This window comes from Salvelinus fontinalis, chromosome 1 (assembly GCF_029448725.1).
Source record: "Salvelinus fontinalis isolate EN_2023a chromosome 1, ASM2944872v1, whole genome shotgun sequence".
Classification (NCBI taxonomy): domain Eukaryota; kingdom Metazoa; phylum Chordata; class Actinopteri; order Salmoniformes; family Salmonidae; genus Salvelinus; species Salvelinus fontinalis.
This window is the reverse complement of record NC_074665.1, coordinates 35622039-35741289: the sequence shown is the minus strand read 5'-3', so window position 1 is coordinate 35741289 and position 119251 is coordinate 35622039. Positions and strand designations below refer to the sequence as shown.

At 42.7% G+C, this 119251-nt stretch overlaps 3 protein-coding genes across 3 annotated transcripts; 1 reads left to right on the top strand and 2 right to left on the bottom strand.

Annotated features, from left to right (window-relative positions):
- Window positions 1–16659: 16659 nt before the first annotated feature.
- LOC129853789 (ubiquitin domain-containing protein 1-like) lies at window positions 16660–32678 on the bottom strand. The gene is made up of 5 exons (XM_055920199.1): window positions 31690–32678; window positions 30210–30296; window positions 20382–20609; window positions 19223–19408; window positions 16660–17827 (listed from the first exon to the last, which is right to left on the bottom strand). The coding sequence occupies exons 1-5, from the start codon at window positions 31739–31741 to the stop codon at window positions 17604–17606; spliced, it is 777 nt and encodes a 258-aa protein (XP_055776174.1). The 5' UTR covers window positions 31742–32678; the 3' UTR covers window positions 16660–17603.
- Window positions 32679–38764: 6086 nt separating this feature from the next.
- On the bottom strand, window positions 38765–70872 carry LOC129853777 (palmitoyltransferase ZDHHC16A-like). The gene is made up of 11 exons (XM_055920175.1): window positions 70708–70872; window positions 49206–49464; window positions 48463–48657; window positions 48251–48339; window positions 48012–48040; window positions 47260–47393; window positions 46977–47060; window positions 46629–46714; window positions 46040–46163; window positions 45893–45963; window positions 38765–45732 (listed from the first exon to the last, which is right to left on the bottom strand). Exons 2-11 carry the CDS (start codon window positions 49455–49457, stop codon window positions 45630–45632), a joined length of 1167 nt encoding a protein of 388 aa, XP_055776150.1. The 5' UTR covers window positions 49458–49464; window positions 70708–70872; the 3' UTR covers window positions 38765–45629.
- Window positions 70873–70893: 21 nt separating this feature from the next.
- LOC129853785 (histidine protein methyltransferase 1 homolog) lies at window positions 70894–84434 on the top strand. The gene is made up of 2 exons (XM_055920186.1): window positions 70894–71103; window positions 81416–84434. The coding sequence occupies exons 1-2, from the start codon at window positions 70996–70998 to the stop codon at window positions 82460–82462; spliced, it is 1155 nt and encodes a 384-aa protein (XP_055776161.1). The 5' UTR covers window positions 70894–70995; the 3' UTR covers window positions 82463–84434.
- The last annotated feature ends 34817 nt before the right edge of the window (window positions 84435–119251 follow it).

Genomic DNA, 119251 nt, shown 5'->3' with positions numbered 1-119251 from the left:
TCAATAAATCATGTCATTTCACTACGCTGCGCCTTGGTTCGATCACTACTCCTCCTCTTCTGATGAAGAGGAAGAGGATTACCGTTACAGGGTTAGAGAGACTCACCACTGCAACACCACTCTCAAAGACACTTTTTGTTTAAAGCTGTAACAAGAAGAGTGTATGCGTCTTTGTTTACTCTGACAGTGGATTTAGAAATTGTTTTGGTGAGTGTTTTTTTTATTTCCCCATCTCTATGTTATTAGTCATAAGTCTGCATCAGCCAACTCCTTGTTGCTATTGTTCCACAAAAACGGAAAAGGTAGAAAGGAGCAGTCAATACCTGGCTGTCTTGGCTTGTGCCCACACCCTCACCTCCACCCCAAATTAGTGTAACAAGGCATAATTGTGCTGCTTCTCCATTTATGTGCCCATAATGGTGCCCATGAAGCTCTGTGTTGTTCCCAGCACTATTACGGAGTCACCCCGTTATTACACGCTCTGCCAACAACACTCAACTGTGAACAGCCGAAGGGCCAGACAACGAGGCCTGTTGTTGTTGATTCATAAGAGAGTCATTTATGTGTTTACCCTATTTAGTCTACAAAGGTCATCATATTTCTATCTTTCACACAAAATCATAAGGGTTATTTTACAATGTAGCCCTTTTCACTCATAGTCCCTGTCATCCTGTATACAGATTAAAAATGGCACATTTTGTCATTAATAAGTACCTTAATTGTAACCCAGTGGCTGTACAGTAACATGCTATACATGACGCCAGAGCTTAGGTTCTCCGGTTCACAGCGCTGGATAGGTTTGACTGACAAATGTTTGCAACTTGAGCAATGTGTGCGACAGCAAGATTCCCCCATCCCTCCCTCTAATTGGGCTACTATTGCACATTTGTTGTTGTCTGGGTGAGGGAAATGCTGTAAATCGAGAGGAGTCGATGTGTTCTGAAAGATGAGACATTGAGGATTATAATAAATACTGTTTGATGTCATACAAGCACACCACACACCCATGAGTCCAAATGCACACTTAACATTTCCATATTTGAAAACTCATGTCATTTACAGTATCAACCCTTATGATCGCTATGTTTGATCTACAGTAAAAAAACGATGACACACCCTGTGTTGTCCTGAACAGAATGGCCCCGATTCCGACCCGAGTGAAGCGTACGTAAATTCCCTTTTTTGCACGTTTTTCTCTATGCATTTTCTGACCTTGAACTTTAATAGCATGCTATTCACCTGCTATTTGTTCGGGGTGGAGAACTAAGAAATGAAGGTGTGGCGGAGGTGTGTCTACAGATAAACCATATTCTGACCTTTAATTAATTCCCCAATAATTCCACCACCTTTACGGGTGAGAAAACCATGAATAGGGTTGAGCGAACCTACCGGTTCCAAGTGAAAAAAACATCTAATTCATTTTTTCAGATAGAAATGACAGCATTCTCCGTGCACTGTAATTTAGAAATTGATAAGCACTATTGATGAGAGCTAGGTATATGGGTAATCCGTTTGGAGAAGGGGATTGTAAATGCACATAGCAATTGTTTTCAATGATTTCCCCATATGATCCCTGAAGATGAATGTGAAACCAGTCATATGGAAGCAAACTGAAAATCATATCAACATGACATGTTATTGCTGCCCCTTTTTCTCAGTGAAGTAGGCTATAAATAGCTGTGCCATTATTCCACATTTTAATTGTGCCCTCATAATTTGCGTGGATAAAATTTGGAAAACCAAGCTATAGGCTTCTGTCTAGCTGAACCTGCCGAGTTGACGTATGCGCTTTAGAATGTTTTAATTATAGACATTACATTTTTTTCTCTGTTTTATTTTACAGTTTGTATCATGTTAAATATTAGCCAATATCGAGAGAAACCGTCATTAATACCACATACATTTATAACTGTCACTTTAGTTTTAGTTTTCTTAAATTTGTAGCTTACATTTGCATTATTCCATTCTGTTGTCCTTTCTTTCCTCTGTCATGTCTGTGTAAGTTGTTCCAAAATGGTCGCTAGCATTAGTGGTTCATATTAGGCTAACGTTGTGAAATAATTTGGGACACTATGGAATTATGGAACTCAGACCACACGTAGCAGGTTAAACCTGGAGCACGGTTCACAATTACTTTATTGTCATAAATTCCACGATTAGTGAGAATCAAGGTATATTTATAGGACTATTGTTCAATCCCAATTGTACACTTTTTTCCACCTTCCAATATTTAATGGATTGAATTTGAATAGTACAACATTCAGGATGAATCAAACCACCAAAGGCCCTCCAAACCTGTTTTTTTATGGTTCATATATTCACTCCTAACCTTAAAATGTGCCTAAGTAATCTACAAGATCAGAATATGTTTTTACCTACCAGTTCGTGCTGAAACGGAAACGAAGATGGCATTCTTTCATTAACCAGGTTGCCATACAATCTTTTTATGTAAGATAAAAAATGTCATGACAGGCCTGATGGAAACAGAGAATGTAAGCATTCCCCCCCAAAATGTAAACAAAATACGCTACACAAGGTCGGATCTTTTTGTGTCTGTAAAATTAATTAGGCAATTAATGTCGATGCTTTTATGCACAAATATTGATATGATAACTATCATATCGAATTGGAGTCACACGATGACATGTTGTATGGTCCTCCCACTACAACTCGTCAGGAAGGCATGCAGTTTATTAGGATACTGTCACGGAATTCTAGGAGTGGTGGGTGTAGAGTCAGGCGCAGAGAGCAATACTTCCAATGGATGCGATTATTTCGCTTGGTCTAGCCAACAAGCAGGCAATGACCATAAATAAGGTATGTCTCCAAAACCCCGGCAATAACATACAACAAATTACGCAGGCTTAAACCAACATCACCACTGACAGTAGGAATAAGCCCGCACAAAAGCAGGCGGGCACTGGAAGTTGAAATAGACCATTGATGAACCAAAACAGGTGAAAACAATCAAGACAAAACCAACAGAAAAGATAAAGGGATCGATGGCAGCTAGTAGACCGGTGACGACGACCGCCGAGCGCCGCCCGAACAGGGAGAGGAGCCACCTTCGGTGGAAGTCGTGACAGATACAGATTAAATTCGTTATGATGAACATCATAGGGTGGTAAAAGTGATGAACATACAATATCCTTCTCTCAGCACATATCAAAGCTGCAGGCTAAAGTTAAATCTAGACATGGTTTCCTCTATCGTAATCGCAACACTTTCACCTCAGCTGCCAAACTAACCCTAATTTAGATGACGATCCTACCCATGCTAGATTACGGAGATGTAATTTATAGATCGGCAGATAAGAGTGCTCTCAAGCGGCTAGATGTTCTTTACCATTTGGCCATCAGATGCCACCAATGCTCCTTTTACAGTGGCTTGCCAAAGTATTCACCCCCTTGGCATTTTTCCTATTTTGTTGCCTTACAACCTGGAATTAAAATTGATTTTGGGGGGGTTGTATCTTTTGATTTACACAACACTTTGAAGATGCAAAATATTTTTGTGTGTGAAACAAATAAGACAAAAAAACAGGACTTGAGCGTGCATAACTATTCACCCCCCAAAGTCAATACTTTGTAGAGCCACCTTTTGCAGCAATTACAGCTGCAAGTCTCTTGAAGTATGTCTTTCTAAGCTTGGCACATCTAATCACTGGGATTTTTGCCCATTCTTCAAGGCAAAACTGCTCCAGCTCCTTCAAGTTGGATGGGTTCCGCTGGTGTACAGCAATCTTAAAGTCATGCCACAGATTCTCAATAGGTCTGGGCTTTGACTAGACCATTCCAAGACATTTAAATGTTTCTCCTTAAACCACTTGAGAGTTGAATTAGCAGTATGCTTAGGGTCATTGTCCTGCTGGAAGGTGAACCTCTGTCCCAGTCTCAAATCTCTGGAAGACTGAAACAGGTTTCCCTCAAGAATTTCTCTGTATTTAGCGCCATCCATCATTCCTTCAATTCTGGCCAGTTTCCCAGTCCCTGCCGATGAAAAACATCCCCACAGCATGATGCTGCCACCACCATGCTTCACTGTGGGGATGGTGTTCTCGGGGTGATGAGAGGTGTTGGGTTTGCGCCAGACATAGCATTTTCCTTGTTGGACAAAAAGCTCAATTTTAGTCTCATCTGACCAGAGTTCCTTCTTCCATATGTTTGGGGAGTCTCCCACATGCGCTTTGGGGGAACACCAAATGTGTCCTCTTATTAAGGATCTGCCCCTTTTTTACATTTTCACCTAAAATGACATACCCAAATCTAACTGCCTGTAGCTCAGCAAGGAATGTAGGATAATATAACACAATAGATCTGGTAAAAGTTAATACAAAGAAGAAAAAAAACTTTCTTTTGTATTTTTTTGTACCATTATCTTTGAAACGCAAGAGAAAGCCATAATGTATTATTCCAGCCCAGGTGCAATTTTGATTTTGTCCACTAGATGGCAGCAGTGTATGTGCAAGGTTTTATGTGCAAGGATCTTTTATTTCAGCTCATGAAACATGGGACAAACACTTTACATGTTGCATTTATATTTCTGTTCAGTATATATCAAGGCGGAGTTGAGTTTTGATGACTGGTCACGAGATTCACTAGCAATAACATTGAGTCACACCATCAGTCAATTCTGAAAACGCTTACCTGTACCTATGTTTGTCCTGTACAATTGCAGTCCTTCCGCGGGGTGCTGAAATTCTTACTTTTAATAAAAACTTTTTAGCGAATACAACCACCAACTTTTCCCTCGTTGCTCGTACTGCGTAAACTGAGATTCAATTGGGGCCATGCTATCCAGAATCCTTAGTCATGGCGATAGTCTATTCATTACCCCTGTGGCTGTCACCCTTCACCATCCACCCCTAACCCTGTTGGGAAACCTGCATATGGTGGGAAACGGAGCTCCATACAACCCCCAGCATACCCAGCCTCTCACTCACACACACACTCTCCTACACGGCTGGGGTTTCACGTGAAATAGCTTCCATCACAGCTGAGCAGAGAGAGACAGAGGACAGAGAAAGAGAGGGGAAGAAGAAAGCAAGAAACAGACAGACACACATCTGACCTGACAGCTCTGCCTGTCACTTCCCATGACGTTAAAACGATCCACTCACGCACTTCACTCAAACACACTTTCACACACTATCCATAGAGCAGAACACACATACACACACTATCCATAGAGCAGAACTGCAGATGTATCTGTTTTGCTAGACCTTCCTCTGAGTTTGATGGTGGTGAGAGGGAGGGAGGGAGGGAGAGAGAGAGGGATGGGAGGTTGACTCATTTGACTTTAATAAACAAGGGCCTCTCCTCCCTCTCTCTTCTCCACTGTGTGACAGGGCCATCAGGGGAAAATGAAAGGGAATCTCTTCCGTCACAATATGGCTCGTGGCCTTTCAACTTCCAATGAACTTGAAGGCCGTTCATGGGCCCATTGGAGTGAGAGTAATGTGGAGAGATGTGTGTGTGTTTGTCAGAGATGAAAGATCTTCGAAATTGATCTAGATGTCTTAGTGCTTTGTGTTATATTGTTTTGCTGGTAGTTATTGCTGTGTCTTTTTGAGGTTGTGCTTTTAGTCGTTGTTGCTGTGCTTTTCAACGGTGTGCTTTTGTCATTTTTGTAGCGATTTTTGTCATTGTGCCTTTTGTCATTTTGTTTTGTCATTGTTGTGCTTTTTGTCATTGTTGCTGTGCTTAGTTAAGTTGTATGATACTTTTAAAAAGACATACATAACCCATGCATGAATAAAACCCTGGAGGATGACTCTAAGGTCAAAGACACAGAAAGATTAGATAATGCTATGTCTTTTCACAGAACTGTGTCTTTGCGTCTGGAACTGGCTCCCTCATAACAATACAGCAATACAAAAGTTACAGAGGTCATTGTGATCTTTCATGCCCTGACACAACCATCTAGACCACGCCGACAGCAATTATCTCCTCGGAACAAAAGTTGATTTCTCCCCTCAGAGTTGTGAGGAGCTTTGTTGCATGGGGCTGTTGGTTTTGGGTCGATTTCAGGCATAACAGCGAGCTCTCCCAGAAGTACTCCACGTGTGAATCCGAGACCAGGATTGTGTTTCCATTGTGGGTGTGGTAGCGAAACAACCTTAATTTGCATGCTGTTAACATATATAATTTCTCCCGAGAGTGGAGTAACTTATCTGGAGTGCTGCATAAAACAGAGGGGTGATTCACCAGCACCGTGCCTAAAAAGTGGCAGAGGCTGCCAAACTATTGTCAAATGTCCGATAAGGTGCACTTAATGTTTTCAAATGGGACTCTATCCCCGCTCTTCCAACAAGAGAGTGATGTATTTTTTAGTTCGGTGCGGCGATAGAGCAGTGTTTGATAAAGCGGTGCTTTATAGAGCCGCATTTGATAGATCGGTGCTTAACTAACAGTGGGATTCCATTTGATCACATCCTGCACCTCGCTCTCACAACCCTCCCCTCTAGACCAGAGGCCTCTAGTCCGGCCGTCCTCTCTCTCCGTCTCCATTCCATCCCCAGTCTCCACACCTCCCTCCTGCTCCGTCCCTCCCTCCAGAGAGGAAGGAAACTGCTCAAGGATTTCACCATGAGGCCAATGGTGATTTTAAAACAGTTACAGAGTGCAATGTCCGTAATTGGAGAAAACTGAGGACAGATCAACAACATTGTAGTTACTCCACAATACTAACCTAAATGACAGAGTAAAAAGAAGGAAGCCTGTACCGAATAAAATTATTCCAAAACATGCATCCTGTTTGCAATAAGGCACTAAGGGACAGATATACATTTACTGGGGGGTGGGGCGGCTGGTCCCACTCAAGGTGTCATAAAGAAAAATGCACTCCTCTCCCCAAAGTTAAAAATATTTTCAAATTACCTTTCCTCTTGTACTGTAAAATAAATTGCACACCCTCCCCTCTCATAGAATTACCTCAAAATAAATAACTGTAGTGACCCTGTATTTATAAACATGGATATTGACTTTGCCACTTCAACATGCTTTTGTGGCACAGTCGATGCCACGGAGGGCTATGGGCCATAAGGTTGAAAATTCACCGACCACCACAGACAAGCTCACTCTCCCTGCCTGTTTCATTACACTAGTTTCAGAGCCGGCTACAGACATCGATCAGCTAGGGGAAATCTGATTTTCAACATTTTAAAGTCATATTTATAATTATATAAAATATATGCAACGAATTTTGCATCAACAGTTTTCTGTGCCATTGCATCACAACAAATAAACAAAGCATGCTGACTTCCAGGACTTCAATATCATGGTTTGAGTTTTCAACACCATAATAAATAGACTGTCAATCTCGACAAAAACAGAAAAATCATCACTCCCTACCTTGTAGGTATACTCAGTGTCGAAGGCTTGGCAATCTACGAATGTCATAAAAGTGTTTTATGTTTTTTTATCAGAAGTCTCTTTCCATTCATCGCTGCACAATTTGGATTGATTGATTGTATTTGTCAAAAACAAATACACATTCACACAGTACTTTGTACTTTAGCAATCAATTCTTTGTTTTGCTATAGCTCACAGCTCAGACAGAAATGGCTATCAAATAGCTGAGAAAAACGTTACTTTTTCTACTTTTACAAATGTTCTTTTTAATTGAATTAGAACATGAGCTGCTGATTTTAGCTTAAATTTTTTGAGATGCTGTTGCAGTAAAAAAAACAATCTGTGAACTGAATAAAGCAGACAATGCTTGGGAATGAGATAGAAACTAAATTACCAAGATAAATTAAGACTATGTACAGATAGATGTCTGCTCTTCACCCAAGACCTTGGTGGTAGACTTACCAATACTAGAGGGAAAGAACAACAAATCTCTTATTTCATACTGTGAGCCCCTTCTGGCACACTGCCCTGTGTACAAAATAGCCAAAACATTGAAAGAATGTTATTGGAAAAGGAAGACCGATATCAATCAGTGAGGACAATGATGAAAACTGACCCAGCCTGACCGTTACCGTCTACCATAACGGCACCATCATGGTTCAGGGGTCGGAAAGCAGCCAGGAAGACTTCCCTAAGAGAAGAAGCAAAGAAGCATGAAGCTTCTCCACAGACCAAAATCAAGACAAGCCCTCCAAACCTTGACTGCAGCCCCGTCTCTCCAAGACTCTCCTTGGATATGAAATCTCTTAGAGATAGTTCTCGAAAGAGACTTTGCTGAGTTCAGGGACAAATGTGCCTACTCAGATTGAGACATTTACATGTGTGCAATATGGCCCTATCAGTAAGTAAAGTTATGTTAATGGAGATCTAAATGCTAGAACTGGTAAGCAGACTACATAGATTTAGGGAGAAATACCCATGAACACAGTGCTACATCTGTGTATGAATCACAACTAACTACACAGAGACACAGCTATGACAGTATTGTCAATAAATATGGGAAACAAGTGCTCCAGCTCTGTAAAAACCTGGGTCTGCATATTGTTAATGGCAGGATGAAGGGTGACTCTCTGGGTAGGGAACGTATTGCTCTGCATTAGGAAACAGTGTGGTCGACTATGCCATAACAGATATGGAACAAGAAAATAATCAATGCCTTTATGGTCATGCCACAACTACCCTTGTCAGATGCACCGGGGCCTCCCACTCCTCTTTCTATTCTGGTTAGAACCAGTTTGCGCTGTTCTGTGAAGGAAGTAGTACACAGCGTTGTGCGAGATCTTCAGTTTCTTGGCAATTTCTCGCATGGAATAGCCTTAATTTCTCAGAACAAGAATAGACTGACGAGTTTCAGAAGAAAGTTATTTGTTTCTGGCCATTTTGAGCCTGTAATCGAACCCACAAATGCTGATCAAATCAAATCAAGTTTATTTTATATAGCCCTTCGTACATCAGCTAATATCTCGAAGTGCTGTACAGAAACCCAGCCTAAAACCCCAAACAGCAAGCAATGCAGGTGTAGAAGCACGGTGGCTAAGAAAAACTCCCTAGAAAGGCCAAAACCTAGGAAGAAACCTAGAGAGGAACCAGGCTATGAGGGGTGGCCAGTCCTCTTCTGGCTGTGCCGGATGGAGATTATAACAGAACATGGCCAAGATGTTCAAATGTTCATAAATGACCAGCATGGTCAAATAATAATCAGGAGTAAATGTTAGTTGGCTTTTCATAGCCGATCATTAAGAGTATCTCTACCGCTCCTGCGGTCTCTAGAGAGTTGAAAACAGCAGGTCTGGGACAGGTAGCACGTCCGGTGGACAGGTCAGGGTTCCATAGCCGCAGGCAGAACAGTTGAAACTGGACCAGCAGCAAGGCCAGGTGGACTGGGGACAGCAAGGAGTCATCATGCCCGGTAGTGACGCATGGTCCTAGGACTCAGGTCCTCTGAGAGAGAGAAAGAAAGAGAGAAGGAGAGAATTAGAGAGAGCATACTTAAATTCACACAGGACACCGGATAAGACAGGAGAAGTACTCCAGATATAACCAACTGACCCCAGCCCCCCGACACATAAACTACTGCAGCATAAATACTGGAGGCTGAGAAAGGAGGGGTCAGGAGACACTGATGCTCCAGATACTCAACTAGTCTAAAGAAGGCTAGTTTTATTGCTTCTTTAATCAGAACAATAGTTTTCAGCTGTGCTAACATAGTTGCAAAAGAGTTTTCTAAAGATCAATTAGCCTTTCAAAATGATAAACTTGGATTAGCTAACACAACGTGCCATTGGAACACAGGAGTGTTGGTTGCTGGTAATGGGCCTTTGTACACCTATGTAGATATTCCATAAAAGATCTGACATTTCCAGCTACAATAGTCATTTACAACATTAACAATGTCTACACTGTATTTCTGATCAATTTGATGTTATATTAATGGACAAAAAATATGCTTTTCTTTCAAAAACAAGGACATTTCTAAGTGACCCCAAACTTTTGAACAGAAGTAAGTGAGTGTGTGTGTGTGTGTGTGTGTGTGTGTGTGTGTGTGTGTGTGTGTGTGTGTGTGTGTGTGTGTGTGTGTGTGTGTGTGTGTGTGTGTGTGTGTGTGTGTCACCTTGGCCTTGTAGTCTCCCCACAGGTCTCTGCTCCCTACCAGGGGTCTGTAGATCCTTGAGTCTCCAGCTGAAAAAGAGAGAAACTCACGCATGAATACATACTCACAGGAGAGGAGTGAGACCAGCGACCAGCACACAGACAAAGAGAGACAGAAGGACAGTCAGCCGTACCTATGACTATGACAATAGTGAAATAAAACAGTGTGAGTCTGATGTTCATCGTATTGCTCATTTTCAACCGCAATCTAGATCGCCATCTAACGGTCAAACAGAGCAATAACAAGACATTTTTCATTTTCACACATTATTGTCAATGTTTCTGCAGGATACATAAATAGATGTTTTAACAGATGTCCATCTGTACACATTTGGGGTCAGCATGTCACTCATTACATCTGATGGATTGAACAAGCCTATAAAGTTTCATGTGTGTGTGCCCGATAGTATCCATTGATAACAATGGGGATCAGGCAAGAAAAAGTTCCAGGGGGGGAAATAAACAGATCTATTTTGAAGCCCTCTTTTCAAGTCCTCTTTTTGTTCCTTCTCCCACTTTCTCTGTTTGTCGCAAACATACATGAGCTGTTTTTTTAGGGGGTATGCATGAGCAATACTCTGTATAGACTCACAGACTCATAGAAATAGAATTAGCTTTAACTCTATTTCTATGCACAGACCCTTGTGAACAACAGGCAGACGGACACAAACACACATTCAACAGTTCTGTGTGTAAACTTTTCAGGACCTCCTGTTGTTCCTCTGCATCCTCTTCCCAGACTGTGCTCCCTTCTGGGTCCCTCTCACCATGCCCTTTAACTGGCCCTGCATTTTTGCTTTTTTCCTACACACAAACACAGAACATATGGTCAGCAGTGGGTTAAGCTTTCACTATTACAACTACAATTTACTACAATTATTACTATGTTTATTTACTAATTCATTACTATGTTCTTACCTGCGGTAAAGCTGTGCTTTCCTCAGAGGGATGTAGGCATATGGATCAACCTTTCCTTTCCCCTTCACGTCTCCTTTACCATTCTGGAGAAAACACAAACACACTCTTTACCCATGTGAAGAGTTAATGACAAAGGTCCGACAAATTCCTGACTGTTACTCCCAGTCTGAAATCACCCTGAGAAACGTGTGTGTGTGTGTGTGTGTGTGTGTGTGTGTGTGTGTGTGTGTGTGTGTGTGTGCGTGCGTGCGTGTGTGCGTGCGTGCGTGCGTGCGTGCATGCGTGCGTGCGTCACCTTGGCCTTGTAGTCTCCCCACAGGTATCTGCTCCCTCCCATGGGTCTGTGGATCCTTGAGCCTCCAGCTGACAGAGAGAGAAACCTACACATTAGTACATACACACAGGAGAGGACTGAGACCAGCAACCAGCACACATGGACAGACACAGACAAAGAGAGACAGAATGACAGTCAGCCGTACCTTTGTATTTCAGCTCGGGTTTGAGTTACATGTTGTCATCATTGTGACCATCCTGGAATGTTCTCTTTTTAGGTAGGCCTGATCACCGACGACGATGAGGAGTTCAGAGAACTTGCAGTGTGGTGCCATAACAACAACCTCTCCCTCAACGTCAGCAAGACAAAAGAACTGATCGTGGACTACAGGAAACAGTGTCAGAGGAAGGCCCTAAATCTGGTCAAACTCTAGCCACCCAAGTCATCGACTTTTCTCTCTGCTATCAACACGGCAAGTGGTACCGATGCAAGTCTGGAACCAACAGGACCCTGAACAGCTTCTACCCCTGTAAGAATATGTTGAAGATAAATACACAACGCAGAGACAGAGGTCAATACAGTACTAAAGGTCAAGAGGACAAGAGTCAAAAGAGTACTAACGATCAATGGAAATAGTGTTTTTTCTGTAATTGAGGATTCATGGGAGGAATTTGTCTATATATTGAGTCTGAAATACGATACTTGTTATTTGGCCATTGGCATAGTTTTATTGCAAGGAATTCTAAGTGGTCAACCACAGGCTAGGGCTGGGCTATAAACTACATCCTGTCCCTTTGTTCTGTGAAGAGAATCACTGGAGAGCATCACTGAGGACAGGGAGAATGAACATCTACCATCTACCTCCCCCCATGATTTGTCCTATTTGAATAAACCTATTTTCCTCCCCGATTTGCTTTGGGGTCTGTGTTATTGAAAAATAACATCAACTGCTAACACCCCCAAACCATAAGACTGCTAAATAGTTTACTAAACAGTGAACCAACTTGCCACCCGGACTATTTGTTCTGACCCTTTTTGCAATAACTTTTTTGTCTCATCACATGCGCTGCTGATACTGTTGATTATCCATCACTTTATTCTTAGTTATAGGTACATATCTATCTCAATTACCTCTTACCCTTGCACATCACCTCGGATCTGGTACACTGTGTATATAGCCAAGTTATTGTTACTCTTTGGGTATTTATTACTACTTTTATTGTTATGTGTTTTACTTTTCTATTATTTCTCTATTTTCTTTTTCTCTGCATTGTTGGGAAGGGCCTGTAAGTAAGCATTTCACTGTTAGTCTACGCCTGATGTTTACGAAGCATGTGACAAATAACATTTGATTTAAAAATATATCTTTTATTGATTTTGTACATGGGTAGGTAGTGTACCACGCCTAGGAAGGGAAGCTGCCACAGTAACGTGGAAAATCGGTAGGCAACGTTGGTGGTTACTCACAATCTTGACTCCAGCTTCGTCCAGAATGTCTTTAATCTCTCCCTCATCATCTGTAGGGTGAAGAAAGATACATCATCATGCTTTAGCATCAATCAAACGTAATCAATTGTTTGATTGATTAACCTGTGTAGGACTGGGGTGCCGCTAGCGGCACACCCCCCCCACATTCCACTGAAAAGGCAGAGCCGCGAAATTAAAAAAAAATATTTTTTTTAAATATTTAACTTTCACACATTAAAGTCCAATACAGCTAATGAAAGACACAGATCGTGTGAATCCAGCCAACATGTCCGATTTTTTAAATGTTTTACAGGGAAGACACAATATGTAAAGATGTAAATCTATTAGCTAAACACATTAGCATAAGACACCATCTTTTATTTGTCCACCAACACCAGTAGCTATCACCAATTCGGCTAAACTAAGATATTGATAGCCACTAACCAAGAAAAAACCTCCTCAGATGACAGTCTGATAACATATTTATGGTATAGGATAGGTTTTGTTAGAAAAATGTGCATATTTCAGGTAGATGTCATAGTTTACAATTGCACCCACCGTCACAAATGGACTAGAATAAATACATAGAGCAACGTGTTTACCTAATTACTAATCATCAAACATTTCGTAAAAATACACAGCATACACTAATCGAAAGACACAGATCCTGTGAATACAGACAATATTTCAGATTTTCCAAGTGTCTTACAGCGAAAACACAATAAATCGTTATATTAGCATACCACATATGCAAACGTTACCAGAGCAGATAGATAGAGTAATGTGGGTGTCACGTCCTGACCATAGTGCTTATGTGTTTTGCTTGTTTTAGTGTTGGTCAGGACGTGAGCTGGGTGGGCATTCTATGTTGTGTGTCTAGTTTGTCTGTTTCTGTGTTCAGCCTAATATGGTTCTCAATCAGAGGCAGCTGTCAATCGTTGTCCCTGATTGAGAATCATATATAGGTGGCTTGCTTTGTGTTGGGATTTTGTGGGTGGTTGTTTTCTGTGTCAGTGTTTGTGCCACACGGGACTGTGACGGTTAGTTTGTTTTGTTATTTTGTAATTGTATATTGTTTTCATGTTATTAAATCATGGAAACTTACCACGCTGTACATTGGTCCTCCGATCCTTCTCGCCTCTCCTCGTCCGATGAGGAGGACGAAATAGACTGCCGTTACAGTGGGTGAAAGAAAAAATACTAATTTCCATTTCCACAAAATGGGTGATAAAGTATTCCTTGTCTTCTAATTACAGTTGAAGTCGGAAGTTTTCATACACTGAGGTTGGAGTCATTAAAACTAGTTTTTCAACCACTCCTCAAATTTCTTGTTAACAAACTATAGTTTGGCAAGTCGGATAGGACATCTGCTTTGTGCATGACACAAGTAATTTTTACAACAATTGTTTACAGATTATTTCACTTATAATTCACTGTATCACAATTCCAGTGGGTCAGAAGTTTACATACACTAAGTTGACTGTACCTTTAAACAGCTTGGAAAATTCCAGAAAAGTATCTAATGGCTTTAGAAGCTTCTGATGGACTAATTTACATAATTTGAGTCAATTGGAGGTGTACCTGTGGATGTATTTCAAGGCCTACCTTCAAACTCAGTGCCTCTTTGATTTAACATAATGAGGAAATCAAAAGAAATCAGCCAAGACCTCAGAAAATAAATTGTAGACCTCCACAAGTCTGCTTCATCCTTGGGAGACATTTACAAACGCCTGAAGGTACCACGTTCATCTGTACAAACAATAGTACGCAAGAACAAACACCATGGGACCACGCAGCCGTCATACCTCTCAGGAAGGAGAGAGACACGTTCTGTCTCCTAGAGATGAACATACTTTGGTGCAAAAAGTGCAAATCAATCCCAGAACAACAGAAAAGGACCTTGTGAAGATGCTGGAAGAAACAGGCACAAAAGTATCTATATCCACAGTAAAAGGAGTCCTATATCGACATAACCTGAGAGGCCGCTCAGCACGGAAGAAGCCACTGCTCCAAAATCGCCATAAAAAAAGCCAGACTACGGATTGCAACTGCACATGGGGACAAAGATCATATTTTTTGGTGAAATGTCATCTGGTCTGATGAAAACGAATAGAACTGTTTGGCCATAATGACCATCGTTATGTTTTTTTAGGAAAAAGGAGGCAACATCTCAAGACATCAGTCAGGAAGTTAAAGCTTGGTCGCAAATGGGTCTTCCAGATGGACAATGACCCCAAGCATACTTCCAAAGTTGTGGCAAAATGGTTTAAGGACAACAAAGTCAAGGTATAGGGTGGCCATCACAAAGCCTTGACCTCATTCCTATAGAACATTTGCCTCATGCAACGATACACATCTCCTTCGCATAGAGTTGATCAGGCTGTTGATTGTGGCCTGTGGAATGTTGTCCCACTCCCCTTCAATGGCTGTGCGAAGTTGCTGGATATTGGCGGGAACTGGAACACGCTGTTGTCGATGTCGACCCAGAGCATCCCAAACATGCTCAATGGGTGTCATGTCTGGTGAGTATGATGGCCATGGAAGAACTGGGACATTTTCAGCTTCCAGGAATGATGTAGAGATCCTTGCGACATGGGGCCGTGCATTATTATGCTGAAATATGAGGTGATAGCGGCGTATGAATGGCACGACAATGTGCCTCAGGATCTCATCACGGTATCTCTGTGCATTCATATTGCCATCGATAAAATGCAATTGTGCTTGTTGTCTGTAGTTTATGCCTGCCCATACCATAACCCCACAGCCACCATGGGGCACGCTGTTCACAACATTGACATCAGCAAACCGCTTGACCACACGAGGTCATACATGCTGTCTGCCATCTGTCCGGTACAGTTCAAACCAGGATTTATCCATGAAGAGCGCACTTCTCCAGCGTGCCAGTGGTCATGGAAGGTTAGCATTTGCCCACTGAAGTCGGTTACGACACTGAACTGCAGGTCAAGATCCTGGTGAGGATGACAAGCACGTAGATGAGTTTCCCTGAGACGGTTTCTGACAGTTTGTGCAGAAATTCTTCGGTTGTGTGATCCCACAGTTTCATCAGCTGTCCAGTTGGCTGGTCTCAGACGAAGTGAAGAAGCCGGATGTGGAGGTCCTGAGCTGGCGTCGTTGCACGTGGCCTGCGGTTGAGGCCTGTTGGACGTACTGCCAAATTCTCTAAAACTACCTCGGCTTATGGTCGAGAAATTAACATAAAATTATCTGACAACAGCTCTGGTGGACATTCCTGCAGTCAGCAAGCCCTCAAAACTTGAGACATATGTGGCATTGTGTTGTGTGACAAAACTGCACATTTTAGAGTGGCCTTTTATTGTCCCCAGCACAAGGTGCACCTGTGTAATGATCATGCTGATTAATCAGCTTCTTGGTATGCCACACCTGTCCCATGAATGGATTATTTAGGCAAAGTAGAAACGCTCACTAAAAGGGATGTAAACATAAACATATACACACAATTTGAGAGAAATAAGCTTTTTGTGCTTATGGAACATTTCTAGGATCTTTTATTTCAGATCATGAAACATAGGACCAGCGCTTATATTTTTGTTCAGTATATTTGTAATACAGTCAGTACTTCTACTACTAGCCCCAATTTTTCTACACTAATAATTTAAATGTATACACTTGACTACCATAAAAACAGTTTTTGACACTGTTACCATTTGTAGTTACATTTTGTCATTACTCAGGGGACGATTCAGACTTAGGAAATGTATGATTTTTTAAAGCGTTTTGGTTTAAGCACTCAGTATTTGGTATTCAGACTTACCTTATGAAGAAATAGTAGATTTAAAAACATCTAATCTTGTAGATTATTTAGGGTTAGGAAGGTATTTATGAATCTACCTACTTCATGAAAAAAATACTGGTTTGGAAAGCCTTTATACACAAAATTCTGAATCAAATATACAGAGGTTTGATTCATTTAGAATGTTTATTCATAAATTCATTCACAAATATTCATCCACTTTTAGTGCACTTTGGAGCATACAAAACTACAGCATGTTATCCATACCTGGTTGGAAAATAGAGAAAATCAAATCAGCTATTTCCACCTTATAAACCAGTCTTTTCACTTGTTCATCACATTGTTGACTTTTCATGAACATTTTCACTTAAAAATACATTTCTGCTTATTAAATATATAAATATTCACAATTAAACAAGCATTGAAACAGTATGTAAACATAATTTCATAAATCTGTCGATATTCTTCTTTACCATTATGTAACAATCAGACAATAGAAATAATACAAATAGAATGGCTTTCAGTATAAATAGAGATCCAATAGAATATTTGTATCGTCAGGCAGGATACTTTCCACTGTCCAACCCTATTCATAGTTCAAAGTTCCAGATGAACACAAGGACACACTCACAAGGAAAATAATTTATATACTGACAGAGGTGTAATGGTAGTGGATCATCTGTAGACAGACAGACAGACGTACTGTAGTAAATTCTCCTCATGCCATGATTCTCTTCCAGTTCAACCTACAGTTTGTCAGTTCTTTGCCAGGCTACACATACGGAGTGAAAATACACAAATTAATAATGTGGGATTATTAGGAAAATATTGGGAAATACAAAAAGAGGATAGGAAATACAAAAGCAAACGTAAACTAATTATCAAATATTATACCCCAAATTCCTTTGCAGTAACCCATAGTCCAGGGTCGTGTCCACTAGACATGAAATGTAAGAAAGTGGTCCGAAACTTGGAGGAACTATCTGAACATGTACAATAAAAACATGTTTGTTTTCTGTTGCAAAACGTTTCCCTACAGTGTGCGCTAATGAACACAACCCTGGTGTTCCAGAGGAGTGAAACAAGGCCTTGCGCCACCTCTCTCTCTCTCTCAGTTTGGTATGAGTTTGGTTACGGGTGAGTAGTTGTTCACGATGACCTGGACCACAAAGTCTTTTTGTATCTTAGTGTCCTGGAGCCGGGTCTTATCTGTTAGCAGTTTCCCTGCAAAGAACCAGCGTTGGTGGGCCGCTTCAATGTCCTCCTGCCCCTCCAGGGCTGTCTTCAGCTGGGAAATGGAGTCTGACATGGAGGCGCTTATACGTAGGTCCTTATCTGTAGAGGAGAAAGACATTGGTCAAGTTACTTCTACAATCAGGGGTCTGTTCAGGAATATAGAATGGTGTCTTTCAATTAAGGACTCTAGCTTCAAGCATTAAATCTGCAACATTTCTCTCTGCCTCATGGCAAAATGTGTAAAATCGCAGGAAATTAGCTTTAAAACTGAAACATTTCCTCTAAGATGCCAAGAGGAGAGCCTTTAAAAAGTTCGTTCCCAGGGCCGAGACTTGGTTCACCCAGCCATGCACTGCCGAAGTCATAGTAAAACTCCTTGTATGCTATTTTTTATCTCACTCAAGTTACGAGGGGGTCCCTGATGAATTTGCTATCAAAAAAGTTTGAGAACCCCTGGCATAGGCGATTTCAAGACCCAAGACCTGGTTAGATGGCTTCAAGTTAGCTAAAAGGGTGAGTGACTAACTGTGTACTGTTTTGGCATAGTGAATGTACAAAGACTTGCCACATGCGAGCACATCCACAAGAGACACGCACATTATAACCCCCCTCCCCAGACAACTCTCGTTTGGCTTCAGTCATGGCAGCTGTATTTCTTCATGACCAAGCCGAAAAACATGACCAAGCCGAAAAACAAGGCCAAATCTAGAGCTTCAGGCCCCCTTTAAACACACTGTCAAACAAGATGATAATAACTAGGCCTGAGGGGCTGACATTCACACACCAGATTATTAGTATTGGAATGACCCTGGGGATTGGGCATGGATTTATCCTGAGTGGTGTACTACTCTAATCTAGATAGATGAGTAAGCAAGCTAACTTTGGTCAACTCTGAGATAACCGGTGACAAAAGTCTTTGAGCCGTGAGTTGAGGACCAATCAAATTAGATTCCCTCCCTCTCGCAAAGAGTGCATCATCATCCCTTCGTTCTCCGGACCATATTTGAGGAATATATATTTTTTAATAGTCATATTCAAATACATATCACACAACACAGTTAGAAATGTATATGATGTATTTGAAACGTCACACGCAGTAAAACTTCTAATAGCACATTTCACACCATAGTCTGCTGAATTTTCAGGTTAACTTTTCTTTCATTTTGATTTGGGCAAAAATGAAAAATGTGGCACTAACTCCCCCATGGATCGACTTGAAACTAGTCAAGTGCGACATGAACACGCAGTTACAAGCCCAGCTCGACCAGGCTGGTAATGATAGGATGTAGGCAGGTGTTTGATCAATATTTACCTTTGTAACATGAATGAAGCCTGAGCTTGAATGGGAAGTTAACGGAAGGTAGCTAATTTCAGAAAAGCCTGAGTACATCTATCTAGATTCATAGTATACCCCTCTTATCTCAATGAAGAACCCCAGAGAGAAATTGAACAACTAAACGACAAAATAGAAAAGGAATAGGGTGTCTCTCTTACCGCACGAGAGACGTACTCGTAGCTGGAACTCCTCTTTAGGAGGAGGGGGAGGCTTTTTCTGCTCCTTTAGATTGGGAGCTTGGCTCTCATTGGTGCATTCAGTGATGAGGTTGGTGGGAGGGACTAGAGTGTAGGCAGGAAGCTGGTAGCGGTTCCCCAGCTCATCATAACTCTCTGTCAGCGTACCTGGATGGGACAGATAAACACAAAACAAACCTCAGTAACAAGTCCTATCTGAAATCAACTCCCAGCCTCTAGGGACCCCTAGACTAGAGGTGGCCAACCCTCTGCCCGGATCTACAGCGCAGACTTTTTCTCCAGCCCTGCTGAAACACACCCGATTCTGCAATGTTCTGTTTAGAAAATAATACTAGAATGATGCAATACCACATGTCAAACATGCCCATACATTAGAGAGGAGCTTTCCCCCTCTGCTGTGTCCATAATGTCTATGTAGCTAAATCCCTGAGTTCTTGTCATGCTGCCCAGGACTATTATATAACTACACAGCAGTAATCTGACAACCACAGACACACACAGATCTCAAATCAGCTAACTGGTCATGAATTATGTCACCCGTAGCCTGGTGGAACCAGACTGATCGCAGTGTTAAGTGAAACATAAATGGTAAGCCCTCTCATGTGATCAGGCTGGTTCCATCAGGATACATCACCCAGGCTATACAAATAAATGGTGGAGCTATTACTATATCGATGCCAGTGCAATCCATTCAGATCTCCACAAGTGCATATAGGGAGTTACACTCCCTATCTAGAACCTAATAGGGTTCTTTGGATGTTGCCATAGGAAAACCCTTTGAAGAATCCTTGTTGGTTCTAAGCAGAACTGTTTTAGGTTCCATGTAGAACCCTTTCCACAGGGAGGTTCTACATGAAACCAACAATTCTTCTAACTGGAACCTAAAAGGATTTTACCTGGAACCAAAAAGGGTTCTCCTATGGGGACAGCCGGAGAACACTTTTGGGGTCGATTTGGGCTTAGGCATAGGTTTGATATAGCATTATAAGGTCCGTCAGGTTGGTGCCAAATGTTATAAATACTAATGTTATATTAGTTAGATGTTACAAGTTAGTTATTAAGATGGAACGTGCATGTGAGTTTGTGTGTGTGTGTGCGTGTATGCGCATGCATGTCTCACCGTGTGGTAGTGTGATGCAGGCTCCGTCCACTATGGCCTGAGCCAGTTCCAGGTCGTTCACCTCTGCAGCCACTGCTGCCGCTCGGAGCGCGTCCCAAATCTCCTTCCTGCCGTCAAAGGCTGGAGCCGTGTCCCAAAACTCATCCCTCTTACTCCTCAGCTGGCCCTCAGTCATAGGGTACTCACTCTTCCATTTAGGGCACTCCTTCTTCAGGGGCTCATTGCGTCCTGAATGGAAATAAAGAAAAAGTAAATACATCAGGTTGCGTATATTTAATGAGGATATTTAATTCAGCGTTTCGATCTGAATGTACACTGCCATTCCTCTGAAAATCATGTAATAGAACACTTATTACAGAGTGTAGCTTACTAGCTCTCATTCATTGTCATTTTCAAATGCCAACCATGTGTGGCTGGAGCTAGCCATTGTATAAAGGATTATTAGGAGGCTTGTCTATATTCAGAAGTAGGACATCCACAGACTATTCTCTTGTCTGTCTGACTCATGGCATCAATTGATGAACAGTGAGTGAGAAAACATGTTGGGAGAACAGAAGCAACCAAAGCAGAATCGTATAATTTGACAAAATAGTACAGAAGTGAATAGTCCTGGACGTCACCATGCAGGCACACCATATTCTAGAAAAACAAAACTGTGCATGAAACATAAAGATCAGATGCATTCATCTTCAAGGTGGATAACAATCAGCTTACAGGATGGACAGAACTACAGAATAACAATAAACACCAATCATTATATAAAAAAGTGACAAGAAAATGTAACGAGGCAGAAAGTAACCCTCAACAGGAATAGTTATTTAGGCACTCTGTCAATGTCTGCCTCTGAGAAAACCAGAAACCTTTGAGTAAATCTCCACTGTGGTTGCCAGGTTGGCCTAGGTCCCTAGGTCTCTCAAGGTTTAATGATTGGCCAGAGCTCCATATGTAAGGTTCAGGGATATCTGGGGCTTTACTTTATACTGCTGAAGCACATCTCAAGAAGAGATGTGTGTACCCCTCTGTAAGCATCTTCAGCGTAGAGACTCTCAGTATAATAGTGGTAGTCATTGTGGTCATAGTGGAGTATACAGTACAGGAAACTAAGGTCACTTTGATTCAGAGAAAGAGGGGGGAAATCAAAGTGATTATTTATAGTGCAGTGGACTATCCAGAGTTACATACACACACGCTCATTTTAGTGGACTACAGTCCAGTGGATTACCACAGTAATCAGGCACCACATAACAGGATTTAGCTCCTGCTATCCCACAATGCATTGCTCTGAGAGGTGACTGCTATAGACTCAACGGACCTCAAAATTATGATAACAACTGTATTCTGAAACAAATCCATATTTCTTAGATCACGAACAAACATAAACTTGAAATGGGAATGGAAAGCATACAACCAGGGGTGCAACTATCACTGGGAACAGGGGGGACATGACCCAGATACTCCCTTGGTCACAGGCTGTAGCTGCGACAGCAGATGTTCTGACTTTATACACGGCACTCTTTCAGAGAGGTAGTTAGCAAACCAGGCCAAAGACCCCTCAGAGACACCAATACTCCTTAGCTGGCCCACAAGAATGAAATGGTCTACCATATCAAAAGCTTTGGCCAAGTCAATCAAAATAGCAGCACAACTTTGCTTAGAATCAAGGGCAATGGTGACATCATTGAGGACCTTTAAGGTTGCAGTGACACATCCATAACCTGAGCGGAAACGAGATTGCGTACCCGAGAGAATACTATAGACGTCAAGAAAGACAGGCAGTTGATTATTGACAAGTTTTTCCAACACTTTTGATAAACAGGGCAAAATAGAAATTGGCCTATAACAGTTAGGATCAGTTTGATCTTCCCTTTAAATAAAGGACACACTGTGGCTGCCTTCCAAGCAATGAGAACCTCCCCAGAGAGGAGAGACAGGTTAAAAAGGTCAGAGATAGGCTTGGCGATGATAGGGGCAGCAACATTTATTCCCAGTGCTGAGCTAGTAGTGTAACAGAAACGTAACGTTGCTACAGTAATGTTTCATCCCCTCTTGACTGAAGTTGTGTCTCAAGAGAATGAACTACCGTGATTGCTCAACTAAAAGTTTTGTGATTATGCTGCGGGACTTAGAGGTAATTTGTGGTTTAGTACGGTACCCTGCGTAACTACTTCATTGCTCCAGGCCAGAGCAAGGGGGAGTTAGAGCACTGATTATGCTTTTGGGTCCCAAGGCGCTACATTGTCTCTAACTGACAATGAATGGGCGACATAAACCAAATAGAAACTGATAATGAGAGACTGAGAGACCCATGAGGTGACAGTAGACTTTTGGTTTCTCTCCCTCTAAAAACAGAAATAAATCATTCTAAATAACAAACTGGCTTTATTTACAAATTAATAGCAATGTCTCACCCAATGTTGAAGGATGGCCATTTTCCTCGCTCACTTTACATTATTTGAAAACAAAATCTCCAAAATCTCGTTATTTTTTAAACAAGCCATAGAAAGTTGGTTGCAATTTCAGTTTAATCCACCAGAAAAGACCGAACAAACAATGCAACAAAAATTGTGGTTAAACTCAAATATACTAATTGATTAAAAAAACTTTAGCAATTGGAACCTTTAACAAGTGGAAGGGGAAAAAAATATTATAATTATTATTAACCCTGTTTTTCACAAGTGTATCAGGCTGTGAATTCTGCAAAAAACGTTTCTAGGATGGGCTATTAGCAGGACAATATATATTGGTCATGTTGATCACGGCTCCCGAGTGGTGCGGTCGTCTAAGGCACTGCATCTCAGTGCAAGAGGATTCACTACAATATCTGGTTTGAATCCAGGCTGTATCACATCCGACCGTGATTGGAAAGTCCCATAGGGCGGCGCTAAATTATTATTATTATTAATTCATTTAGAATGATATAAAAGCCGCTAAGATATTCTCACAGATCAGATTTGCCCTAACGAAAAATGGCCCTTAGATATTAATTTAAAATCCTCTAAATGTCATTGAAACAAATATTTGTAGATATTCTGTAGGCCTACCGTAGGTGACATGAGTATCACTAGTGTTGAGTAATGTGCTGTTAAAAGTGGTTTAGGTATTATTTATTTAAAAAGCCTATTGAAGTTAGAAGCAATTGGATTTGAAGCAATAGCCTACCCGCGTATGGTCAACTATTTCAGCACCGTTTCGTGCTGCTCTGAGACAAGCATGGGGATTGGTCTTGATAAATCAATAAAATAATATTTTCACTGAATCTCCATTTGGGTATTTGTTAGACTACAATTAGGGTGTGGAAATGTTATGCTCTTAGTACTGTAGCCTACTCCCGGCCGTCACGTTGTACAGCTCCATATTTTCTATTCCCCTGAGGGTTTCGTTTTTCTTGAAATAGAAACACCATAATATTAATCAAATTAATTAAGCTACATTTCTTAAAAATCAATCCCATATACTATGTTCTTACAAAAAAAGTGTTTTAATTCTCTAGTACAGTCAATATTGAAGGCTATCAAATGCTTCAAAGATACCAGAGGGCTATCAAAGATACCCTCTGGTGGTCAAACTAGCACTAACTAGCATTAATGGTAACAATGGCTGACAATTAAATAACGTGCCATAGAATTCTGCGGCAACCCGCAAGGTGTGCTGCAGTATGACGCAACTTATAAAGTTAGAACCACTGTAGCTAGCTAGTAGATACCACAGCCAGTTCAGCTCTGGTCTCTGTCAGCTGTTGTGTGTATGGAAATGTTTTTGTCCCATTTCAACAAAAGTAAATTCACTTGGCTTGTTTTCGTCAGTTGATGTACCATTAGAGCTAGCCAAAAGTTGGCTAACGTTAGCTAGCTACAGTACCAGTCAAAAGTTTGGACACACCTACTCATTCAAGGGTTTTTCTTTAGTTTGACTATTTTCTACATTGTAGAATAATAGTGAAGACATCAAAACTATGAAATAACAGATATGGAATCATGTAGTAAGATTTTAGATTCTTCAAAGTAGCCACCCTTTGCATTGATGACAGCTGCACACTCTTGTCATTCTCTCAACCAGCTTCACCTGGAATACTTTACTCTTGGCACTCTGCTTTTCCTCTCGAGTTCCCACAGATGCTGAGCACTTGTTGGCTGCTTTTCCTTCACTGTGGTTCAACTCATTCCAAACCATCTCAAATGGGTTGAGGTCGGGTGATTGTGGAGGCCGGGTCATCTGATGCAGCACACCATCACCTTCTTGGTCAAATAGTCCTTACACAGCCTGGAGGTGTGTTGGGTCATTGTCCTGCTGAAAAACAAATGATAGTCCCACTAAGCGCAAACCAAATGGGATGGCGTATTGCTGCAGAATGCTATGGTAGCCATGCTGGTTAAGTGTGACTTGAATTCTAAATAAATCACAGACACTGTCACCAGAAAAGTACCATCATACCTTCTCCCCCATGCCTCATGGGAGATCATATGCGGAGATAATTTATTCACCTACTCTGCGTCTCACAAAGACACGGAGGTTGGAATCAAAAATCTCACATTTGGACTCATCAGATCAAAGGACAGATTTCCACCGGTCTAATGTCCATTGCTCGTGTTTCTTGGCCCAAGCAAGTCTCTTATTATTATTGGTGTCCTTGTGAGGAATACCTGGTAGAAGCTATTGATGATGATGAATGGATACAGATATGTTTGAATGCCCAGTCATGTTCATATTATCTCAGACATAAATTACTGCAGTTTAAGACCATCCATAGAACATACTAAACTGAGCAAAAAAATTGTGCTCTGACTGTTCTCAATAGGCTGAGAGAGGCTGGACTGGGGGCTTGTAGACCTGTTGTAAGGCAGGTCCTCACCAGACATCAGTGGAAACAACGTCGCCTATGGGCACAAACTCACCGTCGCTGGACCAGACAGGACTGGCAAAAAATGCTCTTCACTGATGAGTCGCGATTTTGTCTCACCAGGGGTGATGGTCGGATTCACGTTTATTGTCGAAGGAATGAGCGTTACACCGAGGCCTGTACTCTTGAGCGGGATCGATTTGGAGGTGGAGGGTCTGTCATGGTCTGGGGCGGTGTGTCACAGCATCATCGGACTGAGCTTGTTGTCATTGCAGGCAATCTCAACGCTGACATCCTTATCCCTCATGTGGTAGCCTTGACCCTTGACCCTCCAGCATGACAATGCCACCAGCTATACTGCTCGTTCTGTGCATGATTTCCTGCAAGACAGGAATGTCAGTGTTCTGCCATGGCCAGCGAAGAGCCCGGATCGCAATCCCATTGAGCACATCTGGGACCTGTTGGATTGGAGGGTGAGGGCTAGGGCCATCCTACCCAGAAATGTCCGGGAACTTGCAGGTGCCTTGATGGAAGAGTGGGGTAACATCTCACAGCAAGAACTGTCAGATCTGGTGCAGTCCATGAGGAGCAAATGTACTGCAGCATTTAATGCAGCTGGTGGCCACACCAGATACTGACTGTTACTTTTGATTTTGACCCCCCCTTTGTTCAGGACACATTATTAAATTTATGTTAGTCACATGTCTGTGGAACTTGTTAAGTTTGTGTCTCAGTTGTTGAATCCTATGTTCCTACAAATACTTACACATGTTAAGTGTGCTGAAAATAAACGCAGTTGACAGTGAGAGGGCGTTTATTTTTGTGGACTAATCCATTGAGGAGGCCACAGAGATGACACGGTCCAAGATTATGGAGATTGTGGCTCAGATGCACAAGGCACGTCTCTCTCCAGAATGCGTTCTCTCCCGCCATTCATTGTTTCATAACTTTATTGTGTGCATTGTTTGCTGTGCGTGGGGCTGCCACAGGACCCACCAGGCTGGGGAGACCTACAGGAGGCCTGGTGCTTGGAGGAGGCACCGGAAGGACCGGGCTGTGGGGGAGCACTGGAGCTCTGGTGCGCAGCCTTGGCACCACTTCTCCAGGCTGGATGACCACTTTAGCCCGGACCCTCCCGAGTGCAGGCACAGGTTGAACCGGGCTGTGGGTGAGCACTGGAGATCTGGTGCATAGCACTCGCACCTCTCCCTTAGGCTCAATTCACACATTCGCCCGGCACGAGCGGAGCGCAGGCATAGGACGCACTTCACCCTCCCAGCGCCCCGGAGACACAGCACGCAGAGCCGGCGCAGGATACCCTGGGCCGAAACGGCGTACCGGAGACCAGACACGCTGAGCCGGCACAACACGCCCTGGCTGGATGCCCACACTCGCATGGCACTTGCGGGGGGCTAGCCTATAGCCCACCGGGTACTGAACGCGTACTGGCGACACCGTGCGCTTCACCGCATAACACGGTGCCTGCTTACGATAAGCACGAGGAGTGGGCTCAGGTCTACAACCTGACTCCGCCACACTCCCCGCATGTCGTCCCCCCCCCCAAAAGAACATTTGGGAGCTGCCTCTCGTGCCTGTCGCGCTGCCGTGCTACCTCCTCATACCGCCGCCGCTCAGCTTTCGCTGCCTCCAGTTCTTCCTTAGGGCGGCGATATTCCCCAGCCTGTGCCCAGGGTCCCTTGCCGTCCAAAATCTCCTCCCATGTCCATGAGTCCAGAGATCGCTGCCTTTCTATACCACATTGCTTGGTCCTTGGTTTGTGGGAATTTCTGTAACGGCTTTCGTCCTCTTCGTCTGAGGAGGAGTAGGAAATATCGGACCAATGTGCAGCGTGGTACGTATCCATAATAACTTTTAGTGAGAATGAATGGTCCCGTGTGGCTCAGTTGGTAGAGCATGGCGCTTGCAACGCCAGGGTTGTGGGTTCATTCCCCACGGGGGGACCAGGATGAATATGTATGAACTTTCCAATTTGTAAGTCGCTCTGGATAAGAGCGTCTGCTAAATGACTTAAATGTAAATGAATACAAAATACAAAAAGAACAAGAGAATCAAATGAAAACCGACACAGTCCCGAATGGAAAACAACTACCCACAACCCATAGTGGGAAAACAGGCTACCTAAGTATGATTCTCAATCAGAGACAACGATCGACACCTGCCTCTGATTGAGATCCATACTAGGCCAAACACATAGAAATATAACATACAGAACAAAACATAGAAAAACAACATAGAATGCCCACCCCAACTCACGCCCTGACCAAACTAAAATAAAGACATAAAAAGGGAACTAAGGTCAGAACGTGACACTGTGGATCTCAGTGTTTTAAAATCATGTTTTAACTTTTGATTATGTCATGGGGTAGAACTTTTTTACTTTATATTTCTTTCTACAAAAAGTAGACATGTGCCGTTTTCACATATTTAGACACTGGTATTATGTTTGAGATAATGAAAATTAGGTTGAAAAGTGGTGGAATTGCCCTTTAATAGTCACTATTATATAGTTATTACACAAGTTTGACTCCTGATACTACTACAGTATATTTCCATAATAATTAAGTCTAAGTCCCCTTAGTTACATTACACACTTCCTTCTCCTCATAGCCCTCCTCATAGCCCTTCAGAGGGGTTGGGTTAAATGCGGAAGACACATTTCAGTTGAATACATTCAGTTGGACAACTGACTAGGTATCCCCCTTTCCCCTTCCCTTCATAAACATCCCCTGTCCCCTGCCAACTGAATTCATGAAATAGGTAGGTTATATTAACACGTCATACTATAGCTTAAGACAGATGTATTACAACCTAATAATAAGTTGTTACTAATATTTAAATGACCACATCTTACACTTCTTCAACTTGACATGTTGGAAAACAAACTACACACAGACTTAATACTTTTATGTTATTGGCAATTGCAGCTCTAGAAAGATGAGGCTCACTAGCACAGTCATACAGCACTCCAACAATCCATAGTCCATCTGCATCCATACTCACTTTTCAGCACCACCTTAATGGGAGACTGTGAGGGGTGATACGGATGGTAGTCCCTAGAGTTAGCGACTCCCATGTTCTTCTCTTTCTCTCTCCCAGAGATTTGATGTGTGTGTGTGTCAGACACACAAACTCTTAGTTCCAGAAACCGTTGTTTAAATCAAACACAACACTGACTCAGCGTCAGAAAAAACAGCCTTTCAGAGACTCCAACCAGAAATTTAAGCTTTACGTCTCTCTGTCTAAGAAGGTTGCAGTGGTCAAGGGTATGATCCCACCACCTGGACTAGATTCTCACGCTTTGGCTATCCGTGAAGACTACAGTTATTCTTGTGGAGTCTGAGCTAGGTTAGCTAGCTGATGTGACACTTCCCCAGTTCTTTACTAACAAATGCCTTAATAACACACACACCCAGCCACCCAAAATACCACAGGATCAATATATGACAGATGGCATATCTGGCTACATATGCCATAAACAGCATCTATCAATAGTATCCTATCCAGATTGGCTAGGTAGGCAGCTAATGCTTACACAACAGCACTAATCCAATTAGCTATTTAGGGGAAGAGGTGGAAGAGGTCAAGAATAACCCAAGTCAACACCACAACCCCATTATAGACTTTAAACTCTGGTCAGACCATACTAATCTGCTGTGAATGGGATTGCACCTGTTTATGGGCAGTTCAAGTTTTACACCATTGTACGGCTGTTTGGGGGTAGATAGTTCTAGGTAGAATCCATTGTACATCTCTTTGGGGGGAGGGGGGGGGGGTTACTTCTTGGTATAATCCAATGTATAGGTTACCTGTTTGTTAAGAAACAAACTTGGCCTGGAAAGTTCCAGGTATGATCCATTGCAGACCAGCCTAGATCAGAGACTATAGCTTCTGTAGAACAATGCTTAGAACAAGGGTCTTACATTAGCTTAACCATAATGTATATATTATGCCAATTACGCTTTTATCCAAAGTGACTAACAGTCATGCGTGCATCCATTTTATGTACGGGTGGTCCACGGAATCAAACCCACTATCCTGGCATTGCAACCTCCATGCTCTACCAACTGAGCAACAGAGGACCACGTACAATCATATGACAATACAAACAAAAAGGACCAAATGTTTTTGTTGTCATAGGCAACATTGTAAACAAATAATGTAGTATATGGGTAAATCCATTTGAATTAAATCCCTTTTTGACCACACCACTTTTCATTTAAACAAAACTTTCAATATGTGTTTGCCCATAGAAGAAAGTCAGAAAGTGACTTTTTGGACCTGAATGCGAAAATATTTAGGAATTAGAGGTGCTCAAAGTTTAAACCCTGTTTGAAAGCTGATGGGTTCCTCCTCTTTTTAATAGAGGCCATCAAAACTATTTTGTCACACAATTTCATAGCACAGCCTATAGAAATGTTGTGCAACAGGAACACATTTCATTCTATGCATCAACCAGCTATGAGGACCTGGCTCTCGCTGCGCAACAGGTGATCATATTCTGCTATAACTCTGAATAACAGGGCTCTAATGAAGTGTTTGATTTGATTTTCGATTGCATTAGCATTGATGTCAGAGTGACTAGAGGGACACTAGCAACTGGCAGTTAGCAAGTTTGGTAGGCTACTACTAATGACCATCGGAAGCATCAGAGCACAGTTTTGGAGAAGTCTAGTTACTGTGACTCAATGGTCACGTGGAATTTCACTGCGGTAATGACTCCTGACTGCCTGCGGTAATATGGTCACCATAACAGCCCTAGTTACCGGTGTTTCTGTAGCGAACATGAGATGGAGCTTGCAAAACAAATGGCCACTGCATTGATGCAAATAATCATGATATCATTCTGACAGGTAGGCATAGGCTACTTTGAGTGAAGTATACACAATGCCCACTGGAAAAGAGTGGGTATATGACATATACCCTCCACTACACCACTGTCTGCAGAGCATTATACAGTCAGAATTTCTTACCTCCTCGTTTTTTGCTCCATGTAGAGTTCCTGGCAGGCCCTGGTCCGTCCAGCTGATCCCTCCCTACACACCCGCCCATGACTGTCTCTGCAGAGCCATACAATTACATAACATCAGTAGCTACATAACATCAGGAAAACACACACACACACACACACACACACACACACACACACACACACACACGAAAGAGATAAAAGATTAACAGTTATCAATCAGTTATAATGTTGCCAAACAAATGCAAGGGAAGGGGAGCTATTGAAATATAGAAACAAAACAAATCATTTTTTTTTTTTTTTTTTAATTCATCCAAAGACGATACTTGTCAGTTTGATATATACCTACAAAAACATCTCATATTTGGATGGTCAATGACATTGGCTCATTGTTTTATTGGTAATGTTGTAATGGCAACGTTTACATGCCACGTCTACCATGAGCTGTCAATGTGGCTGACAGCTCGAGCTCACAAACTGCAATTAAGATAGCAAGATGGCTGTTTCTATTAGCCTGAAGACCTGACATTGAATTGCATTGGATTGGATTCAACATTCCGCATAAATGTGCATTTGGATCAGGAAAGTTTCCTCTCTCAACCTCTACAAACCCAGTATTTTAATAAAATTATATTTTACTGGTTGTCCGCGTGGTTGGTCCTTTTGCAGGTAAGAATGTGAGACAATATATCCACAGGAAAGTATGATTACACTCACTTATGAAAAGCACTGGTAGTCACCTGAAGCGTGCAGAATCATGTAAACACATGCACGAGCTCCTGCTGATGCTTCAGATGATAGAAATCTGAACGCATAGTACTTTGAAACGTTCATGTAATTATATTGTCCTATGGATATTTTGTCTCACATTCCTACCAGCAAAATGACAAACCACACAGACAACCAGTAAAGTAAATTACAATATAATTGTATTCTAGCCTGGGCAGCCACGTATGCCTAGGAATGCTAGTCCCAGATGCTGCCTTTCGCATTCAGCCAATCCGGTTTCTTCAGTCAGGTTGAAGGGGAAGAAAGTAAGCATAGTTCCCCCTTTTTTCTGCCTTTTCACAATTCAATTTAGTTAAGGAGAAATCGAAGCCTTGCATGAATGGAGAACGGTGTATGTACGAACTGGTCGCTGCGGGTCACAAGTGTATTACCAGCTGTACACATCAAGCCAAGATGATAGTAAAGATCCATAAAACCACTAGCGGCTTTTCAGGCAAATTTCATTCAACATTCTGGATTGTGGGATTGAGAGGAACTTTTCTGATCCACATACACGCTCATTTATGCCCGACGTAGAATTTAATGCAATTCAATGTCGGGTCTTCAGGCTGTTTCCACATGTCTTGGTTTTGTATCTATCAAATCAATGCAACTGTGGCTTAAAAACTACACACATTAAACAATTCTGTCAGCGCTGTTATTTGCAATTGTTGCATTGGTAAACAATCAATTCAACAAAACAGGTTTTTATTTACCAGATATCCAGTTCGTTAAACACAGCATTCGTCTGCAGTTGGCTTGCCACATCCAAATAACTTAAACTCCAAAGTTAGTTCTGGATTCAGCGATACGTGAGAGGAGACACGAGTCAGCAGCTTTGCGCTGTGTTTGTCATGTCACCTTTGCGCCAACAGGTGCCTATTCTCACAGCCGCTGTGCCAAACCTGACCTGTGTGAAGCTAGTCATAATAAGGAATAGCCACAATAGTGGAATTTGAGGTTCGTCTTAAAAATAAAAGTCCCCATTGAACGTGATTCAAACGGATATGAATAGTGGAATCATGGACTACATTTTTTAAAAACTTTATTTAGATCATGCTAAACAAGGTCGGAATGTTCTATAAAAATTCAACAAAAGACAATAACTAGTTAATTTGACACAAAAAAAGAAAACATCAGTTGAATTCGTACTCTGGATGTATTAGACTTTAGAATTGCATTGGAGACTTACAGTGCATTTCGGAAAGTATTCAGACCCCTTGACTTTTTCCACATTTTGTTACGTTACAGCCTTATTCTAAAATTGATTAAGTCGTTTTTTCCCCTCATCAATCTACACATTATTGCATTTTGTTTAATTTATAACATTCCGACCTTGTTAAGCATTATCTAGTCAAATATGGAATGATTCCACTATTTGTTCTATCCGTTTGAATCACTTTTAATGAGGCAACTTTTATTTTGAAGGCAAACCGCACATTCAACTAGCGTGGCAAATCCTTAATTGTGGCTAGCTTCACACAGGCCCAAGACTGTGCCTGCTCTGACCCCTGCGTCCCAAAACTAGATAATCTTTTCGTTCGAATAAAAAAGGCCGCTGTATAAAAGCTAGAGTTGATGTACTTGCAATAGATTGAAAACGCCCTCCGCCGTGTCTGATAAGGTAAACATGTGGATTCATCCATGCAATCAATCTGCAGCTTGTTTATAGATTTAATCGCCTTTCACTCGGCGTTCACTGTCCCGACGACAAATTAATCGGAAACGCATGCGCAGTAAAAACAGCAGCAGCAAGAAATAGAATTTCTATCTAAATCAACCATTTCTCTTAAAACAGCCAGCCATAAAATGGTATACATGCATGTATGTAAATATAGTTAATTAAGAACCCTACATCTAAGAGAAAATTGATGATATTTATTTAGATGAAGAACATTTGAGATAAATAATTCCCCATAAAATTACAATGCCCCCATCCACAGGGCACGAGTGGTCACTGAACGATTTGATGAGCATGAAAACAATGTAAACCATATGCCATGCTCGTCTCAGTCACCAGATCTCAACCCAATTGAACATTTATGGGAGATTCTGGAGCAGCGCCTGAGACAGCGTTTTCCACCACCATCAACAAAACAGCAAATCATGGAATTTCTCGTGAAAGAATGGTGTCACATCCCTCCAAAAGAGTTCCAGGCACTTATAAAATATATACCAAGGTGCATTGAAGCTGTTTTGGCTCGTGGTGGCCCAACGCCCTATTATGACACTTTATGTTAGTGTTTCCTCTATTTTGGCAGTTACCTGTATATTAGGAACCTTGTCATTCCTCCTACTCAGATCTCACCCCTCACTTAGTAAAGTCTCAACAACCCTGCACTAGATAAGCAATACCCTTCCTGTTCAACACTTAAAACTCTCCTAGTCACGAGGCCCCTCAGGGGGTGTGGTTAGTCTTCTCCTGTATTCCCTGTTCACCCATGAATGCGTGGCCACACACGATTCCAACACGATCATCAAGTTTGCTGACGACACAATGGTGGAAGGCCTGATCACCGACAGCGATGAGACAGAGGAGGACGGAGGATCTTAGCAGTGTGGTGCCAGGGCAACAACCTCTCCCTCAATGTCAGTAAGACCAAGGAGCTGATCGTGGATTATAGGAGAAAGAAGGCAGAGCATGCTCCCATCCACATCAACAGGGCTGTTGTGGAGCGGGTCGAGAGCTTCAAGTTCCTTGGCATCCACATCACTTAAGATTTAACATGGTCCACACACACACACCCGCACAGTCATAAAGAAGGCACGGTAGCGCCTCTTCCCCCTCAGGAGGCTGAAAAGTTTTGACATGGGTCCTCGGATTCTCAAAAAGTTCTACAGCTGCACCATTGAGAGCATCTTGACTGGCTGCATCACCGCTTGGTATGGCAAATGCACCTTCCTTGACCGCAAAGTGCTACAGAGGGTGGTGTCAATAGCCCAGTCCTTCACTGGGGCCGAGCACCCTACCATCCAGGACCTCTATATCAGCTGGTGTCATCAGAAGGCGGGATAAATTGCTAAAGACTCTAGCCACCCAAGCCATGGGACTGTTCACTCTGCTACCGTCCGGCAAATGGCATTAAAGCGTCGGCAGAGCATCTATCCCCAAGCCATAAGACATTTAAAAATAGCCACACTGCTAAACAGTCAATTAAATGGTATCAGAACTGTCTGCACTGACCTTACACACACACACACACACACACACACACACACACACACACACACACACACACACACACACATATATATATATATATATATATATATATATACACTGCTCAAAAAAATAAAGGGAACACTTAAACAACACAATGTAACTCCAAGTCAATCACACTTCTGTGAAATCAAACTGTCCACTTAGGAAGCAACACTGATTGACAATAAATTTCACATGCTGTTGTGCAAATGGAAAAGGTGGAAATTATAGGCAATTAGCAAGACACCCACAAAAAAGGAGTGATTCTGCAGGTGGTGACCACAGACCACTTCTCAGTTCCTATGCTTCCTGGCTGATGTTTTGGTCACTTTTGAATGCTGGCGGTGCTCTCACTCTAGTGGTAGCATGAGACGGAGTCTACAACCCACACAAGTGGCTCAGGTAGTGCAGTTCATCCAGGATGGCACATCAATGCGAGCTGTGGTAAAAAGGTTTGCTGTGTCTGTCAGCATAGTGTCCAGAGCATGGAGGCGCTACCAGGAAACAGGCCAGTACATCAGGAGACGTGGAGGAGGCCGTAGGAGGGCAACAACACAGCAGCAGGACCGCTACCTCCGCCATTGTGCAAGGAGGTGCACTGCCAGAGCCCTGCAAAATGACCTCCAAGAAACTGCCAAGAAGGTGTATGAAATGCATTTGTGAGCTTGCTCATGTTTGTGAGAGAGAATTGTAATGAGTTGAATTAGAACAAGCATTTAGGTTTATGGTTGTAGTTCTAGAAATACATACATCACTGCAACCCCCCTCCAGGTCTCTGATCACTACTTTGTTTCCTTTTCTGTCCCCCTTTCCTCCAACCCTAGCCACTCAGCCCCTACCCAGATGGCCATGAGCTGTCGCAATCTTTGCTCTCCCATTAATCTCTCCCTTTTGCTAAATCCTTTTCCCTCCTGATTCTGCCTTCTCAACCCTCTCTTCTCCCTTTCCTCATCCTATGACTCGCACTGTCCCCTTTCCTCCTGGCCGGCTTGGCCTTCCCCTCCTGCTCTGTGGCTGAGCGACTCATTGCGAGGTTACAGAACAGGTCTGCAGGAAGTTTGAGTGAAAATGGAGGAAACCTACACTTCCGGAGGACCTACCATCCTTCCACTCCCTCTGTAGCCGCTGCTAAAGCCACTTTCTATCACTAAATTTCAAGCTATTGCCTCTAACCCAAGGAAACTCTTTTCCACCTGCCCCTCCCTCCTCCCTCTCTGCAGACAACTTTGTCAACCCCGTTGAAAAAAAGGTTGAGAACATCCACTCCTCATTCACTCAGCTTATTGAGTCTACTGGTTCCACTCACACAGAACTACCCTACGCATTGACCTCTTTCTCCCCAGATGAAATCCTGACTAGTGAGGCCCGGCCGCCCGACAACCTGCCCACTCGACCCCATCCCCTCCTCCAGACCATCTCTGGAGACCTTCTCCCATTCCTAACTTCCTCATTCCTGACCACTGACTGCGGTCCCTCTGACTTAAAAATGTTCCGAGTCGCTCCACCTCAAGAAACCAAGACTAGAATGCTCTGACTTCAAAAGCTACAGACTTTTAATCTCTTTTCTTTCCAAAACACTTGAGCGTGTTGTCTCTGACCAACTCTCTCGCTTTCTCTCTCAGAACTATCTTCTGAGAGAGAAATGAGTCAGGTTTCAAGACGGTTCACTCAACCGAGACTGCTCTTCTCTGTGTCACAGAAGCTCTCCACACTGCCAAAGCAAAATCATCCACTACCTTTGACACCATGAACCATCAGATCCTCCCCTCCACCCTCTCAGGGCTGGGAGTGTCAGGCTCTGCACTCTTGGATTGCATCCTACCTGGCAGGCTGCTCCTACCAGGTGACGTGGAGAGGATCTGTGTCTGCACCACATACTCGCATAACTGGTGTCACCCAGGGCTTGGTTGTAGGCCCTCTCCTCTTCTCTCTATACACCAAGTCACTCGACTCCATCATATCCTCACATGGTCTCTCCTATCATTGCTATGCGGATGACACAACTACTTTTCTCCTTCCCCCCCTTCTGACACCCAGGTGGCAACACGCATCTCTGTGTGCCTCGCAGAAATCTCAGTTTGGCCCACCACCTCATGCTCAACCTCAAGAAGACGGAGCGTCTTGGCGTGACCCTGGACAACACCCTGTCGTTCTCAGCAAACATCAAAGCAGTGACTCGCTTCTGCAGGTTAATGCTCTACAACATCTGTAGAGTACAACCCTACCTCACACAGGATGCAGCGCAGGTCCTAATCCAGGCACTTGTCATCTCCCTTTTGGACTACTACAACTCTCTGTTGGCTGGGCTCCCTGCTTGTGCCATCAAATCCCTGCAATTTATACAAAATACTGAAGGCCGCCTGGTGTTCAACCTTCCTAAGTTCTCCCATGTCACCATGCTCCTCCGCACACTCCACTGGCTTCCAGTCTAAGCTCGCATCCACTACAAGACCATGGTACTTGTCTACGGAGCAGCAAGACGGACTGCCCCTCCCTACCTTCAGGCTATGCTCAAACTCTACACCCCAACCATAGCACTCCATTCTGTCACCTCTGGTCTTTTGCCCTCACACCCCTACGGGAGGGCAGCTCCCACTCAGCCCAGTCCAAGCACTTCTCTGTCCTGGCACCCCAATGTTGGAACCAGCTTCCCCCTGAAGCTAAAACAGCAGAGTCCCTGCCCATCATCTCAAAAAAATGTAAAACCCTACCTTTTTAAAGAGTGTCTTAAATAATTTCACTGCACCCCCCCCCCTTGCATCCCCTTCTCACCTGACCCTCCCCACATAAAAAAATTACAAAAACAAGTACTGGAGTGTGGTAGGCCTTTATTACGCAAGCCCAGAACCAAGTGCCTGACCAGGTTTGAGGTTAGGTTAGGTGTGCGTTTCTTTCGCCTCTAGATTATTCTGTTACCCAGTACCCTACCGACAAAAAGCTATACAAAGATGCCGAATTATAATTATTTTCCTGACACTGGTTAAAGACCCAAACAAGATTACTTTGAATTTAGCCAAAGGGAGAGTTATAAGATAATTGTATCGGAGTCCCTTTTTGACATGCCGGGGGGTAATTCTGACCTCTCGAAAGAACTGTTAAATTTATCTAAGCGCCAGATGAGAATGCATCTACATATAGTCACTCTTAGTGATTATGTGCGTCAAGGCATTATTCCACGGGGACTCAGGTGGCAAAAATAACCATCATTGGGACAGCGCACAGATGATTTATGTGAGCGCTGGTGTGCCATCCTGAACAAATGCTCTATTGATTTAATTACATTAATTGTTGACCAGTTGAAAAAGGATTTTATTGAAATGGATAACACGATTGAAGAGACGGACGAGATGCCGCACCCGATGGAGTAAGAAGAAGCGACTACCAGAGGCAGAGGGGACCGTTCACACAATCCCAGAACCCACGGGACTGAGTGTTTTTAATTTATCAAGCAAGATATTGCGCCCTGCCCATTTCTCCTTGCTTAATAAAGGGTTATCTTTGTGCCTACAACTCAGTGTAACGATTTTGATGTTAAGGTAGACATGTTTAAGTTTTTTAGAGACATCCGTTTAAGGGAACACTTTAGCTCCCTTAAATCGTGATATTTCTATTTAACATGTAGGTTGCTCACCTGTTAATACTCTGACTCCTTTTAGAAGTAAGAGTTATTTTGTACCTCCAGCCAATCGCAATCACTCGAGACATATTGCAGACTTGTTCAAAAATATGTTGTTCATCTCCTTAAGAACAAACAGAAGTACATATCTTTCCATAATTTACCTAAGGATGAAAAACAAGCTTTGCTTGATTTACAATCTAATACGTCAGTCCTTACCCGCCATGTTGATGAGGGTGGGTCAGTTGTACTCATGGATAGGCCAGTTTATGTAAATGAGTGTCATAGACAACTGTTTGACAACACCTTTTACAAGAAACTCAGAAGTGACCCCACTGCCCAATTTCAGAACACAATCTTTACTGTCCTAGATGGGTGTTTAAGTTCTGGTCAGATAACCAAAAAAGAACACGACTCTTTGGCTATTCAACACCCTAAAATTGCCACTTTTTATACTTTGCCAAAATTACACAAGAATGTTACAAAACCTCCAAGGCGCCCTATTGTAGTGGGCATTGATGCAGTAATGGCCCCTCTATCAACTTTTGTTGACTTTTTTATTACACCACTCGCAGAACAGCTCCCCTCCTTTGGCTGTAGGGCAAACTGTTTTTCAAGGGAAGTGGGTGACAACTATCAGCCCTCAACAAACTGTTACGATCAGTGTATAGAACATTATCTTCACACATGATCAAGAAAACTGATTTGAGGTGTATCAGATTGCATAGTAAATCTCAGATGCTCAGAACAAGAGTTAAGAAAAGCATGGAACGCCTGGAGCTGTTTTGCATCACCCCTCCACAGAACAAAAATATCATCAATCTACCGTTTCCATATAATGAATGATATTAGACAAGAAAACATTTGTTTCTCCATGTAACCCACATACAAATTAGCATAGTTAGGAGCCATGGGGGATCCCATAGCAGTACCCTTCGTCTGAATCAAGAAATAATTTAGAAACACGAAGTAGTTGTGTGTGAGTACTATTTCAGCCAACTTTATAATGCATGCACTGGAATGTTGTTCATTATGGTCACGTTACAGAAGAAAATGTTCCATAGCTTCAATACTGCCCTCTTGTGGAATATTTGTGTATAACGACAACATCAAAAGTAACTAACAAAGTATTATCTGGGAGAGGATCAAGAGATTCAATAAGAGATCATACTGCTGGTGTCCTTTACAATTCTGTCGAATGAAAATAATTTGTAAAAAAAACCCAGACAGAAATATGACTGAGACGCAAAGAAAATTCAAGGAGAGGGGTTACAAAAATGGTCCGATTAATATTGCCATTGAGAAAATTCAAAACAAAAACGAGACATTACCTTTTTCAAGGTAAAAATCGTAAAAATTAGCATTCTTGCGTTCTAACTACCCGCTATTCAAAGTGCTCTGAACAAATTAAGGGAATCGTTCACAAACATTGGCACATTCTAAGATCCGATGATAGTATCGGTGATGTGTTTTCAGACCTTCCCTTGGTCGTATTCTCACGGGGCAGAAACCTCAGAGATCAACTGGTAAACTCTGATTTACCACCCCAAGATATCCCTGCATAACGTGTAATGGCTGTGCTCAATGCAATGGCACTTATAAATGTAGATCCTTCAAACACCCCCAAACGGAAACAGATCCCAATCAAAGATGTTATCATGTGCTCCACTAGGGCAGTTATTTATCGTATAACTTGTCTTTGAGGCGAAAATGATGTGGGTAATTCAAAGCGCGAATTAAAAGTACGTATCTCGGAGCATCGTAGCACCATTAGGTGCAACAACTCGATTTACCCGGTTGCGGCCCACTTTTTGGAATAAAACCACTCGATTTTGTCTATACGTTATATTGGAATCGAACAAGTCACCCTACCTAGGAGGGGGTGACCTCGTCAATTTATTGTTAAAACGAGAGGCTGCTTTGATCTTTAATTTAAAGACCCTTGCTGCCTTCGGTCTCAACATAGACTTTGATCTGAAGCCATTCTTGTGATTTTGCTATTATAAATGTTTGTAGCCAAATTGTATTTATGATCGTACGCTACCATTTTTTAATGCCATTTTAATATATGAGAATTAACCAATGATATCAGGTTACACCCAGCCATGATTACAGACACGTGTGTCTTTTGACACTATATAAATGAGTCATCCCGCAGTGTTTGTCATTATACCCGAATGAAGACAGCTTGTTTGTCGAAACGTTGGACAACAATATTTTTTGCATCTGAGCTCCTAGAGTGTGCGGCTATCCTTTATTTTTTTTTTAAGAGGACCAGGTTTGAAACATTTTGTAGGGGGGTAATTCCACGGTAAACTGAGTCAGATTTTACACTTAAAATCTATGCCAAACAAAAAACATTGATTCCAAAGTTTAACAAACCAAACACATCTATGCACAACGACAACTTTCAACAATTTACACTGAACATTTTACAAAAACACATTTACTGGAAGAACTGTGCAGGTGCACATTTCGGTAACATAATTTCATTAAAATCTCCCTCAGTTTTTTCCATGACCACATTTTCAAAAACGTTGAAATATCTGCTCTGAATTAAGATTCAATGATGTCTGCAGAAAGAATGTGGTGTCAGCTATGATAACAGCTTGAGTTTTGAATTACAGTAAGTTAAGTGGATTTTCACCTGGTAACAGAATTGTATCATGGGTCCCTGATCTGTACTACACAGAAATGCAAAATGATGGATATGAATGTAATTCTGTTCATTGTGATGTATCCTAAATAGTTAGACCAAAAGGTAGAAATATGCAATATCATTCTTTGCATACTTGGGTATTATTCTACACACTAGCTATTATTTTAATGAGCTATGCCACCAAACAAGACCAAAGTTTTATCGCTTCTATAATCAGCATAACAGTTTTCAGCTGTGTTAACATAATTGCAAAAGGGTTTTCTAATGATCAATCAATCTTTTAAAATGATAAACTTGGATTAACGTGCCATTGAAACACAGGAGTGATTGTTGCTGATAATGGGCCTCTGTACACCTATGTAGATATCCATTAAAAATCAGCTGTTTCCAGCTACAATAGTCATTTACAACATTAACAATGTCTACACTGTATTTCTGATCAATTTGTTATTTTAATGGACCAAAAATGTTTTGCTTTTCTTTAAAAAACAAGGACATTTCTAAGTGACCCCAAACCTTTGAACAGTAGTGTAGTTCAGTACATTATAATTCAGTACAGTACATTAGTGTACTCAACTTGTGTGCTCTACTGTGTATTGTTCTGAACTCTACTTTTCTTCACTGTACTGAACTACAGTACCAGTCAAAAATTTGGACACACCTACTCATTCAAGGGTTTTTATTTTATTTTTTACTACAATAGTGAAGACATCAAAACTATGAAATAACACCTATGGAATCATGTAATATTTTAGATTCTTCAAAGCAGCAACTCTTTGCCTTGATGACAGCTTTGCACACTCTTGGCACTCTGCTTTTCCTTTCTTGAGTTGCCACAGATGCTGAGCACTTGTTGGCTGCTTTTCCTTCACTCTGTGGTCCAACTCATCCCAAACCATCTCAATTGGGTTGTGGTCGTGTGATTGTGGAGGCCAGGTCATCTGATGCAGCACTCCATCACTCTCCTTGGTCAAATAAACCTTACACAGCCTGGAGGTGTGTTTTGGGTCATTGTCCTGTTGAAAAACAAATGATAGTCCCACAAAGTCAAAACCAGATGGGATGGCATATCACTGAAAAAAAAAAAATCACATATTTGGATTCATCAGACCAAAGGACAGATATCCACCGGTCTAATGTCCATTGCTCGTGTTTCTTGGTCCAAGCAAGTCTCTTCTTCTCATTAGTGTCCTTTAGTAGTGGTTCGACCATGAATGTCTGATTCATGCAGTCTACTCTGAACAGTTGATGTTAGACGTACGTGTCTGTTACTTCAGCTCTGTGAAGCATTTATTTGGGCTGCAATCTGAGGTGCAGTTATTCTAATGAACTTATCCTCTGCAGCAGAGATAACCCTGCGTCTTCCTTCCTGTGGCGGTCCTCATGACAGCCAGTTTCATCATATCGCTTGATGGTTTTTGCAACTGCACTTGAAGAAACTTTCAAATTCTTGAAATTTTCCAGATTGACTGGACTTCATGACGTAAAGTAATGATGGACTGTCACTTCTAATATGGACTTTGTCTTTTACCAAATAGGGTTATCTTGTCACAACACAACTAATTTGCTCAAACGCACTAAGGAAAGAAATTCCACAATTTAACAAGGCACAACTTTTAATTGAAATGCAATTTTTTTTTTTTTTTTTTACCGTTATTTTACCAGGTAAGTTGACTGAGAACACGTTCTCATTTGCAGCAACGACCTGGGGAATAGTTACAGGGGAGAGGATGGGGATGAATGAGCCAATTGTAAACTGGGGATTATTAGGTGACCATGATGGTTTGAGGGCCAGATTGGGAATTTAGCCAGGACACCGGGGTTAACACCCCTACTCTTACGATAAGTGCCATGGGATCTTTAATGACCTCAGAGAGTCAGGACACCCGTTTAACGTCCCATCCGAAAGACGGCACCCTACACAGGGCAGTGTCCCCAATCACTGCCCTGGGGCATTGGGATATTTTTTAGACCAGAGGAAAGAGTGCCTCCTACTGGCCCTCCAACACCACTTCCAGCAGCATCTGGTCTCCCATCCAGGGCCTGACCAGGACCAACCCTGCTTAGCTTCAGAAGCAAGCCAGTAGTGGTATGCAGGGTGGTATGCTGCTGGCATTCCAGGTGACTACCTCATGAAGCTGGTTGATAGAATGCCAAGAGTGTGCAAAGCTGTCAAGGCAAATATATTTTGATTTGTTTAACACCTGGTTACTACATGGTTCCATATGTGTCATTTCAAAGTTTTGATGTCTTCACTATTATTTTACAAAGGGTAGGTGTGTCCAAACTTGACTGGTGATGTATACTTTACTGTACTCCACCTACGGTGCTGTAATGTACTGAACAATACTCTACTGTAGTGTACTGTTCAAACTTGTGAAACACTATGTTTGGGTCAAATGAAGGCCGGTCCAGACGTTTGTGGATGTTGAAACCAAGGCTGCTCCGGACCAAAAAACATCTGTGGGCAATGAAATCAAGGCCAGGGCAGATTGAACCAAATTTTAACTACTTTTTACGTCCATGGACATCCGATGCTCAGTGGATGAGGAGGCTGGTTTCAGTAAATGAAAGAGAGGACTCATGGGTAGGTGTCAATAAAAGCCGTTAAGAGGTTACAATTAATTTCTGTCTAGTGACTTTGGCCTCTAGAACGAAATAAAACAGTTATAAGCTGAACATAACAGTATGCCAGTGGAAGGGAGGACAGTAGCAGGTGACAACTGTGGTATGTGAATACTATGATTTCCCATTGTAGCCAATTCAATTGCAGAAATTCTGTTACCAATTTGGTAACAGAATTAAAAGTTTTAATACCATAATTCATAAAGTAAAAACAATATCACTAATTGATAGTTCTTTTACTTGTTACTTCTGGAAGGAGTAACAAGTAAAGGAGAACATTTTAAAATATCTTAAAGATATGTGGGTTTTTGCTAACGGAATTTCAAGGCAAAAGGCAATGTTTCTTAAAACTTACAGAAGGCAGAACAAGTTATCCTAAGCTAAAATGTGTTGCCATTAGTTGGCAGGGGTCTTTTCTTCAATAGTATTGTCTTTTTGATATATTTCTAATACATTTTAAGACTTTTTCCTGGTAGATGTCTTCTAAGACTCCTTTTCTATCTGTTTGACAAGAAATCAAAGCGTTTGCCTATTCCACATTTTTAGGATGTAAAATCATTTAAACATTTACAGTCGGAAGTTTACATACACCGTAGCCAAATATATTTAAACTCCGTTTTTCACAATTCCTGACATTTCATCCTAATAAAAAGTCCCTGTCTTAAGTCAGTTAGGATCACCACTTTATTTTAAGAATGTGAAATGTCAGAATAATAGTAGAGAGAATGATTTATTTCAGCTTTTATTTCTTTCATCACATTTCCAGTTGGTCAGAAGTTTACATACACTCAATTAGTATTTGGTAGCATTGCCTTTAAATTGTTTAACTTGGGTCAAGCGTTTCAGGTAGCCTTCCACAAGCCCCCCCAAAACAAGTTGGGTGAATTTTCCTTTCCTCCTGACAGAGCTGGTGTAACTGAGTCAGGTTTGTAGGCCTCCTTGCTCGCACACGCTTTTTCAGTTCTTCCCACAAATTTTCTATGGGATTGAGGTCAGGGCTTTGTGATGGCCACTCCCAATACCTTGACTTTGTTGTCCTTAAGCCATTTTGCCACAACTTTGGACGTATACTTGGGGTCATCGTCCATTTGGAAGACCCATTTGCGACCAAGCTTTAACTTCCTGACTGATGTCTTTAAATGTTGCTTCAATATATCCACATCCTTTTCCTCCCTCATGATGCCATCTATTTTGTGAAGTGCACCAGTCCCTCCTGCAGCAAAGCACCGCCACAACATGATGCTGCCATCCCCGTGCTTCACATTTGGGATGGTGTTCTTCGGCTTGCAAGCCTCCCCCTTTTTCCTCCAAGCATAACAATGGTCATTATGGCCAAACAGTTCTATTTTTGTTTCATCAGAGGACATTATTTTTTTTAAGTACGATCTTTGTACCCATGTGCAGTTGCAAACCGTAGTCTGTCTTTTTTATGGCGGTTTTAGAGCGGTGGCTTCTTCCTTGCTGAGCGGCCTTTCAGGTTATGTCGATATAGGACTCGTTTTACTGTGGATATAGATAATTTTGTACCCGTTTCCTCCAGCATCTTCACAAGGTCCTTTGCTGTTGTTCTGGGATTGATTTTCACATTTCGCACCAAAATTACGTTCATCTCTAGGACACGGAACGCGTTTCCTTCCTGAGCGGCATGACGGCTGCGTGGTCCCACAGTGTTTATACTTGCATACTATTGTTTGTACAGATGAATGTGGTACCTTCAGGCGTTTGGAAATTGCTCCCAAGGATGAACCAGACTTGTGGAGGTCTACAATCTTTTTCTGAGGTCTTGATTTTCCCATGATGTCAAGCAAAGAGACACTGAGTTTGAAGGTAGGCCTTGAAATAAATCCACAGGTACACCTCCAAATGACTCAAATGATGTCAATTAGCCTATCAGAAGCTTCTAAAGCCATGACATCATTTTCTGGAATTTCCCAAGCTGTTTAAAGGTACAATCAACTTAGTGTATGTAAACTTCTGACCCACTGGAATTGTGATACAGTGAATTATAAGTGAAATAATCTGTCTGTAAACAATTGTTACTTGTGTCATGCACAAAGTAGATGTACTAACCGACTTGCCAAAACTATAGTTTGTTAACAAGAAGTGTGGAGTGGTTGAAAAACAAGTTAATGACTCCAACCTAAGTGTATGTAAACTTCCGACTTCAACTGTATATATGCATTAATTTCTAAAAAATATTGACTCTTAGCTTTCATTTGATACCCAATTTGACATGCTCCTACGAACTTTACATTGGTGCTCATGGGTCCTTTTACATGGAAATGACCAGGTTTGTTTCACTTGGGCGCTGCAAACATTCCCCATCTCTTCCCTGCTGGCCATCCCTGTAGTCCTCTGAGTATTCACTCTCCAGCTCAGAACTCCACTTCTCGTCTATAGAACCTGGTCATCGGTCTTTAGCACCTGTAGGGAGCAGGGGCCACAGGGAGATGTAGTTTTCTCTGTAGACAGAGTCTGTGGGGTCAGGGGTCAGACAGCCATCAGGTATTTCTTCATTGGGTAGATGTCTCAAGTCAGTTATTTTCTATTTGGCTCAGACGGGGATCATGTCTTTTCTGATTGGATAGATGTCCCAGGTCAGGCCGTTCCCATAGGGGGCATGTCCAGAGGGCAGGAGGACTCGCGTCAGCCAATGACTGGAGAGAGAAGAGAGGCAGAGGTTACCACAACTAAATATAATATAATATTTATTAATAGTGTTTTATTTCTGACCACAACAGTCACATAATGTGCGTGTTAAATATCTGCACAGAGCAACAGATCTTCACACTGCTTGGTTACAAGCATGTAACTAACCTTCTTTTCTCCACACCAAAGAAGACTTTCCAGTTGTTTAGTCTGCCATAGTTAAAGGGGTTCTTGTACACCTGGGACAAAGAGGAGAATACAGTTTAAATAGCTTGTATCCGCCAACTTTAAGACAGGTGGCGTGTGTGTGCTCACCTTGCCATGTTTGGCCATGCGTTCGGCCTCCTTGTTGTTGATGTGTCTCTCTATGCTGGTCTCTCCTCGGGATATCAGCACTGCGTGCCAGATAGTCAGCCCCCCCAGAGCTACGGCCACCGTGCTAAAATGACCCATCACAGTTTTTTTTTGGGGGGGGGGGGAACAGCCAATGACAACACACACGGTACGGTGAGGCTGAAGTTCTATCATCACGGGGAAATAATGTACTTTGGTTGCCAAATTATATTTTCGCCTCATTTCAGTTAATGTGACAAAACAAGCAGGTATTGTGTAAAGAATCATTGTACCATCTAAACCACTGAAATATACTTTCCATAACAAAACATATTGTATTTTCAGCTGTTTGAAACTGGAGTACAAAACCGAAAGTAAAAAGACACAAAAACAAAACGGGAAGAATGGGAAGCACAGAAATAGCTCACATAGAACATTTCTACTGCTTCTTAGACTTCCTTTCAATGACAGATCTATAACTAACATTTATGTGAACATGGTCAGGTCACCCAAAAAGTTACATTTTACAGTAATAATCACAATAATAGTAATATTGTGAAGTAGATCTCACCTAGTTAATACCCACATGTAGATGATACTCTTGTGGAACATCTTGTCTCTGAACGTGTAGGGAGGAGGAGGGGTCTGGTAGGTGCTCTGATTGACAACAACATACAGAGGTCATACAAACGCCTAAACAGTAAAACATATCCTAGTCGGGACCCAGAGGTTGTGCCTAAGTAACCGGTTTTATGAGTATGCAATAATAAGTATAATATAAGATCAAAGATCATATGAACAATATCACCCTTTAAATCTAAGTCATCCATTGACCTACCACCACTAAGACCAAGAAAGTAACTACGAGAAGCAGAATGACGTGGAAGGGACAGTGTGTGTGTGTGTGTACGCGTACTACCTGCCCAGGAGGTAAGATTCCTATGAGTTGCCCCATCCCTGTCACCGGGACACCTGATTTATCCAAGTCCATGTGTTTGAAGCGCTATGGGGACAATGCAAACACACACCGAGACAACCAAGAGTTAGAGATAAAAATAAACACTTCAAGAGTTAAAACTGAACACAGAGACTTAAAATAGACCATGACCCTCTCAACAATAGAAGCCCCACAATGGAGGAGATAGCAGACCAGCAGGCCCAGGTCTCTCTCAAAGAGTTTGCAAGCGTGTGTATGTGTGTACCTCTATAGCACTATAAGCATCTAGGAAGAGGTTACGGCCACTGATGCTGCAGTAGACACAGCCCAGGGTCATGGAGAGACAGAAGCAGAAGAAGTAGCGCTGGTTAAAATGGCCAACACAGTTATTCAGCCACGCTGGAGGGAACGGGAGTTAAGGAGGAAACCAAAAACACTAACACCCATCCTCAATAGAGGAAGGACTAAGAACAAACAAGAGAGAACTATTATAAAGTAGACTGTGTCTGTAAAATGTGTATAAGATGTATAAATTGAAGGTAAAAACAGAAATGTTTATCAGTTTACTCCAATTGGGGGATCGGTGGTAGGGTTTGCGGGGAATAATAATAAAGGTATACTCTTTAAAAAAGTATGTATGTCTATGTAGGTATGTGTATGTATGCATACGTGAATGGATATATACATTTACCCCAAAAAATATGGGGGATTGGAAATGATGCAGACAATTACATTGGAAGCAACATTCTTTCCGCAATATTAAGCTGATCCACCCCCCCCCCCCCAAAAAAAACAAAAAAACACCCATCCTCAAAATACTTCAAATTGTCATGTTTAAATGTTTTATATCCTGTGATTTTGTCTTCATTCTTGTGCCCAACAGACTTGCTTGTAAAAGATGTAGCTGTGGTAGAGACACAATCTAAATGTCACCCATCCCTGATATGCGTCACCCATCCCTGATAACTTGACATTACCAATCATAATCTCCATTCTCCAACTCCATTTAAAGGATACGACAATGATGATCCATTTTCAGAATGCACCTGTGAAGTAGAAGATGTCATGTTAACGTTGACCATCTACAACGCTACCATACTGTAGCAGGGTTATGAGTTTATCGAGTAGGTAGAAGTAATTCCCGTACTACCGGCCAAGGGTCAGATATTTCATCCCTCTAGTGGTTATGGTTAGGATATGCGATAGGGTCATCTGATCTTAGATCTGTGGTTAGGGGCAACCTGAGTTTGTCTTACGTGTTGCAGATGCCACAGTGGTGAGTCCTGGCTGGTTTGGGGATGATACACTTCTTACACACGGACACAAACGGAATGTCATTCTTTACCTGGAATAAACACAACACAGATATCTATTACACCCCTATGTGTGTGTGTGTGTGTGTGTGTGTGTGTGTGTGTGTGTGTGTGTGTGTGTGTGTGTGTGTGTGTGTGTGTGTGTGTGTGTGTACCGTAGGGGGGTATCCTGGGGCGGTCTTGGTGGCTTTATAGTAGTGGAAGACAATCATGATGAGGTTCCAGTGTCCATAACCGATGTGCCAGACTATCCAGGGTGGAGAGTAGGTGTTGAGAATCAGGGGCAGCAGACCCACGTAGGCTATCAGCAGGATAGAACTGGTCAGTATCACCACCAGACAGACAAACACCTGGAGAGATGGAGAGAGAGAGAGAGTAATTAAAGACATGATCCAGAACTTTGGCGACTACTTAGTATTTTTTTTAAACCTCCCGCTTTGGGCTGGATGTGTCAATGTGTAGTTCATACATGCATAATCTATGAGCAGAAATAGTCTTAATTAGCCTTAGAAGAATTAGCCACAAAATCCCTAGTTTGAAAGCGACAGTTTTTCTGAAAGCTGTGCTGTGCCATTTTCCCTACATTTGCCCCCAGATGGGCCCACCCCCTAGCAATTTGATTTCTACCGAAGAGCTTCAGCCCATCGCCATATAAGTGACAGCTAGCAAGAGCTATATCATGCACCCACCGCAGAGCAAGAGAACAATGACGTGGTGCACATATCTGCACATAATGTGATATAGTACGTAATTGTCGGGAACCACTTGTCTCGAGCGCTACTTTCAGAACTACTGGCTAAAAAGTATACAAAAAAGGTACCAGAGAATCAATTTAAGCGATGGAGAAATTGTTTCATGAGCAAGAACATCTGTGCAACTATCTATCACACATACTTACTGCCCCGAACCAGCGGGTGAGTAGATCCACCATCCAGAAGATGGGTTCCATCAGTGAGTCCATGACGACATCAGAGTTGGTGAGGGAGTTGTAATAGAGGGAGTTAACCATCAGTTTGAGGTAGGCCCATCTCTGTCTCACACACAGCGGTAGTCTACTGTTGTTGCCATTGTTGTAGCGCCACCGTCTGGCGCACATGCGCAAACGCACCCAGCGCAGCAGCACCAGCAGGAAGGTGGGGCACGGCCGCATTCTGCTCCTGAAACACACACACAGGGATGAATGTACACACACACAGCTACAAAGACCACATGGGTGTAAGGAATGGTATTGGTTCTGGGTTCAGGCCTACTCTTGTCATCTGCCGGAAGTAGCAATTATGACGTTGGGATCTATGTTCCGACATTCCCCTGGCTCTGTGGGAATAACGGCATATGTTGGACCTGCTGGCTGGCCCTTCTGCCTACCCGTAATTCCAATTTAGGATTAGATTAAACCCCCCCCCATGACATCACATTTAATCTCTGCCATTGGATGGTGGGAAGTTACATTCCAGCCATTTGGAAATAAAATAAAATTGTGGCCGTAGTGTTGTTTCATACTTTCACATCCTTTTCAGATGGGGGTTGACTACAACGTGCAGAAAAATGTATGATGAAATCTGGATTAAAACAGTCCAAATTAATTTATTTAAGTCAGTTAAGAACAAATTCTTATTTACAATGACGGCCTAGGAACAGTGGGTTAACTGCATTGTTCAGGGGCAGAATGGCAGATTTTTACCTTGTCAGCTCAGGGATTCGATCTAGCAACCTTTTGGTTACTGGCCCAACGCTCTAACCACTAGGTTACCTGCTGCCCCAAAAGGGGACTCCGTAAAGGGATAATGTGGAAACAGGCCAAATGTACATTTATAAATCACTGGCCCAATTCCAAACCGATATCTAGACCCTACGCTCAATGCACTTGTGGAGATCGGAGATAGTTTGATAGGTCAAAGCAATATGGTGAAACTTCCACCTAGCCTATCAGAGGCCAAATTGGAACTATTAACAAATTGCTAACACCTGTCAAATCATCTCAGACAAATGTATAGGGTAGATTTGGGATTGATCCACCAACTGCTAGGTCTACTGCTGTAAAAAAACAAAAAAAACAAAAAATCTTGCTATTTTGCATTCCAAACGCGCTAACAATGTCAATACATGTCCTTAAAGATGGAAGGCAGGAAACAAACAGCGAGATCAGGTGAAACCCTTCACGCCAATAAGAACTCCAATATAAAGTCACCCCCCCCCCCCCCCCCAAAGTTGTCGAAATGCCACGTGCGTCCACTTATATCAGTACATTCGTAACAACATAACCACCAGGAAGCTTCTATTCAAATAAGACCACGATGTGAGGCTTATGTTTGTGGGCAGATTTTGGGCAGAGTAAACCCTCTCGCTTCGCCTCTTCCTCTCCGATATCCAGGTGTTCTTAAAGGCCCAATGAAGCCATTTTTAATCTCAATATCAAATAATTTCTGAGTAACAAGTACCTTACTGTGATTGAAAACAATCAAAAAGTAACAAAAAGAGATTCTTAGCAAGAGCCATTTCTCAAGAAAGAACGGGGGAAACTGTTCCCCTAATCCACATATGTCAGAGTCAAGGCCCGCGGGCCACATCCGGCCCGCGAGAAGGTTTTTTACGGCCCCTGGGATGATCTTGATTTATTATTAGAACCGGCCCGCAGACCGCAGCAAGCCGGCAGCCCGCAGATCTTTTACACGCACCAATACTACATTTCCCACAATGCAACGGTGACGCACCGAGCAGTAGGCTGCTTCATTTCAATATTTATTGGCACAGCAGTCGTCAGCATCACAGTAAAATTAACTTTCAGATACCCATCAAAAATGGCAAAACGGAAGGTGGACACTGAGAACCGGGGGTTTCAAACAAGGTGGGAGTCGGAGTATATGTTCACGGAGGTAGCTGGAAAACCTGTGTGTCTTCTGTGTGGAGAAAGTGTGGCGGTACTGAAAGAGTATAATCTGAGACGACATTATGAAACGAAACACGCGGACAAAAACAAGAATATGGACATGGAACAAAGGCTACAAAAGGCAGAGGAATTAAAACGAGGCCTCAAATCTCGACAGGCTCTGTTCAAAAAAGCCAAATCACAAGGCCAGGCTGCTGTCAAGGCCAGTTTTATTTTGGCAGAAGAGATCGCTAAATCAGCCCGGCCATTTACGGAGGGGGATTTCATCAAAAACTGCATGATTAAAGTTTGTGACGAAGTTTGCCCAGAAAAAAGGCAACTCTTTTTAAATGTGAGTCTGAGCAGAAACACCATTGCCGAGAGAGTAGACCAGTTGTCCATCAATCTAAAAGAGCAGCTTGTGAAAAAGGGAAAAGATTTCATTGCACATTCCTTGGCTGTGGATGAGAGCACCGACATTTCTGACATTGCCCAGTTGTCAATTTTCATCCGCGGAGTGGACTCCAGCCTAAGCGTGACAGAGGAGTTTTTGGCTTTACGTCCTATGCATGGCACAACTACGGGGCATGATTTGTATGAAGAGGTGTCAAGATGTGTAAATGAGATGGAGCTGCCTTGGGAAAAACTCGTGGGTTTGACAACCGACGGAGCACCTGCGATGTGTGGACACAGGAGCGGACTGGTGGCGAAGATACGGGAAAAGATGCAAGAGGAAAACGCGACAGGTGAGCTGACAGCTTATCATTGTATCATACACCAGGAAGCGTTGTGCGGTAAAGCCTTGAAAATGGAGCATGTAATGAGCATCATCACGCGCACAGTTAACTTTATCAGAGCCAAAGGTTTGAATCACCGCCAGTTCAAGGCATTTCTGACGGAGTTAGAAACGGAGCATGGTGATTTGCCTTATCACACAGAGGTGCGATGGCTAAGCCAGGGAAAGGTGCTTCAAAGATGTTTCGAGCTTCGTGAGGAGATTTGTCTGTTCTTGGACAGCAAAGGGAAAGACACAACACAACTCCGAGACGAAATGTTTCTGTGTGAAATGGCTTTTCTGTGTGACATTACGAGTCATCTGAATGCAATGAACTTGCAGCTGCAGGGTCGGGATCATGTCATCTCTGATATGTACAGTACAGTGAAGGCATTTAAAACCAAACTGACTCTGTGGGAGACGCAGATGCGGAAAGAAAATTTGAGCCACTTTCCCAGCTGCCAGACCATGAAAGAGAAGCTCTCTACCAGTGCGTTCCCGAGCGCACAGTTGGCTGATAAAATAGGTATGCTTGCCGCTGACTTTCGACGCCGATTTGCTGACTTTGAAGCACAAAAAAGCAGGTTGGAACTGCTCGGTAACCCATTTGCTGTTGACGTGGAAAGCTCACCACCAAACCTCCAAATGGAGTTGATTGACCTCCAATGCAATGATGCACTGAGGGCAAAATATGCGGCAGTGGGTGCTGCGGAGTTCGCCCGTTTCCTCCCCGACACAATGCCCCAGCTGCGCATCCAGGCTGCTCAAACGTTGTCTATGTTTGGCAGCACATACCTGTGTGAACAACTGTTTTCTTTGATGAACCTGAACAAAACATCACACAGAAGTCGACTTACTGCTGAACACCTCCACTCAATTCTGAGGATTTCCTCAGCTCAGAGCCTTACCCCGAACATTGATGAACTTGTGGAAAAGATGGGACACCACCAAGTATCACCCTCAACCTCAAACAAGTGAACATTACTGTGCAATCACATATTTAGAGTTTTTACTCAGTTCAAGTTTAAAAGTTAAAGTTTAATATTTGTTTTCACTGCATGTTACTTCTCCTTAAACAAAGTGTTGTTTTTGATTAATAGATTTTTGCACTTTATTTTATTGTATTTCAATCCAATTATATTTTAAAAATATTTCAGTTGAGTGGATGATAGAAAATTGCTATTATTGTTTTTTTCTTTTAAGTAAATTTAGCCCACTTTTGCTAAAATAGAAAATATAGGCTACTGATGGTGCCTTGAATACCGGTTTCTTTCATTTAATGTTCATGTTATGGGGATTTTATATAAAGGAAATTTGTCTTTTGTGTCTGTTGAAAATTAAAGATTACTGACAGAGCCATAAGAAAATATTGCTTTATTTATCTGATCATATTGGAATATATTTGTTAGGTTTTCAGTAGGTTCAATTAGGTTCACTAGACTATATGCGTCATTTAAAAATTTTTCAATGAACATTCGAACAGTCCGGCCCTCGGCTTGTAGCTAAATTTTTTATTTGGCCCTCCGTCCATTTGACTTTGACACCCCTGCCCTAATCCATTCCCCTGACAGGTGTGGCATATCAAGAAGCTGATTAAACAGTATGATCATTACACGGATGCACCTTGTGCTGGGGACAATAAAAGGCCACAAATGTGCAGTTGTCACAACTCAATACTGACTGCAGGAATATCCACCAGAGTGGTTGCCAGAGAATTTAATGTTCATTTCTCTACCATAAGCCACCAACATTTTATAGAATTTGCCAGTATGTCCAACCTGCCTCACAACCGCAGACCACGTGTAGGAGCGGGTTTGCTGACGTCAACGTTGTGAACAGAGTGCCCCATGGTGGCGATGGGGTTTTGGTATGGGCAGGCATAAGCTACGGAAAACAAACACAATTGCATTTTACAGATGGCAATTTGAAAACTCTGTATCGACGTGTGTGACAGTGTGTTCTAATCCTCGCCCATATCGAGCAAATCCGCATAGCCATTGTAGAGGAGTGGGACAACATTCCACAGGCCATAATCAACAGCCTGATCAACTTTATGCGAAGATGTGTTGTGCTACATGAGCCAAATGGTGGTCACACAAGATACTGACTGGTTTTCTGATCCGTGCCCCTACTTTCTTTTTACGGTATCTGTGACCCAATGCATATCTGTATTCCCAGTCAGAGCAGGGTGGCCCTATATGCTCATTACGCAAGATCCTCACCTCCCCCTCGTGTCAAAGTTGGTATCAATGTTTACAACTTTGATGAGAGGATGAAGCGGAACTATCCTCCTGGTCACAAAAAGAGAAGAAAAAAACATGAGAGTGAATTGCGGGAACAGCAAAACTTGTGTTCTCTCCTCCCCAAGTTTGATGTCAGCAAATAACAGTAACGTTAAGTTGATGTGCATCGCTCTCTAGTCTGTCTTGCTAACATAGCTGGGCAGTGCATCTCTTGGTCTGTCGGTGTCTTGCTTGCTTTCCAGCCACTTCCAGGTTTGAGAGTGAAAGTAAAATACAACTATTTATTACGTTTGATTAACGCCAACGGTGTAAACTGCAGCTCGGAAAAGATAACCGCATCATGTGTGAACATGCGTTCATGAAATGAAACTCACGTTTTCCAGCAGTAACCTCTGTGTGGACCAGTCCAGACAATATATGGGCGTGATGGCACTCCTCATAGGTGCACAGAATTTTAAAACAAGGCAATGATTATCTAGTCTCTCAGTCAAGGTTTAGTTACAACTCTGGACTAATGCAAGATGGAAAGCAATGGATTGGTATTGACTAGTGATTTATATATTGAATTAAAAATGTTTGTTTAGCTAGGCATACTGGGCAATATGGATGCACATCTCTCAGTAAATAATAACCATCAAGTATTCAGCCAAGCCATAGTATAAATAGTATTTATATTTGAAAATGTATAAAAGGAAATCTGGGGGAGCCAGTTAGAATGGACCTGATACAGCTTATAAAATGTATAATAGTATTGTTATCTATAATTTACAGGTGCTATGCTTACGTTTGTCAGTAGAGTAGATGCTGTATCATCAGCCAGTACAAGCACAGACTCCGGTAATCCACATCCAGCTTCAGCCAGTACTAACAAAGACCCAGTACAGCCGGCTTCAGCAAATACTAACACAGACCTAGTACTGGCAGCTTCAGCAAGTACAGTACTAACGCAGACCCAGTACAGCTGGCTTCAGAAAATACTAACACAGACCCAATACAGCAGTCTTCAGCAAGTACTAACACAGACCCAGGTGAAGTACAGGCAGCCTCATCCAGTACTAGCACAACCAGAGGTGTACAGCCAGCATAAGATACAAGCAGCTCAGACCATTATAGAACAGTTGCTGCTCCACCAAATGCCCCAGCAGATTGGCCCCCAGTCTTAACAGACTTTTATGAGGACCGAGTTAGTGCGCAGAGGTCCATTCAAACCAGGACTGAATTTTTCTTACCCTAAAGACAAGTATAGAAGAGGTTTCCATTCAGGCTTATTACAGAGACAGCTGTCAAATGGGGAAAAGATTACCAGAAGCCGGCTTTCATACTCAAAAACAACTCTGTGTATCGTTTTTGCTGCAAGCTCTTTTCTACAAAAGATTACAAAATAATGAAGGCATGAATGGACTGGTCAGATATCAAGACCATTCTGAAACTCCATAAGGGTAGTCCTGAACACACAAACAATATGATTAAGTGGAGAGAACTTGATCTGCGCCTAAGTCTAAGACTAAGACTCTTGACCAGATACAAATGACAATTTTGGAGGCTGAAAGAAAGAGATAGCGGGATGTCCTTACACGTTTCATAAGTATCACTCAGTCTCTGGCTGAAAGAAACCTAGCATTCAGAGGTACATCAGACAAACTCTTCCAGACAGATAATGGCAACTTCCTAAAAGAGGTTGAATTACTGGCAAAATTTGACCCCGTTATGGAAAATCATCCATGGATATTATTCAATTAAAGATGGAGACACACATGCTCATTACCTTGGGAAGCGCACACGGGATGAGCTGATAGATTGTGAGTGACAAGATTCTGGAAGCAATAGTGACTCAAGTAAGAGACTCAAAGTACTTCTCCATAATCTTGGACTGTACACCTGACATTAGTCATCTGGAGCAAAATGTCCATTATTCTGAAAAGAGTGGCTTTAAAGGGAAAGTCAAAGATCAAGGAGCACTTCCTCGGCTTTGTGAATGTTGAGGTTACAACAGGCTTGAATCTGTCCACTGTCATTTTAGATAAGCTGAACGAGCTGAGGATTCCATTTGAAGATTGCAGAGGGCAAGTTTATGATAATGGGGCCATCATGAAGGGCAAGCACAAAGGAGTACAAGCCAGACTGCTCAAAAAAATCCCAGAGCCGTGTTCGCCCCATGTGGAGCCCATACTCTAAACCTTGTCATTTCAGATGCTGCCAAATCTTCAAAAGATGCAGTTGGGTTTTTTGGGCATTTGCAAAAGCTCAAAAGCACTTAATTTTCAGCTGGCACACAGAGATGTGTTTTGAAGAAACATGTGAAGTCATGGAGTAACAAGATGGGATAGTAGGCTCCAAAGTGTTCATGCAATCAGAGATCAGGCTTCTGAGGTTCGGGAGGCATTACTGGAAGCCAGACAGACGATCAACGATCCTGTGGCCAAAGTGGAAGCACAAGCACTTGCAGAGGAAGTTGGGTCCTACTGCTTCTTGATTTGCTGTGTCGTATGGTGAGAGATACTGACAATGACAAACAAGGTGAACAAGCTCCTCCAATCCACCTCAATGCAGTTAGATATTGCAGTGAATTTAATCTCAAATGCAAAGGCCTCCCTCACTACATACCGGGAAACTGGATTCTCTGAGGCCCAGACAGGAGCCAAAAGCATTTGTGAAGAAATTAATGTGGAGGCTGTTCTGAAAGAGAAGAGTGAGAAACAGCAAGAGGCTTTTCAGCTATGAGGCTCCTGATAAACCAGTGACTGATGAACTGAAAAACCTTGAAGTCAACTACTTCAACATTGTGGTTGACTCTGCTGTGACGTCTATGGATGAGAGATTCGAAACACTCAACTAGGTGACAACCAAATATGGAGTGCTGCTGAACTTCAGCACTGCCTCTCAGATGTCCAGTGAATCTTTAAAGGCTCACTGCATGGAAATTGAAAACACTCTTAACCTTCAAAGATTACTGACATTAGTGGAATGGATCTGGCACACGAGTCAGAATTGACCTGATCTGCCATCAGATAAAATGACTGCCTTTGAGCTGCTTTCCTTTCTCTGTAAGAAAAACCTGGAGAAACTCTATCCTAACCTTTGGATAAATCTAAGAATTGCAGTCACCCTACCAGTAACATCGGCAGACAGGAGCTTTTCAAAATTAAAGCTCATCAAAATTTACCTGAAGTATTCCATGTTACAGGAACGTGTGAGTGGTCTGGCCATCATGAGCATAAATCATGACGTGGGGAAACACATCATACGATGACATCATTGGTGATTTTGCCTCAAGAATGTGCAGAAGAAGAATATTTTGATGGTAAGATTTTAATTCAAACATTCAAATATTTACACACTTTGTAACATTTAAGATTGTATGGCACACGTGCATTTGTGTAAATGACTGCTTAACTAACTACGTGACATATTTTCTCAATTTCTTCCAGACAGTCCAGATAGACTGGTGCCCATGCTGAAAATGCCCAGGCTGTAGAGGGAACAAAAGTTAATCATACAGCTGTATAGGTTTTATTTTACTATTTTAAGACATTAGACTGCGGCCATAGCCTATAGGCTTATGTTTACATTGTATAGACAAAGCTAATTGTATAATATTGTGAGGACTGGACTAATTACCAGGCAGCAGAGCCAAAGCTCAGTGTTATATTTTATTATTTTTTGCACTTTATATTTTCTACAATTTCTACAAGTTCTCCTGGCAACAGCCAAGCCCAGATTCTTCCGTCAGACTGCCAAATGGCGAGGTGCGATTCATCACTCCAGAGTCCAATGACGGTGAGCTTTACACTACTCCAGCTAACGCTTGGCATTTAGCATGGCAATCGTAGGCTTGTGTGTGGCTGCTCGCCCATGGAAACCCACCTCATGAAGCTCCCAATGAACAGTTATTGTGCTGACGTTACTTCAAAAGGCAGTTTGGAACTTGGTAGTAAGTGTTGCAACCAAGGACAGAAGATTTTTTACACGCTACGTGTCTCAGCACTCGGCGGTCTAGTTCTGTGACCTTGTGTGACCTACCACTTCGTGGCCGAGCCGTTGTTGCTCCTAGAAGTTTCCACTTCACAATAACAACACTTACAGTTTACCAGGGCAGCAATTTTACCAGGGCAGCAACTGACTTGTTGAAAAGGTGGCATCCTATGACTGCACCGATGAAAGTCACTGAGGTCTTCAGTAAGGCCATTCTACAGCCAATGTTTGTCTATGGAGATTGCATTGCTGTGTGCTCAATTTTACACCTGTCAGCAACAGGTGTGGCTGAAATAGCTGAATCCACTAATTTGAAGGGGTGTCCACATTATGGTTGCACAATATATTGGTGAACATATCGGAATAGGCCGATATTAGCTAAAAATGCCAACATCGATATCGGCCCGATGTCTAGTTTAACGCCGATGTTAAAAACCGATGTCAAAGCTACCGGGCACACCTATACGTAGGTACATGATGTAATGACGGCACGTACATTTTTGCGCTACTCATGCAAAACAGCATTCCTAACCCAGCCCACAATGTCTGCTGTGTGGATCGAGCAGTCATTTGAAAGAGTAAGAACATTTCAGCGAGACAACTCAAAGGCGAAATCCATTGAAGCCAAGATAATGGAATTCATTGCCCATGACAATCAACCGTTCTGTCGCGGGGGATGTTGGCTTTCGCCAATTGGTCAAGCACCAATACACACTACCAAGTAGATCGGAATGGCCGATTAATTAGGGCCGATTTCAAGTTTTTCATAACAATCGGTAATTTTTGGACACCGATTATAATAACGGTAAAATAAAAATAAAATAATTTTTTTTTATGGCCGATTACATTGCACTCCACGAGGAGACTGCGTGGCAGGCTGACTACCAGTTATGCGAGTGCAGCAAGGAGCCAAGGTAAGGTGCTAGCTAGCATTCAACTTATCTTATAAAATAAAAATCAATCTTGACATAATCACTAGTTAACTACACATGGTTGATGATATTACTAATTTAACTAGCTTGTCCTGCGTTGCATAAAATCAATGCGGTACCTGTTAATTTATCATTGAATCACAGCCTACTTCGCCCAAACGGGTGATTTAACAAGCGCATTCGTGAAAAAAGCACTATCGTTGCACCAATGTGTACCTAACCATAAACATCAATGCCTTTCTTAAAATCAATACACAAGTATATATTTTTAAACCTGCATATTTAGTTAACATTTCTTTTAACTAGGGAAATTGTGTCACTTCTCTTGCGTTCTGTGCAAGCAGTCAGGGTTTATGCAGCAGTTTGGGCCGCCTGGCTCGTTGCGAACTGTGGAAAGACCATTTCTTCCTAACAAAGACCGTGATTAATTTGCCAGAATTGTACATAATTATGACATAACATTGAAGGTTGTGCAATGTAACAGCAATATTTAGACATAGGGATGCCACTCGTTCGATAAAATATGGAACGCTTCCGTATTTCACTGAAAGAATAAACGTTTTGTTTTCGAAATGATAGGTCATTAATATGGTCAAATTCGGAAACAAAGGCTCGTATTTCTTTGTGTTATACACTGCTCAAAAAAATAAAGGGAACACTAAAATAACACATCCTAGATCTGAATGAATGAAATATTCTTATTAAATAATTTTTTCTTTACATAGTTGAATGTGCTGACAACAAAATCACACAAAAATTATCAAAGGAAATCAAATTTATCAACACACGGAGGTCTGGATTTGGAGTCACACTCAAAATTAAAGTGGAAAACCACACTACAGGCTGATCCAACTTTGATGTAATGTCCTTAAAACAAGTCAAAATGAGGCTCAGTAGTGTGTGTGGCCTCCACGTGCCTGTATGACCTCCCTACAACGCCTGGGCATGCTCGTGATGAGGTGGCGGATGGTCTCCTGAGGGATCTCCTCCCAGACCTGGACTAAAGCATCCGCCAACTCCTGGACAGTCTGTGGTGCAACGTGGCGTTGGTGGATGGAGCGAGACATGATGTCCCAGATGTGCTCAATTGGATTCAGCTCTGGGGAACAGGTGGGTCAGTCCATAGCATCAATGCCTTCCTCTTGCAGGAACTGCGGACACACTCCAGCGACATGAGGTCTAGCATTGTCTTGCATTAGGAGGAACCCAGGGCCAACCGCACCAGCATATGGTCTCACAAGGGGTCTGAGGATCTCATCTCGGTACCTAATGGCAGACAGGCTACCTCTGGCGAGCACATGGAGGGCTGTGCGGCCCCCCAAAGAAATGCCACCCCCGACTGACCCACCGCCAAACCGGTCATGCTGGAGGATGTTGCAGGCAGCAGAACGTTCTCCACGGCATCTCCAGACTGTCACATGTGCTCAGTGTGAACCTGCTTTCATCTGTGAAGAGCACAGGGCGCCAGTGGCGAATTTGCCAATCTTGGTGTTCTCTGGCAAATGCCAAACGTCCTGCACGGTGTTGGGCTGTAAGCGCAACCCCCACCTGTGGACGTCGGGCCCTCATACCACCCTCATGGAGTCTTTCTGACCGTTTGCGCAGACACATGCACATTTGTGGCCTGCTGGAGGTCATTTTGCAGGGCTCTGGCAGTGCTCCACCTGCTCCTCCTTGCACAAAGGCAGAGGTAGCGGTCCTGCTGCTGGGTTGTTGCCCTCCTACGGCCTCCTCCACGTCTCCTGATGTACTGGCCTGTCTCCTGGTAGCGCCTCCATGCTCTGGACACTACGCTGACAGACACAGCAAACCTTCTTGCCACAGCTCGCATTGATGTGCCATCCTGGATGAGCTGCACTACCTGAGCCACTTGTGTGGGTTGTAGACTCCGTCTCATGCTACAACTAGAGTGAGAGCACCGCCAGCATTCAAAAGTGACCAAAACATCAGCCAGGAAGCATAGGAACTGAGAAGTGATCTGTGGTCACCACCTGCAGAACCACTCCTTTATTGGGGGTGTCTTGCTAATTGCCTATAATTTCCACCTGTTGTCTATTCCATTTGCACAACAGCATGTGAAATTTATTGTCAATCAGCGTTGCTTCCTAAGTGGACAGTTTGATTTCACAGAAGTGTGATTGACTTGGAGTTACATCGTGTTGTTTAAGTGTTCCCTTTATTTTTTTGAGCAGTGTATATTTTTTCTTTAAGTGTTCCCTTTATTTTTTGGAGCAGTGTATTATAATTAAGTCTATGATTTGATAGAGCAGTCTGACTGAGCGGTGGTAGGCAGCAGCAGGCTCGTAAGCATTCATTCAAACAGCACTTTCCTGCATTTGCCAGCAGCTCTTTGCTATGCTTCAACCTATTAGAACATCCAATAGTCAAATGTATATGAAATACAAATGGTATAGAGAGAAATAGTCCTATAATAACTACAACCTAAAACTTCTTACCTGGGAATATTGAAGACTCATGTTTAAAGGAACCACCAGCTTTCATATGTTCTGAGCAAGGAACTTAAACGTTAGCTTTTTTACATGGCACATATTGCACTTTTACTTTCTTCTCCAACAGTGTTTTTGCATTATTTAAACCAAATTGAACATGTTTCATTATTTATTTGAGACTAAATTCATTTTATTGATGTATTATATTAAGTTAAAATAAGTGTTCATTCAGTATTGTTGTAATTGTCATTATTATTATTATTATTATTATTATTATTATTATTATTAAATACTTTTTTCTTTACATAGCTGAATGTGCTGACAACAAAATCACACAAAAACTATCAAAGGAAATCAAATTTATCAACACACGGAGGTCTGGATTTGGAGTCACACTCAAAATTAAAGTGGAAAACCACACTACAGGCTGATCCAACTTTGATGTAATGTCCTTAAAACAAGTCAAAATGAGGCTCAGTAGTGTGTGTGGCCTCCACGTGCCTGTATGACCTCTCTACAACGCCTGGGCGTGCTCCTGATGAGGTGGCGGATGGTCTCCTGAGGGATCTCCTCCCAGACCTGGACTAAAGCATCCGCCAACTCCTGGACAGTCTGTGGTGCAACGTGGCGTTGGTGGATGGAGCGAGACATGATGTCCCAGATGTGCTCAATTGGATTCAGCTCTGGGGAACGGGTGGGTCAGTCCATAGCATCAATGCCTTCCTCTTGCAGGAACTGCGGACACACTCCAGCCACATGAGGTCTAGCATTGTCTTGCATTAGGAGGAACCCAGGGCCAACCGCACCAGCATATGGTCTCACAAGGCAGCATATGGTCTACCCATATATATATATGGGTAGAATATGGTGCTTTGGTGACAAAATGTAGTATATGGTGCTTTGGTGACAAAATGGATGGCACTGTGATAGACTACATCCAGTTTGCTGTGTAGTGTTGGAGGTTATTTTGTAAGTGACATCACCGAAGTCAAGGATCGGTAGGATGGTCAGTTTTACATCCAGTTTCCTGTGTAGCGTTGGAGGTTATTTTGTAAATGACATCACCAAAGTCAAGGGCTATATCTGTTCTTAGTTCTTTTTTGAATGGGGCATGCTTATTTAAGATGGTGAGGAAAGCACTTTTAAAGAATAGCCAGGCATCCTCTACTGACGGAATGAGGTCAATATCCTTCCAGGATACCTGGGCCAGGGAGATTAGAAAGGCCTGCTCGCTGAAGTGTTTTAGGGAGCATTTGACAGTGATGAGGGGTTGTCGTTTGACCGCGGACCCAGGGCAACAATCGCTGAGATCCTGGTTGAAGACAGCAGAAGTGTATTTAGAGGTTGGTCAGGAGGATATCTATGAGGGTGCCCGTGTTTACGGATTTAGAGTTGTACCTGGTAGGTTCTTTGATAATTTGTGTGAGATTGAAGGCATCTACAGTTGAAGTCAGAAGTCATACACCATAGCCAAATACATTTAAACTCTGTTCCACAATTTCTGACATTTAATCCTAGTAAAAAATCCCAGTTTTAGGTCAGCTAGGATCACCACTAAATTTTAAGAATGTGAAATGTCCGAATAATAGTAGAGAATGATTTATTACAGATTTGATATCTTTCATCACATTCCCAGTGGGTCAGAAGTTTACATACACTCAATTAGTATTTGGTAGCATTGCCTTGAAATTGCTTAACTTGGGTCATACGTTTCGGTTAGCCTTCCACAAGCTTCCCACAATAAGTTGGGTGAATTTTGGCCTTTCCTCCTGAGAGAGCTGGTGTAACTGAGTCAGGTTTGTAGGCCTCCTTGCTCGCACACGCTTCTTCAGTTCTTCCCACAAATTGTCTATAGGATTGAGGTCAGGGCTTTGTGTTGGCCACTCCAATACCGTGACTTTGTTGTCCTTAAGCCATTTTGCCACAACTTGGGAAGTATGCTTGAGTCATTGTCCATTTGGAAGACCCATTTGAAACCAAGCTTTAACCTCCTGACTGATGTCTTGAGATGTTGCTTCAATATATCCACATCCTTTTCCTCCATCATGATGCCATCTATTTTGTGAAGTGCACGTGCTTCACGGCTGGGATGGTGTTCTTCGGCTGGCAAGCATCACCCTTTTTCCTCCAAACATAACGATGGTCTTTATGGCCATTTTTGTTTCATTAGACCAGAGGACATTTCTAAAAAAAAATAAAAAATACGATCTTTGTTCCCATGCGCAGATGCAAAGCGTAGTCTGGCCTTTTTATGGCGGTTTTGAAACAGTGGCTATGCGATTAAAATATTGGTCAAAAGGCAAAGAAAATTATTATCTGAGTTTTATAAATATTTACCAAATAAACTAAAGCAAAAAATTATAAAAGTAATAAGAAAACAACGAGGCTATATACAGGGTGTACCGGTGCCGAGTCAATGTGCGGGGTTACAGGTTAGTCGAGGTAATTTGTTCATTTAGGTAGGGGTAAAGTGACTATGCATAGATAATAAACTAAACAGCGAGTAGCAGCAGTGTAAAAACAAATGGGGGGGGTGATTAATTGATCAGCAGTCTTAGAAGCTGATAAGGAGCCTTTTGGTCCACGACTCGGCACTTTGGTACCACTTTCTGTGAGGTAGCAGAGAAAAAAGTCTATGACTTGGGTGACTGGAGACTTTGACAATTTTTTGGGCTTTCATCTGACACCGCCTAGTATATAGGTCCTGGATGGCAGGAAGCTTTGCCCAAGTGATGTACTGGGCCATACGCACTACCCTCTGTAGCGCTTTTGGTCAGATGGCGAGCAGTTGCCATACCAGGCGGTGATGCAACCGGTCAGGATGCTCCCGATAGTGCAGCTGTAGAACTTTTTGAGAATCTGGGGACCCATGCCTAATCTCTTCTGTGGGGTTTATCAGCCGATGGCATCCAACGTTATGGTGTATTACTGCCACCTACTGTACGAAAGCGCCCCCACCTGTGTACCGGAATCCTAGCTTAAAAATGGACCAATGTAAGTATAAAAAAGGGGTTCCTCCAGATGCAGGAATGCCCACATGCAGGAACTCCTCTAATTACGGTTCACAGTTGCACCCTTCTCCTCCAGCTAGCCAACATAAAAGTAAGTATTTAGAAGAAAAAAAAATGCAAGAATTGACATTGCCAACAAACGGAAATATCTTCAAATGAAATAAATATACACAATATGTAACAACCAGCTCCTCCCGCTACAGTGCTCGATCCATCTCGTAAACTAAAGCGGATTGCTACGGCCCACCCCTCCTTTATTAAACCATCTGCCAGTGACCGAGGTAGACAGTTTCAAGTTGGATATTCGACGGATATTTGCCCTTTCAAACCTCAAACCTCTTTTGCCACAGACTCCAGTGTCATTATGTTGGAAAAATTGCACACAACATTGCACCGGTCTTATTTTCACGATTTCGACATTAATTTGCTTTCCAAAGCTAATAAACATGTGGAAATGTGAGCAGCATTTTGTATTCATAGTTGAATTAGTTAGGGAGCGTAAACAAAGTACAAACTTTTTTTACATTCAAATTTCAATAGCTCATGTGACCTACTTGACTCAAACAAGGTCCAGAATGCCCACTTACTACCCTTCTATATTGCACACCCTTTAGCTTGTCCATTCCTCACAAGATTTTACATACATTTTTCTAAATTTAGATTTTTAATTGCTCCTTGGTCATGTGACCTAGTGACTTCAAACAAGGGTCAGAATGTCCACTGACTATACCTTCATATAGCACACTCTGATGTTTGTCTACTTTCATATCATGCTATTAGACTTAAATATGTAAGCTTTGCAAGCCTTCATTTCACATGGGTGCATTTCACAAATGTTCCAGACTCGCAATAACTATCTTTCACATGGACACTGAAAAGATCCACAAATGGCTGTATGTGGTATGGAATAAAGGACAGGAGAGGTGTTAGAACAGAGGTGTTTAAAGGAAGGCGCACAGGTAGGCCTCATGAAAAACAATGTTTCATATGCTCTTTTTAATCACAGTAATAGGCAGTGATTTGTCAGTCAGAGTGAGCTTGATAAGGTGAAACAATCATTTTCATAGAATCACTTTCATATTCTGTACATTAAGACAAATCCTTCTACGTTGAGTATTAGAACGCAGTTTCCATAACCTGATAATGACTTGACATTTGAGTGCATTCACAACAAGCCACCTGCAGACAACTTACAAAATGCAATAGTGCATTTGAGGGTTGGTTTTTCTGATGAAAATAATGATTTGATGCATGGCCTACTATTTCTAACTGTAAAAATAAATTCCTACATCTTTTGTGAGAAAAATCCTTTTTCCAAAATCGATTTAGGTACATTTTTGTGAAGAGGTATGAGGGTTGTGATATGGGTCATTTAATAGTAAAATCATTTAAGGGATCAATACATTTCTATATTGCTTCCCCAGTATCTGCATGAACCATCAGGCCAAGTGTTTTTGGTTGACCCTGCTGGACAGAAAGAGAAGGAGGAATCGGAACACGCTGCATTCAAATTCAGGTCTTAGTTATTCCATTGTACTGGATCTAATACATATTAGCATTCTACATACATTCATAAGTGTAATAATTTTTTATGACATACTGTGAAAAACTCTTGGCTGCTGGCTCTGTCACTTTCAGACATGTGCAGAGCAGACTGAAAGGGGAAGGGTAGCTCTCTACTTGAACCACAGGGCTTCTATGGAAAGAGAGAGTAATCCAAAAGGCACAGACATACCCCTTGACTTTCAATTGGCACAGTTGACCTGTAGGTATTCTCTCCTGATTGGCTCTGTGGTGCATAGTCTGGCAGTCTGACTAAAGTGCCAGAGGTATGAGGAGAGACATCCTCCTTTGTATTTATGGGAACAAATCTTTCCTAACACTTTGGATCCTATTATTGTACAGTTAGAAGACACAATGCATCAATGCAACAAAAACAAAAAAAATACTAATTACTGTCCAAGAGTAACCTCAACCTTGTGGGTCTGTGGGTGTTTTGGCCAATAAAGTGCAAACTCAATTCTACCAGTGACGAGTCTCTCATGCCCCTATGAACACAGGGCAATAGTTTTTAATCTAAATCAGCCCTTTTTTACTGGAGTACACTAACCCCTAATTGGGGCTCTTTTCTTGACACATAGTATAAGTTAACCAGATAAGATGTCAAGAAGATCAAAATGTAGATTGTTGTAAGGGTGTATTACATCCTGTGCTGGCCACATTGTCATATCCATTCTGGATTCTGAGTGGTAAAATCATAGCTTGAAAAATGCCTCTATGTATGTGTATACATTTTCCCCAAGAAATAACTTTATTTTATTTATTTATTTCACCTTTATTTAACCAGGTAGGCTATTTGAGGACAAGTTCTCATTTGCAACTGCGAACTGGCCAAGAAAGCAAAGTAGTTCGACACATACAACAACAGAGTTACACATGGAATAAACAAACATAAAATCAATAATACAGTAGAAAAATGTATATAGAGTATGTGCAAATGTGGTAGGATAAGACAGGTAAGGCAATAAATAGGCCGTGGTGGCGAAGTAATTACAATATAGCAATTAAACACTGGAGTGGTAGAATGTGCAGAAGATGAATGTTTAAGTAGAGATACTGGAGTGCAAAAGAGCAAGATAAATAAATAAATACAGTATGGGGATGAGGTAGATTGGATGGGCTATTTACAGATGAGCTATGTACAGGTACATGCAATCCAGGTCTGTGCCCAAACAGTACATAGCCCATCTGTAAATAGCACATCCAACTACCACATCCTCATATTGCCATTTATATTTTTGCTCCTTTGCACCGCAGTATCTCTACTTGCACATTCATCTTCTGCACATCTATCACTCGTGTTTATTTGCTTAATTGTAATTATTTCGCCACTACGGCCTATTTATTGCCTTACCTCACTAATCTTACTTCATTTGCACACACTGTATATAGACTTTTCTATTGTGTTATTGACTGTACATTTGTTTATTCCATGTGTAACTGTGTGTTGTTGTTTGTGTCACACTGCTTTGCTTTATCTTGGCCAGGTCGCAGTTGTAAATGAGAACTGGATGAGAACTGGCTTACCTGGATGAATAAAGGTGAAATAAAAAATAAAATAAATAAAAACTGTATGTGGGAATGTCTGTCCTACATGTAGTGTTGGTACATGGAATATTCATTCAACTCATTCTCTATTGTCATAGATTTGGTGGGCACTGTCATCTGTGATCTTTGTGATATGACCTTTTTTTAAGCACGTACTGATGAAACGGTCACTTAATATTTTTTTCTTATCTACAAACGCTCTACATTTATCCACTCTGATAGGGTTGGATCCTATATGCTACTTTTATTATTGTCCTGTAAATGGTTCAGTGCCTATAATTTAGGCTGTGTGTGTGTAGAATGGGGCATAAAGGAAATTACCTCTACTACTAAATTACTACTAGTTTAAAGTGACAAGGAAAACAGCATACAAATTTGGCTCGTGTATTCATTTGCCTATAACTAATCAGAATTCCATTATGTTTACATTAAAAAGAAAATACTTCAAAATGAGAAGATCCTGCCATGGAAAAGACGACTGGGTGGACATAAAGTGGAATGGACGGAAAATAACTCACACCATGCAGCAGGACACCTTCAGCTGCAAGGTCTTTGTAATGCAGGTTTGATAGTCATATTTTCAATAATGAATGGTTAGCTGTTATGTGACAATTAGGTCAAAAACTCAATTGTATTTTTTGGTGTAGATGGCCAAGGCAGTTGCACAGAACTTCCCCAACATCCCCTCCCAAATTGATATGGAACCTTCAAAAACCACATGGAGCAACTGCGAAAAGAAATGGCTGAGGATATACTAAAAATGTCTGGTATGTAATGTCATTTAATTCAAAGTAAATTCATTATTTTTATGTAGTTGTGTCAGACAGCCATATGTTCAGTTCATGCCTATGATTTCAGAGTTCAACAAAGCCAACAACTGCTTCATGTGTGCCACTGATAAAGAACCTGGATGTGGCCCAAAGACTGACTGGGTAAGTAACTTTATTTAACATGTTTATAATCTTTTGACAACAGTGGCGGCATGTAAGACAATTTATGATATAACACAATGGATGGCTAATTCTTCATTCTACATTGATATTTGATATTACTTATAACGTGTTACACTTTGTTTTGTTTTAGATTGAATGTTTTGGCATGCCAACGGTGGCTCCATGTGCTGTAACTAGGAATGAAGACAAAATTGTTCAACAGAGTAAAGAACAGAAACTGGAAGTGCAGTCTTTGTTGTTGAAAATGTATGCTATACCCCATCCACACCGAAGAGGCTCTGAAATGTACATCAACCAGGGATAAAGAGAAAGTTAAAAGTTAATGTTTCATACTTATTTGAAGTTAAGTGTCTGTTGACATGTTGGAAAAGATTAAAGGTCTACAATTTCTGTTTAATTTGTCAATATTCCATTTTTATTAATTGATTTACTGGCCACCATCACTGTGGTTACATGTTCAGTATATGTATTGACCAGCAAACCCACTGCAGCCTACCTCATCTAACTCTCCATCCCTGCTTTGGACAATTAATAGCATGACTCTCATACTTTGCCCTTTTCCTTTATGGTTGATATTAACAACGAAAGGAGATATTATCTGTCTCTCTCCTATTTTGTACCGCTGCTAAATACTGTGGAAAAATAAAAAAACAGGGAAAATAAGTACTTAGAACTACCAATAATTATAGATAAATATTACAGAAACGGGTAAACACTGGACTGAACCCCCTAATTGTCAAACTAATATTAATGTACAACAATATAGAAGAGACATAACTAGGTTATGCAATATGGGTGTATATGCACTGCACGCTTCTTAGGTGTGTAATTGACATGACCAAGGAGCTATTGAAGTTTAAAACTATGAAACATGTACATTAAACCACGTGATTTTACAGTACACAATATAGAAGAGTACATTCTGCACCATGTTTGAAGTCAGTAGGTCACATGACCAAGGAGCTATTGAAATTCTACATTTTGAAAAATTCATGTAAAATCTTGTGAGAAGAAAATTGACTAACTAAAGGATGTGCAATGTGGAGTGGACATTCTGAACCTTGTTTGAAGTCTCTAGGTCACATGACCAAGGAGCTATTGAAATTTTACATTTGGAAAAATTCATGTAAAAACATGTGAGATGGAAAATGTACAAACTAAAGGGTGTGCAATATAGAAGGGTAGTCAGTGGACATTCTGAACCTTTTTTGAGTCCAGTAGGTCATACGACCAATGAGCTATTGACATTCAAAAATGTAAATAAATAATTTAAAATAGTGCAAGATGTAAATCGCCAAAAAATAAATGTGTGCAACACAATTCTATGCCATCGGGTTAGTTAGAACCAGCTTTGAAAGTTTTATGAGTAATGGTTAAATAGCTATTGGAATTTGAACATTTTGATTTGTCACTATGTTGATGGTCCCTAACTGCTGTTGGTGGACGTAAGGAAAACTACAAGCGAATATCCAATCTAAAACTGTCTTTACCTCGGTCTGCCAGTGTCACAGAACGAATAAAGCTTTTTCGTGATACAATTTGATTTCATTTGAACATTGTATTTGTCTCATGCACCGAATACAACACGTGTAGTAGCCCTTACCGTGAAATGCTTACTTACAAGCCCTTAATTAACCAACAATGCAGTTAAAGAAATAGAGTTAAGACAATATTTACTAAACAAACTAAAGTGATATAACACAAAATGACAGAACAACGAGCATTACGAGCCCCCATTATACAGGGGGTACAGGGTGGTCGAGGTCATTTAGAAAGTGACTATGCATAGATAAAACAGCGAGTGGCAGCAGTGTAAATAAAAACAAAAGGATGGGGGTTTAATGTGATGACACGACGGACTGAAGGCTGTTTATAAAAGATAGCTAAACAATAACATGCAGACATTCATATCAATTTAAACGTTGACATCTTCCTCACCGCCCTGTCTGCCAAAAATAATCTATTGAAATGAAAAGCCCATTGTCACAGACCAGCAGTGTCGTGAGCTTACCAGTAACAAGCTTGAAGAGTAGCGTTGTCTGCTGCTTGCTAGCTACCATTGCACAAATACAATAAATGCATTTACTCACTTTCTTAGGATCGCACGCCACCCGCGAGAACGGTGTTATCTTTGGCCATTATACCGAAGTAGGTTTAAATTATTCGGAGGCGAATACTTGAAAGAGAGATACTCTGGCGCGAGCTTCGTTTTTAGCTCAAACGCTACTCCTCTACTGCGCAGACTCAGTGCTGCAAGGTGTTCTGGGTATTTAGCTAACTCCTTTTCCTTCCAGTCCGCGTGTAGTTGATGAAGGTTGCTGAATTGATTCCCTGCCTTTTATAGCTATACTAGTTAAATACACTGCTTCGTTAGAACTATGTCGTTCAGTTTCAATTTCGACGTGCAGTTAACGACAAAGGGGCAACAAGGTGAAGGTGAAGAAAGTAAACCACAAACTGGAAAGCAGGATTATGCAGTCAAACCTGTGAGTAACAGAGCTAGCTAGCTCGAGCCAGTACAACCTTAGTTATGAGGTCCCAAAGAATTCCCCAGGCTTTTTGGGCTGTTACCTAGAGCAGAATTCCTGCTACGTTAATTAAATGGAACTGAATATAATTTATTTATGAAGTAGAAGTAACCCTGGCTTTATATTCTTGTTTAAAAGGGATGGTGTGCAGCTGCCCCTGTATCTGCGTTAAGGGCCATCCACACCAAGTATGATAACTATAATAATAAATTAGAGCAACATAACTATAAACGCCCGAGGTAAAGACAGATTCAGGTTGGATATTCGACAGATATTCGCCTGTAGTTTTCCTTACGTCCACCAACAGCAGTTAGGGACCGTCAACATAATGACAAATTACATTTTTTCTCATTTCAATAGCTCTTTAACCATTATTCCTAAAACTTTCAAAACTGGTTCTAGCTAACCCGATGCATAGACACACATTGCACACTTAAATAAAAAATAGCTCCTATGTCATGTGACCTGACTTCAAACAAGGTTCAGAATGTACACTCAGTGGGCCTACACGTTGCACACCCTTTAGTTTGTCCATTTTCATCTCACAATTTTACATGGTTTTTCAATGTTAATAATTTTAATAGCTCCTTGGTCATGTGACCTACTGACCTCCAACAAGGTTCATAATGTCCACTAACTACCCCTTTATATTGCACACCCTTTAGTTTGTCCATTTTCATCTTACGTTTTTACACTCATTTTGTAAACTTTCACATTTCAATAGCTCCTTGTTAATGTTATGACTTTCAGGATGTCCACAGACTGGCGGAGACGGGAGCCGAAAGGCATCCAGTATGGTAACGCGACCGATCCCGGCGAAACTGGCGGGAGCCCTGGGGAGAGTCCGCTTTTCTTTGTGAAGGGCAGGGTGCCCTGGAATGGGTTCGCCCTGAGAGGGGGCCAAGCCCTGGAAAGCGTTGCGGTGTCCGGTGAGCTCTCCCTGGTCCTTGAAAATCCGGGGGAGTGGGTGTAATTCTCGCGTCGTACCCATATCCACAGCAGGTGTCCAAGGTGAACAGCCTCTGGCATGTTATAACAATGTAGGTAAGGGAAGTTGGCAAAAAAGATCCTTAATTTCGATTGGCTCTAGGGGCTGGGGTACGAGGGCGGGGCTGGGCTCGAGCCGCGGCCTGGGGAGCGGTCGCACCGTTACCCTCCTCTCACCACCGTTGGAAGTTTGTTGTGCGGTCCATCTCGTGGTCTCTCTTGCATGGACTCGCAAGGGGCTGCGTGTGGGGTTTCGTCGGGGTGGTGTCCATTGGCGGGCCGAAGGTGGACCGGTGGGGGTTTGGGTCCGGTGGTTGGCGGCGGCAACTCGAACGCCTGCCGGGCCCTTCTCGCGGATCACCCCAGCTACGGTGCTCGCCGGCACCACACATTGTAGGTGGGGAGGTCTCCTCTACGCTCACTAGACTTGAGGCAGAGACAAAACCCATTGGCCCCGCAGTGATGGGGCATTGCATGGATCTGGCTCATGCCCTACGAAGTGGGGACAGGTATCTCCAGCGTGTCATGGGGAGGGAGGCCTACATTTGATGTGGGTAATACCATCCACGCCCATTGATTTGCCAGCGGAACCATACAACGGACGGCAGAAGCCTAGGTTCCCACGGGGCACAGATCACTGAATGTCAACTTGATGAAATTCAAAGGAGGGTACCCACCGGTTGCACTCAAATCACCCTTGGAGTGACTGTGACCCACTCATGTCAAAGTGAGGAATATTGATGAAGCGCTGGTAAAAGTGGTTCCTATGGCTCTATCCTGGAGGGCTGACTAGGCAAGCAAATGATTGAAAGGGGAGGATTATTTTCTGTTGCTTCATCCGACACCCGGTCGATGGTGCCGCTAGATACTGAGAGGGGTATTTGGTTCTCAAGCCTATAAGTATTGCGCTGGCACTTGATGTCGATTGGGTGTAAAAACCAAGTTAAAGGCCACTGAAGGTTAGTAGCGGCAACTGATGTCCAGTTTGTAAGACAGAAAAGCCTCTGATGCCACTTTGCGTAATTCGAATGGATGTCAATTTGATTTCTGACCGTAGCATGCTTCCCTTTGCAGCTGCACTCAAACCACCTTCGGGGTGGCTGTGACTCCCTCATGTCAAAGTGAGGAAATTAGATGAAGCGGGGGTAAACGGTGGGACATTATTAAGAGTCTTGAGGTAGCCAAATGCCTTGTCATCCAGTTAGTGACGCGCATGAATGGATGGATGAGATTCTCACTGTCCCTACCTACTATCTATCGAAAACACAGCCAAGGGAACGGGCTTGACTGAATCAGCGGGGAAAGAAGTCTTTGTTGATCTTGACTCTGGCGCTGTGAAGAAACATAAGGTGTAGAATGTGGGAGGCCTCGGCCGCTGGTGAAATGCCATTATTCTTATCGTTTTTTAATTTACCCGGGGATACGAGACCCGGGTGCTCGCGCTGGGTGCGACCCAGGGACAGTGGCAGGTGGGGAGTTTTACTGGGGCGGGGCACCTGTCAAACAGTAACGCAGGTGTCCTAGGTGAGCTTAGGGAGGACAGAAACTTCCCGTGGAGCAGAAGGGCAAAAGCTCGCTTGATCTTGATTTTCAGTATGAATACAGACCGTGAAAGTGGGGTGTCTCTTCCTATCATTGTGAAGCGTTGGATTGTTCACCCACCAGTAGGGAACGTGAGCTGGGTTTGGACCGTCGTGAGACAGGTTAGTTTTACCCTACTGATGATGTGTTGCAATAGCAATCTTGCTCAGCACGAGATGAACCACAGGTTCAGACATTTGGTGTATTTGCTTGGCTGAGGAGCCAATGGTGCAAAGCTACCATCTGTGAGATTATGACTGAACGCCTCTAAGTCAGAACCCCCCCCCTAAACGTAAAAATACCGTAGCTCCACGGCTCTTTGTTTGGCCCGGGATAGCCTGCCTCTTTTGGCAGGTGAGTAGAGCCGTTCGTGACGGGGTTGGGGTGTGACCGGAAGAGTTGCTGCCCCTCTCCTGATGCGCACCGCATGTTTGTGGGGAACCTGGTGCTAAGTCACTTGTAGACGATCTAATTCTGGGTCAGAGTTTCGTACGTAGCAGAGCAGCTCACTCGCTGCGAGCTATTGAAAGTCAGCCCTTGATCCAAGCGTTTGTTGGGGACGGAAGGCATCTTCCTCCACCATCCTCCTGCTTTACTTATGGGTTACAGGTCCACGGAGAAGGGCCAGAGGCCAGACATGGAGTGTGAGAGAGCCCAGGCAGGCGGGTAGAAAGCATAAGACATTTACATTGGGCTCTGGATAGGTAGGGGGCTAGGTGGTGGGCGCCCATCCGCCCGGGCCCATCCTCTGGTGGGACTGTACGTCAGGTTGGGCCTCGCTGTGGAAGTCAAAAGGTTACCAGGTACACGAGGAGGCCTCCACCAAGGCGGGGGGGCACTCAGGGGTGGCTGGAATCGGGCTGGGGGCAGCACTCAGGCTGTGGAGGTTGGGTTGGGGGCTTATTCTCTGAGCGAATAAAAGCGGGTCGATTACCATGTGCCCAGAGCCTGTTAAGGGTTATCAGGTCCACGTGGTTCCTGACAGCGAGACTATAGACGTCTTAGTAATTCCAGGGAGTAAGCTATACTCTAAGGCCAGTGGAGAGGGGTGTTGACCGGGTAGGGAGAGTAGGTCTGTAGTGCCAGGGAGTAAGCTATACACTCTCAGGCCCAGGGAGAAGGCAGGCAGGGAGTGTAGGCCTAGAGGTCACCAGGTCAATGGGGGACAAAGGAAGGCAGAGCAGACAAATTAATGTAAAATTGCATGAGATTAAAATGGACAAACTAAAGGGTGTGCAATGTGTAGGCCCACTGATTGTACATTCTGAACCTTGTTTGAAGTCAGTAGGTCACATGACCAAGGAGCTATTGAAATTCAAATGTAAAAAAAAAAAAGCTTGTTTACGCTCACTAACTAATTCAACTAGGAATACAAAATGCTGCTCACATGTTTATTAGCTTTGCAAAGCAAATTAAGGTCCAAATCGTGAAAATAAGACCTGTACGATGTTGTGTGCAATTTTTCCAACATGACACTTATTTGGAGTTTGTGGCTAAAGTGGTTTGAAAGCGCGAATATCCTACCTGAAACTCTTATTTCAGTCTAAACGTTGGCGAGCATCCACACCAGTGGGTCGTTTATTGTTCTTCAGTATACCTGTAAATCAACTGATCAACGCATCCTACTGCATGCTGTTGGCCTATTAATACGTAGCTGTTGATCGCATAGTTACAGGAAGTAGGGGTGCTGAGGATCCTGCATCACCCCCTGATAAAGCAAAAAATATCAACCGTACTTTCATGATAGTTATTGTCCTTGGTGTGGATAGCCCTTTAGAGATTTTTATTTTTTATTTAACCTTGTCGACGATGAGTATGACGGGTCTCATCTTGAATGCCCAGGAAACTCAGATTTAAACCAGACATGTCCGATATGGATTTTTTGTGAGCCGATTGAGATTTTTGGTGGTCAACATTTTTTTATGTAACCTTTTATTTAACTAGGGAAGTCGGTTAATTAAGAACAAATTCTTATTTACAATGACGGTCTACCAATATTCAACATCATTAAATTTGAAAATGTTGATGATATTTCCCAGAGACAGCCATGTGTGCATTGATTTACATTTTAATCATTTAGCAGACATACTTATCCAGAGCGATTTACAGGAGCAATTAGGGTTATGTGCCTTGCTCAAAGACACGTCACGATTTTTCATTAATGCATTATCACATTTAATCAAAAAATAATTACATAATGGTAATAATTGTATTTGAATGGTAAATCTCTTGATGAACTGGGTAAATTAAGATGTCATAGGCCTAATCACAATACAGGTGAATGCATATTCAGTAGGAGTGTGCATTTATTGAGCTTGTTTTGGCTCATCAGTGGAATCCATGGTGCTGCAGATGACAATCTGTTTGCCTTTCATTTGGGACTTAATTAGCCTACTGATCAACAGCATTTGCATAGAAACATCACTCGGCATGTCACGCCTGTATGGAAGGCTGCTGTTAGTTTAAGAATATAAACCTAACAACTGAGACATAAACTGAACAAGTTCCACAGACATGTGACTAACCAATGGAATAATGTGTCCCTACATAAAGGGGGGCAAAATCAAAAGTAACAGTCAGTATCTGGTGTGGCCACCAGCTACATTAAGTACTGCAATGCATCTCCTCATGGACTGCACCAGATATGCCAGTTCTTGCTGTGAGATATTACCCCACTCTTCCACCAAGGCACCTGTAAGTTTCCAGACATTTCTGGCGGGAATGGCCCTAGCCCTCACCCTCCGATCCAACAGGTCCCAGACGTGCTCAATGGGATTGCGATCCGTGCTCTTCGCTGTCCATGGCAGAACATTGACATTCATGTCTTGCAGAAAATCATGCACAGAACGAGCAGTCTGGCTGGTGGCATTGTCATGTCAGGATGAGCCTGCAGGAAGGGTACCACATGAGGGAGGAGGATGTCTTCCCTGTAACGCACAGCGTTGAGATTGCCTACAATGATAACAAGCTCAGTCCGATGATGATGCTGTGACACACCGCCCCAGACAATGACGGACCCTCCACCTCCAAATCGATCCCGCTCCAGAGTACAGGCCTCGGTGTAATGTTCATTCCTTCGACGATAAACGCGAATCTGACCATCACCCTTGGTGAGACAAAACCAGGGGTCAGTGAAGAGCACTTTTCTCGTCAGTGAAGATCACTTTTTGCTGGTGATGTCTGGTGAGGACCTGCCTTACAACAGGCCTACAAGCCCTCAGTCCAGCCTCTCTCAGCCTATTGCGGACAGTCTGAGCACTGAAGGCAGGATTGTGCATTCCTGGTGTAAGTCGGGGAGTTGTTGCCATCCTGTACCTACCTCGCAAGTGTGATGTTCAGATGTACCGTCTGTAAGCTGTTAGTGTCTTATTGACCGTTCCACGGGTGCATGTTCATTTAATTGTTTATGGTTCATTGAGCAGGCATGGGAAACAGTGTTTAAACCCTTTACAATGAAGATCTGTGAAGTTATTTGGATTTTTACGAATTATCTTTGAAAGACCGGGTCCTGAAAAGGGGACGTTTATTTTTTTGCTGAGTTAGAAGAACACGTATCCAATGCAAATGGTTCCAATGTGACGTCATGATTTGTATAGAAATTATTTTTCAGCTGTCATGACGCATCTCTAAAAAACAGATGCAAGGATGAAATTTGAAGTGACTCGATTGGCTAGTTCAGCTATCTGTCAAGAAGTTGTAACTTGAGCCTGCTGCTATAATTGGAAAGAGCGAGGCGGTAGCTACGCTCCCTTTCACTTCTCATCTCTTCATCACTCATATCACTTGGTGCTGTTTACTGCTACTATGAGAACTAACTCAATGGCGATGACATTTTCTATCAAGCCATAAATGTGTATAATATGTAACATGGAGAGTGAGGGTAGGAAAAAATATATGAAACGACAATGCACGTTCAGTCTGACTCAAATCTGCCCATAGTTTGAGAAGTGAGAACGTGCATTCTCCACAGCTTTCTTGGTCCATAAACATGCAGGAAGATTATTAGGTACAGTGCCTTCAGAAATTCAAAAAATCTCTTGATTTTCTCCACATTTTGTTGTTACAGCCTGAATTTAAAATAGATAGAATTTCATGTTTTTGGGTCACTGGCCTGCACACAATACCCCATAATGTCAAAGTGGTATTATGTTTTTATAAATGTTTCCAGATGATTTAAAATGAAAAGTTGAAATGTCTTGTCATTAAGTATTCAACCCCTTTGTTATGGCAAGCCTAAATAAATTCAGGAGTAAATATTGCTTAACAAGCCGCATAAGTTGCATGGAATCACTCTGTGTGCAATAATGGTGTTTAACATGGTTTTTGAATGACTACCTCATCTCTGTACCCCACACATACAAATTATCTGTAGGGTCTCTGTCGAGCAGTGAATTTCATACACAGATTCAACCACGAAGACCAGGGAGGTTTTCCAATGCCTCACAAAGAAGGGCAACTATTTGTAGACGTGTAAAAAAGCAGACACAGAATATCCCTTTGCGCATGGTGCAGTTATTAATTACACTTTGGATGGTGTATCCATACAGTCACCTAAAAGATACAGGAGTCCTTCCTAATTCAGTTGCTGGAGAGGAAGTAAACCGCTCAGGGATTTCACCATGAGGCCAATGGTGACTTTTTAAAACAGTTAGTTTAATGGCTGTAATAGGAGAGGGGTGCACCTTTTTTGTTTTTGCCCTAGCACTACACACCTGACTCAAATCATCAAAGTCTTTTGATGAGTTTATAATTTGAATCAGCTGGGCAAATCCAATACAAAACAATACGGAGTACCACTCTCCATATTTTCAGGCATAGTGGTGGCTGCATCGTGTTGTGGGTATACTTGTAGTCGTTAAGGACTGGGGAGTTTTTCGGGATAAAAAATAAACTGAATGCAGCTAAGCAAAATCCTAGAGGAAAACCTGGTTCAGTCTGCTTTCCAACAGGCACTGGGAGATGAATTTACCTTTCAGTAGGATAATAACCTAAAACACAAGGCCAAATCTACACTGGAGTTGCTTATCAAGAAGACTGAATGTTCCTTAGTGATAAAGTTAGCTTTGACGTACATCTATGGCAAGACCTAGAAATGATCAACAACCAATTTGACAGAGTTTAAAGAATAATGGGCAAATGTTGCACAATCCAGGTGCGGAAGCTCTGAGAGACTTAGGCAGAAAGACTCACAGCTGTAATTGCTGCCAAAGTTGACTAACATGGATTGACTTAGGGTTAAATACTTAGCTAATCAAGATATATTCTTTATTTTATTTTTTACAAATGTTCAAATTTTTCTCCCACTTTGACAGAGTATTTTGTGTATATCGTTGACAAAAAAAAAGACATCCATTTTAAACAAACTTTGTAACACAACAGTGTGGAAAACGTCAAGGGGTGTGAAGCCACTGTAGCTAAACCTATTGCCAACCTTTTTTATATAGGTGTTTACAATCAGCTGTCAATTTACGGATAGGATAAATATATAGCTAGCAAACACCACACATAGACAGATGAAATGATTAGTTAGCTATGTGACCTGTTGGCAATGATTAGGATATCTGCTTGCTTATTGCATGCATGTCCGGGCACGTCGACGCAAGCCTTATTATTAGTGAATTAACTAAACTAATATTTGCAACAGAAGTTACATTTTGGTCACTGTCAATTCATCCAAATCCATTCATTTCTATTTCTGTGGGAAAATGAGCTAGCTTGCTGCTGCTGATTTTTCCCAGCTAGACATTCCACGGCATTGTGCAGTGCTCGTGGCTCAGGCGTGAGTGGCGGCTAGCATAGCGGCAGCTTTGCTATTTAGCGGGAATATTGGCAAAGCCGATAGACTAGAAAAGGCCAATAAAAGCCTGATATCGTCTCGGCCAATGTTTTATTATTTATTTTTTATTGGTTTTCTTATTCAAACTCCCATTAGACAGCTCTGCAAGTGTTATGTCAAAATTTGTTTGTTGTTCACCAAATATGGAGTTTGGCGATGTACTTCCCAAAAAATTGAGTTGCGCTAATATGAACTTTCGTTATGTACTTCCCGAAAAGGTCTAAATAAAAATGTACAAGCAACTGAAAAAAATGCCTCTTCAGCACCTGCATTACTGCCCCGCACAGGTCGAAAGTCTGCAACAGCTCAATACATTGGCGGTGCCAAAGACACAGTTTTTCGGTTGCTTGTACATGTTTATTTAGAACTTGTTTTTTTGGGAAGTATATATCAGCCCTAACGGTAGTAGATGAAGATAGTTGCACAGCGACCTGCCTTATTTGGTGAGTAACAAACATTATTTGACAATGATTGCAGAGCTTCCTGGGTGTTTGAGATGAGATGCGTCATTTCATCAACATCTCTAACACACAGATACTGGGACAGTGTGTAGCCAACCACAAGAGGGAGTCCGTGTTATTCATGACATTAGGCATCTTTGCTTGTGTGTAAGCATTAGGATGCTTCTACAGTGGCAAGAAAAAGTATGTGAACCCTTTGGATTTCTGCATAAATTTGACAAAATTTTACCTGATCTTCATCTAAATCACAACAATAGACAAACTGTGCTTAAACTAATAACACACAAATTATTGTATTTCTTGTCTATATTGAATACAACATTTAAACATTCACAGTGTAGGTTGGAAAAAGTATGTGAACCCCTAGCCTAATTGCCAATTAGCTTTTGGAAAAGTCGTCAGGAGTCGGCTAACCTGGAGTCCAATCAAGGAGACGAGATTGGAGTTGTTGGTTAGAGCTGCCCTGCCCCCCCAAAGAAACACTCACAAATTTGAGTGCTATTCACAAGAAGCATTGCCTGATGTGAACCATCCCTTGAACAAAAGAGATCTCAGAATACCTAAGATTAAGAATGGTTGCCTTGCATAAATCTGGAAAGGATTACAGAAGTATCTCAAAGTCAGTACAGGGTAAGACAAATTGAGCATCATGGTTTGGGGCTGCTTTGCTGCCTCGGGGCCTGGACAACTTGCTATCATCGCAGTTTAGCCTAACATTCTCCTGCAAAATGTCTTTATCTGTCTGCCAATTGAAGCTCAACAGAAGTTAGGTTATGCAACTGGACAACAATCCAAAAGACAGAAGTAAATCAACAACAGAATGGCTTGAACAGAAGAAAATACGCCTTCTGGAGTGGCCCAGTTAGTCCTGACCTCGACCCGATTGGCATGACCTCAAGAGAGTGGTTCACACCAGATATCCCAAGAATATTGCTGAACTGAAACAGTTTTGTAAAGAGGAATGGTCCACAATCCCTCCTGACCGTTGTGCAGGTCTGATCCAGAAAACATTTGGTTCAGGTTATTGCTGGAGGGTCAAGGAGGGTCAACCTGTTCTTAAATCCAAGGGTTCACATACTTTTTCCAGCCTGCACTGTGAATGTTTACACAGTGTGTTCAATGAAGACATGAAACATAATTGTTTTTGTTAGTTTAAGCAGACTGTGTTTTATCTATCGTTTTAACTTAGATGAAGATCAGATAACTTGTTATGACCAATTATATGCAGAAATCCAGGTCATTCTAAAGGGTTCACATAATTTGTCTTCCCACTATGTCTGTTCTATTCATGTGTATGTAGTTGACTACCAGGAGACAAGACAGTTACAACACTTGTGTATGCATGCAGATTGTACTTTGCATTGTACATGACAATGGGCATCTTTTACCTGTGTGTAATCAACAGGTGCCCGGCAACAACAACACCACCACTCCAGCAGAAACTGTCAAAGCAGCTGTTGAACACCACCCCCCTGCAGATCCCAACTTTCTCCTCAACGATGCTGTCTCTGAGACTATTACCATAGGAACGCTTCCACCCCTCCACTTCCTGAATGAGTCTGTGTTCGAGCGGACGGCCAGCGAGCGAGATGACAACGAGAGGATCCTGTCGCGGACCGCCGCCCAGAGCTCGGACCTCATCTCCGGGGTGTACGAGGGAGGGTTGAAGGTGTGGGAGTGTACCTATGACCTCCTGGAGCTGCTAGAGAGGGAGGAGGAGACGTTCGGGGGGAAGATGGTTCTGGATTTGGGCTGTGGTGCTGGACTGCTGGGCCTACTGGCGCTAAAGCGCGGAGCAAGTCAGGTCCATTTCCAGGACTATAATAGTACTGTTATAGAACAGCTCACACTGCCTAACGCACTGCTCAACTGTCAGGTGGAAGGAGAGGAGGAGGAGGAGGAGGAGGAGGAAGAAGTGAAGGGGAGGAAGGGAAAGAAACGGGGGCTGCAGGAGGAGGACGATGAGACAATTATAGAAGAGGACAAGATGAGAAAGGATGAAGAGGCGAAGTCCGATGAGGAGAAGAAGAATGAACAGAAAAAAGAGGGAGAGGATGGCAGCCCGTCGCCCAAGAGGCAAGCCCTGGACCCATCCCAGCATACGAAGCTGACCTGCTGTCGTTTCTTCTCGGGCGACTGGACAACGTTCCTAGCGCTGGTCCTCAAGGAAGACCTGTTCCCTAAATATGACATCATCTTCACCTCAGAGACCATCTACAACACGGCGTACTACTCAGCTCTTCACGACACCCTCCACAGACTGTTGGCCCCGAGGGGAGTGGTCTACCTGGCCACCAAGGCCCACTACTTTGGGGTGGGGGGTGGGCTGCACCTATTTGAACAGTTTATAGAGGACAAGGGAGTGTTTGATATGGAGAAACTGTGGGATGTGGACCAGGGGCTACAGAGACATGTTGTGGCCATGCACTTCAAAACAACAATCAAGTCTTGACTTTTTACTTTGTGTAGTTTCAAATGAATTTCTACTCAATGCACCTGGAACTTCTATGCTACCTACGGTGTGCTAACTTCAATCAGTTTCAAATAAACGTTTTCCTATAAAGATCACCCGGGTGTCAATTGTGACAAAGAAACAGGACTTGGACATAATTAAAATGACCGCATGTTTGACCGATAATGATAAGACATGTAGAATATTTAAGACTTACTGTAGGTCTGGCTTTTTCTTTTTTTTTTTTTTTTTGGTGGTATAACCTTGTATGTCAAATACTGGAGATGTGCTTCACGAAAAGATGACAGAGTTTGAATAGTTTGAATATTCGCCAGTTGAAGAAGACAACAGGATAGCTGCACTGATGGAGGGAAAGAGGCAGAAGTCTGATAGAGGAGATGAGCAGATATTCCATTACCGTGGCATTATTCCATTGTTTCCATTGTAGTGTGCAAACTAGGCCAATATCAAGCATACCTCAAGTATTTCAAAGTATTTTGGCAAGTGTATTTGGTGCAGGTCGGTTTTTAACAGAACATTGCTTCTTGTGTTCTACATACTGTAGAAGTTTCTGTACAGTACTTAATGTTAACGTGAAAATGTCTTCAACTCAGTTTCCATTTGTTATGTGTATGTTTGTGAAATACACTATAAAGAAAAGCAGAGTTTGTATTTATTTTTGATTGTGGGGTCATAAGTGGTAGTTGAAGTAGGCACAATATACTACCCTAAAGAAGATACCGTTTCATGTCAACTTTACCCTTTGTTCACATACCTCTCTCACTTTCTATATTTATTTATTTAGAATAGGGCTAGTGCAGGAGAAAAGTGGAAAGGAAATGACGGTCTTTATAGGGGGTAGGGAGGAGGAAAGGAAATGGGCTCAGTGACCTTTGCAGGTGATTCCCAAAGTGTTCAAATAGCACCATGAAAGCTAGACTTGTTCCTGAAGTCCGCTGCAAAATGTAAATTGCGACTTATCCCATCTGCCCAAGGACGAGGTCTGAAAGTGGAGTCCGGCGTCACTGTAGTGTAGCATATCTATTCTGCAGTGGGGCTTTTTGTGGTTTCTGTCTCCTAGTTCACCTTTTCACATTTTGTTCCCCATCAATATTATTTTGTATACACTTTAAAGACTTGGCAATGTCATGTTACAATCTAAAGTTATCAAAGATAGACGCATATCAAAATGTCTTGTGGCAATTTTCTAGAAGGGTGACCATATTGGATGTGTCATCGAATAAATATAGTAAAGTGTCACAAATCATGATTGACACTTTTTTAATGTAAAATATTCACTTAACTTATTACGGTAAACCTATGAGTAGGAACAAACAGGGTAGATTCTGTTGAGGAAGAGAAGTCCGGTAAACCTATGAGTAGGAACAAACCAGGGTAGATTCTGTTGAGGAAGAGAAGTCCGAGTGGTATAGCTAGAGTGGAATTCCCTTTTAGCTTTATCATGGAAATCTAAAGCTTGTAGAAATACTGTAACACAGACTGAGAGAAGGGAGGATAATGCACAGTATAACCAGTGGGAGAGAAGGGGGGATTTCCTAGGAAGAATAATAAACAGGGTAGCACCACCTAAGTGGGTTACACCTGTGTTGGTGTCAATGTAACATGATGAGGAAGAAGGATAACGTGGGTTTTACGGTTATCGTACGTCATCTTCCACTTACTGATAGTTTGTGTACACTTTCATCTATGTTCTGTGTTTCGCATTCATCTCTGTGTATGACTAATCTGTTCCAGTCATTGACACTTGCACAACTTGAGTGCCCTGTTTCATCCAATAAGATTAAGATGACTTTATTGGTCAATTCCAACTGAAATTTGACTTCCCCTGTTTCCACCTCAGAAAGATACACATACAGTGCCTTCAGAAAGTATTCATACCACTTGACTTATTCCTAATTTTGTTGTTACAGCCTGAATTCAAAATTGATTAAATGTGTATTCTTTTCACCCATTTACACACTATCCCATAATGACAAAGTGAAAACATGCTTTTAGAAATGTATTGAAAATTAAATCAAACTTTGTAGAAACAGCTATGGCAGTGATTATAGCTGTGAGTATTTTCTAGGTAAGTCTCTTAATAAGAGCTTTCCACACCTGGATTGTACAACATTTGCCCATTTATTCTTTTCAAATTCTTCAAGTTCTGTCAAATAAGTTGTTGATCATTGCTAGACAACCGTTTTCAGGTCTTGCCGTTAGGGTTGCAAAGGGTCAGAAACTTTCCAGGAAATGTATGGAAATTTTCCATGTGAAGTTAAGCCTGGGAATTTTCCTTAAATCCATCAAAAAAGTTATAACAGTGAACCTTTTTTGTGGGATACACATAAGGCAATTCTAGGTCTTGTGGCATATTTTGGTTAAACTATCCCCAATTCAATGGAATTGCAACCCTCTGCATGCACAGTGCATTCTTCCATCACATGTACAGCTGATTCTCAAGATCTTGCACACTAATGAGATGCTATTGAGCCCACACTACTACACTGAAGCATGGACTACATGCCTTCTGGTAAGTTTTGATTACAATACTGGGTGAGGTGAATAGCTTTTATGACACAGATCTGTTTGAAATTCACTGCTCGACTGAGAGACCATTGTACGTGTGGGGTACGAAGATGAGGTAATCATTCAAAAATCATGTTAAACACTTATTGCACTCATGCAACTTATTATTTGACTTTTTAAGCAAATTTGTACTCCTAAAAGTATTTAGTCTTGCCATAACAAAGGGGTTGAATAATTATTGACTCAAGACATTTCAGCTTTTCCTTTTTAATTAATTTTTAAAAATTTCTAAAAACATTGAAATTATGGGGTAAAGTGTGTTAACCAATGACAAAAACATCTCAGTTTAATCTATTTTAAATTCAGACTGTAACACAAATGTGGAAAAAGTCAAGAGGTGTGAATACTTTCTGAAGGCACTGTATACAGGTTTTGGAAAGGTGTGGAGGGTTGCCACGCTGGGAGCTGCTGTTGTGGGGGGGTTAAGTGCTCAAGGGCTCAACAGCAGGAATTGTCATCTAGGATTTAATGCCAGCAACCCTCCGATTGCCAGCTCACTTCCCTCCAGATTTGTCCCATCAGACCCAGGATTTGAACTGGCAACCCTCCAGTTGCTGGCTTGCCTCTCTAACCGCTAGGCTAATTATCAGTTTAATCATGCACATAGTGTAGACCTAACAGTGGAGTCAATGTTATTTTTTAGGCTTCAAGCTTGTCTAGATTGGTCAAGTTGACTCCCTTCTCCACACGCACTAATCGGAATCAATGACGCAATAACCTAATTGACATATATGAGAGAAAAAAATATTTGTGGTTTTGTGGAAACCTAATTGTATTCCACCAACTCTTGAAGCATGCCTCTTTGTTAAAAAGGGCAACAAGTGACTGGATAAAATATCCACTTCCTTTTCACTCAAACACACAGAAACCAACCAATGCATGTTTCCTGTGCCTTGTCACCTACACTCAGCAGCTGTTCTGAGGTTGAGGGGAATTCCTGTTTCCTCCACCAGACTAGGGTTTCATATCAATACTCTAACACAGGTTCCTCCTCTCCTACCCTTGTCTCCTCTTCATCTGACCGGAGAGGACGTGACAACACAATTCCTCTCAGGAATTCAGCTTAATTTTTTGGCCAATGTTTTTAGATCAGAAAAGAGAAATAAGAGAGAGTTGAAGGTGAGAGAAAAGAGAAGACAAGCAGAGGAAGTGACTATAGACTATTAAGCAACCCCTAGCCTCTCCCCGGGTTTTCTGATGGGAAGTGAGGGAGAGAGGGAGGGCAGGGCTGGTCTGATGGAGTTCCTCAGAAGCAGCTATGTTGAATCACTGTGTGTGGGGGCGTGAGCCTCACTCCCACTGTTTCCTTGCTGGGAAGTGACTGCCTTGCTTGTCATACAGAGAGAAAGCTAGAAAAACAAGGAGGGGGAGACTAGTGTGGAGGGGAGTGGTATTTAAGCGAGTCTCAACTCAATGTCAGACAGTGTGGTGTGACTAGGACAGGGAACAGTGGGACCTTGCTGGACAGTACAGGTGGATATCAGTGGAGGGAGAAATGTGGAGGCTGGCCTCAACTCCAGTAGGATTTCAGAATGAAACAGAATATACTCAATGGTGTTTTAAATGGACATATCAGATACCAAAATGGAAGATACCGCTATTTGTTGGGTGAGGGCCAGGTCACTATTGTGAATTTCGTTTTTTAATTAGCCAAAACATTGTTTCTGGGAAAGACACGATGAAGCAATGGGACAATGTATGTAATCTGATGTAAGTATTTGAGTAACAAATGTCTTAATCTGTGTGAGTATAATTTCTGTATTGGAATAAGAGATTATGTGGAGCTGTTACTCTTCGACATGATGTATCACACAAAGTAGTGTAAATCGCCTAGTCTGAAATTAACCACTAAACTCTTGTACACTTGTTGGCCTTTCAACGTTCTGTGAGAATTGGATGGATGTAAGCAACATGGCAGAAACCCAAAGGCTACAAGGGCTGTGTGGAGTTAGAGTATCTGATCTATGAGGGGCCATTGAACCGTATCTGTCTGGGTTACATATGCTAGAGGTTGATTAAAGATTAGAGACTGTGTTCAGACTTTGCCTGGTAGCCAGATCTGTCCCCGCTTTAGTCTACTCCATATGTGTGTGATTCATATCTTCTCATTGATATTTTTGAATAACAATAGTTCCTAGTCAACAACACAAGACCTGGAGCTAACACAAGACTCCAGGTCTCAGGCAAGGTTATTCCAGTTTAGTTCCAGGCAGTTCAACCGGTTGTTGCTCAGTTCAACTAATTGACGGGAAGACAGCAGTTTCCTGAGCATATATTAAGGTGTGTTCTTCCTCACAACTTTCTGTGTGCGTGTGGTACTTGTTTGTTTGTGTGTGCGTATGTCCAATCAGGAATGCACTGTAAACCACCGAGGGATAACACTGAAGATTCCTCGAACTGTACTCACACTGTCAATATTGACTCTAGTCATTTGAATGGGTTATATTCCTGCAACATAAATTGTTCAGATGACGATGAGTGGCAAACCATATCTATTGTTGTGGATTTAAAGATATACTGAGCAACATAAAATAAGTATTGTGTGTTTGTATCACACTCCTGGGGCTTGTCCAGGGTTCTACGTTACAGAACGTTAAGATAGATATGTATTGTGTACATATACAGTATGATTGTCTTTCATGTAGTGAATCAACTATTTACTTTTATCTGAACGTTTCACCTTCCTGAATAATCCCATTGTTTCTGTGGAACTGTTTTATGTAACGAGTCATGTCTCGGCTTGACCAGTGCTGTGGCTGGTAGTGTGTGTGTGTGCTTGTTTGTGGCTGACCACTGCTGTACAGTATCTCACATTGCAATCTGAATCAGGCCTTGCATCACCCCACCACAGAAGATTCCCTTTCCTCCCCGCCAACTTCCATCACAGAAGTTGTGAAACGCTCAGGAATCTTGGCTGCTGCAGATGGATCCTTTAAACATCTTTTGGCAAGGTTAAGAGTAGGAGTAACCCTTAAGCACAGATCTAGGATCAGGAACTGCATACCCCTCTAACAAACTGGCTCATCGTTCAGTCTAAGATGAAGATGGAATATGCCCGACCAAATAGCATTTTACTCTTAGGAGGAAGAGGTGCTGATATCTTCTATCACCATCTTCTCACATCCATTTTAGTGACTTTTTATAGAAATAAAGATTGCCCAACCTCGTCGTTTCACTGCCTTTAATCACTCAGCTGTACAGAGGTTTCGTTCTAAATAGGAGTCAGACCAGTTCCGTTTACTGAGGTTTTAAAAGATGTTTCAACATGGTAGAGAGGTACACTTGATTGAACTTGCCTGATGGGTCTGGTTGAATAGTCCCAAAAGTGCAAACCTCGCACAACCAGCCTGGCCTCAGAGCCATACAAAACATACGTGACATTTTTCTGAGCACCTCCAAGATGTATGATTCCTACTAATGGTCTAGTTACTTTAGACAGAAACGAAATAGGGAGGTTGGTCGGGAGTAGGGGTGGGCATAATCCGTGACCGTCTAGCAATCCGGGTGGGTATAATCCTGGACCGTCTAGCAATCCAAAGGTACTGTGTTCGAGTCGCCTCTGGGATAATTATAGCATTTTAGCTAACCCTTATTCTAAACTTAACCCAATTCATATAACCTGCTACGTAAATGATCATAACCTTTGTCGTTAGTTCCCCTAACCGCCAACATATATTCTTCCCCTAATTTGTCATTCTCCTTTGTTGTTATGAGTGCGCAACAAGCAACCTGGCCTTAGAGAAAGACGTATAATACTATACGTCCTCCAAAATGTATAATAAATGAATCATCCAATTCATATGCTATTGTAGTACTCAGTAAGACGTATGGAACTATATGTCTTATAATTCGTACGATATTGTACACTGTTATTCCATTCATAATGTAACCTAAAGTAATGTAAAATATCATACTAAAGTGTCACAGATTGACTTTGAACGAAAACAAATACCATTTTGAGCCAGGTGTTACAGCAGCCATTTGAATGGATTTAAAAGGTGCTAAAGCCTAGAGAGTGAAAGAGAAGCTCAGGAAGACAATGTGGGAGGAGAATGAGAGGTGTTGTGCCCTGAGAACTGAATTCCATAGATGATGGCTACTGGAGATGTCATCTATGGGCTCAGTTCTTCTGGCAAGGCACTGCTTATCAGCATAACAAGACAGCACCTATACTTCTATATGAGGAATATGGGTTCTCTGACTTTCCATGGCAAACTTGTGGTTTCAAATAAAATAATGATTGTGTCCTTCTGTAGATTACATGTAGTCAGCACATTACAATTCAGCTTTGTTAAGTAATAAACTGCTAAAGTCTGTAATTGGGGTATGTATTTTGTGTACACATCATGTAAATTAATAAATGTGTCTTCAGAAAATACACTTTCTCATTCATCTTTACAATCTCATCATAATTAATGTTTATTTACACTACAGACTGGATTAATATTGACAGTCAAACACTTGACAGTCAAACACTTATTTATAGAGAAACAGGGTGTGTGCTCAAGCACATAGATTTTACTGTACATTTTTACAGTTCAGGGAACATTCTAAACGAGAGTAATAAGATGGCGTATTCCCAACCAACACACCCTGGCCACAAATATGTGTTATCTCTCAACTGGGAAAGGTGACTCAGACCCAGAGCCTGTTCCATGGAAGAGTTACCAGTCAGTGTCTTCAATGGGAATGTCCATTCTAGTACTTATATTTCTATGCTGGTGGACAGTCTAATGTGAGGAGTGATGAGATATGAGAATTCGACTGGATTTAATACAGTATATGACAGAGGGTTATACAGTAAGAGAGATCAATCATAGGTGACATATATGAAAGACAAAGGTTAGAATGACAGTGGGTTATGTAAGAGAGATAGGGTTTAAATGCATGGCGGGGTTATACAGTAAGAACTAAGAGGCAAATGATAGGAGTTTATATAAGGAGTGGCAAAGCAAACAGTAAAACAAGTAATCCCCTCTTTTCTTATGCAAACTTGCTAATGTTACAGAACACCTTGATAAATTATAGTAGTACATGGTAGCCAAATGAAAACACCAGACCTTAATGACTCCAACATTGAAGTAGCCTGAGGTAGCTATGTATTAATAAAATAATGAGATGGAGAAAATGAACAAATAAGTAGCATTTGGCTGCTTTGTATTAAACATATAGTATCTGGAGTTTGGATGTCGAACGTTTATTTTAAGTGAATTTGTCCCAATACTTTTGGTCTCCTAAAATGGGGGGACGATGTACAAAAAGTGCTGTAATTTCTAAACGGTTCACCCGATATGGATGAAAATACCCTCAAATGAAAGATGACAGTCTGCACCTTAACCTCACAGTCACTGTATAATTTTAAATCCAAAGTGCTGGAGTACAGAGCCCAAAATAATACTTTTGGAGCTCACTGTAAGTCTACGGTTACACCAGGGCAGGTGGTAAGGTTGATGATAGTGGTGGAACGCCCTGGGATCAGGTCCCTGGGGTTTCCTCATACTCCTGGAGACCAGGTTTAAGGTGAATTGATGCTCGGTAGGGAAAGATTGAAGGTCGTGACTGTAGTTGTTGCGCCACTGCATCAGTGGGGTGATGGCAATGGGATACATAGCTTGGTAGAAGTCATGTGTGTCACGTTCCTGACCTATTTATGTTAGTTGTTATGTGTGTTAGTTGGTCAGGACGTGAGGTTGGGTGGGCATTCTATGTTTTCTGTTTCTGTGTTGGTTTTGGGTTGCCTGGTATGGCTCTTAATTAGAGGCAGGTGTTTGGCGTTCCTCTAATTAAGAGTCATATTTAGGTAGGCGTTGTCACAGTGTTCGTTGTGGGTGATTGTCTTCCGTGTTTGTGTATGTCGTTGCACCACACGGGACTGTTTTCGGTTTGTTTTGTTCATTGTTGTTTTTGTGTAGCCTGTTTTCTCTATTCGTGCGTTCTTCTTGTTTCATGTAAGTTCGTCGTCTAGGTCTGTCTACACCGTTTGTTGTTTTGTTAGTTTATTCAAGTTCGTGTTTTTTCGTTAATAAATATGTGTTCAAACTCCACTGCGCCTTGGTTCGATCAATACTCCTCCTTTTCGACCAAAGAGAAGGAGGACCGCCGTTACAGAATCACCCACCATACCAGAGCCAAGCAGCGGAGTAAACGGAGTAAGGGACAGGAAAAGAAGGAGGAATGGACTTGGGACGATATATTGGACGGAAAAGGTTGCTACACATGGGAGGAGATCCTGGCTGGTAGGGATCGCCTCCCATGGGAACAGCTGGAGGCACTGAGGAGAGCGGAGGCTACCGGAGAGAGGAACCGGAGTTATGAGGGAACTCGTCTGGCACGGAAGCCCAAAAAGCCCGTGAGTAACACCCAAAAATTTCTTGGGGGGGGGCTAAGAGGTAGTGGGCCAAGGGCAGGTAGGAGACCTGCGCCCACTTCCCAGGCTTACCGTGGAGAGCGGGAGTATGGGCAGGCACCGTGTTACGCAGTAGAGCGCAGGGTGTCTCCTGTACGAGTGCATAGCCCAGTGCGGGTTATTCCACCTCCCCGCACTGGTAGGGCTAGATTGGGTATTGAGCCAGGTGTCATGAGGCCGGCTCAACGCGTCTGGTCTCCAGTGCGTCTCCTCGGGCCGGCATACATGGCACCTGCCTTACGCATGGTTTCCCCGGTTCGCCTACATAGGCCGGTGCGGGTTATTCCACCTCCCCGCACTGGTCGGGCGACCGGGAGCATTCAAACAGGTAAGGTTGGGCAGGCTCAATGCTTAAGAGTGCCAGTAAGCCTCCACGGTCCGGTATTTCCGGCACCACCTCCCCGCCCCAGCCTAGTACCTAGAGTGCCTACACTACGCACTAGGCTACCAGTGCGTCTCCTGAGCCCTGTTCCTCCTCCACGCACTCTCCCTGTAGTGTGTGTATCCAGTTCGGTGCCTCCAGTTCCGGCACCACGCACTAAGCCTCCTGTGCGTCTCCAGAGCCCTGTACACACTGTATCTTCTCCCCCTACTAATCCTGATGTGCTTGTCCTCAGCCCGGTGTCACCAGTGCCGGTACCTCGCACCAGGTATAGAGTGGGCTTTGAGAGTACAGTGTGCCCTGTCCCTGCTCCCCGCACTAGTAGGAAGGTGCGTATCCTTAGCCCGGGGCCTCCAGTTCCGGCACCACGCACCAGGTCTACAGTGCACCTTATCCGGCCAGAGCCATCCGTCTCCCCAGCGCCATCTGAGCCATCCGTCTCCCCAGCGCCATCTGAGCCATCCGTCTCCCCAGCGCCATCTGAGCCATCCGTCTCCCCAGCGCCGTCTGAGCCATCCGTCTGCATTGAGCCTGCAAAGCCGCCCGTCTGCCATGAGCCTGCAAAGCCGCCCGTCTGCCATGAGCCTACAGAGCCGTCCGCCAGACAGGAGCCGCTAGAGCCGTCCGCCAGACAGGAGCCGCTAGAGCCGCCCGCCAGACAGGAGCCGCCAGAGCCGCCAACTAGACAGGAGCCGCCAGAGCCGCCAACCAGACAGGAGCCGCCAGAGCCGCTAACCAGACAGGATCTGCCAGAGCCGCCAACCAGACAGGATCTGCCAGAGCCGCCAACCAGACAGGATCTGCCAGAGCCGCCAACCAGACAGGATCTGCCAGAGCCGTCAGCGAGCCATGAGCAGCCAGAGCCGTCAGAGAGCCATGAGCGTCGAGAGCCGTCAGCCTGCCATGAGCGTCGAGAGCCGTCAGCCTGCCATGAGCGTCGAGAGCCGTCAGCCTGCCATGAGCGTCGAGAGCCGTCAGCCTGCCATGAGCGTCGAGAGCCGTCAGCCTGCCATGAGCGTCGAGAGCCGTCATACTGCCATGAGCGTCGAGAGCCGTCAGCCTGCCATGAGCGTCGAGAGCCGTCAGCCAGCCATGAGCGTCGAGAGCCGTCAGCCAGCCATGAGCGTCGAGAGCCGTCAGCCAGCCATGAGCGTCGAGAGCCGTCAGCCAGCCATGAGCGTCGAGAGCCGTCAGCCAGCCATGAGCGTCGAGAGCCGTCAGTCAGCCATGAGCTGCCCTTCAGCCAGAAACGGCTATTTACCCAGAACTGCCCCTCAGTCCAGAGCTGTCTCTCTGTCCGGAGCTGCCTTTCAGTCCGGAGTTGCCCCTCTATCATTATCTCCCTCTCTATCTTGATCTACCTCTATATTCTTATCTATCCCTCTGTCTTGATCTATCTCTCTGTCCCGGTGCTGTCCCTATTAGTGATGTTACTAAGAAGATTTTGTGGGGGTAAAAGGAGGGTGGACATTCTTAGAGGGAGATGGAAGCTAGGATGGATTATGGTGGGGTGGGGACCTCGCCCGGAGCCTGAGCCACCACCGTGGTTAGATGCCCACCCAGACCATCCCCTAGACTTTGTGCTGGTGCGCCCGGAGTTCGCACCTTATGGGGGGGGTAATGTCACGTTCCTGACCTATTTATGTTAGTTGTTATGTGTGTTAGTTCGTGAGGTTGGGTGGGCATTCTATGTTTTCTGTTTCTGTGTTGGTTTTGGGTTGCCTGGTATGGCTCTTAATTAGAGGCAGGTGTTTGGCGTTCCTCTAATTAAGAGTCATATTTAGGTAGGCGTTGTCACAGTGTTCGTTGTGGGTGATTGTCTTCCGTGTTTGTGTATGTCGTTGCACCACACGGGACTGTTTTCGGTTTGTTTTGTTCATCGTTGTTTTTGTGTAGCCTGTTTTCTCTATTCGTGCGTTCTTCTTGTTTCATGTAAGTTCGTCGTCTAGGTCTGTCTACACCGTTTGTTGTTTTGTTAGTTTATTCAAGTTCGTGTTTTTTCGTTAATAAATATGTGTTCAAACTCCACTGCGCCTTGGTTCGATCAATACTCCTCCTTTTCGACCGAAGAGAAGGAGGACCGCCATTACAATGTGAAGATATAGGTCAAGGTGATGTGTATGGGTAGAAGTAGTTAAGGTTCAGGTTGGGGTTGTCTTCATCCCTACAGGGATCTCACTTCACTGAAATAAACAACAAACAAAAACAAAGTACTCATAATAAAAATGTACACTGAACAAAAATATAAATGCAACATGCGACAATTTCCAAACTTTTACTGAGTTACAGTTCATATAAGGAAATCAGTCAATTGAAATAAATGTATTAGGCCCTAATCTATGGATTTCACATGACTGGGAATACAGATATGCATCGGTTGGTCACAGATACCTTAAAAAAGGTAAGGGTGTGGATCAGAAAGCCAGTCAGTATCTGATGTGACCATCATTTGCATCATGCAGCATGACACAGAGTTGCATAGAGTTGATTGTGGCCTGTGGAATGTTGTCCCACTCTTCACGCTGTTGTACACATTGATCCAGAGCATTCGAAAGTGCTCAATGGGTGGCATGTCTGGGGATATGTAGGCCATGGAAGAACTTGAACCATAGCTGCGGGAAGATGTTTGGGGGTGGGGGTGCTTTTTTGTTGTTGAGAGAGAGAGTTTGTTTTGATGGAGCTACAGATGGCTAGAGTGCATTCGGAAAGTATTCAGACCCCTTGAAACAGGTTTTTAGACATTTTTTGCAAATGATTTAAACTGAAATACCTTATTTACATAAGTATTCAGACCCTTAGCTATGAGACTCGAAATTGAGCTCAGATGCATCCTGTTTCCATTGATCATCCTTGAGATTTTTCTACAACTTGACTGGACTCCACCTGTGGTAAATTCAATTGTTTGGACATGATTTGGAAAGACACACCTGTCTATTTAAGGTCCCACAGTTGACAGTGCGTGTCAGAGCAAAAACCAAGCCATGAGGTTGAAGGAATGTCCGTAGAGCTCCGAGACAGGATTGTGTCGAGGTACAGATCTGGGGAAGGGTACCAACAAATTTCTGCAGCATTGAAGGTCCCCAAGAACACAGTGGCCTCCATAATTCTTAAATTGAAGAAGTTTGGAACCACCAAGACTCTTCCTAGCGCTGGTCGCCCGGCCTAACTGAGCAATCGGGGGAGAAGGGCTTTGGTCAGGGAGGTGACCAAGAACCCAACGGTCACTTTGACTGAGCTCCAGAGTTCCTCTATGGAGATGGGAGAACCTTCCAGAAGGACAACCATCTCTGCAGCACTCCACCAATCAGGCCTTTATGGTAGAGTGGCCAGATGGTAAAAGGCACATGACAGCACGCTTGGAGTTTGCCAAAAGGCACCTAAAGACTCTGACTATGAGAAACAGGATTCTCTGGTCTGATGAAACCAAGATTGAACGCTTTGTCACGTCTGGAAGAAACCTGACACCATCCCTACGGTGAAGCATGGTGGTGGCAGCATCATGCTGTGGGGATGTTTTTCTGCGGCAGTGACTGCGAGACTAGTCAGGATCAACGGAAGATGTACAGTACAGCGGGATACTTGATGAAAACCTGCTCCAGAGCGCTCAGGACCTCAGACTGGGGCGAAGGTTCACCTTCAAACAGGACAATGAGACAAAGCACACAGCCAAGACAAAGTCTCTGAATGTCCTTGAGTGGGCCAGCCCGAGCCCGGACTTGAACCAGATGGAATATTTCTGGAGAGACCTGAAAATAGCTGTGCAGCGATGGTCCCCATCCAACCTGACAGAGCTTAAGAGGATCTGCAGAGAATAAGGCGAGAAACTCCCAAAATACAAGTGTGCCAATCGTGTAGCGTCATACCCAAGAAGACTCGAGGCTGTAATCGCTGCCAAAGATGCTTCAACAGAGTACTGAGTAAAGGGTCTGAATACTTATGTTGATGTGATATTTCAGTTTTTTGTAAAAATGTCTAAAAAACTGTTTTTGCTCATTATTGGGAATTGTGTGTAGATTGAGGGGGGGGGGGGACAATTTAATCAGTTTTAGAATAAGGCTGTAACGGTGCAAAATGTGGAAAAAGTCAAGGGGTCTGAATACTTTCTGAATGCACTGCATATCGGTCCGCTAATACAGGACTAGTACTTTTCTGTAAAATTATTAAGCTTCTAGGAATTGTGTACAGATCCTAGTAACATTGGGCTGTGCATTTACAGGCTGTAACTTGAGGTGATAACGGCAGATGAATGGCACGACAATAGGCCTCAGGATCTCGTCACGGTATCTCTGTTCATTCAAACTGCCATCGATAAAATGCAATTGGGTTCGTTGTCCTTAGCTTATGCCTGCCCATACCATAACCCCACCGCCACCATGGGGCACTCTGTTCACAATGTTGACATCAGCAAACCACTCGACTACACAAATTGCTGTTTGCCTTCTGCCTGCTACAGTTGAAACCGGGATTCATCCGTGAGGAGCACACTTCTCCAGCATGCCGGTGACCATCGAAGGTGAGCATTTGCCCACTGAAGCCGGTTACGAAGCCGAACTGCAGTAAGGTCAAGACCCTGGTGAGGACGACGAGCATACAGATGAGCTTCCCTGTGACAGTTTCTGACAGTTCGTGCAGAAATTATTTGTTTGTGCAAACCCACAGTTTCATCAGCTGTTCGGGTGGCTGGTCTCAGTCGATCCGGCAGGTGAAGAAGCCAGATGTGGAGGTCCTAGGCTGGCGTTGTTACACGTAGTCTGCGGTGGCCTTTTATGGTCCCAATCACAAGGTGCACCTGTGTAATGATCATACTGTTTAATCAGCTTCTTGATATGCCACACCTGTCAGGTATCTTGGCAAAGGAGCAATGCTCACTAACAGGGATATAAACAAATTTGTGCACAAATTTTTTGACAAATAGGCTTTTTGTGCGTATGGAAGATTTCTGGGATGTTTTATTTCAGCTCATGAAAAATGGGACCAACACTTTACATATTGCGTTTATATTTTTGGGTAAATAGTACATCGGTATTGTTGGCAAGTCATAAAATCAAAACACCAAATAGCTTTTTAGGACAGCCTACCATTGGCAGTTGCACCTTTGAGTTACCTGGCTGTTCCTACTATACTACTGGACATATCAATCAAACAGTAGACGGCACCATAGGCCTAGTGAAATGTGTGTTTGCATTTCACACTAGGCAGATTTATGCAAGCCTACCCAAACAATAAAATGTGCCAAATTTGATATTTCCGAATTTAACAAACATACCAACATACCACCCAGCATCCCACTGCTGGCTTGCCTGTGTAGCTAAGCAGGGTTGGCCCTGGTCGGTCCCTAGATTACCAGATGCTGCTGGAAGTGTTGATGGAGGGCTGCTGTCTTTCGGATGGGACGTTAAAATGGGTGTCCTTACTCTCTGTGGTCACTAAAGATCCCAAGGCACTTATCATACGGTGTTAACTCTGGTGTCCTCCCATATGGAAAAAAACACATTTAAAATATATTGTAATGAAACAGGCAGGGATTAAGTCTCGAACCCTCGAGCTTCTAGCCCGAGGTCGGGCGCTTATAAACCCAGGGTCGTTACACTACTCCCTCCTTTCAAAGAGATGAGCGAGATTTAAGACTTCACTCTCACAGTCACACACAGTATCTGCACATGTGCAATGGTTCACTTCACGCTGTTCACAGAGTGGTAGCCAGGGCAGCAAAATAGCCGAGAAGTTGAGCCTCATGCTTCAACGCTCTTAAACGTTTAAGATATTGGCCCACTATGCAGTTTACTTTCTGCATCTATGTCATATCACAGAGTCTACCTATAATACATTCCAACATATTACGAAATGTATTTAATATGTACAATGGGGAGAACAAGTATTTGATACACTGCCGATTTTGCAGGTTTTCCTACTTACAAAGCATGTAGAGGTCTGTAATTTTATATCATAGCTACACTTCAACTGTGAGAGACGGAATCTAAAACAAAAATCCAGAAAATCACATTGTATGATTTTTAAGTAATTAATTTGCATTTTATTGCATGACCTAAGTATTTGATCACCTACCAACCAGTAAGAATTCCGGCTCTCACAGACCTGTTAGTTTTTCTTTATGAAGCCCTCCTGTTCTCCACTCATTACCTGTATTAACTGCACCTGTTTGAACTTGTTACCTGTGTAAAAGACACCTGTCCACACACTCAATCAAACAGACTCCAACCTCTCCACAATGGCCAAGACCAGAGAGCTGTGTAAGGACATCAGGGATAAAATTGTAGACCTGCACAAGGCTGGGATGGGCTACAGGACAATAGGCAAGCAGCTTGGTGAGAAGGCAACAACTATTGGCGCAATTATTAAAAAATTGAAGAAGTTCAAGATGACGGTCAATCACCCTCGGTCTGGGGCTCCATGCAAGATCTCACCTCGTGGGGCATCAATGATCATGAGGAAGGTGAGGGATCAGCCCAGAACTACACGGCAGGACCTGGTCAATGACCTGAAGAGAGCTGGGACCACAGTCTCAAAGAAAACCATAAGTAACACACTGTCACGTTCCTGACCTGTTTTCCTTTGTTTTGTATTCATTTTAGTTGGTCAGGGCGTGAGTTGGGTGGGTTTGTCTATGTTTGTATTTCTATGTGGGGTTTTGTGTTCGGCCTGGTATGATTCTCAATTAGAGACAGGTGTGTATTGTTTGTCTCTAATTGAGAGTCATACAAAGGCAGCCAGGGTTTCACTGGTGTTTTGTGGGTGTTTGTTTCCTGTGTCAGTGTTTGGGCCACACAGGACGGTTGAAGGTTTGTTAGTTTGTTGTTTTGTAGTTTTGTAGTGTCGTGTTTGCTGTTTTCATTAAAAGTATGATTAATCACCAATCCGCATCTTGGTCCTATCCATGCTCCTTCTCGTCTAAGGGGGAGAACAACAATGACTGCCTTTACAGAAACACCCACCACAACAGGACCAAGCGGATTGAGGAGAGAGAGAAAGAACTAAGGCAATGGACACAGGAGGAATGGTCTTGGGAGATCATGGACGGAAAAGGACCCTGGGGAAGGGTTGGAGAGAATCGCCGCTCTCGGGAGGTGAAGAAGGCAGCCACAGCCCAGGAGCGGTGGATTGAGGAGGCAGCACGGATGAGAGGCTGGAAGCCCGAGAGGCTCACCCAAGAATTTCTTGGGGGGGGGCTAAAGGGGAGTGTGGCGAAGCCGGGTTGGATACCTGAGCCAACTCCCCGGGCTTGCCGTGGAGTGAGAGGGCGTCGTACTGGTCAGACACCGTGTTATGCGGTAAAGCGCACGGTGTCCCCAGTACGCGTGCTTAACCCAGTGCGGGCTATTCCACCTTGCCGCACTGGGAGGGCTAGGTTGGGCATCGAGCCGGATGCCATGAAGCCGGCCCAACGTATCTGGCCTCCAGTACGTCTCCTCGGGCCGGCGTACATGGCACCAGCCTTACAGGTGGTGTCCCCGGTTCGCCTGCATAGCCCAGTGCGGGCTATTCCACCTCGCCGCACTGGCAGGGCTACGGGGACCATTCAACCTGGTAAGGTTGGGGAGGCTCGGTGCTCAAGAGCACGTGTCCTCCTTCACGGTCCGGTATATCCGGCGCCACCTTCCCACCCCAGCTCAGTACCACCAGTGCCTACACCACGCACCAGGCTTCCAGTGCATCTCCAGAGCCCTGTTCCTCTTCCACGCACTCTCCCTATGGTGCGTGTCTCCAGCCCAGTGCCTCCAGTTCCGGCACCACGCACCAAGCCTCCTGTGCGTCTCCAGAGCCCTGGACGCACTGTTCCTTCTCCCCGCACTCGCCCTGAGGTGCGTGCCCTCAGCCCGGTACCTCCAGTTCCGGTACCACGCACCAGGCCTAGAGTGCGCCACGAGAGTCCAGTGTGCCCTGTTCCTGTTCCCCGCACTCGCCCTGAGGTGCGTGCCCTCAGCCCGGTACCTCCAGTTCCGGTACCACGCACCAGGCCTATAGTGCGTCTCAGCCGGCCAGAGTCTGCCGTCTGCCCAGCGGTGCCTGAACGGCCCGTCTGCCCAGCTCCGTCTGAGCCATCTGTCTGCCCAGCTCCGTCTGAGCCATCTGTCTGCCCAGCGCCGTCTGAGCCATCTGTCTGCCCAGCGCCGGCTGAGCCATCTGTCTGCCCAGCGCCGTCTGAGCCATCTGTCTGCCCAGCGCCGTCTGAGCCATCTGTCTGCCCTGCGCCATCTGAGTCATCCGTCTGCCACGAGCCATTAGAGCCGCCCGTCTGCCACGAGCCAGTAGAGCCGTCCGTCAGTCAGGAGCCGCTAGAGCCGTCCGTCAGTCAGGAGCCGCCAGAGACGCCCGCCAGTCAGGAGCCGCCAGAGACGCCCGCCAGTCAGGAGCTGCCAGAGACGCCCGCCAGTCAGGAGCTGCCAGAGACGCCCGCCAGTCAGGAGCTGCCAGAGACGCCCGCCAGTCAGGAGCTGCCAGAGACGCCCGCCAGTCAGGAGCTGCCAGAGACGCCCGCCAGTCAGGAGCTGTCAGAGACGTCCGACAGTCCGGAGCTGCCCTACAGTCCGGAGCTGCCCTACAGTCCGGAGCTGCCCTACAGTCCGGAGCTGCCACTCAGCCCGGACCTGCCGGAGTCCCTCAGCCCGGACCTGCCGGAGTCCCTCAGCCAGGACCTGCCGGAGTCCCTCAGCCAGGACCTGCCGGAGTCCCTCAGCCAGGACCTGCCGGAGTCCCTCAGCCAGGACCTGCCGGAGTCCCTCAGCCAGGACCTGCCGCCCCTTATCCCGGTGTTGCCCCTTGTCCCGGTGCTGCCCCTTGTCCCGGTGCTGCCCCTTGTCCCGGTGCTGCCCCTTGTCCCGGTGCTGCCCCTTATCCCGGTGCTGCCCCTTATCCCGGTGCTGCCCCTTATCCCGGTGCTGCCCCTTATCCCGGTGCTGCCCCTTATCCCGGTGCTGCCCCTTCATTTAGGTGGGGTTAGTGGGAGGGTGGTCATTGGGAGGGGGATAAAGAAGCGGGGATTGATTATGGTGGGGTGGGGACCTCGTCCACCGCCAGAGCCGCCACCGTGGACAGACGCCCACCCAGACCCTCCCCTAGACTTTGTGCTGGTGCGCCCGGAGTTCGCACCTTAAGGGGGGGGTTCTGTCACGTTCCTGACCTGTTTTCCTTTGTTTTGTATTCATTTTAGTTGGTCAGGGCGTGAGTTGGGTGGGTTTGTCTATGTTTGTATTTCTATGTGGGGTTTTGTGTTCGGCCTGGTATGATTCTCAATTAGAGACAGGTGTGTATTGTTTGTCTCTAATTGAGAGTCATACAAAGGCAGCCAGGGTTTCACTGGTGTTTTGTGGGTGTTTGTTTCCTGTGTCAGTGTTTGGGCCACACAGGACGGTTGAAGGTTTGTTAGTTTGTTGTTTTGTAGTTTTGTAGTGTCGTGTTTGCTGTTTTCATTAAAAGTATGATTAATCACCAATCCGCATCTTGGTCCTATCCATGCTCCTTCTCGTCTAAGGGGGAGAACAACAATGACTGCCTTTACACACACTACGCCGTCATGGATTAAAATCCTGCAGCGCACGCAAGGTCCCCCTGCTCAAGCCAGCGCATGTCCAGGCCCGTCTGAAGTTGGCCAATGACCATCTGGATGATCCAGAGGAGGAATGGGAGAAGGTCATGTGGTCTGATGAGACAAAAATATAGCTTTTTGGTCTAAACTCCACTCGCCGTGTTTGGAGGAAGAAGAAGGATGAGTTCAACCCCAAGAACACCATCCCAACGGTGAAACATGGAGGTGGAAACATCATTCTTTGGGGATGCTTTTCTGCAAAGGGGACAGGACGACTGCACCGTCTTGAGGGGAGGATGGATGGGGCCATGTATCGCAGGATCTTGGCCAACAACCTCCTTCCCTCAGTAAGAGCATTGAAGATGGGTCGTGGCTGGGTCTTCCAGCATGACAACGACCTGAAACACACAGCCAGGGCAACTAAGGAGTGGCTCCGTAAGAAGCATCTCAAGGTCCTGGAGTGGCCTAGCCAGTCTCCAGACCTGAACCCAATAGAAAATCTTTGGAGGGACCTGAAAGTCCGTATTGCCCAGCGACAGCCCCGAAACCTGAAGGATCTGAAGAAGGTCTGTATGAAGGAGTGGGCCAAAATCCCTGCTGCAGTGTGTGCAAACCTGGTCAAGAACTACAGGAAACGTATGATCTCTGTAATTGCAAACAAAGGTTTCTGTACCAAATATTAAGTTCTGCTTTTCTGATGTATCAAATACTTATGTCATGCAGTAAAATGCAAATGAATTACTTAAATCCAGAAAATCACATTGTATGATTTTTTTGTTTTAGATTCCGTCTCTCACAGTTGAAGTGTACATATGATAAAAATTACAGACCTCTACATGCTTTGTAAGTAGGAAAACCTGCAAAATCGGCAGTGTATCAAATACTTGTTCTCCCCACTGTATATATAAAATGTACATCACAAAATATATGTTAAATGCGTCGGAAAATGCAATTAATGTATATCAAAATATATTCTGAAATATGTTAAAGACAGGGACCTTCCCGCTAGCCATGATTGGCTGAGATAATGGATTGGCTGGACATGCCGAGAGATGAGTTCGGATTGATCTGCCATGTAGTATGCTTCTGTCTATAACATGAGCTGCTCAGTATTTGTAGGTAATCCTTTCTAACCAGTGGTGTGTATTCATGGATGCCAAGGGAAGCCAGGCTTCCCCCCAAAAATGTACCAATCATTTATTTTTATAAAATAATTCGTAATCTATTGTCTCTCTATGTTTCATAATTTTCCTTCAATTCGCAAGAGGCTGAATGCAATTTCACAGGAGAAAGCATCCGAGCAAGCGAAACAGCGCCCCTCTGTCTCTCTATGTATAGTGTAGGCCATCTCTCTGATGCTGCCTGGTCCAAATAAGTAAGACATTGTTGCTGCTATCTGGCCTCCCTTGACAAAAAAAAGTTTTAAACATTAGCCAATCAGCGTTGAGCTAAACTGAGCGAGTTCATCTGTGATTGGTCTTGGCACACCAAAAAAGTGTAAAGGGAAGCCAACTTGGATTTGCAGTCACTCCTATCAAATCCCATTGAGAGCATACGTCATTGACAGAAAAACTTGAATTGTTGCATATTGTTGTGTTGTTGTCCACGGGTGGCTAGCTAGCCAGCTAGTTAAAATGTTCCCTTTCCTAAAATAGCCATGGATGGAGATAGGGATTTGGACTTGTGGTTTTACTTAATTCTCCATACCAACCAATGATTATAACGGCGATACTGACCCAATCATTAACTCATACAGTACATTGCTTTGCCCCTAGCCTGAGAGGATGGACCCTCAATATGTAGATAGATGTAGAAGGCTAATGTTCACTAGCTAAAGTTGCCCTTGAATGGAAGTTAGGCTAGCGAACAAGAATTTTAGCCATGTAGCCTAGAAACAAATGAAATCAAATTTTATTAGTCACATACACATGGTTAGCAGATGTTATTGCGAGTGTAGCGAAATGCTTATAGATCCGAAAGTGCAGCAGTATCTAACAGGTAATATGGAACAATTCCACAATAAAACCTAATATCTAACAAATTCCACAACAAAACCTAATACACACAATCCAGTAAAGGAATTGGATAAGAATATATAAGTATAAAATATATGGATGAGCAGTGACAGAGCGGCTAAGATGCAATAGATGGGGGGGGGGGGTCAGCAAAAGTGTTGAGGGTCAGCAAAGTGGAGATGTTGTTTCCTATCTTCACCACCTGTGGGCGGCACGTCAGAAAGTCCAGGACCCAGTTGCACAGGGAGGGGTTGAGACCCAGGGCCAGCTTGATGATGAGCTTGGAGGGTACAATGGTGTTGAATGCTGAGCTGTAGTCCATGAACAGCATTCTTACATAGGTATTATTTTTGTCCAGATGGGATAGGGCAGTGTGCAGTGCGATGGCGATTGCATCATTTGTGGACCTGTTGGGGTGGTATGCAAATTGTAGTGGGTATAGGGTGGCCGGTAAGGTGGAGGTTATATGATATGATATATATCTACACAGTTATAAAATTGGCACGGTGATGTAAGCCTGTTTTGATGGCTGTGGCATTTTTATTGTTATTATACACTAATGTTTCTTGTGTTGTTTTAATGTAATAGATGTATCAAGGGATGACACAGAGACCTCTGGCTCTGAGCAAGACAGTGAGCCAGAGCTGCCAGGAGATGTCATCGAGCCACTCCCAACTGCATCAAGCACCAGATATGCTTTTCTAAAAGGACCCATTGGTAGGCCATGCCTATACGTTAAACTACACATTTTAGTTAGCAGCTGTTAGTATCTAATCTTGTGGATCCCTTAATTATACATTTCCATTGAGATATGACACATTATTTAACGTGTATTTCAGACATTTCAAGATCCAGAGAAGAGGGTCCTGTACAGCGTGTTTGAAAACATTTCCCAGAACTCAGCGTGGTAGTAGGAAAAGGGCTTTCAACAGGTCCTGGTATAAGGACAATTCATGGCTTGAATATTCTGTAAGTCAAGATTCTACTTATTGTTTCACCTGTAGGCATTTTTCTCTGCCCAATACACCTGAATCTGGCTTCACATCACAGTCAGGTTTTTGTAACTGGAAAAAGGCGCAGTTTAAAGATTCTGGGTTTAAAGATTCTCCATTCGAAGGCAGAGCATCATGTCAATGCTATGTATGCTTGGAATCAGCATAAAAGGGCTACTGACAGTAACTCATCAATGTTAGATGTCATAAATGAGGACCGGAAAAATAAAGTGGAGGAAAACTGTACTTACATTAAGACTATTGCAGATGTGCTCCTATTAACTGCCACGCAAAGTATAGCGCAGAGAGGTCATCGAGAGTCTGATGACTCACAACAAGGGTCATTTTTTGACAATCTTAGAAGAAATAGCAAAGCATGACACTCAGAGAAAAGGATGAAAGCATGTTGCAATGCTAAGTACACAAACCACCAAATTCAGAACGAAGTTCTTGAGGGCTTAGCTGAGATGGTACAAAGTGAAATAATAAGAGAAGTAAAAGAAAGTGAAGTTTTTAGTATAATTGCAGACGAAACCAAACATTTAAAGAAAAAATAACAAATGTCTTTAGTTGTGAGGTACTATTACAACAGGGCCATCCACGAAAGCTTTCTATACTTTCAGTCAGCTGAAAGCTTAGATGCAGCAGGTCTCACAAAATTATAATTTATTGCCTTAAAAACATGGTCTGGACTACAGAAATAATATTGTGGGGCAAGGCTATGATGGTGCATCCGTCATGAACGGAAAGCATTCTGGTGTGTCTGCACGGATTAAAAACAGTGCAAGATTTGCATTTTATGTGCACTGTAATGCACATTGTTTGAATTTGGTTCTTGTCGATGCTGTAAAATCAGTGCCTGAGGCAGTTAAAGCTTCTGCAGGAGAGCAGAAAAGTTATAACTTAGTATCTGGCTCGTACGTTCATCTCATGTGGCTTGCAGTTCAAAAAGAGCTGTATCCACAGCAGCAGCCCAGGGAACTACAGAGACTTACGGATGTAAGGTGGGCATGCAGATACATGGCATGCCGTAATCTGAGGGACAGGAGTTTCCAGCAGTTCTGAGAGTCCTACAGGATATCACACTTGGGGGAAAAAAGTGGGGATAGATCAGTGGAGGCAAGGGGCCTTCTTTCTCATAGGGCTTTTGGTTACCTTTTGTGAAGTGCTTGGTGATGCCAAATGTGTTTCTGACATGCTCCAATCAAGCTCTCTTGACCTAGCAAGGACTGTGGATCTAATAGGTGCCTTTACATTACAGGACTACAGAAGGGAGGGTTACTTTTGAAAACTATGGAAAGAGTTTGAAGAGATTGCAGAGCACTGCAAAATAAGTATACAAACAGTGTGTAAAAGACAGCCTAAAACAAGCTTTAGATTTCAAGACTCATTGATGAGCACTGTAGGACAGAAAAATAGTGACCAAAGTGATGGTGAGAGCTTCCAAAGAGATGAGCTATCTTTTATCAGGTGCTTCGTGCTTGACAGTCTCACAGCTTAGGTGCAGAGGCGTTTTTCAAAGAATTGCGAGATAATGCAAGGGGTCAAGTCTCTCAACCCAAAGAGTACAACATTATTGAATGAGGAGCCTCTGTTTGCCTTTGTTCAGACCTTTGAGTCAGATTTAGAGGACCTCAAACATGAGGTTCATCAAAACAAGCGGCTTCTTGATAGGAGAGAGAAAAGTGGAAGGGACAGACCGTCTACTCTCCTTGACTTTGTTGTGTTTCTACAACCTTATAAAAGAGGTCTTCCATTAACTATTTAGACTTTGTAAGATGTCTGTTGTTACACCAGTCAGCAGTGCTTCTTCCGAGAGAAGCTTCTTAGCTTTAAAACGGATTAAAACCCACCTTAGGACAACAATGGTTGATGACAGGTTATGTCACCTCGGAATTCTGTGTTGAGTCAAGGAGGGCACGCTCCCTCAACATGGATGAGTTTGTAAAACATTTTGCCAGTTCTCACCAGAACCGCAGAATTATGCTGTTTTAAATCTACCTAGAATAATTTGGCACTTAGGCAGTCCCTCTGGTCATGATTAAAACCTGCACTGTGTACTAGCTAGTACACTGACATTCTAAAATTATAAATCCAAAGGGCATCGTGTCACACAGATTTAATTTGGGCTTGATTAGGCCAATTCCAATGCGTTTCTTTGCTATTAGTTAACATCATATATATATATGAGCATAAATAGAATACTGTAAGTTTGTAATATTGATGGACACTTAAAATTATTTTTCTTTTTCAAGTCCATTTCTGCCTGGTATGTCAAATTGCAGTGTGTCTTTTTGTAAATTTACTTTTTTGTAAATAAACTATGCAATTTATGTAACACACAAATGCTATCTTATCTCCTTGGTGCTTGAGCTTTATTTTCTGAAAATATGTTGATGTTCAACACTTATAGACCCAGATTATATATTCATGAAAACAGAGTGATCCAAGTCTCTCCAGTATGTGAGTACAGTACAGTGTGTGTGTGAGAAAGAAATTGTGCTGCAGTTCCGAGGCAGACACACTGACTATTCATAGTATGTTACAGAATTCTACTGAAGTAACCCTTTTGGACCACACTATCTGTCACATTGAAGAACTCCGGGTTAAGTGAATTATCACTTCTACCTCTAATCAGCAATCATAGGATTCATTCATGCTCCTTAGATGCCAGGTTAGGGTTACACATATTTTCTGTCATGGTCTATGGACCTCCTAAAGTAGCCTTGGCCACCCCATGTATAAAACTCTAGTTCCGCCACTGGCTGGGAAACTGAAGGACATTCAGAGACTTGTCACGAAGCCACTTCTGCATTGTCTTGGCTGTGTACTTAGGGTCATTGTCCTGTTGGAAGGTGAACCTTCGACCCAGTCTGAGGTCCTAAGCGCTCTGGAGCAGGTTTTCATCAAGGATCTCTGTGTACTTTGCTTCGTTCATCTTTCCCCCAATCCTGACTAGTCTCCCAGTCCCTGCTGCTGAAAATCATCCTCACACCACCACCATGCTTCACCGTAGGGATAGTGCCAGGTTTCCTCCAGACGTGACGCTTGCCGTTTAGACCAAAGAGTTCAATCTTGGTTTAATCAAACCAGAGAATCTTGTTTCTCATGCTCTGAGAGTCCTTTGGGTGCCTTTTGGCAAACTCCAAGTGGGCTGTCATGTGCCTTTTACTGAGGAGTGCCTGCCACCTGGCCACTCTACCATAAAGGCCTGATTGGTGGAGTGCTGCATAGATGGTTGTCCTTCTGGAAGGTTCTCCCATTTCTAGAGGAGCTCTGTTAGGGTGACCAACGGGTTCTTGGTCACCTCCCTGACCAAGGCTCTTATCCCCCAATTGCTCAGTTTGGCCTGGCGGCCAGCTCTAGGTTAAAATTACATTGGGATACGAATGGAGATGACTCATAGGACATGTTTTTCAGACAGTTACTGGCAAACTATATGGAATGTTTGTCATACATTCAATTTGACATTGAATGTAAAGAACATGGATTGAAAGTGAATTACATTAGTTAAAAAAATAAAAACATATCCCCCCTGTAATCAATGATAATGTCTAAATACATGACTTGCCCAATCATGTCTAAGCAATGATTACTTCCAGGGAGGATGGAATATCGCTATGACGCATAACCGCTACACTTTGTATACGTTGTTTGTTGGCAACCTATTTCCAAAGTTTTTGGAACGGATTCCTGTTGGAACTTCCACAAATTACACCCCCCCGTCAAGGTGCCATAGTAGCTCATCTTGTGTAATGGATGACTACGGCGTGTAAGCAGGCAACATCATAGTTTTCATGCGCCAAGATATGGTCACTCTGTGGAGATTTGATGTTGCCAATAAATCATACATCATCAGATATAATTGGCTAGATGTGTTCCTGCCAATCTAAAGATTCATGTCATACCCCCATGTAGCTATATCTCCAACACAGACCAAATCGAAAAGATGTTTGGTGAAAACCTTGTGTAAAAAAATATATATATTTAAAACATTTTGACTCTCGGGGCTGGTGATCAATAACGGTAGGTCACAGGCAGACAAATAAGACATCCCCATGATCCGTGTTTATTTCGTTTATGCTTCACAACGCTAACTGGAATGTAGGTAGCAGCTATCTTGAAATGACGTCATTGGTTCGGGCTGCAATTATACATGTGTATGCCCATTTATGGTAGTAAGTCACACCAAAGATTTTAAGGCACAGCTCAAAAGCCAAGATACTCAGCTTTCCGCAGACACCCTGCTTTTGCAGGTAGGGGCTACCAGACTGAATTGAATAAAATAAATATAATAGGGTACCCAGATATGGGGACTTTACATTTAAGAGGTTAAACCATATCAATCTCATTGGTTGGGCCTGTCAGGGCCTGACTCCCCAGTAGGTGGGCCTCTGTCCAACCAGGCCCATCCATGTTTACACTTCTGATGCAAACAGCGCATGATGACAATTCCGCATCACAAATAGTCTACTAACCAACCCATCGGAATAAACTTTTTCAATACCTGGTTTGCCTTAGTTATCATTTACCTTGTAGATATCATAAATTTAAATGTCTTTCCTACTGGCTACCGATGTCATTCTTCTGTGAGCTGCTCCACGCCAAAACTAGTTGAGAGCTGCACACTCTTGCTGTCTGCAGATTATATTCCGTTGAAACTAGGCTATGTTAATTTGTGTTGTTTTCCTTACAAATTGGACTTCGGGCATGTGTGCGTTCCTATCAAAGTAAGTGCCTTATTTTCTGTATATCGTGTTGTCGTTTCTACTGTAGCATACCGTATGCATGTAAAGATCATAATGTATTTAATGTTTTATTCTGTTTTCAAGTACTGGTGACATATCAATAATTACGATTCTTGCATAGATTGTAATGGGCACATATGGACACATATGATGTGTGTAAAATACATTTTTGAAGGTTGTACTGATTTATAATGTGCTAATTCTAAACTATTCCAGCTATGTGTGGCACCATGTTTGTTGACATCATACAATGCATTCTGGTTGTCACGTAAACGTCTGTCAGACCAAAGATGTTATATAACAAGGATAGTTCACTCATCTTAATTATGGTGCTTTCATGACAACTGGGAACTCGGAGAAATACGAGGTCAAATCATGAAGTCGGTGATCTTCAGGTCGGAGCTCTAGAAAGAGGCATGAATTCCAGAGTTGGAATTCCAGGTTGGATGACAGTTCAAAAAAAAATCCCAGTCGGAGCTTGTTTCTTTCCTGAGTTCCCAGTTGTCTTGAATGCACTGAAATCGGAAGTTGGAGAGTTCCTATTTCCCAGTTGTTGTGAACACGGCATCAGATTGTAACTATGGTACCTCAGGGTTGCCAGCTTAGACCCTCCTTTCCAGGGGGTTTATTTTTATTTACGTATAAACTTCTCCTGTAATATTTCCTGCATAATATCTCCCCATGATACCTTCCCCCATGGACTTTAAAACCCCCCCACAAATGAAATTAACCCCTCCACAAACCCCCTTAAAATGGTATCATCCCTGTTTAGCTTTGGCGCCACGGTTAGGCTAGAAAGTAGGCTTGTATTTGGGGTGATGATCTGTGAGGTGATAACATTTTGTTTGCTTTGTGATTTGTCAAAAATGTGGCCAAACTAAGATAACAGTTTTCAGGCAATGAGCGCAGCCATCTTTGACTTTGACTTTGTTTATTTGCGTTTTATAATTAATTTGATTCTGGGATTTGTGAGGTTCTGAGTTATACACTATAGCCCTTACCATATCATATGTGATGGAATATTATTTGCTGTTGGCTTGTGTGGATGTATGTGTTATGCAACATAGCTGACTTGAGACATTGTTAACAGTTTCAGGGCCATGGGCCTTTCTCATGATGGAAAAATACAGAATAACATGAAGACAGGAACTGTGCAATGAGTTGGGGGGGCACATCCAGAACGTAGTGTTGCGAGAACAAACGGTATTTTGTTAGATAACAGGAGCCAGGTGCCTGATAACTGTATATTCTACACAACTACAACAACTGACCGCTGGAGCACCTGGGGGCTGGTACCAGCTCGTGCGCCAACAATCAACGATCGGCTGGGTGAGTCTAAACCACGCCCAGTCTTTACTCTGTGACAGACCGGCTCGGAAGCAGGAACTACCTCTGTCAGAGTATATTATAATATCTTTGTCAGGAACAAGTCAGTTCTCTGTTCTGCCCTGTGAGGTGATACAGAGAACCCGTATATACGGAAATTGCATTTACCATTTATCGCTTGAGTTTAATAAAAATACTTAAAGTAAATTCGGTGACTCAATCACATTTTGTCCTGATACCAGATTTGAATTGACGCAAATCTCTTATAGATTAGGGAGTTTTGTCTTGTCTAACATAAACAGACATGGCTGCCATCATACAGAATTTAGCTCTCTTTTCTAAACAATATTACATTTCTCCTTTGTGCTCACCAGAGATGTGGTACATTGTAAACAAGTCTAGCTGTTAGGTCGCTAACAGTTGTTTTTACTGGTTTATGGAATGAGTTTGGCTGTGGATGTGTTCCGTGTGATGAAGTTTGCATTTATCTTTTACAATAAAAGGTGAAATTAAGGAATAAAGTTGTGAAGACCTTTATTTTCTAGCAGAACAAAACATTATTGAGATGCTTTTCAGACAACAATGCTGTTTAGATGTGTTTGTTGCATCATACGTTCTGTTGCTACTGTTCCAATCACATATTAGTGATGGTACGTTGCAAGGATCGGTCAACAATGATCACAAATATGTGATCGTACGCGTCAAAGGGTTAATACAAGGCTCCACTTTTCGTGGACATTACATCATTTCTTTCATAGTGCATTGTATACAAGGCTATGCCGGATTGGAGAAAAATATTTTTATGATGGGGAAATTATAATACACACACATACAGACGATCACTCATGTTATAGCCAACTCTTGACTTTTGTATGAAATCTTTTTAATAAAATATTTGTATCTAGTTGTCATGTATTCATTATCTTTAACTGGTTAAATGTTTGTAGTTTGCATGTTTCAGTTATGATTAACATGGTTAAATAGTTGTAAATCTCTGCATGATTTAACTTTTGGTTTACTTGGCATTTTTATACATATTCAGGATCCACTGAAGAAAGCAATAATTAATCAACACGCTACTATGGATAAATGGACACTACCTGTTATAAAATGGAAATTGCTCTCTGTAAATAAATGGTGAGAAATGCTCAGTCTGAAGCTATTCGGATATGGGTTTCACAGGCCTATAATAATGATAGTTATATCAGCTTAAAAATGAATCATTTACAACCTATGGTGTATAAGATGTTGGGAATAGTGGTATAGGAGAGTCTGAAATGTATTTAATACTAAGCTATGTTCAATGTCAGTAGGAATTTCCAGTGAAAAATGCTGTCTGAAACTATTCGGCTACAGGTTTCATAGCCCTATAATAATAATACAAGTTATATCACCTTAAACAGGGTTTATTTACAACCTCTGGGGTATAACATGTTGGGCAAAGTGGTATAGGAGAGTCTGACATAACCCATAACATTAGTTCAGTCTTCGCCAATGAGAACCAATAGGGGCATAGCTTCGTCACTCCGTAGAAAATCCTACATCCATCTCATTAGATCAGAACAGGATGGATCAAGAGTACATCATATTGCATCCTAAAAAATTATAGTTTTGCTGCATAACACACCCATATTATGTGGATCATTGTCAGGTTATTTGATATATAAGCTTCAGTAACAAAAGAACACCATGGTTGTAATAACTTTAAACAGGTAGTTTTTAAATGTGTAGAATGTGTTTGTTTTGGACCCTCACTGATAAGTTCACTTATGTAAATTAGACAGTCACAGAAGGTTTTCTTCTGAATGACTGGTTGGGGCATTGCACTTTCCATTCAGCTTCAGGCAATTTGATGTAAGGCTTGATCACACCTGTAGTGACTACTTCTATCCGTCACGCCAAATGTTACTTATCCACTGTTCACTAGATATAGGCCTACAATGCTGGCATATGCATTGTTACAATAGCCTAAGTATATAACATGATTGACACGATAATCATCATGAAACGGCCTTGGAAGTGCCATTAGTGTAAGCCAACATTATATACTAGTTTACATTAACCTATTTAACTGCATTGATATGGCTTAATTGATCATAGTCCAGACTCGTTATAGTTGCAAATACCATGCAGTAGCACTAGGGGAATTTAAACCAAACAGATTTTTTGCAGGTCTTCTTTCCCCACATTTAAAAAATTCCCATCATAAAAATGTATCCCTATTCTCCAATCAAATACCTTCCTCGATACCACAAAAAACCCAGACAAATATAGATTTTTACTCCAATATGGCAACCCTCAAAATCCGACATAACACCAGTATCCCAAAGTATTAAGCTTTTTGCTTGTTTTTCAAGCATAGAAAACAGCATTGGCATTAATAAAAATGTTAGTTTTTTTAAGTAAGGCTACTATTATAAGTATTTTGGTGACAACCTGGTTGATTAACAATATTGGTGTGTTGACACTTTTTTTTATTATACATACAAATAATTAAATATGGGACACAAAGACAAACACCATTACCCAAAATGCATTGCTCCAATAACTTTCAAGATTGTTCCGAAGTTTTCCCCACAAAAATGTATTTTCCTATGAATGAAGTCGCACAAAAGTGTGCATTTTCACACAAATTAAGCCACACAAAAATGCACAAAATCTGCTGAAATACTTTATTTGCATGAATTGAGTTGGTATATACCCTCCACTACACCACTGGCCTTTTGTGTTTTACAAAAAGTGCACTCTCCTACATGAGTGCGATGGTATTACAGTTGCTGTCCTTTCAGAATCACGAACCTGTCACACACTGAAGGTCATCGGTTCGCCACTGCGCATACTGTACATGTCTATAATAGATATAAAGGCTGTTAAGATAATGTTTCAAGAAAGGAGTGTATATTTGGCCTGGCGAAGCAGTTTTAAGCGCTAACTAAATGAAAGCTGATAATTTAGAATTTTTACTCAGCTGGTCTCGGGAAGAAATGAGTCCTCACTGTCCAAGCCCGAGTACAAATGTATCTGACACCAAGACAAGATCGAGACACTCAATATGTGGTATCGAGACCGGTCTGCTGTATGGAAACATTGCTTACACCTCATCTGGAAACTGATCTGACTGATCCCTCATCTTTCTCTCTGTCCATCTATCCCCCTTTCTCTCCATCTTTGTGTCTGAAAGCCTACCTCTCAGTGTGAAGTGAAAACCTATCTTCATCAAGATAAAACCATCCACTGATTACCTTCCCTACAGCCCCATTTTGGAGCCTTGTCAGACACCCACGGGTTGGCCAGGAACTAGCTCATGTATAAATGAGGAACCCCAGGGTAACAAACAGAGAACCTCTTTCATAATCAACTGACAGCACTTCCCCACAACTGATGTCATCCAACTGCCCTTAACATTGCCATCAGCATTGTAACGAACTGGCTCACAGAGCTGTTAGGCTTTTATGGCCTATACTGTCCAATTAGAGATTGGCTTTCCTATCTGTGTGTGTGGAGTAGACTCCTCTCAGAGATACAGTCCTACACAGATGGGGCAATGCCAAGAAGGATGAAGTTTTCAAAAATGTCCATAGCCTCTAATCTAAGGTCTGTGTTGTGTTTCTGTGATGCTTAAGGTAGTATACAGTGGCGATTTTAGCATGTAAATCTTGGTGGGGCAACAAACAAAAAAATAAGTGGGATGCATGCCAGCAAAGCCACTACACAACACTAAACAATACATTCATTGTACTATAACGGTGACAAACGGTGCCCACAAACTGTTAGGACCTACATAAAGCTGTACCAACATCTTACCACTGCTACAGTTCACTCAGCCTCATTTACTGCGTTTAAAAAAACAAAACATAGCTGATATGACTGACTTGCTTAAACAAATGTGGTTTCTACTGACAATTGAGATGTACAAACTATGGCATAAGGGAACGACAAGCGGATTAGAGGCAATACGTAATTTTGATTAAGACAATAATGAGCGAGCTAGGATGGACTAGGATGGACGTAGTCAATATAACCATTTGTTTAGCACTTAGCACAATTCAGAACATGGGCCATTCTTAGTGTTCTCCCTGTACACCAAATCAGAACCGTAGGATAAATAAAGGGGGCATATTAGCAGACAATGAAAGGTCTTACAATATTCGATGATTACATTTCTCTAAAACAGGCTATAGGCTACATGTGCACCACCAAGTCAGAGCAGTAGGCAAAATTAAAAGAGGGGTAAATAGACCAAATTATTAGGGTGAGGCACATGGGTTACTAACATCTTACTACACAACATACACTTCGTATTACTTTCTTAGCTACAGTATACATATCTCTAGAGGTCGACCGCTTAATCGGAATGGCCAATTAATTAGGGCCGATTTCAAGTTTTCATAACAATCGGAAAACGGTAAAGTTTTTTTTTTTACACCTTTATTTAACTAGGCGAGTCAGTTAAGAACACATTCTTATTTTCAATGACGGCCTAGGAACGGTGGGTTAACTGCCTTATTCACGGGCAGAACGACAGATTTTTACCTTGTCAGCTCAGGGATTCAATCTGCAATCTTACGGTTAACTAGTCCAACGCTCTAACCACCTGCCTCACGAGGAGCCCGCCTGTTACGCAAATGCAGTAAGAAGCCATGGTAAGTTGCTAGCTAGCATTAAACTTATCTTATAAAAAACAATCAATCATAATCACTAGTTATAACTACACATGGTTGATGATATTACTAGTTTATCTAGCGTGTCCTGCGTTGCATATAATCGATGCAGTGCGCATTCGTGAAAAAGGACTGTCGTTGCTCCAACGTGTACCTAACCATAGACATCAATGCCTTTCTTAAAATCAATACACAGAAGTATATATTTTTAAACCTGCATATTTAGCTAAAAGAAATCCAGGTTAGCAGGCAATATTAACCAGGTGAAATTGTGTCACTTCTCTTGCGTTCATTGCACGCAGAGTCAGAGTATATGCAACAGTTTGGGCCGCCTGGCTCATTGCGAACTAATTTGCCAGAATTTTACGGAATTATGACATAACATTGAAGGTTGTGCAATGTAACAGGAATATTTAGACTTATGGATGCCACCCATTAGATAAAATACGGAACGGTTCCGTATTTCACTGAAAGAATAAACGTTTTGTTTTCGAGATGATAGTTTCCGGATTCGACCACATTAATGACCTAAGGCTCGTATTTCTGTGTGTTATTATGTTATAATTAAGTCTATGATTTGATAGAGCAGTCTGACTGAGCGATGGTAGGCACCAGCAGGCTCGTAAGCATTCATTCAAACAGCACTTTTGTGCGTTTGCCAGCAGCTATTGCGCTGTTTATGACTTCAAGCCTATCAACTCCCGAGATTAGGCTGGTGTAACCGATGTGAAATGTCTAGCTAGTTAGCGGGGTGCGCACTAATAGCGTTTCAAATGTCACTCGCTCTGAGACTTGGAGTAGTTGTTCCCCTTGCTCTGCATGGGTAACGCTGCTTTGAGGGTGGCTGTTGTCGATGTGTTCCTGGTTCGAGCCCAGGTAGCGGCGAGGAGAGGGATGGAAGCTATACTGTTACGCTGGCAATACTAAAGTGCCTATAAGAACATCCAATAGTCAAAGGTATATGAAATAAAAATTGTATAGTAAGAAATAGTCCTATAATTCCCATAATAACTACAACCTAAAACTTCTTACCTGGGAATATTGAAGACTCATGTTAAAAGGAACCTCCAGCTTTCATATGTTCTCATGTTCTGAGCAAGGAACTTACAGTCGTATGAAAAAGTTTGGGCACCCCTGACAATTTCCATGATTTCCATTTATAAATAATTGGGTGTTTGGATCAGCAATTTCATTTTGATCTATCAAATAACTGATGGACAGAGTAATATTTCAGTAATGAAATTAGGTTTATTGGATTAACAGAAAATGTGCAATATGCATCAAAACAAAATTAGACAGGTGCATACATTTGGGCACCCCAATAGAAAAATCACATCAATATTTAGTAGAGCCTCCTTTTGCTAAAATAAGAGCCTCTAGACGCTTCCCATAGCCTCTAATGAGTGTCTGGATTCTGGATGAATGTATTTTGGACCATTCCTCCTTACAAAACATCTGCAGTTCAGTTAGGTTTGATGGTTGCCGAGCATGGACAGCCCGCTTCAAATCATCCCACAGTGATATTGATATTGATACAATGATATTCAGGTCTGGGGACTGGGATGGCCATTCCAGAACATTGTACTTGTTCCTCTGCATAAATGCCCGGGTAGATTTTGAGCAGTGTTTGGGTCGTTGTCTTGTTGAAATATCCAGCGCCGGCGTAACTTCAACTGTATGACTGATTCTTCTACATTATTCCCAAGAATCTGCTGATATTGAGTGGAATCCATGCGACCCTCAACTTTAACAAGATTCCCAGTACCGGCACTGGCCACACAGCCCCACAGCATGATGGAACCCCCACCAAATTTTACTGTGGGTAGCAAGTGTTTTTCTTGGAACGCTGTGTTCTTTTGCCGCCATGCATAACGTCCCTTGTTATGACCAAATAACACAATCTTTGTTTCATCAGTCCACAGCACCTTATTCCAAAATGAAGCTGGCTTGTCCAAATGTGCGTTTGCAAACCTCAAGCGACTCTTGTTTGTGGCATGTGTGCAGAAAAGGCTTCTTCCGCATCACTCTCCCATACAGCTTCTCCTTGTGCAAAGTGCGCTGAATTGTTGAACGATGCACAGTGACACCATCTGCAGCAAGATGATGTTGTAGGTCTTTGAAGGTGGTTTGTGGGCTGTTTTTGACCGTTCTCACCATCCTTCGCCTTTGCCTCTCCGATATTTTACTTGGCCTGCCACTTCTGGCCTTAACAAGAACTGTGCCTGTGGTCTTCCATTTCCTCACTATGTTCCTCACAGTGGACACTGACAGCTTAAATCTCTGCGATAGCTTTTTGTAGCCTTCCTCTAAACCATAATGTTGAACAATCTTTGTTTTCAGGTCATTCGAGAGTTGTTTTGAGGCCCCCATGTTGCCACTCTTCAGAGGAGAGTCAAAGAGAACAACAACTTGCAATTGGCCACCGTAAATACCTTTTCTCATGATTGGATGCACTTGTCTATGAAGTTCAAGGCTTAATGAGCTCACCAAACCAATTGTGTGTTCCAATTATTCAGTGCTAAGTAGTTACAGGTATTCAAATCAATAGAATGACAACGGTGCCCACATTTTTGCATAGCCTATTTTTCACATCTGATTTAATTTCATACAACTTAATATTGCTACACTAAAAATATTTGTCTGGACAATACCCCAGTACTCAGCTTTTATTAGAAAATGAATGGCATGCCACTGTGATCATTTTCTGTGACGACAGAGTAAATTATTATGCAGCGTCAGAGGGGTGCCCAAACCTTTTCATATGACTGTAAACGTTAGCTTTCTTACATGGCACATATTGCACTTTTACTTTCTTCTCCAACACTTTGTTTTTGCATTATTTAAACCAAATTGAACATTTTTCATTATTTATTTGAGGCCAAATTGATTTTATTGATGTATTATATTAAGGTAAAATAAGTGTTCATTCAGTATTTTTGTAATTGCCATTATTACAAATAAATAAATAAAAATTGGCCGATTAATCGGTATCGGCTTTTTTGGTCCTCCAATAATCGGTATCGGCGTTGAAAAATCATAATCAGTCGACCTCTACATATCTCCCTGGCATATTACATAATTTATGCAGCAGCATACAATACTTTTTTGGCCTCATGTTGTGCTAACTTGAACAGGAAGGTGGCGCAGCGGTCCTTCATGGGCAAAGTCTCGCATTCTCTGGATTTATGGTGCTTTCAAAACAACTGGGAACTCTGAAAAAACAAGTTCTAATCAGGATGACGTCACTGATCTTGAACTCTTGAACTCACTGAAGTCAAGGTTACGCAGTTCCAAGTTCAGTTTTGAGCGCGGCACAACTCCAACTTCATTGACAGCATGGACAATGTTGAATGTTAATCATTTTAAACTTGGAAAAGAGCCCCTTAATATCATATTTGCGACCACACAGCCATTCCACTGAATAGCAGGCTGGTGACTGCTTTGCAATGCTTGCAATTATCCATTGCAACGGATTCCTTCCAAACCACTCAGTTGAATTTGCGATTTCCAAATCGCTGTTTAATGTTTATGTCCAATGGCCGATGAGCACCGTTACATTTTATAATTTCTCTTCATAAGACAATGAATAAAAATGATTTGCAAGTAGATTCAATATTGATGACAGTTTTTTTAAACGCAGCTATGTCAATGTGATGCCCATCTGTAGACTGGAAGAGAGCCGACAGAAATAAAAGTAAAAGTGCATAGTCAGTCTAATCTCAAAACAACCGGTCCACCAAATGTCTCTAAGGGGAGAAAAGCCAAAAGGTGACTCGCTAACCCTATGGAAATATGTATGAGGTTTCATTCTTGCATTAAAAGCTTTAGCTAGCTGAAATAGAAGGCTGTGGTATATTCGTCTACGTTTGACGTTTCTCTAACAAGTATGAATTGTAAAAGCTCTTGGCAGACGCAGATATGGGGTGCAAAAATGTGACCGCAAATATAGTGTAACGACCCTGGGTTTATACGCGCGGAAATCGACCCTGCCGCACGAGCATGCTTTTGCGGCACAGTCGATAGCGCGCCAGACTTCGGGCTAGAAGGTCCGAGACCTGCTCCCTGCTGTTTCATTACAATATTCATGAATTCCCTTCCAAGAACGTTAAATCAATCAAACAAGAAT

Coding starts and splice junctions, on each gene's coding strand:
- LOC129853789 (XM_055920199.1), bottom strand. CDS start 31,741: ATGTGGCAAGCCAACTGCAGACGAATGCTGTGTTTAACGAACTGGATA. Junction 20,610..30,209: donor ATGGAGCAAAAAACGAGGAG/GTAAGAAATTCT, acceptor ATTTCCATTCAG/GACGCAATGAGCCCCTGAAG. Junction 17,828..19,222: donor ACGAGTACGTCTCTCGTGCG/GTAAGAGAGACA, acceptor TCTCCTCTACAG/ATAAGGACCTACGTATAAGC.
- LOC129853777 (XM_055920175.1), bottom strand. CDS start 49,457: ATGCGGCCGTGCCCCACCTTCCTGCTGGTGCTGCTGCGCTGGGTGCGT. Junction 48,658..49,205: donor TCACCCGCTGGTTCGGGGCA/GTAAGTATGTGT, acceptor CCATCTCTCCAG/GTGTTTGTCTGTCTGGTGGT. Junction 48,340..48,462: donor CCCCAGGATACCCCCCTACG/GTACACACACAC, acceptor TGTTTATTCCAG/GTAAAGAATGACATTCCGTT.
- LOC129853785 (XM_055920186.1), top strand. CDS start 70,996: ATGTCGTTCAGTTTCAATTTCGACGTGCAGTTAACGACAAAGGGGCAA. Junction 71,104..81,415: donor AGGATTATGCAGTCAAACCT/GTGAGTAACAGA, acceptor TGTAATCAACAG/GTGCCCGGCAACAACAACAC.